Genomic DNA, 121,800 nt, shown 5'->3' with positions numbered 1-121,800 from the left:
GGATTTGCTTTGAAATAGTTACTTAAAGTAAACCCAATCAACGCAGCTCATTAAAATGTGACTTAGCCCATCTCTTTCGCACACTGTTGCACACTTTCTCCCGCTTTCCTTTCACCCCGCAACCTCTATTGCCACAGCATCCCTAGGATAAGCCTGCAACGGCACAAAAACACCCGTGGGTGTCGTTAATTGAAATTATTATACTTGTCTGTGGTATCATAAATGCGACTCGTTAAATTTGTATGTATGACACTCCGACGCACAACCATAGACAGGCGTGCATAATGCGTGAGTGGATGTGCGAGGTGTATGTATATGTATATATATCCGAGATATATGCATCCTCATATCCTGCTCATTTCGCTCGTCCCCGTTGTCAGGGGTCCGTGGAGTGTCTCCTATTTGCATGGCGTCGTCATCGCTTCAGCGACAAAATGGAAATTTGTTGCCGCATTGCTCATGGCGTTGCCACGCCCCCTGAGCTCCCTTAGCGCCCAGCTCGCCCCCACCCAAGGCACCCACTCGAGGGCCCCCCTTTTGGGCCACCCATGTGTGCGGCCGTTGTTGCTGTTTTAATGTGTCAAGTGTTTTATTTGCGCGTGTTACCTACTTTGATTTTATTTGCCCGCTCGCCAGGGAAACTGCACTAAAAAAATAATTGAAAAAAACTCTAAATAAAATAAAAATTGAATAAACATGAATTGTTAATATTTTAAATTTTTCAACAATTATAAGAACATATATTTGGCACTTTCAAATCAAACAAAAAAAATCTTCGGTTCTACCTCCCAGTTAAATCTGTTCTTTAGCAGTTTTCTTCAGTGCACAAAAAGGTGTACCTTCTCCCAAAAAAACACCCAACCGCCCTATATAAGATCCCAGGAGTAGAGAGGTTGGAGGATAGGCGGTGCTAGGGCATTCCACTCGTGTATACCTCACTTGCTTTTATGTTTAATTCATGCGCAAATTGTCGCGGAAATCTGACGTCAAGTGTATTAAACGCCGTGCTCTGCTTTTGATTTATGGACCCAGTTGGTGCCACTGCCATTTTGGGGCAATAGGGGGAACTGGGATGGGAACCGAAGGGTGTTGCGCGGCACTGGCCGTCAATTCCAATAGCGAAATGAAATTGCTGCTAATTTATGATCGAGTAAGCCATGCCCTGTGTTCCAGACCTTGTCGCGGTCCAAAAATTCTTTGGATGCTTAATGAGCTGCGACAGTTGCAACGACTTAAAATCCTGCTTTAAAGTTAAATTGTCAAAGGGATTAAGCGAATGGATAAATTGTAGACCTATGGATGGCTAATTATGAGCTATTGAAAGTTGCGCACTTAGGACTGAAAATTTGCTGCATAAATATTTAACAGTAAAAATCAAACTGAATTGAAGTACAGAAATAATCAGAAAAAAGTCAAGTCCTTTAAAAATGTTGACTGATTTAGCCTTCTTTTATTATCCGTAAAGGTTATTTAACACATCCTTTGAAGTGCAAGTTCAGTTCTATTACAAATGATTAAACCATTATCGAAAGCTGCACTCTTTTCTTGCCCGGAATAATCTGCTACATCTCCTGATTATTTCCCAGCAGAAAATAAATTTGAATATAATATATACCTACAGTACAAGTTTTTTATGGGATCATATTAACTCGAGGAAAGGCAGGAGTTCACTTATTATACTTATTATCGACACCTTGGGCCTGCACGCTTTATTTTGCATATGGTGGAAGAGCCCTATCAACTGGGCGCAATCTAGTTACCATTACGCTGTCCATTCATCACCTCCTTGTGGCCAATTATCTGAGGAAGGATACTTATGCTGCCCATTTAAAATCAATTAACGCGACAATTCGGGCGAACACACCCCGAACACGACAAACGCTAATTAAGCAACTCGCCAAACTAGCCGCTGAAGAATCTGGAGTGCCGCCGATAGAGGAAAGTGTAGCTATTGCCCAGGGCTTTGATGCTAATGGAGCTATAATTATCTGCCAATTATAAATGGATCAATCAAGAAAGGCAATTCTCCCAAGAGTGGCGGCCAAAGAACGGATTCTGAATGGCAGTTTCTTCTACGCCTTCCAACTCTTGAGTAGAAAAGGATCTTTAAATTCTCCAAATAATTAAAATCGAAATCATCAATACGAGTATACTTTCTTAATTTATTTTATTTCAATTAGATTTATATATTATTGCAAACACTATATACCTAAACTCGGTTTTTTTTGCTTCCTGACTCCTAACTGTTTAAACTTTAATGTAACTTTTTCTTGTGAGTAGTCGGCTTAAATTATGGTTAGAATGCAACGTTTTATCCACACTTCGGCTTTCGAAGGTTTTTATCTGTTGGAAATCACTCAACATCTAGAGAATTAATTGACGATCCTGCCACTTTGTCTTCCTTGTCTGCATATCAAGTTGCTGTCGCCGCAACTCGACGCTTTCGAATGCCATGGATGGCTGGCAAGATGCTGCCTCCCCGATAACTGGTTGGAGTGGAGGTCTGAGCCATAGCCAGAGCCAGAGTCATCTGGGCCATCCCATCCCAGCCAGGTGGGCTCGAGATCGATGCCAAGTCAGGAAGCCAAAGCGCAGGCCAGCAGCGGAAATCACTTGGGAGTCGGAGGAAGAGGACTCGTGATGCCGGATTTGCTGTTTTTAGCTATAGCTGACTATTACTTAATACTTGATAGGTTATTTTTATTAAATATAATATCTATATAATAACTATATAATTAAAGTAAGTCTCTATTGGTTGTACCACTCTTTATTTATTAAGAAAAAATAGATATATATCCAATATTTTGTTGTATAATCAATAAGAAAATGTTACTACTTCTTCTAAAAATCTAAAAAAATACTTTTATTTAAATAAAACCGACAACACTACTGAGAAAACTGATCATTATGCAAGACCCGCAGAGGAGAGCTTCTTCTGGTGGTGCTGCTTGTTGTTGTCTTCTCTCACTGATTATATAATCGCAGCTAGAGTCAGCTGAGGTCTGGTGTAGACCGTTTTAATTGCCGTAAATTAAACTATCATTAAAATATGTAGAAAATCTAGTGAATTCCCCCGCCAATCCCACTTTCCTTCCACTTCATCATAGCAATATCAATTTCGCATTACATATTACATCACAGCCCAGTGAGCCAAAACAAAATAAAAAAAAAACTTTATAGAAAAAAAGGAAAAATTGCAAATTGATTAAAAGCCATTAACATGTTCTTTATCACTCAACACATATGGCTGACTAGAGTTGCCCCAGGAAGAGCTTTTCCATTGGAGTGGCTCCAGGTGGGATTGGGTGTAGGCCGAAGTTGTTATGGAGTCGTCTTCCCAGCCCGCGGTTAAATCACAGCTCTAGGCACCAATAGTCAATAGCCTCTTTATCATAGGGAGGAGTCGTCCAGCTGGGTGCTCAAATTTTATGGCCATGCGTTGATAGATGCTTTCAATAGCCAGGATGTTGACATTCAGCAGATGCACATAATTATATATACAAAGAATTTCTGAGGCGAAGATGCGTTCATAAATTTTACGGAAACCATACCTTACAAAATTTTTAAATTAAACTGATTCCATTTTTCACTTTTATTGTACTCCTGTGGATATTTGTTTGATGTGTGAAATATTAAGCAAAGACCTGAGGTAGTTAAATATTTGCATGGCCAATTTTAAACGGTCTCTATCTGGTTAGGACTTTAAATATTTCATAATTGGTTTTCATTTTATTAGATTTTATTATATTTTCTCTTGCTGTTTGCCTAACCCAGTTTCATCTGCCAGCGATAACAATCGCAGTTTTCCTCCTGGTAAAACTTTGCCAAGCCAAAACCGAACTTGGCCACAAATGTTTCCCTCCCCAAAATCCACAACCTTGCCCGTATTATGCGATTCATCAATTTTATTGTTTCCCTAGCTTTGTTTTTATTCGTTTTTTCCCATAAAACTATTGCAATTCCAATTTGGCCATTTCCATTCCGGACCGCAACTAATTTCAACTTTATTATTTGAATTCGATTCGGGCGATGGTCAAGAGGAGTCAGAGGCAATAAATCACTCATACGACAAGTGAGCCAAAGAGAAACTGATTGCAGTTTGGCGATTGGCGGGGCAAAATCGAAGGGAAATGTCGCCAAGTGGTGTAGAAATTTTCATGGTTCGCCAACTGCTCGAGGGTCTCGACTTTCTCTTGTCTCTGGCAGTTTTGCTTTTACTGCTGCTGGCCAATTTCCCGGTTATTTACGCAGTTGACATGTGCAACACGTGCGCTGACAAATCATCGATGGATTTTGGATCTGGGGGGTTGGTTGGCTCCAGCCTTAACCCCTTGCCTGCTGAAGACAATTTAACACCTGAGCGAGAGCCAAGCTGAAATAATTTATTGACACATTTTGCCTGCCACACACTTGGCCACTTTGCTTTGATTTTCACCCCTCTGCCAATTTCACGCCCAGGCGAGCAGAAGCACCCTGTATGTTGGGGTTCAACTCCCCTGCACAGGAAATTAAATAAAACAGTTTTAGATAGGAAATAAAAATAAAATGATAACACAATTATACAAAATATTTGGCAAACCTCGGGTATTCTATTATTAATTTATATTTACATATTTGTATAAACATTTTTCTTAAACGAAAACTCTTTGCGCTTTGTACTGACTTCACTTTTATTTACAGAAACGTGGCTATATTTTTTCTCAATGTATAATAGGCAAACTGAACTATCTCGAAGGCAATGTCCTCTTTTCCGATTTCGTTTTGGTTTTGTTTTATCGCCGTCTTAACACTTCAGTGCGCTTAAGTTGATGTGGCCGCTTTTGTCGCTTGTATTACACTCACTTAGGGCCAATTATGGCTAATGTCTCAATTAAGCGGCAGTTATGAAAATTATTGACTCGCGCACAAAGCTCGCTCGTCTTACGGTCTTAACCTTTTTCCACCTCCGGTTGCAGCTCGTTGCCGTGGCAATTGCGGCTAATGGGTTAAGTGCAAGTCTCCGCCGATGCCTTAGCCCCATCCGATTAGATAATGTTGCCCCCAGGTGCACCAGCGGTCACTGTCCTTCTGATGGACCTCAGAGCATTCCAGGTTTAATGCGCCCAGCCGAGGGAGACTGAGACTTTAAAAAATAAGCTGCGGGTTTGCATGGAACTAAGCGATGGGTGGGGCTGCGTTTGATGGAAATTTAATGACGCTTTTCATACCTGCCATAAGTTCCTTAAAAAGGTGATTCCTGAAATAAGCTTCAAAATAATATCTAGCTTTAAGGCAGAATTCATTTTTATTCCTTCCTCGTTGTCTCTTAACAAGTTAACCTATAATAAAGTCTTGTAACATATTTATTATATTAAATACATATCAAATTATTTTGTTATATTTCGATTTATGATTTTTAAATATATTTCTTCAGTTTCTATGCAACGTTTACGCCTTGATTATGTTTCACCTTTTGTGAAATTGTTATTGGTTTTTTTTGTTATTTCCAATGCCCTTCATCCATTTCCAATTTAAGATGATACGCAACTTTTCAAAAGAAATTTATATTAAGGCCTCCCATCAATTTGCCGCTCTCCGGTTTAGAAATCAATTTTTCAATCTATTCCCACTTTCCTCAATTTATCCCATCTAAAATCTTTGCTGGCGAACAGCTTTATTTAACTGGCACTCAATTCATGTTAACTCATTGTACAGATGTTCTTCTCGGAGAACTCACGGGATATATTTTCAAAAAAGAAATCAAGTTGTACAGATGTACAGGTTTTGCTGCATCATTATGTGCTCCCCTCACCTCTCAACTTCACTCCGGCCGTAATGTTCGCGGTGATCTATTCAAATTTCATAACATGTGTCAAAGTCAAAGCGAGCGGCAGTTAAAGTTGCCTTGGCTACTTGGTAATATAAGTCCCTCACTTCTCTCTGCAGTGGTAATAAGATATGCTCAGTCGGGTCCTCTCCTGTGCACTTCAAAAACAAACAAGCTTAAATCGTATTTAATATTTCTGAAGAGAAGTACAAATCTTTAAAGTATTAAAACAAAAAAATAATCGAAAATTGTTCATGTGCTAAGTTTAAAGAATACTACTTGATATTAAAAAGAAAAGAAAGCTATTTTTAAAATCTTCTTTACAACTCATCTATCATTTTAGGTTTTAAATGAACGCCTTGAATGACATACATTTTAATTTTAAACAGTACAAAAACTTCTCTGAACTTTTTTTCCCAACCAATTGCCTCAGTGTTCTCAATTAGGGAGTTCTAAATATTTGTCCTTTTTTCTGCATGTGTATTTTGGACTGTTCTGCATCGCAAGCTCACTGATTGTGATTGGGATGCCTGCAGTGCGGACTTCGGCTACCGTTGGAGTCGCTAGTCTCTGGTTCTTTTTCTCTGCCAACCTCGGTGAAAAATTTGCCTTAAATTTAATTTTTTTATTCGCTTTTCGGTTACCCGGCTCATTCATGCTGCCAGTCTGTCTCAAAAGCTCCGTTATGGTGTGGAAACCAGTTGTCCCAGTCCCCAAGTCTCCAGACTTCTGGCCCCTGAGACTCCAAGTCGTTCTCCCAGTTGCCAGCTTAAGGTGAGCTGCATAGTCGGGGAGATTACTTAATTATGAGGCAAGTTGGACAGTAATCGGGGGGAAGGGTTGAGGAAATGGGAAAGCGATACGAACAACGAGCAGGAAGTCTCCTTCTGACTGAACTTCCTTGTTATCCTCGAGGTACAACATAAGCATTTGAGCCTGTTTTTAATTCCTTGAATGTGAAGTGTATTGGTAAGGATTAAAGTTAACATGTAAAAAGTTAAAGCTTCTTTTCAAAGATTCCAAAATTATTAAATTTATGAGTACATTAATAATTGATAGCTTTATTTGTATTCCTAGTTAAAATCCCTTAGAAACAGTGTCGTATTTAAATGCTAATGATCTGTCTCGCAGTCATAGCGTATTTGGTATTCACCCTTTCCAACTTCTGTATTCCTTCCATTTTCCATGTTATTTTTTGTCTTCTCCTTTTTGACTCTTTGCATTTGTTTTAAGCTTATCAGCTAGTACAAGTATGAAGCACCAAAAAATTGCTGTAAGCTTCGCAAAAAATATGACATTGACAGACACTTAAAGCTGCTTAGTGGCGTTTTCAGATAGCTGCAACGGAAAGTTGGTCCTTTGCATAATTTTCCCCCCTCTGGACCCCACGAGCGGTTCACAATTTGTAACTTTTCCTTTGTGGATTATTTGCATAGAAAGCTTAAAGCCTGGTCTAAGCCTCAGCTGCTGACAGTGGCAAGGAACTTTACTCTGCTTTAATTAGATAATTTGTGCTGCCCGAGGAGAATTTCCATCTAGTTTTTCTAGGATCCTGGACCATCGTCCACACCTGAGGGCCCGCGAATTTGCATTGCTAAGCACTTGCAAACATTTCATTATGCAGCTTAGCGAAATATCTAAATGCAGCCCAAGGGCAGAAGGCGAAAAGAATATTTCCCCCTACCCATTACATGCTATAAAAATAATGAAAGGAAGGAGAAAGCGAGGAAGAGGGTCCTTAGTCAAAGTGGTTTATGGTAAAGGGTTACGAGTTGCCTTACAAGGTTTCGTATCCAAGTAGGAACTGCAGCTATTCAAAAGAAGTTAGAAGGTAAGCAAGTCAGGGTTAATCGTACTCATGTCAAAAGAAAAAAAGTTCAAGAAACTCTGCTCATTCAAAGAGTAAGCCAAACGATCTTAGAAAACAAAGTTAAGTCGAAAGTCAAAAAGAGTAGTTAGTGCAGGCAATTCTATAATTAATAATGCAGTTATCCTTCTTATGTGTATTTTCTGAGCTTAAACTTAACTTACTCATTATAAATATTGTATAAAGTTATGACAAAAATTTAATATTAAATTATAAAGCTAATAGTTATGCAAATATTATTCATAAATTATTCCGCAAAAACAAACACAGTAAAAAATCGAATAAAGCTTACATACATACATTTGGTTGTATAAAAATATTTGCAATTTTGAAGTCGTTTATAATTAATTAGAGGAGTTTATTTTGGAGCATCAACTCTTTCATATACAAAGCATATTTTTAATTCTAGCAATAATAGTATATTGCTTCATATATTTCCGCTTTCTCTGCGGGAACTTCTTTTGCACTTCTTCACTCTAATACCAAACCCATTTTCAATTCTCTTTCCTCCCGAGATACTCACATTGAAAAATTATAACGCAAAGTATTTTCAATTTAGAAAATAAGCAGAAAACGACATGCTATGCATTTTCCTAGCACTTTCCCGCTTTTCTCCCCAATGACCATTTGATTTCGTCCCCATTTATTCTCTTCTTTGTTTTTTTTTCTGGATTTTTTGCCCCACTTGCTTCAGTCTTTTGCCGTTCTTGGGTTTCAGCATTCTGTGTTTTTATTTAAGTTGGCCTTAAAACAATTTTATGACACCATAAGTACAAAACAAATAAATTCCCTGGTCACTGCAACCGACCGCACGCTCCTTCCTCTAATGCCCACTGCATTCATCATGCGACCCGTTGGCCCAGTCCCGCCCTCGACCCGCCACGCCCCCTCTGAAACAAAAGCAGGAATATGATAAATAAATGCAATGGGTAAAAAAAATGGGGAAACTGTTTCGCTACATTGCGAAGGATCCAAGGCAACATGCACCAGCGAAAGTAGCAACAGCTGCCACTCCTGTTTCCTCAACCCAAATAAAATATAAAATAAAAAATAAGGAAAAAAGAAAGTTAACACAATGGAGACGCGTAAATGCTCTTTATGAAAAGTTTTTCTATTCTATCCGTTTTACATATCCTTCAACTTTGGTTAGGTCTAAAAAATAAAAATAAATATGTTTTTAAATTTTAAGAAGATAAATGTACTCTTTTTGTTCTCGCAAAAAATGTATACATGGTATGCTTTCTGTTCAAAATAGTATTTAAATATCTTATTTTAGAGCACGTTCAAAAAGTGCATGTTTTGGTTAAATAGTGTATATATACAGCTTATGCAATTTGTATGAATTTTTACTTTTCTGACAAACAATTTTCTGTCTGGATTTCAAAGTTTAACAATGCTCTCTTTGTAGGATAACAGCAGCAATTACCTTCTAGCGGGAATCCCATGATCTACATGCACATGCAGGGCTTGAGTGACCCCCCGCAGTTGGCATAACAAACCGATCCGTAATACTCTAAGCCAGAGGACTCCGGCTCCAAAAAAAAAAATATAAAATAAAAAAGAGGAGGACAACTCGGGACTTCATAGTGCCGCAGAGCGCCAAATAAGTGTGTGCGCTTTTGGGTTGATTTATATGGTCTGCCCCGAACACCCCACGAAAACCCAAAAGGATATATGCACATATATCTCTGTGCATCTGTAGCTTGCACTCGCTCTGCGCCAGATTTCGGTCCCTGTCCTGTGGTGGCTTTCCACGATTTCCTCCCCCGCGGAAAACTTTTATTATTACAACGCTCTGCGAAAATGCGTTCAACGATTTCGGGATCTCCCTCTCGGTCTTCTTCTGTTTTTCCTTTTCGCTTTTTTAATAAAACACGCAGCAATAAAATTCCAGCTGTGTTACGTGATTGGAAAACGATTTTCCATAGCGGCGAGCATGAAAAATTGTTCCCGAAAAAAAACCTACAAGAAAATTGTCGAAATTTGTTTTTTAAGTTCTGCACAAAATGGTGTGAAAAATGTAGCTGAAAAAAGATATATAAATGTTTGTTTTCAAATTTTTATTGCGGCGATTAAAAAGATATTTCGGCGGGGGAGGTAAAGGGGGTGGTGTATATATAAACCAGACCCAACCTCCCTAGCCATGCATTCTTAATGACCTTGTAACTTTTATGAGCACGCTGAGAGAGGCAGTCAATAAATTTTCATTACCTTAATTCATGTTTTATGCACGCAGAAGTTGAAGTAACTGTCGAAGTTGCTTGGAGTTGCCCTCAATCTGCAGTTTTTCTATATATTCCCTACATTCACATCTATATATATATATATACTTTTGCTGGCCGGTGGTCAGCTCCCTAGACTGCCGCCTCACATGTTAAATTCCAAAATTTATGATGCTGTGGTCAATTTGGAACATATGGCTGCCACTGTTCCTCTCGCATCGGACCTCCTTTCTTCTAGCTTGTTGGCAGCTTTTAGCAATAAATTGGTGTGCTGGACTCGAAAAAAAAAAAAAATAGAAAAAAAGGGTTACAAGTGGCTCCCTTTCGGGTCCAAGATTTGGGGTTATATTTGAGGGATTTTTATGGATAAACTTGCCGTTGATTGGATTTGCAAAAAAGAACAACAGCTGGAGGCTAAATTATGAAAATCGAATCTAGAAAAAGGAAAATAATATTTTTAAAAGTCAGCATACAAAAAAATAAAACAAAATATTTTTGAATGGTAAATTTTGTTGTTTTGGCTTGCGTAAATAATTTGTTTTCAATTTTATGGTTTATTTAATCTTTACCAAGCTATTTAAAACTAGGGAAACAATTTAATAAATATTAGATTAATGAAATGAGTTGTAACAGAGTACACATTTTTTTGCATTTATCTTTTTGAAGCTATCAAGCGTGACATTTTATGTGTTAGTTTAAGTACCCCAAAAAAAGAGGTAAGTTCTCCCCAAAATACTTGCATATTTTATGTATCATACGTCAGCCACCGAACAAAATTTATGTTACCCAAGGACACAAAGAGGGGGGGAGTTGGGGGGAAAGGGGGAAGGGGATTGGGTTGCTCTACTTGTACGGGTGTCATTTATCATGTTTAATGCTTTTGAGTGATTATGGCAGAAGCTACCTGGCTATGCCCGACTAATATTTTAGCATCAGTCTCAAGCTGTGCCCATAACTCAGGCTAGATGAATTATTCACGCTCAGCCGGGAATTTTCCTGAGCCTGTGGAAAGCCATTGAAAGCAGAGAAATGAATTGCAAATTCTAAGTGCTTACCGGAAAAAGAGCACACATGAACTTTAAAAGAACCAAATGTAAAATAAGTTGTCTAACAAATGTAACTATAGTCTATAGACGTATATTTTATATCTTCTTCTCCTGATTTCAAACGAACTTTTCGGCTTATTGAATTATCCGATTTGAGCCCCAATTGGCAGCCTAATGCCAAAATAGATTGAAATCAACAAAGTTGGAAATGCAGCTCGAAACACAAATGCAAATGCAATCGAATGATTTTACTCACCTGGCGCAGATAAAAGTTTATGGGGCAACTTTGGCCATGCCCCTCAAATCAATCGATAAATGAAATGTAATCCCCTTGCAGATGCAACTGCAAATGCATTCGTGTTTTGTGCGAATTTTAGTGCACCCCTTTCGCTTCGATAAACACCCCCACCGTTGAGCAAATACATCCCCACTGCCGAAAACTTTTAGACATCCACTTAGTGGGTAGAAATTTTGCTACACCCCAAAACTTTTGCTTACATAGATAAAAACCTGAGATACATTGGCCAATTTAAAAATACGGTTCAGCGCAATTTGGATGCCCTTGATGGAAAACTTGTTTGCAAAAGGATTTTATCATAAAAAATATTTTTGAAAAATAAAATTGAACTATTAAACGTTTCTCAATATTAACTTATTTATTCTTTTTCTTTGGCACAAAAATATATTTATTAAATAATTTAATATAAATTATGTATAAATTCAAATTTAATTTAATTTAAATTTGAATTATATCCAAGGTACACAGTATTTAAAATAAATACTGTATATATCAAATCTGTTTTAAGAACTCAAAAACAAAAACCTAAGATAAATTTTGAAAGTAAAACCCGGCTAAGCCCTATTTAAATTGAGGCAGCAAAGTCACGATCCCTTCTTCCTTTTGCCTCTTGCTTTTGAGAAGTGAACAAAATACATAAGAAAATAGCAGCCGGAAAACGGAAAATACAAATCGAGTCGAGTAAAAATGTTTAGGTAGCAAATGCGGCACGTGACAACTGCAACTGTGAAAGTTTTCCCGCCCTGAGCCGCCGGTTGGCCCGCATCGCGTATACGACGTGTGGCACAGTGGGAAATCCCTCGTCGCTCAGCCATGTCTTTCGATCCTTCCCCCTTCCCAAAAGTTACCTTTTGGCCTTCTCCTGGTTGTTGTCTATTGAGCAATATGTTTTATTTTTATCGCAAATTGGTTGAGTTGCAGGCCGAAAGGGAATTTTGGGAGAAAGCCAGGGAGAAAGTCTTGGTTTTTTATGTGCATTTAGTGTGTATTTGAGTGGGGGTTGGTGTAAGTGGGTGTGCGGGCTTGTTGGGTTCGGTGACAAAGTAGTCAGGCCTAAAAAGCGGCAAATGCTCAACTCGAGGCAATGTCTTTTATTTAGCCGGAGGCCATTGGCACGCACGGTGTAAAAAGAATTTGTCACTTGGGGGTTGGCAAGTAGGGGTTGTCTTTCACACTTAAAGTAGATTACCAAGGGAGTGCAGTGTATACTTGGCCGGAATTTGTTGCCTCTCAGATAGTTCCTGCTCGTCGAGTTACTTTGCGTTTCAACAGAGTGTAAGTTGATAACGAAATTTCGGGGGGCGGAGTGATGGAAAACCTTTTGGGGAAAGTTCAAAAGAAGTCCTCAAAGGGTGTAACTAGGGGTTTACAGAAAAAAAAATGTGTATTCCACTGAAATAAAGAAGTAAATTAACTACCTTTTTTATTTATTTTCTACTCTTAATAATACCAATAAAAAACTGCACATTAAACTTATTTTTTTAACAAATTAAACCAAATGTTCAAGCAACGATTTTCCGTATTAAAAATTTGTATGCTCAGCTATAACCCTGGGTTGCAGATCCTGTATATTATTCTTCAAGAATTATCTTTGCCTCTGTTTTATTGTGCTCATCAGCAATTGTGCTGTTGGCATTCAAATCCTAAATGGAGCATTCCTTAACTTCCAATCTAACCTGACTAGCACGCACACACTTTTGTTCGCACATCCATAAGATAAGGCCTCAATATCCTCGATTCAAACTGCCAGGATATTGGCCACCCCATCTCAATATCCCCGTACCCAAGAAGTATGGAACCTTGCAGGGGGACAACGAGATGTCAATGCTAGTTATAGCCAAGAATCGCAGTCGCAATCGAAGTTGTCGTATTCTCAGCCTGTTTATATATATTATGTTATATACATATATGGAGGAATTTTTCCAATTTTGCTGATGGCATTTTAGGCGACACGGAGGGAAGGCTCCTTGGAGCATTGTAAGGAGCAGCCATCTCTTTGGTCTGTCTCCTTTTTTTTTACAGCCTGCCCGAGGTCCTTGATGTGATAGGCAGCAGACAGTGGACGGGAAGAGAGAGTGAGGAGGTGGGGTAAAAATTGATGGCACATTAAATTGGGCCACCAGAACATGACAACGTTGGAGTCTATCAATGCAACATGGCAACAGACACATGGCCATGTCAATGGCTCAATATGGAATGGGCTTTTTATTGTCCCTCAAGCAGCCAAAGGGGGGAAGTGTCAAGTAGTTACTTTTTTACCAAGGGAAAAACTCAATTTTCTGGCTCATAAATATTTGTTTAAACTCAGGCTCTGTGATTCACTTTTTTGCCCTCCATCAAATTTTGTTTACAAATTTTTCCATGCTAGCTACTCCTTTCTGTTTATACGGGAATATTCTGCATGATTTTATGGAGTCAGGCTACGGAGCTTTTTATTCCGCCGTTTATTGATTCATAATGTTTGCAAAATATAAAAATACTTTCCGCATAAAAATACTTTGCATATTTTTTCGCTCACAGATATTTGCACTCGTTTCGTTTCCCTTTGAGCTGAAATTGGATTGGTTTGATTGATGGGCAGCGTATTAACATATGTATTTCGTTATTTTATTTGTCGTGCGCGTGCTTTTTCAGTTTTGTTTATTATTGAATATTGTTTATTCATGTTTTTTGCAATGGATTCCTCCACTGTTATTGTTTTTATTTCGACAAGTCAATTTGGGGCCAATACAGAATATTTATGTGCAATTAAATATAATTCATTTTCAATGACTGATTTATGGTTGGTTAATAGTTAAGCTCACCTACTGATTTTGATGGGAAATTATCAATTGTAAAATGACAATCAATTGGGATTATGAATTGTTTCGGATTGTGGTGCCATGGGAAATCAACTTTGACCCTAAAATTTAACTGTTTTAATATGAAGCTGAAATTGTTACGCGTTTAATAGTTTTTGGCAAAAATTTTTTTGGCTTAAATATAAGCTTAAATGGATTTTGCATCCATGTAATTGACCTAAAGTCATTTTATTTTATATTTTATTATATTGCCAATAAGCCAGGTGAGCTTAAAAATTGTTGTTTAACTGATACACTCGAAAAAAATATACTTTTCAAATGTCTGTTAAAAAGCATTAACTATTTCAGTTGAAAACATAGTTATCTAGTTTGTTTCTCTCTGTTTGTGGCCAATTAATGCTCCCTTGGTAGACAAATTCGACAGTAGTTTTGTAGCAATTTCCTTACGCTTCTCAGCAAAGAACTAATTTGGTTAAGCGAAAATTGCATTGTTTACTTTAAATGTGGTTTTTGTGGTGGGCGGTTGTGGGAGTGGCTGGGGATACATTTCCCCAGCCGGCTTAACATTTCTTTAGAATTTCGTATTTTTCAGCTTCATTTTGGTTTTTGTTTTTTTTTTTGTTTTTTGTTGACTGTTTGCTGTTGGCGAAAACTGAAAATCCCCAAACAAGCCAAAATCATTAGCAACAAAATTGCAGTCCCCTCGCCTGCTCCCTCTTGACTTAACATTTTAATTTAATTTGCGCACAACAAAAAAGTGTACAATTTTTTTCAGCTCTGTCTCTGTTGACATTTATTTGTTGTTTTTGGCTGTTCCTCCAGAGATTGGTGGATGGTTTTCGGGGGGCGGGAATTGTGGGGTATCACTCGTTTGCATATTCCTTTGTTTTTGCTGTTCTTCCTCGCATTTCTCCGGCTTTTTTTTGGATTGCATGTCTCGTCCTGTGGCAAATCCTTTTTGGCCGTTGTCACAATCAGGAAAAGGTACAACAGAAACAATGGGAAGGGAAAAAAGAAAAAGGTATGGAAATTGGCAGGGGGAAAATTCCTTTTCCCGCGTCGCTTTTAATGCGCATTTGACATGCAAATTTATTTAATTTTCTGCTCCGAATGTTATGGCTACCTATCTACCATATATAACGCCCTCCGGGTGACGCCGCAATCTCCCTGTTGCGCTTTTAATTACGCAACAAATTCCTAGATAGCCAAGTCGCGCCCCCTTCCCTTCGCACACGCCTCCTCTTTGAGTTTCCAAGTTAAAGCTCACGCGAGGGAACTTTAAGCAAAAATCAATAATTTTTTAGGCATATAAAGAAGGAGAAGGTATACAATAAAAAATTATTACGTTTTAGGTAAAAAAAATGATATGAAAAGAAACACAGAAAATATAAAAGTAAACTAAATTAAATTGGTTGTCAGCACATTAGTGTTAATATTAACAGCAGCTAGTTTCTTAAGGCTTACTGAAATTCTTACAAGTCTCCCAAAATTTGTATGTATTGGAATTCATTGAAAATGTTACCGGTGTAGGCAGGAAATTCCGGAACATCACTTTCTCCCCAGTCTCATCTACAACCTCCCTTAAGCGTCCCCTCGCACCTTCTTTCAACCCTCGATTATGTTTAGGTATTTTCGCCACACACACATAAGAAAACTTTCCGGCGGATGCGGAAGTGTGTTTATTTCTGTGTGCGTGTGTCTGCGGCTGTTTTGCATCGCCTCCTTAGCTCACCTCAGTTTTTTTTTTCTTTTTTTCACCCCCTACCCTCCTGCATTCCCCCAGTGAAAGTTGCCAGACGCCAAAGCCAGACGGGGAAAGCGAAGCGAACCCAAAACGCGACTCATGTTGCAGGGCTACCCCAGAAATATTAGAGCTTGTTATGATTATGCCCTAACCTGAGCTTCAACCCATCAGAGTCCTTCGGGAATACCTAAGAGCTTGTCTTGCCCACATAAAAAAAAGATAATGTATGTATTTGTATTTTTATTCTTATTAGGGGTGACTTTGGAATGTCCAGCATTTATGTTTGTTATTTTATAATTAATCGTTTCTGCTGGCTGTTTATAAAAGAAGTGTGATTTATAGATATTGCTTTGGCAATCAAACATACTTGCAACAATTAATCGATTGAAACGATGCTTGGGAAAAATATTTGAACACTTTTTACATTTCGTACAATATTTCTAATAAACTTTTCTTCACAATACCAAAAGTTATTAACAAATAAGAGTTTAAGAAAAGCAAGTTTTTAACGTATACTTATATACTTACTTTTAAAATTCTATATTTACTTTTCGTTCATGTTTAAAACCTTACTCAATTAAACGTGTAAAAAACATTTTATGTTGGAAATGTTTTTGAACTTAAAAATATATTTTCATTCATTATTCCTTTTTATAGAAGAGTATTCCCTTGCCTGAGCTCCTGTTTGACCCCAGCTGTGTGAACTGTTTATGAGGCTGGCTGCTTTCGTTTAGGAAGCACCTCCGCCTGGAAATTGCCGGGAGTGCCCTTACCGCATTTCTCGAGTCGCCGTTTGATGTTTTCCTCGGCCACGTGGCGTATGCGCAACGCAACCCTTGGCCTGGCCAAGGCCTGACCCTTTTGTTTGACTCTTTCCACACGTTTCGGCCATCAGGTGGCGTTAATTTCGCAGTCAGCACACGTCCTGACCCTTTGGCAAAAGTTCCTGGCTTCGCCTTTTTGCTCCTGCTTATTTGCCTGTTTTTGTTGCTAGTTTGTGTTTTGGTCTGCCGTTTTTCCAGACGATATGTTGCCGCCGCCATATTTAATTTGTTGCAACTTGCCGGCGGCTCAAGAGGGGGTTTCATTTTTAAGGAAGGGTTGTCGGACTGGCTTCCGGTTTACAATGTTATTTTTTGTTTATTTTTGCTCTTTTTTTGGCCTGGTATCAGCTGTGGTATTGCCCCCTTTTTTGGCAAGGTGGCAAATGCATCACAACAACGAAATCTCTCTCGGCCATAAATTAGTCGTGTGGCAAATTCTCAACCGAGGGTCGTAAAAAAAAAAAACTGGAGGGAGAACTGGGGGCAGTTTCTGTTTACGGGGTAAATGAGTTTAATCTAATTGAAGTGGCTGAGTTCAGGTTTCGGGTCTGGGACTCGTATTTTAGGGTCCAGTTAGAGGCTCAACTTGGGTCAGTTGTGTTAATTGGTCAAGGGAATGCTAATCAAATTTGTTCAGAGTGCAGCCAAAGTAGAGCAAGTATTTTAGTGTCCCAGGGGCGGGCTTACCCTAGTTGGATTCCAGGAAAAAAATAAATGTGAGGTAATCTTGGTTGAAGTCCTTTATTTCTTTAATTTTTTTTGTTGTATTTAAAGTATAGGCAAACAAAAAGGCTTTAATTTAAGCTTTTTTAAGAGAGTCTAATGTTTCTATAATAATATTTATAAAATATATACAAACTATAAAATGCTTTTAAGTATATAATAATATATTATACATTTTTACACGAATTTCTGTTGCCTTTAGTTCACATAAAATTAATTTGCTTGTTTAAACGCTTTAAGTATTTTAGTCTTTGCTTTCCTCGGCACTGTATTAAACTTTGGCCTGCAATTTAAGCTGGAACCTTTAAAGTTAACCATACCAGAAACTTCTGGGAATTTTCATTTTGCTTCATAACCCCCACAACAATGTATTCAATTAAAGGCAGAACCAGAGATGCGGAGTTGTGGAAGGGGGAATATGTAGTACAAGCCCGAAGCTTCTGCAGAACTGAGGCTATTTGAAATCCAGTCAGAGCGAACCTCAGCACCAACCCAACCGAAAACTCTGTAACGCCCAATTAACCAGCTTGTCGACAACTTCGCACAGCTTCCAACTTCGCCAAAACTCCACTCCATTTCGCCTGTCATACAGCCCCTTTGGTGCTCCTGTTTCCCCTGCACTTTGCCGCCCTCGCCAAATCATCGAGGATGCCCAGGCCGTGCATGTAAATCAAATGCAGTTCAAAGTTGAAAATGGGCCGACGAACAACAAGCGAAAAATCTTTGACTCCCACAGCAAAAGTTGATCAAATCTTTGCCGCAACTAGCCCGCTCGCCTCTCCACGCTTTTCCCCATGAATTGCCGGCAAGAGTCGTAAGCCAAATCGCATAAATAACGCCCTAGGCCAGAACCTAGCCCCCCCTGCCCCGCTTTTCCCCACCGCCCCTGGCCATCGATTGCCCGTTGGAGCGGTGCACGCGTAGGTGGCAACCACACAGACATTTCCGCAGCTCTTTCTTCTTACACTGAACAAATCGAATTCTTAGTCAAGTTATTGAAATAAAAAAATTATATAATAAAATTAACTTTTTAAGAACAATAAAATATAAAAAATATCATGTAATCGAAGTTGACAAAGTCAGTAAAATCATAGTTAAAAATGATTTCATTAACAGTTTTTGTTAAGCTTTTTAAAGTTTTTTGGAATATCCTATAAAAAAGATTTCAAAGGGAAAGCCTTCAAAACAGTAAGATAATCAGAGTTCACATAAGCAATATAAAAACTATTTATTTATCCCACTAAGATTTCTCTAACAAAAGAAACTTTAAAATTTAAGTAGCACCTTAAACTTTGAGTGCAACAATTTCCCCGCCTACACGGGGGCACATTTATCACGCATACGCAGCGTATGCTGGTTTGCCAGATTTTCCCTCCGGGGGGAAAAGCGGAAAAGCGGGCGATATTGCATTGCCTGCGCCCAGCGAATTGCAAATTTCCGCAGCCCAAAAGCCAACGCCCGACCCCAAGCCGCCAAAGCAGTCAAGGGGCAGCCTTAACCAAATAGAACCGCAGCGAACTCCGGTATTTCTGACCTTTGGCCTCGGGGGCAAAGGGAAGTGGGCGTCGGTCGGAGGGCGGGGCGTGCAATTAATTATGCGCGCGGTCGGAGAGGTCATAAAGATGGTGGAGCGCGATGAAATCTACTTATCTGGCTTGGAGGTGGGCAGCCATCCATAAGAACTGCGCTATAATTCATGCCGAGCAAATCAAATGTGGCAGGAAGTGTTTATTGATAGTTTGGGGTTACATTTAAAGCGATTTGATCGTAAAACTTAGCAGGAGGATTAAATTTCAGCTTTAAATTTCCTTGAACAGGTGGGAAAAGATTTTCCTCATCCTACGTTTTCATATTTATTTTTTTATTTATGCAAGAATATGTGTAAATGCAATGAATAAAATATTTAAAAAAAAAGTGTTTTTAAACATATTTGTATAATAAATAATTTCTTAATAATTTCTCTACATAAACTACTTGAAATTCCAAATTTCGAAATAACTCATTTTCAATGATTTTCGAATTTGAACTTTATGCGTCCACAAATTCAAACATGTCATGCAACAGTTGGTGGGAGCATTGAACGCAGCCGGCGAACTTAATGAGATTCTGTTTCTCCCTTTTGATTGATTGCAGCAAACGATGCTTGACCAATGTCCAGCTCCAAAGCCAAACCCCCTTTTACCCCGCCAATGCCCTTTTCGAATCCCAGTCTACGTTGGCAATATTTCAAAAAATTTAATTGAGCTTTCGGCCGTTGGCTGTTTTTAAGTAAATGAATGTTTTATTTATGAGAACAGTCTGGATGGGCTCGGAAAAAGAGGGAAAAATGGGGGAGTTGGTGAATTTCGCTGCAGGCCTTTGTGATTGCCCAAATGGCAACAAATGATCTGTAAAAATCCGAGTCAAAAAACCAAACCAAACACTGTAAACTTTTAATCAAGAGATACACTTGAGGGGCTTTTCCAAGAGCTTTTACATCTAATTAGAAGGAAGTGAGCCACCCAAATGAGTTGGAGGAGTAGGCAGCTTGGGTTACTTCAGAGATGAGAAAAATAGACAAGTTTTAGTACCAAGGTACCCGATAACTACAAAAAGCCAGTAAAGATATACAAAAATATAATCTGCGGATACATTTTATTACGCTGCATTCTTTGAAGACTATTATTTCGTTAACCTACATTTTAGATGAATAATTGAAATAAAAATCTCAAAATATATATAAATAATATATGTTTTATCCTTGTGTTTTTTACCACAATAAATTAATAAATAAAGGTACGTTTGCCCACGATGACTGTACCCAGATACTTTTCATCACTAGTTTGGCCACTCGCTGTTAAAAGTTGACATTTTACTTTGGTTTCTGTGTGTGACTCTTGGCCAAAGTTTTTGCCTGCCACGTGACCTTTCTGGGGTTAAGAGTGGGGTTTCCACTAATGTGACTTGAGACTCCCACTCAACTCGTTGGGGGCGTGGGTTCTTAGAGGGTCAAACGAAAAGTAAATACTTGTATTTTTCTATGTAAGTAACCGAAAACCCTTTTTATGGCTTAGGGCCAAGTCCCTTTTGCATTAGCCCACATGTTCAGGGGGTTGTTTATTTTTTGGCTTTCCATGCGAGGCATGCCTGAATTTGTGCGGATTGATTTGTTTATCCCTTGTACTTTGTTGGCTACAAATGAGTTGGGTTCCCTTTTCGATTGAGCAAAAGTCTCTATAATCACGGGCTTGAGGAGTTATGTAAGATGGGGAAACAAGAAGCACTCTAATCAGCCTAATTGGAGGGGGAAATCAGCAAAGAAACCCTATCCGTAATCCCAAATTAACCACAATAAAACATTAAGAATCAAAAATTAGTATAAGGGCGGCTTAAAGCAAATTCTGTACTCTAAAAAATTTAAATAAAATTACATATAAAATTTATGGAACAAAATAACGATTTTTTGAATATAGAATTTTTTTGAAAAAATGTGAAATCCCTTAACTTTTCTTAATGATGTCCGATTTTGGATCCGTATACCTCAAATTTTGAGGCTCAAAATGCTTGTGTCATAGTCCCCTATAAGACTGCATACTTAGTTTGGTTTTGATTGTTACCGTACTTTACTTAATTAAGTTTACTATGCACTTCAAATATTTTAAAGAATTTTATTTTAATGTAAGTACTTAAACTTTAACTTTAGGAGTTTAAAACCAAAGGCATGTTTAATTGTTAAAAATACAACTACAGAAACTAAACTTAATTATCCGTTACGTCAGTATCTAGTTTTATTTAAGGCATGTTGCTGAAACCCGTTATTAACAGCTATTAAAATCAATTATTCCCAAAAACGTAAAGAAGTATAGGTGAGAAAGAGGAAGTAGCTAATTCAATTTACTTTCGCTTATCTAATAATGTTCATCTGCATTCGGCGTGTTATTTTTAGCCCTTATTACATTTTAATTATATTAAATTACATATTCCAAAAACAGACACAGCGGAGGAACAACAAAAACAAAATCACTTTCTAACAAAAGAGTGCGAGCGAGAACGACTGATAGAGAGAGAAAAAGGAAAACGTCAAAGTTCGTTCACTTGTAAACATAAAATGAGCGGCAACTGCAAAACAGCAGTACTACCAACAACAAGCGGCAAACGGAAACCGTCTGAGCAACAACAATGGAGCCAGAAGCCAAGATATAGAAGTACTGAAAAAAAAATACCTACTCAACTTCAAGAACACTCACTAGTAATGAGAAAAACATTTACGGCAATTTGTTTGAAAATGTTTTGCATTTTAAAATTTTAATAAAAAAAAAAAAAAATTAAATAAGTTTGTGGGTTTAAAATTTTATCTAAATAATTTCTCAGAATTTTCTCTAAGTGTTTTGTGAGGGGATGGCAGAGAAGAACAGAGGGACGGAGGAGAATGAGCCTTTTTATGCGGCGCAACTTTGGCGCTTTTTATTAAACAAGCCGACGAAGTGTAGAAGCGAAGAGTGGGGAAAAGAGAGAGAGAGAGAGGGTGGGAGGTGGCCGGTGGGGCCGAGCATAAGGTGAAGGAGCCAAGAAGAGAGCAGAGAAAAAGAGCATAGAATGAACATTGCCGGCTAAACCGGTAACACTTGTTTATTAGAGAGAATGAGAGGAGAAGAGGGTGCGAGAGAGTTGGTAATATGCTGGGATATGTTAAGTGGAGAGCGAGAGTCTGATCGGAGAAAAGGGTTCTACAGGTGACAAACACAAAAGAATGAAGTCTGAAGACTCCTCTAATGTCATCATTATTGTCAATATAACAAGTTTATTGACTGGCAGCAGATGCTTAACCCCCCGAATCCCCCTCTCTCAACCTCCACCAAGGGGTCATTAGAGAAATGCCAAGCATAGGTTCACTTAACTCAAGCTAAAGCGCAGATTAAACGCAAGTTAATGGCTTAATTAACTCCGAGCAAAAAACAAGTAAATAAAACAAACGACAAAAAACTTAGATAAAGATAAATGATAGATGCAAGTGCGAGGAGAAATGGTCGGCGATAAAAATTGTCGCAGAAAATCAAGGAAATTAACGCGTGCAAATATTCCATGCAGAATACAAGGGGAGAATAAGCGTAATCAGAGTCTATTCCAGGGCTAATGTCTTCTAACGGCACTTGTGCCAGTCAAAGAACAAAAGAAATGTAACGGGTATCCACGAACTGATAAAAAGTTAAAGAGGTGCGATGACCCAATCATCAAAAAGATATGAATATTTAAAACATCATCACATTTTCTTTTATTTATTTTATATCAAACAATTGCTTTCCTGCCTATTTATAAAACAAACAAATATTATAATCTTTGAATTTTAATAATTTATGTCATGTATAATATTTATACTATATTATAAATATTAATTTTGTAAAGAAAAGAAATAAAGTCTAAACACTTATTATTACGACAATACAGGCCTCCTGAAGGAAGAGACTTTTTTAACTGCGGTAGCGCATCTTAATTTGGGCATTGCTTCCGGCTTCTGATTTTCTATTAGCCCTATCAATAGCGTAATCATTTTAAATTCTAATTAATTTCATGGTCCCACATTTAGCCGTTTGTTGATGTTTCTTTTCCAGTCGGCTAATCAACAGGAGGCCAAGAAACTGAAAAGAGTCAGTGCGAGAGGGACAGCATCCAAACAAATGGAATAACAACCCTGTCTTTCACTGTGCTCTCTCCAGTTCTCTGGACTCCCATCGAGAGTGTCAAATTCAAGGTCGCCCCCAGTGCTGAACAGCTCCATGAGCGAAAGAGCGCATATTCAGCGCGAGCGAGCGAGAGTGAGACCGTGAGAGCGGCTTCTTTCCATCGGCTCTCAGTTTCTCAGTACCTTAGGGTTGATGGCCAACACTCTATAGCTGTATTTTTGTTATTGTTAACGAACTGACCAGGCCGATGAGACTACTCTGTTCCCCAGACCGTCAGCTCCCCCATGTTCTCAGCTACTCAGTTTGTCAGCGAACGGGATCCCATGCGGATGTGCTCGCGGATGAAATTTGGTTCGACTCCGGCTCCGTTTCGACTTTTGACGTAAACCCCGTGCAAAACAAGTGATTTCCAACTCCGGGCGTACGGTATTATCGTCGCGCGTTTCGAAAAAGAGTTCTAAAAACAGGCAAATACTATATCGTGTTATAAATACGCCAAACAGAAAGAAAAAAGTTTGGCTATCTGAAAAGAAAAGCCTGTGGTTCATTTGCCGTTAAAAAGCCGCATAACATCAAAAAAGCAACCGTAAACAAGGTCTTAAGACCGCCAAAAAAAATAGGTTGACAAGATAATATTTTACCAAAAAACAAATACAAAAGCCAAAACCAAATTGCTAACAAATAAAGGTTGCAAACAAAAAAATAAGTTCAAGCAAAATAAATAGAAATATTTATTATTTGCTTATAAGGCAAACTAAATATTTGCCGGCGCAAATATTAAAAGGTGTTAAGTGTTTCGTGGGAGTGAAGATTTTAAACAGAAAATAATAGATTAAATAAATATTTTATGGTGTAAAAGTGAGTGCAAGAAGTTAAGCAACATGTGCGCGTTTTAAGAGTGTTCATTAAAATCGAAATAGATACCCGGAAAGTTCTTTGACAGAGATAAAGAGCGGCAACGAAAAGAATCCAAAATGTGGCGGCAAATCCTGTTTATTTTACCCACCTTGATACAAGGCGTCCAGCGCTATGACCAAAGTCCCCTGGATGCGAGTCCATATTATCGCAGTGGCGGGGGATTAATGCCCAGTTCTGGGACCGAGTTGGATGGATTACCCCACCACAATCGCTGCGAACCCATCACCATTTCGATCTGCAAGAATATCCCCTACAACATGACCATTATGCCGAATCTTATTGGGCATACGAAGCAGGAGGAAGCTGGCTTGGAGGTTCACCAGTTCGCTCCGCTCGTGAAGATCGGCTGCAGTGATGATCTCCAGCTGTTCCTCTGCTCACTTTACGTTCCGGTTTGCACGATTTTGGAGCGACCCATTCCACCGTGCAGATCTCTTTGCGAGTCGGCGAGAGTCTGCGAGAAGTTGATGAAAACCTACAACTTTAACTGGCCGGAAAACCTCGAGTGCTCCAAATTTCCCGTCCACGGCGGCGAGGATTTGTGTGTGGCCGAGAATACCACCTCCTCGGCCTCCACCGCGGCCACGCCCACAAGGAGTGTGGCCAAGGTCACCACCCGAAAACACCAGACTGGCGTGGAAAGTCCTCACCGCAACATTGGATTCGTCTGCCCGGTGCAACTGAAAACGCCGCTGGGCATGGGCTACGAACTTAAAGTCGGCGGAAAGGTGAGTTTTCCGATTTAAAAAAAATGGTACAACACGTACAACGAACTGCTCTTGTAAAATAATATTTTAAAAAGGGAATAATACAAAGTTAAAAAGGGTTTTAATTAATGCTCGTTAGAAGTAAGCATGGAAATCGATACTTTATGTTGGTTGCACAATGGGGTTTAAAAATGATTCAGAAAAACAGACATTTTATGTTATTTGTAAAAGCCGACGGGATATTATTAAAGCATTACATTTCAGCATTGGTATATCCTTGTAAATATCTTTACTGGTTAAAATAAACGGAGACTCCCAAACCTTTACATAAATATTTCGATTGTTGCTGAAAGTTAATATGGCATATTTTTTCATGACTCCATGTAGGTCAACAATTTTTTATGTCTTCATTTGAACTCCAGACTCAATTTGTAGAGCAACGCTGAAGTAGGAAAAAATGCATATCCTGTTGCGCCGAGAAAACAATTTTCAACCACCAGGGAAAACAGCAGGAGGTCCTTGACAGGCCAGGAAAAGAGGGAAAAGGAGCGGGGGGGAAACGGCGAGCCCGCATTCTACCTGCCTGCCCGTAGCTCACAAAAGATGGTTAACAACGTCAGGTAGAAGTTGATCGTTACTTTGGCTTCGGTTGAGGAAAGGTAAACCAGTTCTTTTTGGAGCTGTGTAATTTGTAATGCCTGCTTAAAAAAATATTCCGAAAAAAACGTAACAAGAACCGAAGAATGTTTAATAACTTGAACTGGGGGTCAGCCTGTTGCATTTTCACGTTCTTTAATTAATTTTCCACCCGTTTCCTTTAACAGCTTTTTTTCGGGGCCTCAAGTCCATCAACTGACTGATTTTCCACGATTTATTTTTATTTTGTGTTTGTTTTGGATGAGTGATGATGGTCTATGTGATTCCAGTGTATTTGTTTCTCAGTACTTTTTTGTTTAGCTATTTATTTTTATCCGACGCTCTGTTGTTTGCTCGCTGCCATGTGTAAAGCGCATTAAATACTTTGAGGCAGGATAATTCACACTTGCCTCAGTGTCTGGGTATCTGGCGGATACATGTGTATCTTTCAGCTACTTTAGCATTGCGATTCCTCTGTTTTTTTTCCTTCGCTTTTTACTTGATTGGTCTCGTTTTTCCCTGGCTGTGTGTGTCATCGGTTCCCCTTGGCCATCCTTCTTACCATCCCCATATCATCATGGCTGTCAGCATCTTTGGTTTTGTCGGAGTCCCTGGTCCCCGTGCTTAAATGCCTTTTGAGATCTGCGTGCGAAATTTAGCAGCTTGTTTGCCTGGATTGCATTTGGCCCACATCACAATTGCCTGCGAGTGTGTCCGCAAGAGTATCTGCAAATGCCATCTGTATCTGAGTGTGTTTCGGCCCTGTTTGCCGTGCTTTATGAGCCAGATACCTAGGCCTCCGTGCCTGCTAATGATAATGGTTCCGTGTGAGAGCGTGAATAAATGCTTATTGGATAGATAACGATTCAACCTTATTCAAGATAAATTTAAAACATAAGGTTCTAACAACTGTTTTACAACGCTCTTAAGATTAAAGTTACGAGGGGTTTATATAACATTTACCAATATAACCAATGAGCTATTTATTTGCTTTTCCATTTGTAATCTCTGAAACAACATTTTCGGTTGACACCTTTGAATGATTTTAATTATCCAAAGGCAACTCCTAAAATTCGCCAGTAAGCCAGCTAAATATATTAAATATTTATTTAATTTATCACAGCATTACTTCACCTTTTCGTCATTTTCCTGTTTCTGTATTGGGTTGTCAATCAGACCATTAGGCTAAATTAACCAGTCAATCTCAGAAGGAACTTGTACAAACAAAACTCTGGCCCACAAAATATGTAATTTCGCAAATCAATTACCCAAACCAAAGACAAAACACGCTGGCATGGATTAGAGTGAGAAATGCTGAATAGATTTAGTTGGAAGTTCTCTCAGTCGCTATTGAAATAATCATAGGCTCAAAACCCGTAGGGCATGACAACCTCAACCCTTTGAGCGCTTTTTGCAGTCCTTTTTCTTGCCCTTTTCTTGGCCCGAATCCATTATGTAAAGGCAGCAGTGCGGGCCGGGAAAATCTGTTTTCCGACTGAAAGGAAACTGAGTGGAAAGCCAGCAGTCATAAGAGGGCACAATCAATTACGGATTCGTCTACAATTAAAATTCCTGGCCGGGAGGACAACATCCCCTCCGGATGAATCAATTTGGGGCCTACAAATAATCCCTAAATCGGAATCCTCCCCCCAAAAACTTCAGCCCTCTAAATGCGTCAAAAGCGTTCTAAATGAGGCTTTTAATGGATTTACGATTTCCTAAACAACCGAACAGAAATCCTTCTCTCCTTTCCACAAACTAAACTGTTGTCCTTTCGCGCTCTTTGATTAATTTATTTTTGGCTGCCATTGGCTGTTGGATGTTGTTCGCAATCGGGACTCGACCGCTTTTGGGTTAAAGGGGCGGGGGCGTGTCTGGTTGCCCAGTTGTCTACACATGTAGCCATCAATCGGGCATTGCCCCTCGGTAATCTGTTTGCTCTGAAAAGGTTTTGACGTCATCTAATGGTATACGTTTCAGGATTTTCCCCGGAAAAAGGGATAATGATTGCCGGAAGTAAATGGGAAGTTGTTTAGTGTATTGAACACACAAATAGAAAACGCCGTTTTCCCTGCTTTGAGTATGCTTTAAGCAAACAAAATTAAAAGAAGTTCTAAAACAAAAACTTTTAAAATAAATTTTAAATTCTTGGAAACGAATTTTTGTTATTAACATGTAAATTGCAGTTTTTAAGTTTGTTTTGTTTTTAAAAACAAGGACGTTGTACAACAATTTCTATAGACCATTTCAACTAATCGACAAGCTCCTCGAGTTTATTTCATTCTCTGTCAGTAATCGACATCATTATCCTCGCAACTCATCAGCAATATTTCACCGTTAAGTCCGTAGATAATCTCTCCCTAGTTTTTCCACCCAACTACTTGTATTTCCCGCGAATGTTTGTACAATTTATCCCTTAAATTGAACCTTGTTATATATAGTATAGCACACTACAGCAAAGGCATTTGTTGGTTTTGCCATATCGGTATTTCTCCATTAAAACTATAATCCACTTTATATTTCACGCTTGAGCTGCTCAATTTATAACCAATAAATGTTAAGCCGATGACGATTATTTATTTATTTTTACATGGATCTCATTTCACCCCGACCATGCGCGGTAAAATTGCAACAAAAGCGTTTTCAACTCAATTAATTTGCCGGGGAAAGGAAAATCTACTTCCGGCTACTTAAGCACAGACAAACAGTGATACAATGGTAGAAAAAAGGGCAGGAGGAAAAGCTAGCGTGTTACAGTAAATCCATAAAAATGACCACAGAATGGGAAAACAATTTTTCCCACACGCTTTTCCAGCCCTCATCTTTTGTTGGCTTGGCCTGGACCAAAGCGATAAGGACAACAGAATCGTTTTGTCTAACGCAAGACAATGTCCTGCAGGACTTTGTAACAATAGCCGATGACAAGACAAAATCTAGTTAGCCGAGTGACATCCAGCAACAAAAGTAAAAGCTCTAAAATAAAATATTTACCAAGAAACTAAAAATATTTGTATTCACTCAATTGTGAGTTGACACCCACACAGAAAACTCTTTTGAGTTCGAGTTACAATTCATAGATTGACAACTATCCCCGAGCTGCGATTTTCACAACACAACAACTTTAAAACGCCCACGGAAGCTGATTTTGTTTTGAAATATATTTTCATGCCTCATGCATCGAATTTGAATAGGAATTGCCAACGATATGCTAATGCTTGGCTTTGACTTTTGGCTGACAGCGGGCCAGTTAAAAATGTTTAAATATTTAATTACTGCCAGCCGTTTAATGACAGTCCATTTGGCGGCCAGCACACTCCATTTAGCATTTTGCTTTAATAACTCTGGCTAACCGCACCCCAAAAATGCAATTCACTATTCAGTTGTCACCTTTTACGGTTTCCCTCCATGTTTTTCATGATTTTATTTTGCATCAAGTAAAACTAAATGCGGTTCGCTCGAATATTTTGGGTTGGTTGGTTCGAAAAAGCGACACTAAATGTATCTAAGCAATTTACACCGAAAGTGTTGAGGTTGACGAATCTATACAAATATTTCGACAACCGAAATTTACTGGTTTATTTTGTTGGTTTTCAGATTTGAGGAATTAAAGCAGTAACATTTTTTCAGTAATTCTATTAAAATCCATATTTTTTTAAAGCTTTTGGGTATTTCAGAGTTTTTAACAAGTAATTTTAAATATTGCAAACATTTTATGAGTGAAACACGAAACATTTTCATGTAGATGTAATTTACAAAAATAGTTTTGGATGTACTATCTTTTCCCAAAATCTGAATCCATTCTATTCTGTTCTGTTTGGCTTTTAATTTTCGCAAAACTTTTCCGTTTCCCTTCGAGCGGTTCACGCTTTTGTTGGCTGAACTAGAGCATGAAACTGAAACACATATTCGCCCATATTGTTTGTCCCTTTTAATCAGGGAACTAACGCCCCACCGTGCTGAACTAATCCCCCGCAAAAGCACACAAACGAAGGGCCCCTCGAACCGAACCCACATCGGTGCCATTCACATCTTTTTGTTGGGCCCTTGCCACAGGATTCTTTCAATGAAGTGGCTTTCATTTGCACCTACGTGCACCGCAGTGCTCCACTTTGCGAAAAGTCCCCCCCACTTCGGGCCATACAAAATTTGACACAATTAAAAACAAAGGCAAGCCGAGCACAAATGTCAAACTCAGACGGAGAGTCCTTTTTTTTTTTTGTTTTTGCTCTCCGTTGTTTGCTGTCTGTTTTGCTGTTTTGCATTGTTCTCTGAATCGCTGCGCCATTTTGCGATGGCAAAAGGCATCTTACAGATACTTCAGATACCCCCAGATCCAAATACATTATGCAGGGCTTCTCCTGCTCCTCCTGCTCCTCGTATGTAAGTCACCGCCGTCTGTCTGATGAATTTATAATGCCCATTGTCTGTTTTGGGCTCCAGACAATGGCAAACAAAAGTAAAACTAAGGAGCCATAACTTCCCTGCAAATAAACTGAAATATTTGGAACCACAAAAATGGCTGACTGACATACTAAGTGGACTACGTAGCCACGGGCCAATAAACTTCAATATTTTCGGATTGGAAATGAACTCCTTGGGGCTACAAATTGGCTTCGTCTGTTGGAAGTCAGTTAACACCTCGCATAGCCGAGCCGACACAAGACTTAATTAAAAAACTGAAAACCGAACTGGAAAGTGCAAAAAAAGGAAGGCACGCCGGCGCACAAAGTCCACAAATGGGAGGCTGAAAACGAGTTTCTTGGGGACAAAAATAAAAGCGGCCAAACCGAAAAGGCAAATCATAAATTTTATGCTCCAACCGAGTGAAGAAAAGAGCAGCAGCCGCATACCCGTCCTGCCTTCGTGTGGGTTGGATCGGTCCTATATATATGGTATATAGTACGAGTATATGGTACATGGCGAGGAGAAATAAACAAAGTTGTTAAAGATTTACGGGGTATCGTATTTGTACGAGTATAGGTTGCCAGCAGCTGGCTTTCGGGTAATCAAAGTGGGATTCATTAAGAAGGATCTGCCACGAGAACCACTATAAAGATAATGTCCTGTCGTAATCCCCAAAAGAATGGCGGCAATACATTTTAAGAAATGCGTCAATAAAAGCTAATTGGTTGGGCCAGGAAATGTTAAATAAGGAGTACAAAATAAAAATCAAGATCGCTGGTTTGTTGGCCTCTTTGATCTTTTAATGGTAGATCTTAATTTAAATGTTTTTTCCGATGCTTAGATGATTAGATATAACACATTCTTCTGTTATAATTTTTAATGATATTAAAGTATATTAGCAGGAAATTACACTCATCGATCAATCGCTATAATTTAACAGCCTTGTCCACGTAAAATTACTCATCAAAACCCCCGCTTTCAACACGCGATTAGCGATAATAATCTGAAATTCCTCACTTTTTTGTACCAACGAAAGATTCCTCTGTGAAAAACTTGCCACGACCAAATAGAGAAAGTTCTGTGCAACATTTCGCTGGCATGCAGGAAGAAAAAAGTAAAACGATTCTGGAATCTCAAGCAAGCAAAAATCATTCAATTAACGTTAGACCCGCCCCCGCCCCCATAATTCAGAAGACAAGCAGCCGGGGAAAAACTACGCAAACAACCATTAGTTAGATATAATTTAGCTCTTTAGATATGGCCATAATGCAGCTACTTAAACGCAACTCAAATCTGTGGGGGATCAGGGGGATCTGGCGGATGCTTTCCTCAAAATCGCTGACAGTGGCTATTAATTAAAGTGCAGACACACCACGGAAATGTGAGTGGAGATCCAGATGAGCAGCTGACGACCGGGGACGACTCCGAATGGATAGCGATCGGGGCTTTCCACGGGGAAAGGGGTTTTCCGCAGCCATAACAAGGCATTTGTAATCATCCTCAATCATAACACAGACATTCAGGCACGCACACTCGAAGCCAAAGTTGTGTATCTGTGTGCCTGCCACTAATGAACCAACTTAAAATTGTCATAACTGTAAATCATCTCGGACTTATGGAGCGTGCATATGTGGAGCAATCAGTTGAGGCCCTGAAGACAAAGTCATTTCATCGTGGGCGGGGTAGCATAAAATCATCACAAAAACAGAAAAATGGGTAAATTGAAATACCCTAAAATTAATTTGGATAATCATAGGAAGCCGTAAGGTTATTAGATTAAAGATGGATAAAAAAGCAGATAAGTGGGTAAACAAAAACTTTACAAAAATTAAAAGAAATTATTAATAGGATTGGATTATAGTTTTAGAGTCTAAAATTTAGACTATTCTATAAAATTTCCTAGAGTTCGGAGTCAGCAAAGAAAAACCTATAATAATTACATTTTAAACTATAAAATATATAAAATAAGTATAAAACTTTATAAATTTCAAACAACTCCAAATAGCCAGTTAACCTTTTAACAAAGTTCAAGACTTGGGATCAGCCAACTGATAAATCCCCAGTCGAGACCCAAACGACCTCGGATAGATCTCATTGACGATGATTACGATGACGCTGCTAATAATTATTATGATGCTGCGTGTTGGCCAACTGCGAGGGCTGAGGGCCAACAGACAGCAGAGTTGGCCCAATGGAGGAGGCCAAATCGTAGGAAGTTATGCTTTCGACCATTGGCCATCGTTTGACTGATGTTCGGATCAATCATGCGACATTTGGCGGGTCGCATTTGATTGTCGCGTTAATTACAACGAGGAAATGGGCCAAGGATGATGGGTATTCATCCAGATTTCCCTCATGACGAATCGCATTGGTGGCCGTGATTTGTGATTCGCCTGGATTTATGTTTACGCCAGAGTCACATTGCGTTTGGGCAGATAATTTCCAGCTTTCCTTATTTCCCTCCTGCTCTCTGGCATTACGTCAAATGAAATTTTCCTTTTTTTGACAAGTGAAAATTGTTTTTGTTTTCTCCTTCGCTTTCATGGGTATGTGCGTTGCTATCGAGATTTGCGTGACGCGTCACAAAACTTCGATTGTTCCGAATGGCATGGGAAGGTCTCTTTTGATTTATGTTGCAGCCATAAAAACTAGTTCCCATTTTGCCGGAGCTCGGTTGGCACTTGGAGTTAGGGGAGCTGTTCACATTACAGTGAGAAATTTGGTGTAATTTGGCGCATGTTTTTAGCTAAACGCTTCTTATCAGGCAAATTGGTTGATTGGCTGGATGGCAGGAGAAAAACAGAGCTTTGCATGTTGATGAATTTTTGGCGTGTGCGTCGCCTAAATCGTGACCAAATTGTGTTGGGCTTACCAGTTTATAGCCCGGCCTACGGATCCACATTTGTGCATGGTTTTGCCGGATAAAATACATTCAGACACGATAGACTCGCTTTTACGGGAGTGGGTGAATAAGTCAAATGTTTTGGCCCCATGAAATGTGAAAAAGGTTATTTATGAGCCAAATGAAAGTTGGGGAAAATGATGATGTGGGTCAGGTTACAAGGAGAAAATTTGGCGTAAAAGTCAGGTCAAATTTAAGTGGATTAGTGGAGGGGTTTATCGAGTTACTTGAATATAAACAACAATCTCAACATTAACAACTTATTACCTTTTTTTTATTTCTTAATTTTAAGGTGAAGTATTTTATGCAAATTCAAACAAATACATTTCGCGTTATTTTTCCTCTAAATCTTTTTTTCTCACTGCAATTTGATCTAGTTCCCTGCTTGGACAAACCAATTGAAGTATTCGCATCCACATAGGCCTCAAAACTCAATCTCTGGCAATCAATTAGAGGCCTCTTCCTTTCGCATAGAACAAGAGAAGAAAAAACCATTTTTCATGCAATTAAAAGCGGAGCACAGTACCAACTTTAATTGAATAACACGAGAACAAGAACCGAATGGCAGCAGCAGACCAAAAAGTAAAAAAAAAAAACTGTCGTAAAATTCTTAGGGCCCAGCCCATCGAGAGATGTCGATAGCACGAGATGCTGGACTGTCCGTCTGACACGTGTCTCAAAGTAAAGTTTAATTTAATTAAAATCTCTGTATTCACTTCGAGCGAGATTGGCAGAGGGACAGTCCCCAGCAGATCATCTGCAGCACGCATGCCGGCCAAGCAAACACAATCAGAGCACCTGCAGAATCAGCCCGAAGTTGCAGCATCAGCCACGGCATCTGGGCGTCTGGATCTGGGGAATCGGGCTGAGTGTTTCATCTCTGGTTTAAAAATACTTAAAGTGGGGTGTGATAAAAAAAAACTAGCCCGCATGGCAGCTTTTAAGGGTCCTTTGACTGGTTATTCAGGTTGCTGAATGGGAAAGGTTGAATTTGTGCTGGAAGCTGGTTAAATTATAAATCAGTCAACTTGGAAATGAATAAAAATATTAATTTCAGTTTAAAAACCTTATTTGACCCAAGAGTTTTTATATTCTATGATTGAGTAGCGATTAAATAATACAATATAAAAAGTACGATACTACAACTTCAATACTTTTCTATTATCATAAAATAGTTATGGTCAAAACGAAATAATATTACAGCCACAAAAATAAATATTTGATTTCTTTCAGAAGTTATAAACTTAAAAAAAATAATAGAATTTTAATATTTATTAGCATTCTTCAGAAAAATAAAAATCGTTTCCTATAAATTTTAAAGCAAGTTACTCTCTACCAAAATTTATGTTAAGGACGCAGAATATCCAATACTTTTCTATTATCATAAAATAGTTATTGTCGAAACGGAATAATATTTCAACCACAAAAATCTACATTCATTTTATTTCAGAAGTTATGAACTTAAAATAAATGTTAGTATATAAATATTTATTGGTAATCCTCAGAAAAATAAAAACCCTTCCCAATAAATTCTGAGCCAAGTTACCTTCTACCAAAATTTATGTTAAGAACGCAAGACCACAATGACAGGCCATTTTAAACCACAAATTCAGCCAGATGTTAGGGTATTTAAAAATGAACATCTGGGAGCAGTAACTCATGTTCCTTCACGGAATCTCTCAATATTCTAGAACCTAAGCTCAGGAACTGCCTAGCACACATTCACTCACTTCCCCTTTTGCTTGCATAGCAGGTGAGCAAACAATCAGGCAAAATGCTGATTTTTTCCAACATCCGTTGCGGACTGGACATATTTTTGTGGTGAGCCTGGGCTATATACGTTCCCCGGTTGCCGCCCCACCTGTTCTCACCTGAGCGCTCCGCCTGGGGAGCTGCAATTGCAGTTCCTCAGACTTATGCATAAACTGCATTGCATGTTGGTCGGCCAGCTGTCAATGCATCGAGTGAAAATTGCTGGCCAAGTCAGGGAGCCGAGGACCTTATATGGCCGACCGGCATAACGCCTATGGCCATCGAACTATTACCAGAGCATTATTATAATGCCGAACCAAAAACCAAACCGAATCGAGCCATTAATAGCCCCACTGCACGAGGTTGGGCCTAAATGGTGTGCCACTTTTTGTGCGAAAAGATTTACAATTAAAGTTGGCGATTAAATCGCTGCGATAGCCTTGCCTCGATTACCAATATGCCTTGCATCGATTATATTATTTATAGAGTGAAAGCCTCCGTCTCGAACCGAATCGATGGCTATCTGTTATCCGATAGATCGAACTGACCACATTTATCTTGGGCATTGGCCTATAAGTGTAATTTTAAGTGCGTAATTTATGGCCATTGCGCTGACTGTGAGTTTATCTTGAAAGGAAATTTGCTCGGCGATAAAACGATAAACGATGAACGATAAATGCCTGCCTCGTCTTAAGTTGGTGCTCACTGTTTTTGGTTTCGGTGTGTGTCACAAGTGGGCGGCGAAGGGGTGGCCACGGCACCAAATCAATTTGCCACGGCTAATATGGGTTAAATGCCATGATTTTTATTTTTGCGATATCGAATTACAACTCTAGCAGTTATTTAGCACATTTATGTCCCGTTATAATGGCTCGGCTCAAAATATTGGTATCCGCGTTGAAGGTGAAATGAATGCAAATTGCCGCTTTAATGGCACCCGATGGTTGAAAATAGCTTTTTGGACCCGACTGGCACTTAATTTTAGGTGTTTAGGCACTTTTATTTCGGTGCCGTATTATTTTATTGTTGAGAAATAATAGCTTAAAGCCTTCGCAGAAGTTCGGTACTATTTAATGATGGCCAATTTGGGAGCCGCTGGTGGTTGGAAAAGGGAACGCATTAAATAATTCATTAATTGAAGAATTAAATAGGATTACTAGACGGAGTGTTTTTTTCGAGTACACTATTATAAATTAGCAACTCATAAATATATTTAGGTTTATTTTGTTAAATACGTTTAAAGAATACCATTTACCATTGTTACCTTAGCAACTTAATTTTAATTTTAATTTTATTAAACAAATTAAAATGTTTTTAAAAAAAGTACTTTTATTTTCGGTGTAGAATCTTTAAGTTGCAGAATTTAGTAGCTTCCACTTCCGCGGTACAGTACAGCCTCATCTTGACACCCAGATTAGGTACACTTAAGTACTCACTTGGGGGCCTGTCTAGCAGTCACTGGTCCACTCCTCCGAGTAGTCACTTCCTATGAGCCGCCGGCCCCACCAACAGCCAACCCCATCATTTATAACTGTCAACAGTTTTTGTGGTCCAAACAGGCCAAGTAAATGCAAAAAAAGGAGAAACACACTGCACATAGTAACTAAAAAAACAGCATCTAATATTTAAGCCATCAGCGGAGTTGGCAATTGCCACTCGGCTTCGGCCAAGATCCACCCCTCTTGGCCTCATCCGCGCAACGCTAGACAAACAAATTATGGCTACTGTCAATAGACGAGCGTTTCTAAGCCCAGACAGTGGAAAAACAACGGCCAAACAAGTCAAACAGGAAAGGGGGCCAAAAGGAGGTGAGAGATGCACCCACAGTTGCAGCACTTGGACATTTGACTGATGTCTGGAGAGAAGGAGGAAAAGAGTGAGTCTTTTTCTTCTTGGCCATTTTCCACCAGCCCCTTGACAAACTGTGAAAATTGCCAACGGGCAGCTTTTCGGGCTGCGGCCAAGAAAGCAACAGGCAACAGCAAATCACTGAGTGTGCAACATGTTGAACTTCTCGCCAAATTGCAAATTCTAAGCCAACTCAATAGTGGCCACACAACAAAGTAGCCTCGCTTTTTTCCTTTTTCAATTTTATCTAAAATGTTTTCTATTTAATCAACAGTTTTTTGTTGTCCAGTTTACTATATAGCCCCAGGACAATTTACAGCCAGATATTGAGGCCAGGCCAACGAGTTTTTCTGGGTTATATTTTTAGTTTTTATATCCTGCAGCAGTTTTTTTTGTGTTTGCTGTATTATTTTTGGCTATATTTTGGTATTTTTCGCTTGTTTGCTGCTAAATATTTGTCAATTCTTTATTGTTTACTTCCAAAGCGTATTGCAACACAACGGCTGCGTTTTAGATGGGGTTAATATTGTTTCTGAAAAATTGTGTTGGGATTGATTTTATTTAAGAATTTAAAACTTCTAAAAATTGTTTTGAAGTCAAGGGAACAAAAAACTAGAGCCACAATGGTAATTTTGTATGGCATGTTACAGGTTAAAAATTTGAACCTCACTGATTTATTTCCTTACCATTCACCTTTTTTCCCATACGTCTTTTTCCTTGTCTGTTCCAATTTACATACAATTTCTGTAGTTTTCCTGTCGACAAAACTGCAATTTGCATTTGACGAATGGCCAGACAATGGCGAAGCAGACCGAAGTTAAGTGGAAATCGCAGTCTGCCACTTGAAGCGTATCCCCGAAAATAAAGGGCGCCAGCCCCCTAAAGACACGCCCCCCTCTCCACCCGTCCTTCCCCCCTTCTCCCCCTCCAAACTCCCGTATTCCATTCGCTGGCATAATTAAAAACGTGCTAAGCGTTTTAACGATGCTTGGACAACTGCGATGATGATGACTATGGCCGATCTACTCTCTCCTTTTCCCACTTCTTCTTCTTCTTCTTTTGTCTCTTTCCTTCCCCGTTCCGCTCACTATTCTCCATCTCCATATTGTCTATAGCCAACGATGATATGCTGGTTTCAAGTGCTCCATACACACGATAAGAGCCAGCGGGGAATAGAATAAATGTTCAATTCAGTGCCGACCTCTCTTTCTTTTTTTTTGTTTTTCCACTTTTTTTTACTCTCTTTCTTTTTACTCTTTTTTTGTTTATTTATTTTGCATTCTTTTCAGCTTTTTTGCTATTCAATGGTTTGAAAACTGAATTTCCAGTTTCAGAATTTTAATTTTTTCACTGAAAATAATTTATAATAATATAAACAAAGTTTTTTTGTAATATTCGTATCATTCCCTACTTTTATTTTTTTTTTAAATAAATATTTTTGCCATAATTTTTATTTTAAATTATAGTATTTTAATTTATTTTTATATATTTTGATTATTACTTTAAATGGGATTCTTAGTTTCTTACGGTGCATAAAATTTTCGATGGTCTCAAGTGTTTATGCCACCGTTGAATGGAATGGGGCGGGCCATGATGAGGCAGCCAGCGGACACTAAGGGAAACGCTCTAATGAGATGGGACTCGGACTTCGGGCCCTGCGAATGCCCCCAAGGCAGCTGGACTGCATGGCTTTTATTTTTTTTAATTACGAAAATTGGATTTTTATGTACACGGGTGGATGGGGAATACAAGGGGTGAGGGGAGGGGAGGGGAGCTGCGGCTAAAAACACTTGACATGCTTGGTGACGATGAGTGGCCACCAGCCAGGTCCACATGCAGCTTTCAATTCTCCGCTTCCATTTCACATTTCACATTCAGCTGCAAATGAGAGTGTTGAGGTCTGTTGCCAGTATAGTGGTCCATTTGATTTTTTATCTCCGTCAGCTTAATTGAGTCGGTGGTGACGGGAGAACCACCACCAGCACCACCACCACCATCCCCTCCGGGCATCCCTCTGATGAAATTAGGTTAAAGCGGTTGTAAATAGGTGAGCATAAGAAAAACAGATGCCGGGGAAACGAACCAACGAACGAACTCACGTTCTTATTGCCATCGCCAGCTGAATAAGTGATTCAGTTCAGAGATACATAAGCATGTGTACAAAATTACAGTCGACCCGGTTGGGTGTCCACTCTGCGCCCCCTGGCACCAGCGGTGGGTTAAGGCTTGAGTGAAAGCTCCGAGAATGCTTCACCACAATTGTCGGTCATCTGGATTGTGGGGCGGTCTGGCCGAATGAGCTGGTTAAAATGCTAATGATAGGATAGGTATCGCGATCAGCAAAGGAAAGTCCGCTGGTTAACAGATCGTAACTCGGAAAACTCTGAAAACGTGCTGAATTCTGTTTGCCTCTGGTTGGCAAAAACATAAAATTGCCATATAAAATTAGAGAAAATTGTTCTGTTCAATTTTAATGTTTTCCAGGTAAAAACCGTAAAAAAGTTTTTATTACAAAAAAAGATTTCAAAAGTAATGAGCCCAAATGGTGTACATTTTTTAAAATGTATCTTAAGTTAAACAAGTATAAAGTGTAACAACCGCTCAAAGTTTTTATAGCCTTTCTAAGAATCAATCATTTTATCCTATTCTCACCTCCTTTAACACCTTTTTAAAGCTCAGATAAATAAAAAGCGTTCCCCCTATTATGTGGAAACTTAAAACGTGTCGTGCTGGGCTGCTTCCTGTTACAAAATCAAAGGGATCTACCGGCCAATTGTTGCTGTTTTAAGCCAGCCCGCAATTCTACACTCTTTACACCAGAAAAAAGACATCAAGAACAATGTGGGCTGGGTGTCTGGTAGTTTATTTACCGCATATCATATCGTGTTTCGCAACCAGCCAGCTCGACCACAATGTGTGCCATGGCGATACGTGGTTCTCCACTTTCCAGATTTTCACCCTGGCAATGACAACCACACGCAGCTCTTGGCAATGCAGCTCATCATCTTAGCCCTGCAACTGAGTGGCTCCCAACGTGGGGCCCTTATCCCATCACCAACGAAAGCCACCACTACTTCTGCTTCTCAGATCCATCTTCATAATGAAACGTGTCAATTTACATGAAAATGATTTTTCCCTCTCCCCGGCAAAGTGGCAACGTGTTCTTAAGCAACCCATTAGGGGCTTTCCTACCTCTTCGCTCCCCGGAGCCTCCGATTCGCCTCCTTTAAGTGTTTTTTACGGCACGCTCAAACTTTTTATGGCTGCCTGCATCCTGCGATGAGTCGCACTGCCTGCGAGGAGAATCCTCCTCTTGTTTATTATTTAAAGCAAATTATCAGAATGCTTTTGCATATCGTAAAAAAAGGATTTTTATGTTGTAACATACATCATTAAGCATAATAATCTTGCCACTGACGTAGAAACTTTTCGAGAGGGAAGACCGAGCTCTTTTTATGGCTACTAATTTTTGAGCTGATTAAAAGCCATCAAAACGAAATCAGGAATCTTTTTGAGTGATTGTATCCCTTGCTCAAGGTGCGCGGAATTTTGATGAGCCAAGAGCTTCGCTTGATTGCGCAATCGTAAAATGTTTAAGGCTTTTCAAGGGAAGATCAATGGCGGAAGATAGTTCCTTTTAAGTATTTCGCCAGACGTGCTGAAAACATTTGATTGCAGGCCTATTCTGTTTATTTTACAATTATTGCATATTTAAAAAAGTATATGGCTTTCAACATTTAATTCATATTTTTACCTCTTTTCTCATTTTAGGTAAGTCGTACTTCAACTTAAAGCCTCAAATTGCAAGCCTCAGCATTCGACGAGTGTGAGTAACGAAATCATTTCGGAATCTATTCGAGACATCCCCATTCAACCCTAATTCAAGACACCAAGCCCTCGGCATCAGAACTGTCAAAAACTTTCGCCCAAAGCCAATTGCCGAAAAAGTTTTCCCCAGAGGGGATGGAACCAAGTGCAGAATTGGGTTGAGGATTGGATCCCAAAAAAGGGTCAACCATAAATACGCAAATAATTCGGCGAGCCGAGTGTCGTTCTCTGTTAGGTTCCTAATAAAAAGTTTTATAGAGTCTTACCTCTAAGTCCTTTAATTTAACCCCTGGCAGGTGATTTTGAGAGTGGACCTCCAGGCAAAAGTTTTGGTCTCCATTATCTGCAATGAGCCAGACGCACAATCGCTATTTTTTCTTAGCAATTACCAAAAACCGAAAATTCACTTCGAGTTGTCAAAAGTTTAACCCCGGTATATATGCATATTGTCAGATAGCTGGGGTTTTTCATCTGTTTGAAATTGTCTTCGGTTGAACAAGTTTGAAACAAACATTTTGCTGATTCTTTGTAAAAACTTCCCCAAACCCATTCTATTTTTTTTTTTTGCTCTGACTGGGCATTGTGGCAGGTGAAGCTCGATTCTAGTTTCGAGAATTTTGGTGGATTTTGCAGAAAAAAAACAAACATTTCCGTCCTGCTAATTTTCGTTTTGTGTTTTTTCGCTGGGATGGCTTAATTTACTTTTCATGAAACGGAATATCCACAAAACAAACAGAAATCGGTGTCTCGTTGTTTTATTTTCCTGTGTTTTGTTATGCGAGCCATTGACTTTTATATCCAGAGATGTGGAGCACCCGGAACCTCATCGAAAAAGAACAGAATTGAAGCTTTTTTTCTCCCTGCCATTTTGGGTGCCGTACTTTTGCCTGCCACTGTTCACGCTCAAGTGAAGCGATGTTGTTTTTAGCTATTGCCTATAAATTTTCCTGTGGTCGTCGGTCTACGGGGAATGAATGGGATTTCGGGTTGAGTTAGTGTTTCCAACGGGGGGGTGGTGGGTGTGTTTTGGGGTTTTCGGTATCGGTATTTTTGGTGCCATTTTTGGAGCAACCAACCGTTCATCCATTCTTCTCCTGCTACTTGCCTCCCCTGCTTTTTCCGTTCACTCTTTCATTTATAGGTGCGTTGGGCAACGCATTTTTGCATGCTCCATCCGCCGCCGCCGCCCCCAAAAACATCCGCCACGCCCCCTTCTCCCACGATCCCATGTGTTGACAAATGGCTTAAAGTTTTCGGTCATGGGTCGCGTCGAGGGTAAGCTGCCTTTAATTTGAGGCAATTTGGGGGACTAGCATAGCAGATAGCATAGAAAAGAAAAACAGCAAAGAAAACTAATGCCTTTGGAAGAAAATGAAAAACAAATTGGTCGAAGGTTGGGCGATGGGATAGGATATATTTTCTGCACTGAAAATATATCCTAACTTTAGACTTTTTATAATTATCTTAAATAAATTATTTTATAATGGGAATTAAAAATATATTTTCATTCCTTTAAATTCAATTTAACTATTTTGTTTGTCAAAATTGGTTCTCTTAAGCTTTAAATTCAATTCTCGTTATAAATTGTCATTTAAAAATCTATATTCCCCCATTTGAAACCCAGCAACAATAGATTCTTTATAAAAACTGATGGGATAATTAATCAAACCCCTAACACGAGTGAATCAGATTTATTTAAACACTCAGCCAACGAAGTTAGGGTCCTTCTCTTATTTTCAGGCCAATTTATTCATCGTCTATCAGTACTCTATCTTATTGAAAAGCAGAACCTTTAAGCCCCGCCAGCGATGACTGATAAATGTGGCCCGCGAGCGGCATTTACAATGGATTCAATGCCAAATGCTGAATCACTTCCCCAGGAACCCCATTCCCCAGTTCAGATCCCCGTGGCCCAGCAGCATTTCCTGGATCAGGAGCAGGGCTGAATAGCGTTTCCTGTCCGCACGGCAGGTCGGGCCTTCATTAGCAGATAGTTTTCCATGGACGCAAAGCATTTTCCAGCAATTGAATATCCAGAGAGCCACACAAAGCATTTGAATGTTGGTCGACCGTCTCGTTGTTTTTTTCTTCTTTATTTTTCCTTTTTATTTGCTGTTGTTGCTGTTCAAGCGGAAATTAATGAGACTGACAGGCTATTGACGCAATTTGATGCCCCGCATTTTTTGCCTTCTTTTTTTTTTTTGTCTTCCCTTTTTATATAAATAAATATTGAAATCATTTATCAGCCGCACAAAAGAATTTTCGGTTGGGAATGGGTCACTGAGGAATGTGCGAAATCAATGTGCGATTGTGTGTCATGTTTTACTCTGTTTATTCCTTTTTGCATCCCAACTCGCAGTGTGTGTTATCGCAGTGTAAAAAACACTCTCACAATAAATGAAAATAAATGCCGCATAAAAAGTCGGCGGCTTTATCTTAGTTTGGAGCTCTCGCCACGGGAGTTGCAGTCATTGTCCAGTTCGGCGGGAAAAAGGAGAACTTTTGTACAAACAACTTTTCCATGGTAGTCGTTCTGCCAATGCGATTATGTGGAGTCCGAAAATTAATCAAAGCATTTCGCATTAACTCTGGATTGCATTCACTAAATTGAATCGGCTTAAACTGTTGAAGGTACTCGAAAAAAAGACTGAAAAGCTCTGTGTGAAATAAAGTTGGCAATTAAATGGAAAATTGCATGTAATGGGTAAATGTGTGAAACTTTGAATTGAAGGTGTCAAAGGTGGAAAAGGTGTAATGAATACACTTTAGATGCATTTTATTTTAATTTAATTATTTCTTTTGACTGGTAAAAAACCGATAAGTCATGCAATATAAAGCGTTCCTTGTATGGAAATGTTATATTTGCAATCCTAACTAAGCTAATTTCAAGCCGAAATAATACAAAGAAAGTCTGAGGCTAATCTAATTCAGTTTGTAGTGTGTCGTACATCACAGCTTTGCCCCAAAGCCCATCAATTACGGCCTTTTCTGCCATGGAGACCCATGTTCCCATGGTAGAAGCGAGTAAACCCGCATAGATAATTAGACTAACCTCACTAGAAATTTGCAAAAGCCAGTGAAGAGACGGGAAAATTGGTAGGGAGTCGGAGCGGAGGACCCTCTTGATCCAGAGAATTCTGCTGGGCTGTCATCGTTGCGAACACGGTTGAAATAAATACGAAATCATTTGTATATTTCCCGGAGTTTCGTAGTTTGTGTTTGCGATGCTGAAACATTTATCGCTGTCGCCGGTTTCGGAGTCTGGGGAAAAAAGGGCCAGGGACCTGGACCTGGACAATGCGGATGCGGACATGGCAAATGGTCCGGCAGGAGAGATGAGTCCGATGATTCCGATGAGCCTGCCGCTGAGCAGCTAAAAACTTCCCCACGGGCCAGTCGGTTTTGTTTAGACTGCAAACTGTGAGATAAATTGTGGTGTATATCTGTATCTGGAACCGAGCGCGGCAACTGCAGTAAGGAGTCTACACTGGGAAAATTTCCTTAGATGGAGAATTTCATATATCTATCCTAAAAGGTTCTTGAAAGTGTTCCACTATGATAAAATGTTTTTAAATTTAATTTCTAATAAACGATTATCATAACCAAATTTATATACAATTATTGAAGTATTTAAAATGGGAATGACTTTAGCTTTAAATTGGTTTTTCTCGTTATTAAACTAAAAAATCTTCTGCAACATTCAAGTATTTTTTACACTGTACAGAGTCAAAGCCCCCACTCCAAAGTTGATTACAAAGCGTTGGCCAGCGTACCGAGAAATGGAAATGCACCGCTGCATCCACGAATCCACTATAGACCATCGGTTTAGCCCATCCCCATCCCCATCTCCAATCCCCAATCCTCGATCCCCGTCCCGTCCAAACGTCATCGTTTAAAGTGTTAAAATAAAAGCAAAAAAAGTGCGCCGGACTCTGTTCATCTGGCTGGGGTTTTGTGTGAAAAATTATGGCAGCTGACTGTGAAAAATTGTGGCAAATAGTTTTCAGTAAATGTTTTTTATTTCGCTCCTTCTCATGTCGATAGTGGCGGCTTTTAGTTAATGCGCACTCGGCTTAGAGCAGCCGACGTCAAGTGGCTTCGCTTTATCGGGCCTGGAATGAGGAGTATAGAGTTTGCTGGAGAGCACAGATTATGCAGCTAGCATCGATGGGATCGATGTCAGTGGATAAGATGTGCACAAGTGCCTCGCATTCGCGTTTCGAGTGCGAAGGTTTTGTATCTGACAGTTTGCAGTGCGAGGAGGGAGCATCCAGTATTTCCAATTTGTACGTGATATGATAACTCAAAGTTATCTATCCCTTAAAACAGTGGCAGCAGGGAGCCGCGGCACGTTGATTGATTGTTTTTGCCAATCACAGAACACGGAGCTTTAGATAAACGTATTGAAATTCAATAAATTCAAAATGAAATTGACTGGGGAGAAACATATTTATGACTGGTTCTGCCAAAAAGAAGAAGGGTAAAAAATGATAAACGGAAAATGTGAAAATTTCAACTAAATAGGTAGAAGGTTTAGCAATCAATATACAAAATTATAAATTGCGAAATTGCAAAAAAAAAACTTTGCACTCAATATAAGATTTATAGATTTTAATTTCGTTTGTACTAACATTGCTTTTTTTTTGTAAACATAAAATTTTTTCAACTCTCATTCAACTGGATAAAGTTATCAGCAATCAATAACAGCAAATTTACAAACAATAAAATCGGGAACCAAAGTACCACTCAAAATCATTTATTACAAGCCTCTGGCACTCCATTCAAACTCCCATCTACCAATAGAAAAATTCTATAAAATTATTGGTAATTAAGGAAGTAATCCGTACACTAAATACACGTCTGTGAAAATACTCCACTTTGTTTCGCTTTGAGCAATGACATCTATTCATTTGTGTTCGCTCCCTTTTCGCTGAAATCGCACACAACGCGATGATTTGAGCGAACATCGCATAGAAAGAGCTCCAATCACAGTTTGATCTTCCATTTCCTAGACGTTTTGTCTCGGCACGAGTATTTCGCTGATGTAATTTGATGCGTTATTATTAAAATGATATATAATTTATAGCATTAAATCCCCGGCTGACAGGCCGAGTCGGGCTTTTGTTCACCTTTTTCGCTAGTACGCTAGTACGCTTTCCATGGATCCCTGGCACCTGCCATAACTTGTTGGTCTTGTAATTATAATGGTGGAGTCCGGTGTCCAGGAGCGAGGGAAACCGGCTCTGCGAACGCCTTCGACTAACTGTACGTGAACAGCCTGCCATCCCATCCCGCGATTCCATCCCATCCCGCGATTCCATCCCATCGCATCGTATCCCCAGTTCATACAGCACCACACCATCCCATCTCCATCTCCGTTCCATCTTTGATGTACGTGCATGTACTTCAGGAGCGTCCAGCGCACACTTTTCGCCGTTAGCCGCGTGGCTTGTGGCGTATCTGTATCTCGGATGTTGCATGCCACAGACGCCATCGCCATCGCCATTCCATATCCCATCGCTGTTGGAATCGCCGACGTCGTTTTGGCCGTCGTCTCGAAATCGTAACAGTAACAGGCTTTATGCAAATTGTTGTAATATTTTGTGTGTTCTATGTTGATTTCTTCTGCACTGCGGAAAATTATGTCTAAGGATATGGTAAAGAAATTGTTTGAAATTCATTTTGATAAAATTTAAAATAGGATGGACAGTATCACTATAAGTATAGAAAAAGGAAGTACAATTTTATGCAGGGAAATAACATATTAATTACCTTTTACTAAAATGATATTTATAATACCAACTTATAACTTTATTAGGTTCCCATTTCCTAAACCTCTTTTGGTGTTGAGAACTATATTAATCAGGTATTTTTTCTCCGTGTACATTTGCTCCCCATGATTTTGTTCCTATTGCGTGTAACCAAAGATAGGAGAAGGGGGAAGTGGTGGGGGGTAGGTGTGGTGTGTGTGGCGGCGGGGACGGGACTTCAAATGGACCGTTGGTTGTTATGGGCTTATAGGCGACACTCCATGAAACCAAATTACCGTTTTGGTAGTTTGAATCTGACAAAGCTCATTGGGCATCTCACTTTATTGCTGCGACTTTCTGCGCTGTGCGGAGGACTATTTACAGTCAACTTTGATATATGGTTAATGATCGCAGTTAAGCTGGGATTTGTCACAGATGGAAATCTATACGCGGGAGGAGTGTTCTTGAAAACATAAAGAAAATTCGACCTGAGGTTCTCTAGCAAGGTGCAGCTTTCGAAAAGCAAAGCAATAAACAAGTTACTAAGCCAACTGGTTTTTATTTTTAATTAAAAATCATTCCGATTATGAATATTTCATCCACGATAATAGTTTTCCTCTCAATCTTTAAGTGCACTTAACCCGTTTGATAAATTCCAAAAGTTATTAGACCAAAGACGAAACGTTTAAATAAATAATCAGAAAACTGTGATAAATGTTTCACAATTTCATGGACAAATTGTTTAGGATATTTCTCAGTAAGTAACATCATGATAGGCCACCCATTTCTCCCCTCAATAAGCAGCGGTCACGCCCACTTTAACACAGGGTCTCCTATATACAGCACCTCTCCCATTCGCCTTGGGATATCGCTGGCATATAAATTTCAAGAGCAGAGTCACCACAAATTTGTGGCCAGCAAACACGTTCCTCTCTATTAAATTTCATAAATTTATTAAATTATGCCCCGGCCGTCGAGGCTCAAAGCCAGAAAAACGAAGACAAAACAGAATACCCGATGAAGTCGCTTTAATATAGAATAATATGTACACTGGAAAAAAATAATCGAATCGTGGCCAATATTGATTATTTTAATGAATATTAAAAGTCCAAATTTGTTGTTCTTTGTTTTTAAAATATTTTTATAAATATGCTTTCTAACATTTATGTATTATTAGTTTAACATTTGATCAAAAATAGTAATCTTATATATTCCTTCAGTATAATATATATTAAATATGCCACCAAGTGCGGCTGTGTAATTGGTAAGAGAACAAAAAGTGAGCTCAACAGGGGAGAAAATTTTCTCAACAGTTTTTCATTTTGTAATGCCACGAAAAGTGGGAGTTGGAAAAAGTCAATGGGTCTGCGTTTCTGCCCGTTCTGCTCATTAGTTGTTGTCATTCAGAGGCTTGACAGCCAACTAAAAATTAATATGTCAAATTATGCAGCCAACGAGAATGGAAAATGCTAGTGGGAAAAAAGGGGGAAGACCGAACTGAAGCGTGTCGAGACAGCATGCAAAGATGGGACTCCTTTCTCCTTCTCTCCGTATTTTACCAGAGTTTTCCCCGCACTTTTCCCCTTGTGCAATTAGAAAGAAGCGGCTGAAACGGCTGCCAAAATGTCAAACCAAAAATTTGCTGCGTTTGCTGCTGTCTGCATGTCAATGTCACGAAAGAGATAGCGAGAGGAGCTGAGAAAGAGAGAGGAATACGTAGTACAGGTACAGGTTTTGGTAGAAAGTGGGAATCGTTTCTTTTTCTTCCCACTTATATTTCTCTTTCTCAGGCTGCACCTGCTAGTCGCACTTAAATTCTTGTAGCAACAGTTTTTCCGAAACAGTTAACCAAAAATTTATTAAATACTAAAGAACTTTTAAGACTTTAAATTTTAGTTAATTTACTTCTCCATTTAACATTTTGAATGATGAAGCTAAGAACAACATCATTTTAAAGAGATGGTAAAAATCTACTTATTTTAAATCAAACAAGTTCTATTCACTCAGTTATTTTTTAGTACTTATTCAGTATTTGGCCAATTTCAAGCTCTTTATAATTTTGTTCTTCTCTGCATCAATCTTCTTGAGAAAATTTCTGCAAACTTTTCCGCTTTTTTAGACATGCTCAAAACATTCCTGACAGCATGTTTGCAACTGTTTTCCCCCACAAATGCTTCAATTTGCATTTGACTTAATGCCCCGTGATGCTGAATGATGTGACTAGAGATCAGCCACGCCCCCTTGCCGCCCCCTGCCACCCACTCTACACTATAGCGGCTAGCATGTTTAACGTGTATTTGAGGCCGTCAGATGGTCAATGAGTGTCAGTGTCACGTTGTCATCCCCTCTCCATTTCCCGCCAGCAATCCGCTTTCCCATACTCTACTCGACTCGGAACTACGTGATGTGCATGGCCGATAAATATTTGTTATATACTCAGATCGGGGGTGTCGGATATCTCTGTATATGCGTAAAAGTTTTGTGTGGGAAAAGCTTTAACTTGGGTTTAAGTTGGTTTTAAGTTGTAAGCATTTAGTTGACATTAACTGGGATTTGTATGCTCGAGGGGGAAGTTGGAACTTGGCTGGAATTGTTTATCGCAGATGATAACGGGGCTAAAATATGTCGTGGCCTCCGGCGAAATAGGATTTAACATGATAGATGGATTGTTTGTCAAAATATTTAGTTATAAATTCCTTTAAATAATTTCATAATGATAAATAAGTAAAATGTTTAAAATATAATACATTTCCGTTTTATCTGAGAAGTATTTTTAAGTAGCTTAAAAAGTAGTAAAGTTTTAATAATATCTAGTTCTAAAAGAAATAAATGTCCAAATTATTATTATTACATTTCAACCATAATTTGCGGCACTTATCTTTTCAGCAACGACCAAATTTAATACATCAGTTAATGGACAATATTTAAAGTAATTTGGGTAATATGAATGGTAGCTATCCTCTCACCTCAATAGCCCTAATTCATATGCAGAACCCTTTTTAAAAGCTAATTGCGAGGGTTCTGAGAGGAGATATGGAAATAAGAATGGAGCTGCCACCTGTGGTCTTTTATAAATATTATATTCATATGAGCGACGCATTATGAAAAATTCCCCCAGCTTAACACCTTGCATGTGATGTCGCTTTAGGTTGCCTCACGTACCTAAACCCAACTCCTCCGGTTCCTAAAAATGACCCGACAACAATTCACATATCCTCGGGCCTTTGGACCTTGTGCCGTGTCACCTTTTCAGGCGGGCAAAATGGAGGAGGGAAGAATTCGTAAAAATTTAAAACAGATGCTCATTATAAATATCCATTAAAATTACATGGTCTGTAATCAAGGGGAGGACGCAGTCAGCCGGAGGGTTAAAGGAGATGCCGGTGCCATTTAACCCACCGCGCTCGTCCTTCAGTTTACTCGTCGTCCACGCCTCCTTTTACTTGGGTTTCTCTTTTGCGCTCTTGCTTTGGGCTTAATTTGCATGTAGTCAAGTGTAGACCTTAACAGCAATTTCTGTTTGTCTCTTTGTGCCCTTATTTTGGCCCTAAAAGGGTTCAACCAGCGACAACAACAACACAAAAAAGGGGCGTTAAGCCAAAATAAGAGGAAATCGCGCCAAAAGTTGTTGGGCCTCCGGTTCCTAAAAGCGCCGGTTCATCCTCCTTCCATAACGCAGCCAACATATGGACGGGTCGACATTTTATAGCCTCCGGATCGGTTTCATTTTTTCGGCAGACCGCAAACCCAACAAAACAACAAAAAGGGAAATGGAAAGGGAAACAAAGAGGAGCTGGAAATCCTCCAATATCGAATCAAAGTCCTTAAAACCCTTTTTTTTTGCTCTTCCTTTGGCTTTTAATAAAGTGTCGACATGTGTAATTTGTGAGCGGGGTACAGGGGGGCTTTCATATGGGGGCATTTGGCTGACCCCCGACCAATAATATTAATAAATTATGAGCAGGCACTTTTTTAGTCGGCTTCTTATGTGTTGCGGTCAGCAAAGGAAAATGTGTGACTCGCATTGTATTTTTGGGGAATTTCGTGTCTGACTCTTTGACTCCTCCTCATATTATAATTCTGGGTATTTCTGGCCATTTGACCTCTTGACCCGAGTGGAAATTTGCTAGGCTTCTCTTCTTGTTGCCGCTTCCTTATTGAATTCAAATTGTTGTTCCTGTCCGTCTGTCTGTATGGGTTTTTCTGCATGTTTGGCTTGCTCGAAGAAAAACAGCAAAGCGGAGGACGATGAGTTGACAGCCGGCCTTCGGGGACCATCGTCCTGCCTATTTCTACTTCTTCCTGTTCGAATCCACCCCCAGGACATTGGAACTCTTGCCGCCTGTTTGCTCTCCTTCCTGCTGTCTGTTGCTCTGTCTATTTTGACTTTAACAACGTCAGCAACACCCCCAAAAAGAGCACACAGGCAAACACATCCCGTCTATATGGCCAGAATCATCATTAACGCTGTCCGAGGGTTGTCTGAAAGGTCCGAGAAGGGTACAGATGGCGGGGGGCAGGGGTGGAGGCGGAGTTGGAGGAAGTCTGGAACCGAACCCTGATCTGAAGTACGCTCGAAAAGTTTTTCAGCTCTAGGCGCACAGTGGAATTTAAAAAGCTTATTCATTATAAATTTGAATACGTATTTATTAATATTTTGTGAAGCTCAAGAAAATTATTATAAAGGGCAATCATAATTATAATTATTTATTTTTTTACATTATTTAATATATTGCAACTACAACCATTTTAATTTCAAAATCTTTCGTTTTCTTTAACCACTGTTTCTGCAACATAACTTCGCCTGTATTTCTGTTGCCTCATCTTTGGAGTCGTAATAATTTGCAGCTTCCACCATCATCATCAACACGCCTCCAACTAAAACACAAATCGAGAGCCAGCTGGATGGATTCCCTTAGCTTTGGCTGTACTCCTTTTCCTCCTCCCCTTACCCTTTGGCCTTTCATAACTCGCGACGGCATAAAATTTATCTATAATAAATTAAAAACTCCTTAAATGTTGGCAAAACTTGGTTTATGGCCCTGGGTCTCCCCACACCGAAACCCTTTCCCATTCTTTGTTCCTTGCCCACCTCTTTTTTGTTGTGTTTTATTTGTGGCCGCCGGCGAAAAAAAAATCCAGCTAAAATGAAATTTTCTATATTGTTTGGATCTTGTAGTTCCCACTTTTGGTTTACACGGAGAATACCGCATATTCACTTGCAAAAGAGAATTTAGTTTATGGAAATGTTAAGACCAATTTGGACTCCACTTTATTTATGAATCCTAATTTATGTGAAGCGAACAAACATTGTTACTGAAAATATACAATTCCTATTATATATTTCATCTTATGCTCTACATCTCTTTAACTCAATATTTTTCTGTGTAAAAGGCGCGATGTGGAATTCAAGGAGGAGGTGGGCGGATAAGGTGGACTAGTTGCAGGGCAGTTTAGCCGCTGTCCGGTATTCGTTGTTGCTGTTTGGCCAGCTTTTAGCCGCGGCTGATGGTCGGATGCTCACGCGGCCGGCATGAAAACTTATGTCGGCGGCCTTTGGGCGCAATTATTTATACATGCCTCATAAAAATCGCAAGACAATGGTTGCCCGGCCTGGGACCCAGACCAAAAACCGTATATAAAGGGACAGCAGCGAGTTCGACTAACAATGCAAGTCTCTCGACTCCTTTTGTTGTGGTCAATGTTGCAACTAGTTGTTATTGTTGTTGTTTGCCGGCTGCTCTGGGGGCATTTTATTCTTAAAGGTAAAAGTGGCGAGGCGGGGGGCTACAATTACCCATGGAAGAAGCAGTCTGTTTGATTTTGGCTCGGTAATAAAGATAGATCGATGGATCGGCGGATAGATCTTTTGACCAGTGGCACAGGAAGCGAATGCTGATTCGAGCTGAGATATAACATTTCAAGTGGAACGAGCCTGATAAATGTTATGATGATATGGGGAAGATTGCATGATAAGGGGAACAATTTAATTATACTTTTCTGGTTCGGATTGGTTAGCCGTAACACAATTTAAGGCAGAAGAACATGCTATTTAGCAGCAACTGAACTTTATTCCTAGAAAATTGTTTTTTTGAAATGATATGATTAAAATAAATATTATAAATAAATTATAAAAATGCATTATTAGTTTATTTCCCATTTTTTGAAAAAATTCTAGGGCGATTTAATTTTGTTTTACGCATACAAAAACAGTTTTTAATGAAGGTCATAAACCTCCATTCTATTTGACCAAAAACACCACCAGCAATCTTTAATCCAACTCCATTTGCTATCCCAGCTTATTTTAACGCCCAAAATAAGCCTCATTCTACTTTTGGGCAATTCGAATCCCTCAAAATTAGTTCATTAAAATTTAAATTTAAATTTTCAGCGCTTTCTTGGCTTAAAGCTGGCTTAAAAGCTTCGAGAATAATTTCAGATAAATGTTGGCTGGACAGAAAAAACTGCAGGCAATTTGGAGGAGATGCTCCATTCCCTGAAGAACCCTCGAAACTGCTGCTTTATGTTATTGTTGCGGATCCGTTTCCTTATGCGCCCCAAATATGCGTAAATATTGCCCCAGTCAACAATTTTGTCCGTGCCATCTCTTTCTGTCTGCACTTGCTTATCGCCACCATCGATTCCCCCAAAATCTCGCCCTTTTCGACGCTCTCCGGAGCAGCAGAAAAACGCAATTTGCGCCGCTAACCTAACGATGATTGCCAAAAACGTTGAAAAGCCAGGGGCTGCTGTGCTCGGGGGGAGGATTTTAAATTTTTAATGGGAATTTGAAATAAAACTCAGACAGAGACAAGGCGACGGGACAGGGACAGTCAACACTTTCGGGGGGAACTCGCTCTTTGACAGAGAAACTGTCGACTGCAACCGAGCTTCGGTCCCTGGATCTCTCTGTTTTTCTATGCTCCAAAGGGTTTTTCCACTGAAAAAAATATATATACGTATTTGTTATTAATTTCCAATATACAAATCATAAAAAATGCGAAACGAACCAATTAAATGGCAAATATCAAATTACATTCCGACGTATTCCAAGATTCAGTCCTATTTATATTTCGTTTTCAAAATGTTTTTCTCATATTTTTTGCGAAATTAAATTTCACATGCTTTTTTCTCAGTGTGATGTGTGTTTTTGCAAAGCGAGAAGGGGGTACAAAAAGTCTTGCTGCAGTGCAGGGCTCTTCTTTATCTCGAAGCTGAGTTTAGAGCTCACTTTGAAAGACTCTTTGTGGCGAAGCCCTGCAACAATATTTTTTCGTACAACTCCACCCCCTTCTTTTATTTTTAACCGCCCTCGGGGTTTTTTTCGAGTGTGTTTCGTGCGTGCGTGTTATGCTATCTAAAATTCAAATCTCTTGTGGTTTACAATGGGCCAGAACTCCGAACTTCATTCCATCTGACCTGTTCACATCCACTGAGTGTAAACCAAACTGTGGAATTGCGGCTGTTGTTGTACAGTCAAACATACTTAAAACGAACACAATTTAAAGCCATTATTATAAAATATGTTAAGTAAATTTCCTGGATCTAATTTTATTATTTATTTATAGATACATTTTTTGGTAAAATAAACAAGTCAACTTAATGGGGTCGTACTGTTTGCATTGTTGCCGCACTTCGTAATGCAATTGGTGCTGCGGGGGTTGATTTTGCCTCTGCTTTTTGGAGTTCAAGGTTGACTTGGCTGGTGGGTGGAGTTTAGATCCCTCTACCAGGAAATCTCATTAAACTGCAGTTATTGTTTGAGTCCGGAGTTTGGACTTTGAATGTGCGAACTTGTCAACCCGATGAAATTTTTGCCAAACGGGGGTTGTGAATGGTAAATTGTTCAGGTTCCTAATGTAATTTGAGAGACTGTGTCACCCTCAAGGCAAGATTTTGAAATTGTACTCTCAATTTATGCTAATTTTGAGTTCTCTGTGAGATATTACCAATTCGTAATGGCATTTTCTAGTTAAGTTATAATATAATTGAAGTCTTTACAATTTCAAGTGTATGTTTGTTATTTTGGCAACATCCGATAAATGTTTGATTCGTTGTGTTTTCTCTTGAATGTACTCATATACATATAATACGCTACTTACATCTTAAAGTATCCCATTTGTCAATATCTCTATGACTAAAGCTTACAATTTATATCATCTGCCATTAATTTGTGTGCTTTTCCTATAAGCCGTCTCTTGTAATCCCCTTTAATTACAATTCTCAATCCAATTTGGCTGAATTAAATGTAAGCCTTATTAATTAATCGCCGCCTGCAAATGAATTTTCTCCTTTGAAAGCCGGCTCTTCACTTTTACCCACTTCACTTCACAGTACACTTATTCGCCTTTGTTATTTTTCCTTTGCAGGATCTCCATGACTGCGGAGCACCGTGTCATGCCATGTTTTTCCCCGAGAGGGAAAGGACCGTTCTCCGATATTGGGTTGGATCCTGGGCAGCGGTCTGCGTGGCCAGCTGCTTATTTACGGTGAGTGTTTGTTTCTGGGTTAATGTCGGTTTAAGCTATTTAATCATCAGATTCGAACAGATTTTACAATTATTTGGCATACAAAGTGTACGATTGCGCAATTATATTAATTAAAATTACATAATTAATAATCAGTAGCAGCATGGGTGCTATCTAGTCATGAATATTAAATCAATTCAACGGACTTGATTAGCATCAGTTTAAACTTGCATATTAAAATGCATGCATGTTATACACGTTGAATTTGATTTAAACAGTTTGTCATAAATAGTATTATTTACAAATTTAATAAAAGTTATTTTGCTATACATATTTTGTGCCAAACTTTTCATGAAAACAAATGCCACAAAGTTTTCAAATCATAATATTTGCTTTGAATTAGGCAATAAATACACTAAAAAGAAAAATGCACCTATCTGTCGTACATTTATGTATACTAAACTATATTTATTTTTATTGGTTCCCAATCGCATTTTCGCTTTTCCCTGACTGCCTAAGTGCTACCATATTTTTTAGAGCTGATAGTAAACATTCTTCACGGTGGCAAAACGAGTGAATCCCGCTCCTTCCTCTACGGGAAAAACGAGCGAATCCTGCTCCTTCAGAAGGTTTATTATTCTGCGAAAAGGGGAAGTTTATATAGGAGGTGGGATGCAAGGACGAAGGCGTTGGCACTTTAGCAAATCCCACGCATTGACATATTACCTGTCAGCGCATATTTTTCAATAAACTTGGCAAAACATATGCTGAAGCCATCCCATCAAGGCTACAACGCCCACTTCCCCCCTTAAAATCCCCCAAGGGGTCCTTGGCAAGCAGGATACCTTTGATGGAGTAAGGATATAGCTGGCATATAGGGACATAACGGGGAAGGAGAGCTGTGGAACTCGCCTTGGCATGTGGCATGTGTGAATGCGGCTGTGGGAGGACAAGTGGCAGAACAAAAGTAAATTTCAAATATTATTAGGATTGCCCTTTGATACTTCGGAATGTACTGGCAAGCCACGTCCTGGGCGTCCTTTGATTCGACTATATTCGAATGCCTTCGGGATGGTTGAGCTCTGAACTAATATTGGAAATAGTTCTCGCATTGTAATCCTTGTGTGCCAGAAATCGAATTGGAAATGTGGGCGCTGAGGAAGTGGACCTGAAAATGAATTTAAAGAGTTGAAGGTCAAAGGCCAAATTGAAAATTCAAGCTCAAAGAAATATGACAAAAATACAGAAGGGCGAATTGCCTACAGATTATTTATTTATAGATGTTTTCAGTTAAAGTAAGAGTAAATAAAATACAATCAAATCTTTAAGGCTGGCAGAGCAAAAGAATGATTGTTGTTAAAATTGCAAAGCTCAATTTCGCCTTTATTTTTTTTAAATATCTTTTTAGTTCTTTTAAGGCAATTGACTTACGTATTTTTATTGCTATTCAATTTATTCCAACACCATTTATACTGTTTCGGTTAACCATTTTCCATAACCATAAATCAATCAATTGACTTGCCTAATTATCTCATCTACTTGGAACGATTCATCATGTGAAAGGACCTGGAAGGACCTGAAGAATGCTCTCCGGCAATATCTCACTCCGTTTGTCCCCATCACTTTCACATATGGAAATCAACTTGTTAGTCAGGCATTTTCCTCCCAACGAAAAATGTGTTTGCCTTTTTGTACGCTTTGTTTATTTTTGCTCATATCCATCAAGCGCAAAAACTGACAAAATTTGAATAAAAAATCAATTTAGGTGCTCTGGACCGAGCACATGACAGGCACTAATCAACAGGAGTAACAAAAAATGAATATGATAACCATGCTTATAATTCCCAAGCAATCAAGAAGGGGAAATTCAAAAGGAGGGACGACCCAAAAAGCACATCTATCAAAACTGGAGAGGTCCTGACTGACTGGCACACACACACACACATACACATCATAAAGTTGCGCTACATCCATCAACCCCAGAGAAATAAAGGCCCTTTTTTGGAGGCTTTGGGGGCTTGGGGGCGGAATTCAGCCCCGGGGAACATTGTCACTCACATGGCGACATGTTTTGCATGCTGTCTACTCTGATTCTTTTCTCTCCGTGTGTGTGATAAATTTTTGTCATTGCATATAATTTGTCGCCCATTGTCAGTGCCAGATATTTCCCCCCCTCCCACTCCCTTTTTTGTGGGCGTGGCATATCAGTGCAACTCGTAACAGCAAAACAACAACGAATTCTATGCAAATTTCGAAATTGTTTTTCCAGAGCCAACGAGGAAGACTTTCATTTGCTAGCTCATTCTACTTACTTTTTACGATTATGATTATGTTCTCTGAGTGTTCTCCATATCATTTTCATTTTCATTCGTTGTATTTTTGCATTTTCCACGCATTCATCAGTTTCAGTTCATGCAAATTTGGCCTCTTTGTTATGTTATTTAGCCGAGTGCAACATTTTCCCGATGATGATGATGATGGAAAATACTCCGATTCCATTACGTGAGTTTATTTTATGGAATATTCAGACTGATTCAAATGCATAAAAACCATCAAACTGGAATTGATTGTATTTTTTACTTATTTTATTGTGAAAATTACAGAAAAATGTATCATCAATTTAAGTTGAATTCTTTTCAAGCTCTGAATAAACAAAAGAGGCCAGGGACTAAGGAATTTAAGTATAAGCTTTAAACAATTCTAAAAATGTGAACTGAAAGTCTTTTAATATTCATTCTAGGAGTTTTAAGCTGATTCCAAGTGTTTTTCCCAGTTATGCTTTTCGGCTTTAAGAAGTTAACCCAAATAAGCCTTCATAAGCCCTGGAAAATGTTTTTCCTTTAGTGCACACACATTAAATATTTGAATGGCTTTTTATTTTGCTTCCTCTTCCGTTTGCCATTTTCCCCTTTTTATGTGTGGATGTGAATAGTGCTCAATGCATCTCAATAAATTCCCCATGAAATGTGGGTTATGTTTGTTTGTTGATTTTAATAAACTTTCTCTTTCACTCCATATGTGTGTGGGATAAAAAATTGCAATGACACAAAAATATGTCGATGGAAATGACTGCAAAAAATGTATGCCATACGAAAGCATTAGAAAATTGCAGTTGATCCTTCGGTGTGGATGGCCAGGGAAAAAAATTTATCTGAAAATATTTGAACACCAACGAATGTTTGCTTTTGTGCTTGAAATGCTTCACATTTATACAGATTTTGTATTCCACATAAAAATTACTCAGCTAATTGATTGAAAAAATAAAAATGTTTTGAAGGAAATGTTGAAAAAACAATGTTAGAAATTGTAACGGAAATACATGAACATATGTAACATCAGGGATTATAAGCGATAAATTCGTTGCCGAAATAACTTTAAATAAGCAATGAAATGGCAAAGAAATTGCGACCATTTCTCATACAAGCGAAGTTATTTTGATAGCTGGCAGGGTAAGAACGTAAACTTCAAGCCAAGTCAAAGTTAGTGAGGGAAAGTAATCCCAACTTTTTCCCCAACCAATTTCCTATGACAGCCCAACTTTTGCTAACCTGGGAAAACCTTTGGGGCTTTTCATTTCAAGTATCAAGCAAAATTATAAACAAGCACATTTTATTTCAATTTTCGCGAACTAAAACAAATATTTTTGCACCCACAAAAACTTTTACTTGTGCGAGACTTGTGCGAGTAGAATTGTCAGAGGGAAGAAAACTTATGAGACTAAAATGGCGAATGGGAAATGGAAAATGGGAAATGCGAAATGGGGGATTCTGTGTGTCGCATCAACTGTCAACAATCAACACCTTTTTCATTAAGCGCATTAGATGAGATGAGACAATGAGTGAGCCTTTCCCCTCCAACCTTCTTTCTTGACATTTGTTTTCCAATGAAAAGCGAAAAGAGGAAATGACAATGTGTGTTTGCTGAAAGAGCAAATAATCGTATAGTCGTTGACTTTGATGACTTTTTCTTAATTACAAGACCGACTGCAGAGAACCCGAAAAGGGAAAATCGAGAGCCAGAAACTGAAAGTTCAGTGAGGCGCATATTCGATAGTCAAGACTGTGGACGATATGAGCAAATATGACAGCTCATGGTGACTGCACCCAAAAGTCATCCGAAATCAACCCTTTCCTACTCATTCCATTTATGCCAAACTTTTTTGGGTCTCTTGTTTTGACAGTTGGCTTTTCACATTGTTTGTTGCCCAGTGATATCCACAACATTATTAATAGTTTTTAAATATGCACCAAATATTTAATCATTGATATGCATAAAAAATACATGCCGTAAACATCAAATGTCAAAAACAGAAAATATAAAATTTCGTCGCAAACGTTTGCCGCAAAATTTATGCCGCAATCTCTGTCCAACCTGACTTAAATGTTTATGTAAATAGTTAGTTATTCTAATAGACGATCCACCCTTTGAAAAAAACCGGACCATTGTTGTTGTTTCCTTATGCAGATTTATACAATTTTTAAGCGATTTTTTTGTTTTGAGTTAAATCTAATTTATGCAAAATTCAAAAACTGGCAACCGCTGGCAAAGCTCTCAAAGCTCTTCTGTGGCTTTTAGTTTTCAGCACTCCAGCGAAGAAGGAGGGGCGGTTTTTGGGGCGGTTAGGTGGGTGTAACCACTTTAGTTTTGGGCTGATTTTAATGACCCGACTCCACAAAATTTATGAGCGCTAAAAATTGAAATTACATTTTTTCATTGACCATGAAAGGCGCGGCGGCGGCTCGGGTTAAATAATTTATTTGCAGTTGGTTGACGGAAATGTTTAGGACAAGTTTAGTCCACCACTGTGGAAATAAGAAAAGTCTCAGAGAAAAGTTGTTGGGTAAAGAAGTCTAGAGATACTGGGTTAGAGGTTAAATAAACTTGAAGAGTTGAAGAGTTAAAGAATATAAATATTTTAAAATAGAATTTGATTGGGGAATATTAGTTTTTGTACAAGAAAGGCTTTAATTATTAGAAAAATATTGAACAACAAAAATTGAACTTGATAAATATTAACACAATTTAAAAAGCTCATTAATTTATATTAATATTCATTTTTTTGATTTATTGCTTTCCTGTTTTTTATTTTTAATATTATCATTTATATAAAATAAATACTTTCTTTTTAATTTGATGGATTCAATTTAATGATGTGACTACGTGGGCTATATTTTCTGGCAAACAAATGTTAATTGTTATTTAGCCTGTTATATTCCTTTATAATTTTTTGAAGATTTCTTAGGTAACACCTATGTATGGAAAACCTCTTTATTTCCATCTTTAAGTGCCACTAAACTAAGCTCTTCTCCAATGCGAATTTCCTCCAAATGTCGTGTGGGTGTGGCCCACAGAAACGCTGCATGTTTTTCGCCAAGTTGGGAAAACTTCCGCCCTCGATGACGCATAATTTGTGGGCGTGTCCAAGGGGCGGATGCGGGAGAGGGGCAAAAGATTTGGAAGTCTGTGCTTGCCAAATGTTTCAACATTTGCAGCTTATTTCGTTTCATTTGTAGCTAGTCACACCTACAGAAATTCTCCCCTTTTCCCACCCATCATGCGTGGCATAACAAATTGCTACGAGGAGCAAAAGGAAATGGGCTGAGGAACCCTGTTTCTGTTTTTGTATTTGTTTTTGGCATAAATAAACAATTCAATTCAATTTCTCAGCTTGTTTCTTCTGCAGTGCAGCGTTGTCAACAAAAGGAGTTACAAACTGACTCACTTCCTCTATTCTCCTCTCCGCCATCACGAATATATTTTGCATTTAAATGAGGATGAAAGGCAAGGGTGCCGCAACGAAGACAATGCGTAGGTGGAAATTAGATGTGAGCTGGCTAAGGGAACTATAATACCAATAGGAGCCGGGCTAGAAAAAAAAGTGGTCGAGCGAGTGGGAAAAAATACTTTAAAAAATAAAAAATATTCTTGCCTAAAATGCACATAAATTAAATAAGCAATTTATTATGGCAAGTTATCTTTCGTTTTTCGTTAGGAAGCGACTGTAAAAATATTCATATAAATATAAATAAAAAAAATATTCAATTTAAAAAAATGAAAACAAAATATAGGAATTTTTTTCCAGTGCAGTAATGGTGTTTCAGGGGAAGACTGATGTTAGCCACGACTCAGAGCCGAGAAGTGCGTTCTGCATCTATGAATAATTCAGAGGTCTCATCGTGGCAACAATAATACTCGGCACATTAATGCAATGCGAACAACTCAAACGCAAACACAACCCACACACACATACACTAACACGGACACACACACACTCGTACAAGGCCACCCACACACTGAACTTCCAGCTAACTGTTTCTCTCTGATAGTTTTGTAATGATCAAATTAAATGACTTTGCTTGGGTTCGGTCTGGTTTTCTGGTTCGGGGTTTCTGGTTTAGACAAAAGACTCCTTGGCCTGGCTTAGTGGGAATGATAATGAATTTATTTAAATGGCGCGTAATCACACAGGCAACAGAGAAATTTGTAGAAGCATCGTGGAGTTTAATGTGTGAGTTTGCGGTCAGAAGACGGAGGGAAAATAGTGTATGTGTGTGTGTGGATTGTAATTGCTTTTAAAGCTTTGAGGAATTGTCAACCATTATGTTGGTCTTATCTGGGGCTTCATCTATGTCTGAATATCTATATCCCACACTTCTCAATTTCCCATTTGGCCCTCTGGCAAACCGGAAGTTGGGTCCGATTAGAAGGAAGACTTGATTGGTCGTTGGTTTGCCACACTGGAAATTGATGATAAAATGAGTTAATATATTCCACATCTCAATTAGAGCATTTATAAAACTGCTGACGATGATTGGGCTTCCAACGATTTCTACATATTTCTTGGCATCTTGAGTGGTTTAAAGACAACACTGCGTATGAGTTATGCTTTTTAAAGAATATATATATAAACTATGATTTTTGCTAGAAAACCAGTTATGTTATCGACTGCTTTAACAAAATATATAACACAATAAGCCATGAAGAGCAATTAAGATTAATCTAAGAAATATCTGAAATTTATCTTGAATACTGACTTGTTTATTGCAACTGGCTTAAATAATTCGCTTACCATAGTTCATTCAATTGATGCAATGATAAACATTTAAGCATTTTTGAAATTTGATTAAATTAATTATTTCTAAACGAAACTTTTAACTTTAATTTATTAGGCATGAGAAAAAAGCTCAGTTTACCTTCAGAAAAATAACTACGTTTGAATGTGATGAAAGTTACTCTGAAATTCTTACTTTTGGCTTGGCCTTCTAACTAAAGCCAAACGCTAAGGACGTTTCGGTCATATTCATTAAGGCCAACTCGCCATGGGAAGAGAAACCTTGCGAATTAAATGGGGCTCAGCTTTTGGAGTAAATGGCACAACAATCACAATCAGCTAATGTGTAGAGCCTAATGACCAAAAGGCGCTGCGAAGAGGACCCCTAATAGGTTCGCCTCGCCTTTAATGTCCCCGCACTCATATAAACACTAATGCATTTTTAAGGGAACATCAAAGCATACATATCCCGGGTTAATTAAGGCGAACCTAATTAAATCTAAATTTATATTTAATACCCGCTCTCCCCCTTGTGACTCGTTGCAGGTGCTCACCTTCCTGATCGACTCGTCGCGTTTTCGCTACCCAGAAAGGGCCATCGTCTTTCTGGCCGTCTGCTACTTGGTAGTTGGCTGTGCCTACGTGGCCGGGCTGGGAGCAGGCGACTCCGTCTCGTGCCGCGAACCATTTCCGCCTCCCGTCAAGCTCGGCCGCCTGCAGATGATGTCCACCATCACCCAGGTAAGATGACCCGGCAGGAGCAACTCTGCGCTCAAAAGGGAAAGCACTGTGGGGGAAAATTTGATTTGATTTTGTAGTCGGACGGAGAGTACAAGAAACGCAGGTGTTAAAATGAAATAAAATTAAATTATATAAGTACTAATTTGAAATCTAAAAATTCATTCAATTTTTGTTTTATGAAAGACTAGCTTTTTTATGAAATAAAATTATTTTGATGATTGGAAATGAAATGCTTGAAGGAAAAAAATACAAAAAGAATTGTTAAAATTTGAAGTTTTTGACTTACTAAAAGAAGTGGATTTTTTAACTTTATAATTTATAGTAAGTCATACAGAAATTTAATTTTAATTTTAACTTGTGGTTTATATCCTTAGTACTTCGAAGAGTATCGAAAGACTCGACCTGCGGGTCTTTGGCCCTACATTAATTGTGATTTTATTGACTGGGTTTTCCTCTTTTTCCGACAGGGCCACCGACAGACCACGTCCTGCACTGTTTTATTCATGGCACTCTACTTCTGCTGCATGGCGGCCTTCGCCTGGTGGTCGTGTCTGGCATTCGCCTGGTTTTTGGCCGCCGGACTCAAATGGGGCCACGAGGCGATTGAGAACAAGTCGCACTTATTCCACCTGGTTGCCTGGGCGGTCCCCGCCCTCCAAACAATCTCCGTGCTGGCTCTCGCAAAAGTTGAAGGTAAGTTGCGCCGAAATCGAGGCAGGATTATTATCGATTATCCACCAGTGCGACCTTGATCCGCTGGCGCATTAATCTCCCAGAGTCCACATCAAATTCCATCGCACACACTCCGCCCAATAACTTAACTCAGCCATCGCTGCGGTTTGGGGCAATTTCAACGCGTAAGACGAAACCGTCATTAGACATCATTTGTGGCATTAACTGTATCTATTTCTCGGGCAGAGGCCTGGTTGCTATCAGTCAGTAGAAAATGTTACAAAAAAAGTTGGGGAACTCAACCACCAATTAAAGTTAAAGCAGGCCGTACAGTGGGCTTAACTATGTGCTTTTAATATTGGTGAAAAAACAGCACAATACCTTCATCATGAAATAAAAAAAACCCTATTGATATTTTACAATCACCTCAAATAAACGATAACATTTTTATTTTTATGTATAATATATATTTTATTTCTGCATTTGATACTCATCGATTTGAAGCTTGAGTCAAATTTAAATATAATTTTCTTCACTCCAAGCCACTGTGCCGCCCATTTCACAGTCATTTTGTGGTTCATTTGAGAATGGGGACTTTGGGTTGGGCTCGATTATTTGGGTCTGGATTCTGAGATACTTTCGGCTGTCCGCGATTTCTAAACAATTTAATGACCTACGTGGTCGCGGGCAGACACGAAATAAATCTTGACGGCCAACAAAAATGTAAAGCTCAGGGAAAAAAGACGACAGCCTGAAAACGGTCACGTTAAAGAGCCGTAAAAATTTGTGGACTTCGGATGAGTTCCCTCTTTTTTTTTGGTTGGGGCTCCCAAGTCAAAGAACAAGTCCAAAACTAATTCGCTTAACGCGCTGACTCTAAGCCGAAGTAGAGGGTTTTCTGTTGTGGCCCATTCTCGGGCTCATTTCACATTTTTGGGCTTAATTAGATTGCGGCTTAATGACTCAATTGTGTTTGCCGGCCAAGCTCCGGTGTCCCCAACTCCCACAGCAAATATCCAGAGCTCTCTTTCCGTAACCCGGACAATTTCCAATATGGCCAGACGGTAGTAATTAAATACAGCAGCACATGATTATGGCTTGTTAGGCAAATCGAATGAAAGTCATAGACAATTTGGAGGGGCTGTCGAGTGGAGGGCAGCATCCCTGCTGATGGGCACTTATAGCCCAGTATTAACTGGGCCTACTTAATGCCCCGTTACGTAATTGGTGGGAGTGAGTGAGGCTAGGTGCCAGCTTAACACTGGATTAGTGCTGCATTGTGGTAAACTGGGCTGCGAATTAGGCGACTTCACCCAATATTCCAGCAAATGTCAGGGTACAAGTGAGTGGATTCGATAAGTCAATCAATGCGACGGGGTTAAGCTGTTGTGGGAATTATTTAATGAAAAGGTTATACCCACCAAACATTATTGAAAGGTCACAATAATATGTTCGTTCATTTTGGTTGTGATTTACAAGACAAAAAATAGAATAGGAAATTAAGTTTTTCCACTTATTAGATTATCCAACCAATAAATCAAAGCAAGACTTCCTTTTATTATATTGTCTTTATCTTTCACCGCATTGAATCGCAATTTTCACATCAGTCTTCTCCTTCCTATAATTGCTCGGCGTTGAAAAAATTTTCAATTGCTTAACAAATATAATCAAAATTTTTCACTCCGGCCTAAACGCACACAAACACTCGAAGACACTCGCTAATGCATGCAAAATGCCAAAAGCCATAAAAAACATATTTCCCCTCATCGCGTCTTATATAAAAACATTAAAGTCCCAGGCAACGGAAAAGCGATTTATGGGAAAAGTCTCCGAAAAAAATTAAAATAAAATGATGACTTAATGCACTACAAGCGACCGGCGAAAAGCGTTTTTCCTGTTGTTGTTGTTGCTGTTTGGGGCACTCCTTGAGATGCTCCGGCAAGAAAGTAACAGTAAATGGAAAGGAACAGGCGCAGCCGGTTCATGCACTGACAAAAATAAGTATTTTATGGGAATTAATTTTTGTTTAAAGCAAATATGGGTTTTAATATAAATTAATATAGTTTGTGAAGTATATTAAAATACTGTTTACTGAGGAAAATATTTTTTCAGTAATGATGTTCTTTTGTTCTGATTTCTGCTTGGTATATAATAACTTTATTGTTTAAATACAGCTTGTCCGTAAAATTTATTATTTCCCGCAGTGCATTCGGCCCATTCAGAAACCATTCAACGGCAATTAATGTTAAATTTAAAAATACATTATTTTAATGTGTCGTCAGTTGGAGTACGGCTGAGTAAGAGGGATAGGGACAGTTGTTGCTTGGGCGTTGATGATGGCAGCAGACAGTTACGACAACCAGCAACCAGCAACAACAACAACAACAACAACACCGAATGCTTTTGGGTAAACAAAGTAAGTGGAACAGAAACGCTCGAGGCTGGAAGCTTGGAAGCTTTGGCCGCCGGCTACGTGCATTGAATCTCTAATTTGCGCACGTTCGTTGCAAACATTGAATAATGCTCACAGATATACCCCCAGAAAATCCCTCCCATTTCGCCTCTCCCCCTTTGGTACTCCCCTTTAAACACTTCTGGCCAAGTAAATAACAGGCAGCGTAGAGAGGAGGCCAAAAGGGGAAGCTAACAATTTGTATTGACTCCACAACGCGTTGGCAGCTCATTTGATGGATTTCCCCTTCTCGCAGACAGGCTTTCGGAGAAGGGAACTATGAATCACCTGCCCAACTGCAGAGGTCCAGTTCCGTAGGGATTCCATTAGGTTTATGCTGCGAATACTAAACGAGCGAAATTGGACTGCATTTTGGTTGTTGGTTTAGACCTACTCGGTTTTCAAATATGGATCAAACATTGAAGCACTGCACTGAGTTTAAAGCAAATGTATTAGTTATTCAACAAAGCAAAAAGTATTTAAAATAATTATGAGTTTTTAAGTGGCACGAAACACACCTCTAAAATACATATTTCGAATTTTTCAACTAACAAAATTCTTAAGTATACCCCCAAAATAGAAAACCAACCCAAAGGCAACAATTTGCTTTACTTGACTAGAATTTATTACCATTTTGTAGACACGCTCAACAATTATTTTTCATTTATAAGAACATAAAAAAAGAAACGAAAGAACCGGGAAATATGCAAATTAACAGAAACAGACGCAAGCAAGGCAGAGCAAAGGAAAATTAACAATTTGTTGCGCTTTTGCGAAATTATATGCCTGGCAGTCGTAAGTCCGTTGAAGAGACTTCTCTGCCCGCCTTTTTTCTTTTCTTCATTTGTCAAGTTATTAAAGAGCAAAGCGAGTGGAGCCGGAGAGGTAGAACTAAATTAACATAATTTATCCAAGGCAGACTTATTTTTTTGCTCGAACGAAGCGAAACTCGAGTACAGTGGATCGAAGTTTAGAATTGGATAATTTATTTTACTGATACGACTTTAAACACACTTTAAATATTAAAGATAAAATGTTGCAACATAAAATGAAAACAAAAACTTCCTAAAATATATTTATTATAGAATCATCTAAAAAGCTTAATGCTAATACCACTGTAACCCATTTAAAGGGAGTCGAGAAAGAAAAGTAAGCAATCGAGAGCCACTTATCGAATGGCATAAAAATACTAGCGTATGAATGATTTATGAAACGGAGTGGTCTTAGAGTAAAAGCGGAAAACGAAGCTTTCAGTTGGGGAAATGCATTTGGAAATGCATTTAGAAGTGCATTCGGTCAGCCAGGAGTAAAGTCAGCGGAAAATGTTATTCAAGTGCAGTCGGAATTCGTTCTGGGATCATACACAAAAGTCTTCTTGCTCTTTGACCTTTCACTCCCACTCGTGCCGCCTCTTTCTTTCTGAAAACATCCGTCTCGTTCACTCTCCTCGAGTGCACCCTGCATAATCAAATAATGCGCTTTGGCATTGCAGTTTCCATAGCAATCGGGCCAAAACATAACCCGCACAGAAATAAAATGAACGTCGGAGAATTAGAATGAGTAGCTAGCAGCAAATGAAATACTAAAGTCGATTCATGGAACGGAGCACTTTTCTCGCATGCGAGTCACATAAACGGACGGAGACAATCGACGGACGCAGAGTCTGAGAAATAGAAAGAGAAAGAGCTTCAGACCGAGACTGAGATGGAAAATATGCAGCATTGGGGACAAAAACTTTGCCTGCCAAGAATCCACAAACAGTGGAAATCAATAAATTAAATACAAGTTTTCTAAGGAACAAATACCCTATGAAGAAATTTTACAGAGCCTTAAATAAAGATAAAAAAATGTATTTTCCTACTCTTTGAAAGATTCTGTATTGTAAAGTATTTAATTTTTTAAAGTAAAAATTTTTTAAAGGAATTCCTTCAGGTTGTTAAATATTATACATATCTTGGAAAACCCCGTTTTAAAGAAAATGAATTTAATCCCTATTGAAAGCAGCTGCTTTTGTGGCTTATTTTTATAGACATTTTCCGCCATAATCCCACGGTCCATAAAATCCCTATTAAATAATGGGAAAATACCTCGAAATGTTCACGCATGTCGGTTGCCTATAACCGATAACTCCCAGGTTTATATACCCCTTAAAATGATTGAAAGTCAATCCATATGAAGAAGCCACAATGCAGTTGACCGCAGCAGCAGCAGCAGCGGTAGCAACAACTGCAGCAGCAACAGCGACAACAGCAACATGCAGCATAGCAACACGAACAATGTGCGTTGAATGGCATGTGGCAAAAGTTATGGAGACTTTGGCGCGTAAAACCGGTAGCTCAAATGGCCGAAACAAACATGGGAAAGAGGCTTGCGGGGGGATTGGCCAGAAACGAGGTTCACAGACGCGATGAAGACAACAGCAAAAAGCGTGAAACGTGTGCGTGAGTAGCAGTAGCAACAACAACAGCAGCAGCAACAACAACAACAGCAGAAAACATCGGCGACAGCGGCAGCAACTGATACGCAGTTTGAGATACCGCGATGTTGTTGCTACATCGGCAACATGACTACATGTTGCTATTACCCTGGCCATATCCAAACGGCATCGGGCCTCAACTTCACTTGCTTCTGCTGCTCGTTGTCATGGCTACCGAAATGGCCTGGCAAAAGCTCTTAGAAAGCGGGGAAAGGCGGAGAAAGGTGGGTCAGGTGGTGAAGAGTGCGCCTTTTCTGTCATCCGTTTGATTACATTTACAATTTGAGCAGGCAGCTTCACCCTGGCGAATATTGCAAAAGACATTTAGGGCTTAAGACGTATTTATTTGGGCAAAGTGTTCTCTGTAAACTTAATACGATAGAAATCTTTGTGATAAAATATGAAGACTGAATTTGAATTGCGAGGAAATTATTTTGTTATAAAGTTATTTTTTATCTACATATGTATTTTTGCAAAGATATACTTTGAAATCAATACCTTTAGCAATTCTTAATGATAAAACGAGTTATTGCCAGCAAAATATTGGTCAGAAATAACCAGAAAAAGCATTCATATAAATGTCATCAGCGTAGCGTAAATTTATTAAACGAATTAAATGAATTATTTCTTGCCAGTTAAAATAAAAGAACTCTTGTTAACCATAAATCCAATACGAATGAATACAGGGTACAGCAAGTGCGACATTTGCCAAATATTTCAACAGGCCAAGGTCTTTTTTTTGCTTTCCGTACGATTTGTGCGGCTTCTTTTTCTTCTACCCTGACTCGCAGATTATTTGTTTGATTTCATTTTTATATTTTGTTTATATGCGAGCTTTTGGCATCATTCATCTTAGCGGGGGTCACTACGTGCTCCATTTGGCTAATGTCATTTTTATGAGTTTTTATTCCGTTTTGCGCCATAATTTGATTGTCATGTCTGGCACTTTTTCATGGATTTTCCTATTAGATAATTTGTCGGCAAGTCTTTTGCAAGAACGTAATTCCTATACTCGTATTCTTTGATATTTAGCCTGCTGGCGAGAACTCGGACTAAATTTACGAATAATTATATAGAACTCGTAACGGGTCGGATCATTATAATGTCATAATGCTTTGTTCGGCTTTGGTGGTCCAGCATGCCCACTAATTTGCGGCAATTAAATTCATTAATTCAAATTAATATGATTCGAAAAACATTAAAGCCAAGTTAGGAGCCTCGTTGCCCAAGGGCAAAAAGCCAAGAGAGAACTGTAAAAGGAGAAGAAGCGGCATAAGGGCCAATGACCAGAAGGGAACAATGGAAACCGTACAAAATGAGGCAGCTAAGTGTGAAGACGGAAAAGTTAATGAATCTTCAAAAACCAAGGAAACTAATGAGTGGAGCGTGGAGGTTGACTGACCAGCTGCTCGCTAAAATTAAAGCTTCTTAATGGGGAAAAATGTTGAAAAAATACTAAAGTGTTAACAGGAATATCAAATGACCTGGCAAGGGAAAACAAATAATATTTTTGTTCTTTTATGTTTGTTCAATTAATTCTGCTAAAGTTCCTGTCAACTTCCTGCTCAAATGCAAAAAAAATACGATATGATTCTTAAATGATTTGATGATAAAATAATGATGATGATGATAAAATAATCAAATGTAATAAAATGTAAAAGGATGCTCAATAATACTTAAATAAAAAGAAAGCACGTTTCATCGGGGAATCTTAAAAATCTTTCAGCATAAAAACCAGCTCGAGCATAAAATTAAAGCTAATGTGTCCCATAGGCACCCCAAAATGTTGATGACTTTTCATCGATCCGCTGCAGTTAAGAAAATGTGAAACTGTTTAACCTCCGGCAAATTGAAACCGGTCATACACCAAATATACACCCAGTAAAATATCCTCCCCAACGGGTGGCATCCTGCTGTTCTGTTTATTTCTAATATCCTGCCGGAGTTTTTTTTTTTGTTGGGTGGGCAAATGGGAAGGAGCGACGACAATAAACACGCCCACACGAAATTTGCGGGCGAAATTGTCTCTTGCGGCTGCCATAAAGCGCAGCCGATGTCATTAAAATCTCTTTTCGGCACGAAGTTTCGCACGCCGTCATATCGATGGGATATTCCTCAGCCGGGGGGCAATTCAAATGTATCCTGTGGCGCTTGCCAACACCTTTGACCTGCTGGGTTAACGCCACGCCCCTCCTGTGCCCGCCTTCCTCAGAAGGATTTTCCCCGAAATTTCTCCCTTTTGTCTAATTTGATAAGCGAAAGAAAGAAAGATTTCGGCGTGTAAATTGCTTTTTGGATTCCAGTTTTTCCTCGGCTTTTTCTTCTTTTTTTTTGGTTTGGGTGGCGTGGGCTAAAGTGCTCAAATCGCTGGCGGGCCAAAGATTTCTGTTTCCAGCCTCTTTGATTTCGCTCGATTTCAATTGTGCCAGTGCAAAAGTTTTCTTAATTACGTTCAGCCATAATTTTTTTCGGGTATTTTCGGGTTGCTTTTCTTTTTGTTTCCTTGTCGAGTGCAGAGAACTTTCGCTTAACCCTACGGTGTCCCGCACAATTTATTGGCACAACTTCGAAAAAGTTTTCCACATTTTTGGTTTTTTATATTCCTCTTGGTTTTTGCTTTTGTTCTAGGCCAACACCTTTAACATGTTTTTGGCAGCCCCGCATAAAACAAAAAAGAGTGCGAAAGTTTCCCACTCCATCGTTGCCCCTCTCGCTCACTCCCCTTCTCCATCTCTTTCCCACCCGGTTTGCATGACGCGTTGAATAGTTTTCGCAGTTTTTTGTTTGTTCATGTGCCAGGTGCAAGGTAATGGGTTAATTAGCCCTGCGCCCCGACCACCAAGGGTTAATTAAGTGGCATGAAATTCGGGAGAAAAAATCCCTGCCAAAATTGATTATAACAACAAAGAAAATTAAAACAGTAAAATCAACCAAATTGAAAATGGGTCACGGAAGATGAAAGTTGGTTTCTGACGGTTGAATTTAGGGATCAAAAGTAACTTTGATTTGGGTTATGCTAAAAGGTTGCTTCACATAGATCATGAAGAGATATCCTATATTTGAGGTTCAAAGTCAAGTCAGATAATTAAATGAGGCAAGATTTGATTTAAATAGAAAGATCATATCATTCATTTCTGTATCACTTTGGTATATTTAGAGTACCATAAAAATAGAAAATAATTTAAAAGAAATAAAATACCGACAACAGAACACAGTTTTCTTATGAAGTTTGTTTCAAGTGGTGCACCCTCTGGGACAATATTTATCTAAGGGTGACTTTCGATCGATCGATTGATACATCAAGTGGATGGCCTCCCCCAAGATTCAATTACTCCACGTACAATAACTCAATTCAAGACACAGAATCCCAGAAGATGACTCAGTCTCACACACTCGAAGAGTTTCTTGGAAAATATCAGAGTAACCCCAAACTTGAAAAATATCATCCCTTAAAGTCTGGAGACCCCATCCTTATATTTACTTTATAAAGCTTACAAATTCGTGCAAAAAATATTTTCGGGGGAGCCACAGAATGCATTAGATATGTTAGAAAAGAAGGAAAAACATAAAACCGAAACACAAAGGAACTAACAAGCGGTTCCACCTACTCCTCCCAACTTGCAAACTCTTTTAAGTGATTTCAACCCGGAAATGCCCATAAATCGATTGGATCTTGAGAGAGTGGGGAGTAGGATAGGTTGTCTGTGGGTTTCCCTACACAGAAAAAATTCATGTTATCAAAAAGTCATCTTTCATAGTTACACACATTTATAAAGCTTAACATAAAATTTACCTATCAATTTTTTGCAACACTTAAATAAAAAAAATGTTTTTTTTTTATAAGTATACTATATATTTCATAGATCTCTGTCAAAGCTTAACTTTTAAGGGACGAGACACATGCAGTTGCTTTTTTCTCAGTGTTTCGGTTTCTTCGTCTGCGGATGCATCAGACTTTATGGGCTAAATGAATGAATTGAAATGGGTGTGGACGAGTGTGTGTGGCTTGTATCGACTTGTGGCACAATTGTCTGGATTTGCTCCCCCAACCCGCCTTGGGTAACCGCCCCCGTACGTGGGGTGCAATGCAAATAAAAGTTCATTACAAGCTCAGGCCAAGGCGCTTAAAAAAACTGTTGTACCCGAGGCTTTTGTTATATTCCCCGGCCTGTCCCACTTTGTGTTGTGTATTCTGCCTCTTTTATGGTCAATGGCCCCGTTCTGGCGCTTCGAATTGTGGGTGGGAAACGGAGAAGTCGCCTGGCCGGAAATGCCACATCCGTGTACAAGTCCATAAAGTCAATAAGGAAAAAAAAAGGAAGAAAAAGCGGTTAAGCCAAAGGAAATTTTGAAAAGCCAAAGGGGAAATAAATTAAGAATAAGCAATGATTTTCCAACTTCTGTTTCCTCACATTTATGATATGGATGTCCGGTTGAGAGTCCTCGGTTAAAGCCCTTCGATCGTTAAATCTTTGAAAATAATATGACTTTTATGGACGACAGCTATTGGCTGAATATATACGACATAAGTTTACGACATGGGATTCGAGAGATTATAAAACCAGCATTAGCCATAAAATCTGTCGGAGTTTTATCTATGACAACTGCTGAAAGAACAACGACGCGTATTAATTGAAAATGTCACCGATCCGAGGCAATTATCGTAAATTATGCACACGCGCCCGAATCCAAATATTATTATTATTTTTATTACGTGCGTAGGCAAAACAAAAACCAAGAAATCCAAGTCACCCTCTAAAATTTGATGTCGTCTTCTTCAGGGTGAGTTGTGCATAATGAAAAGTCAACAAATGTGAATCAGAAAAGGGAAGTTGGCAGAAGTATAAAATAGGGCTACAACGTGTTCCATTGTTTCAGCGGTGGTTGCTCGACTTCCTCCGAATCTTTGAAGTTGACTTGCGGAAATTGAAAACTTAATTGGCAGAGCTGTCATGTTGCCATGTTTCGTTCTAATTAAATAAAAGGCAGAAAACAAAAAAGAGGACTTTCATTTAAAGAAATGAGTTTCCCAACCGATACTCTATATTTAAAAAAATAGAAAGTATTTCCAGGAGCTTTGTGTAGTCATAGTATACAAATAATCTCCTTTTTCACAAAAAAATAATATATCCCAATTTTAATAATCTTCCATTAAACCAACGAGTATTTTCCTGGATCTATTCCTGAAAATATATGTACATATCTCCCACTAAAACCTTCATGGGTGACTCATGAGCAGACATAACAAATAAATCCCCTCAGAAAATCAGAGCCAGCCAAATCCCGTAAATCGCAAATTTTCTATGCATTTTACCCGTTTGCAGAGTCAGATGTGGAGAAAAGGAACCAATTCAACCCCAGACGGGAGAATATATATGAAATGGAACCATAAAAAATGCAACAGACCATAATAATTTCAACGTTTATTTTTTTCGAACATTTTCTGCTTTTGTCGCAATCTTCCACAAGTTTCCACGGCATCTACCCCCCTTTGGCCCATCGAATTCAGGGTCTGACTATGCAAAAATGCAGCAGCCAAAAAGCACATAAAATTATTATGTGACGAGGAACGTGGGGAGTGAAAATCGGGGGCTGTGGGGAGGATGTGGAGGGACAATGCTCAAAGGCATTTCGGACTCGACCAAAAATCAGACTCAGCATGTGCGCATAAAGCTCAAATAAACTCAAGTTGTTGACAAAGGGGTTAAAGGCCATAATTGTGGCTGTCGGCAAAGGGGGGTTTATATGAAAATGGGGTGGCCTAACCCTTCTCCAGGGGGAACCTCCCGAACGTGCCGGTCGGAGAGTGGAATTTTCATTGGATGTGTAAACAAAACCAGCGGGAGAAAATGAACCAGATGAGCTGGTCGGAAAAGCATTCCACAAAGTTATACTAACAAGGCATGTCATTTTCTTGGAATTTTATTTAAAATTTGAAAATTATAAAAACATTTTTAAACAAAAACTTAATCAATTTAAATAAATTCTAAATAATGTTTTCAACATTTCATACTACAAACACAGCATTGAAAAATATTTATGTAAAAATAATTATTAATAATCAATAATCAATAACTGAATACAATAGTTTGAAAATTCTCCAAATTTTTGTTTTTTCACTTTCTTTTATCTTTTTTTTTATTCGCCTCATCCTTTTCCCTATGCTTCGGCTTCCTTTCTCATCTCAACGAAGAGATTTCTTTACAAAGCTAATAAAATGCATTATCAAACTTTTGCAGAAGTTCTTTGAAAAGCAACTCCATAAAATCAAATTTATGTGTTACCTTCATTGTCGTACACCCATTTATATACCTTACCTTCGCCTTAAAGCTTCTTCTTCGCTCATTTCCCATATCGTTTTTACTCCCTCAACTGCAGGGGGACAAAACCTTCGGTCGCACTTTAAATAAGCATTAAATTGATACAGCAGAAAGTTGTTTCCGTCTCTATCCCCTTTCTCTCGCCATCTCTTTCTACGGAGACGCACTCCAGACACATTCTAATCGCTTTATAACTTCTAACGCAGTTTATCAGAATCCCACCGCAGCTCACAACCCCTCATCCCTTAATTCCACCACCCCCAAACACATCCCACCCAAAGCATTAAAAAGGCTCAAAGGCAAAAGTTATTGTCACGCACTAAAGTCGCATTCATGTGGAGTTGTGTGGTGCACCGAGAAAAAAAAATTGGTAAAAGCTTTAGATTTGTGGTACCAATAAGCTTTTCCTTAATATCAATATCTAATCAGCACAATATGAGCTGTAGATTCAAAATATACAATCGCAATCAGTTGCGGCAATCTAGTCGGTGCAAAAATAAAAGTAATCATTTTGTAACATTTTTGGAATAATCCAATTTGCATTACGCAAAATGATTCAATGTTTTGTACTGGTTTTTTTTTTAAAGTAAACAAGTTACCAAAAGCTTATGGCTTTTTTTCAGTGCTATTCTTTTATGGAAATGGCTGAAAAGGGGATATTCAGAACCCAACCCAATGAGCCAATCTCCATGCAAAAGCTCCCTGGGTGAAGCCTTCCTGCTCGCACTTTCTCTAGGGTTTTGTTGGATGTCTCTAGTGGGTTTTTGCTTTTCCTTTGCCTTTTTCTTTCGCACTTTATTTTCTTTTCACTTTTTGGAAACTACGTCTGCAAACAAGGCGGAAATTATTGTCGGTTGCGACTTGCAGTTTTTTTTAGCTTTTCTTTTTCAAAGCAATCCGTTTTTTTGCAATGTCAAATTGTTATTGTGTCTGCGCAATACTTTTATTTTTGCTTTTACTGTGATTGCATTGGTTATGAATGGAAACAAGTAAAGTACCCTAAAATGTCTGAATTAGTCCAATGAGTAATTCTCTGTATATATTGCACAGCAATATTGCTATCTTTATAGCCCTATTTTAGCAATAACAACAGAATCAAAGTGAATCCCAAATGAGTCAGTCCAAAACACACCCCTTCCGATAAGATAAGCTTGTACTGAACAATATTATCTGAAGTGTCAATCCAGTGAATTGGAAATGTGTATAAATTGGTCGTATCTGCGCATTGGAAAGCAGTTCGAATTCAATAAGCAACGAGAGCAGTTCTCCAAAGGAATACTTCAGTTTCAAAAGGATATAAAGGATTAAAAAAGTACCAACAAAATGTCGCCGCCACACCACGAAGATCGTCTCTTTGGAATCCACTTCGGATTGAACCTGGGTGGTCATGGACACCATCACCACCATCACCACCCACCGCCGCCGCCACCGGTGCACCACCACCACCACCATGGACCTCCGCACCACCACGGACCTCCGCCGCACCACCACCATCACTATGGACCTCCTCCGCCGCCCCACTTTGATCATCATCACCACCACGGAGGCCACTTTGATCATCATCATGGTCCGCCGCACGGACACCATCATCATCACTGGTAGTCCAGGAAAAATGATTGGAAAAAGTCAGTCTTCGAAGGACTTCTTTACTAGTGGAACGTGAATTTATATATAAGAATTTAATTTATTACGTCAGCGTGGAACAAAAATAACTCAAAAACCTTAAAAGGCTGATTACAGCACCAAAAACAAAATAAAATAAAAAAACTATCAAACAAAAAAAGTAAAATATATTGTTTTATACAAAAAACTATTTACACATTTTTTACTTGAAGTGGGTAAGGTTAAAGCTCTAGTTCACCTTTAATTGTATTAAGTATGTACATGATCAATTAATAAATTTCAGTACATGAACGAAAACAGCAATTACTTGACAAGAAACTACTTATAAAAGTTGAAAATAGCATTTAATCTTATCTTTATAGACATAACTGACACGTTAAAATTACGTACGACGTGCAAAGCCAATTGAGTCAAGAATATTTCTAAAAAAAAAAAGTATAACTAAAGAAATTCTAAACCAATAAGAAGATTAATTCGAACCACAAACACAAAGCCAGACCACCCACAAAACAATTTGCTAAGCCGATAAACACAAATGAAATTAAATATAATTTCAGTGCGATTTAGTTTCGCTTCGTGTGGGTCAACAAACAAACTGTTTGGCCAATTACAAAACCATTTCAAAGTGTTTTTATTTTATTTTTTCTGCGGTTGTCACAAAACGCTAATTAGACAGCAGCTACCATATAGAGTGGTTCCCTCCACAAACCCCTATACATTTGTCTGTGGGTTACGGCCTGTCATAAAATGTAAAATGCTGCCCCCGGCGTGGGTCGTATGGGTATATGGGTATCGACACCTGGAAAATATTGGTAATTAAAATTTGCCAGTTGTCGGCCAGTAAACCCAAAAAAAACCGCTTCCATTTTGGCCTGTCTAATAATGTTGTAAAACATGTTGCCATTAAGTAAAGCGACAGACGCCAAAACGCCCCAAAGGCAAAAGCTAAAAAAAAACAGGAAAAACAAGGAAAATGATTAAGTGGTAGGGAAATACCCTATATTTCATTTGGCAACATGCCAAAAATATATGTAGCAAAAGGTAAATTTGTGCAGCTTAACTTTCAAAGTTTTTTTTAGTAAGAAATTACTATTAAGCTTTATTGTAAAGCAATATAAAATATTTAATCAAAAATCAAACCTTTTTTTTATAGTATATACCTCTTATCCAATCTTAATATACCTTGAACTATTCTATATATATACCATCGCTATTCCACTGACAAGTTGCGCTAATGGAATTGGTAGCCGCTCGTGACACTCGAGCACTCTCTTCAGGTTTTCGGACCAAGACTGTCAATTAAATATGAAAATTATTCGTAGTCAGCCGCCGATCAACGAATTTTTGACAATTTCATGGGACAGTTCGACAATTGACAGTCGGGGGATTGGAGTGCCCCTCCCCCTTTAAGATTGAGTAGATGACAATTAACGTCTCAATTTATAAATGTCGCTTCTGGAAAATCCATTCCTCAAGCCGAGTTGCTTGCTTTTAATTAAAAAACTTAAATTATGCCTGTGGCCTGTCTTGATCCATGTTTCAACCGCAAATGGAGCCGCTCGGCAACTTCGACTGAGGCTCTGCGTATATCTTAATTGTTATTTGTATTTAATTATATGGCAAGCAGGGACCAAGTTTGCCACGAAGGCTGAAAATGTTGGAAAAACAACAGCAAGCGGGTGAGGAAAATATCAAGTCGAAGTTTCTTCGCCTTTTTTTCCATAATTAAAATGTTTACTTTGCATAGTTGGCCAAGTGTTGACTCTACGGGTAAGAAGGTGAGCGTCGGGAGGTGAAAGATGAGAGAAAACAATGGGCAAAGAGGCTGGGTATCCGTCAGATACTATCTATGATTATGCAAGAGCGCGCGAAATAATGCATGACACGATGAAAGTGAAAAATCCGTGAGACTATTGAGTAACTGCATGAATTTCACTTGAGATTTTTTTCAATCTGTAGTTGACAGTGGTTTTAAATATCTGCAATATTTCTTAACTGAACACCTGCCTTATTTCATGCCAAACACTATAAATAAACTATTAGGACAGAAAACCTGCTGCATTTCTCCATCAACGAAGTTACTAATTTCCCAATTTCCTCTTCTTTCAGGTATGTACTCAAGGCGTTTCCACACCATAAACTAGAGTTATGAGTTGAGTAAGTAAGTTCAGGCACTGATCACCAATTCGACCTGATGGTCCATTAATGAGTTTACCCAACTAACCAACTGAAGTACAAGCCAATAACATAGAACCAGAAAACGAGACTGCCATAGACCGCAATCAAATCGGGAGAATAAACCCATTACCGTACTCACTGAACATCGTGTAGAAATGGGTGGACTAATCATAAGCCCATTCACATAACAATCAATGGCAATTTCTGGAATTCAGTTCGCAGGATTACTTCGAAATAATTTAATAAACCCATGAAAAATCAAAAATACGATAAGTACGCAGGGACAACGGGGTTATCCTCCTCCACCCACGCGGGGCAATAAAAATTCCCCAGCGCAGACTCTCATTAAATAAACATACTCGGGCTGGGAGACAAAGGCCTGGCCAAATCGAGTACGCATTCCGGAAAACTAGTACCAAACTGAGGCCGCGTAATGTCGCTTGTTAGTACTAATGATGGGCTGGACCCCTGTTCCCATGCGATCTCCTCGTAACCTCTTATATTCCGCGCCGGCGGGAAAACGCAAAAATAAATTTGTACATCTGCGATAGAAGCCGCGATATGGAAGCCATGGCCGAGACCTCGGAAGGCCAAGAAAGAGCATTGCCCATTTCGCCTGCTTGTCATAAATTGCCATGGAGCGCCAACAACAAGTTTCCTTTGACTTCGAGCGTTCTAGGCTTTTTTTTCATTCTCAGGGATGGCAACGTGATTTACACACAGTAGTAGTAAATAGCCCTAATAAAAATAATTAAAAATGGTTTTAAGCACTCATAAAACTGTTTTACAAAGGGATAAAGTTATCAAGTACAATGCACTACCTTCTAAAAATTAGAATTAAAATAACAAGAAGTTTTCAGCCATTCTTAAAAGATATGTTAGTTAAAAACCAATTTAAAAATATAAAATAATTTAAATGGGTCATTTTAATATACATTAATTAAATTGAGTTTGTCTGATTCTTTTTCTGTCTGCATTGGATTTTGGATAGTTTTTGTACGATCAAAACAAAGTTTCCCATTTGATTACCGAGCAAGCAAATCTCTCTTTGAATTCTAGTAATGTTTTTCCTAGTTTCCGATTCGTGAGTTTCCTGCAACTCATCTCTAATCCGAAGTCAAGACACCCAGGACCGGCCAAAAAGCGAGTCGGCCACAGTCCATTGGATCCCGACGGTCGCGTCCAGGCTGTAAAAATTAATAGCCAACATAATAAGCGGCATTTTATGACAAGCGTGCACCTCAGCACACACACACACAAACACGCTCTTCGGGACACGGGGCCACGCCCCCTGGCCAAGCGCCCCCCATTTTTTTCTCGTAGTTGAGGCTTTTGGGGAAAAACATTTCTCATAGACTCACACGGCAGAAGTCATTAGGTGAGGGATCAGTTGGCCACGCTTCTCCATCGCAGTCACTTTGAAAATTACGCAAATTGAAAGTTACATCGTTACGGAGCCGGCAAATGGGGAAAAATCGGGAGGAAAACTCCGCAACTCCCCCTCAAACTAGCCGACAAGTTATGGGCTTCATATTGGCGCTACAAGATTTCGTTTTATGATAATTACACGCAGCGTTCAGATTTGTTTTTATACGATTTTGTCTAAGAAAATTGAAAAACTTTTTCCTCCGCTCGGCTTTAGTTGTGAGTCGGGAAAATAGATGGTCGATTATGCAAGAGTTGATATGGGAAGTTTATTTATATAAACAAGCTAATGGATTTTGTGGCTTTTAATTGGAGGAGAGGAATTTGTGGATGATAAAGTGTTCATAACTCTTGACTTCACGCTGGTAAAGCTGAAGTCATAAATGGGAAAAACTGACCGCTTTGGGCCAACTCTTTTTTATGAGAGTTACAAATGGTAATGCAACAAAACCAAGCCAAAATTAACAGCCTCTTAGATATCTGCTCCTTTAATTACTACATGTCATAAACAGAACAGAACCTGCCTTGGGATCCAAATCGTCAACCCAAAGACTGAAAAAAAAGAACAGAAACAACCCATTCTACTTAAAGATCTAACCATAAAACTTTACAGAACTTGGCTGGAAATCGTTAGCAGTCAAAGACTGAGTTTTAATGCCTCACTTCTGACCGAACAAAAGCACACAAAATAAACTTATACAAACACATAAAAAACTAATCACAAAGTTGCCAAGTTAAATTTTAAATCGAGTTTCGAGCTAACTTTTGATTCTTTTTATACGGTTTGAGTCACAATAAAATTGATTGAGTGATAACTTCAAATGGTAATGGCCAAAAGCTAATGCACGATGTTAATTTGTTTTGAATGAAGAGGGAAACTAAAAGGGAAATATATTTAACCTACGCAAGCCATTTGGTTAATAAATCTTTCAACGTTTCCAAACCGAAGACGAATTACCCAAAATGAGATTTGTCAAAGTCGCCCCATAGCCCGAAGAAATATCTTCTGGCATATAAAATGCAAATTAGCTACAAAATGGCTTATCTCTTGGCTCCGCTCCCCTGCCATCTATTATTCAGTTTTCCCCCCTTCCATCACTTCACAGTTTCTTATCTCCCTCGAAATGCATTTTCTTGCACTCGCTCTTTATTTATTTTTTCCATATTTTTTCGGTCTGTGGTCTGCATTTTTATTACTTGTCAAAATACAATAAAATTTATGGCAAGTTGGCAATATTTTTAACGCCAAATGCACGGCATTGGGAGCTGAAGAGGGCAAAGGGTAGGAAAACTGCAGAGGGCGAAAAAAAAAACTGCAAAGAAATCCCCCATAAATCATGCGAGTGGAGTCTGGCCAAAAACAAAGGAAACTCTGCGAAAAAAGGGGGAAAACCGTAAAACGCAAATGCGGCGCAGAAAAGTCATAAAAATAAAATTAGCCGAAATGGAAGGCACTTTGGAGCAGAGGGGGATAAATGCAGCACTTATATTAATATACCCACACATCAATGTTTTTATCGGAAAAGAATATGAGATGATAATTACCATTAACAAATTGTACAGCTCCTGGGGCTGTTGGATTAATTTTTTTATGATTTAAAAAAGTTTACATAGTTAATTTTACTTTGAGCCAAGCTTATAAAATGTACATAAATTTTTTCCGAGAAAGCTCGATGCACTTTCATCAAGAAAATCTTATAAATTATAAGTAACAATTTGGAAAATAATTCATTGGCATATAACAACTCCCAGATCCATTATTGCGCACCCTCTGAATTTCCTTGAGAGCCCTGTGGAAAATAATTAATGCCTAAACACTTTTCTTCGCGCTTACCTGCGGCTCATGATTTTCGCATATTTCTCAAGAGGTTGAAATACTCGCCTCGTTTTCCCTTCGCTCAGACCCGCTAATAATGTGAAAAATAAGAAAATGAAAGGCATTTTTGTCTAATGAATTTCCACGTGCCATCACCTCCCATTTTCAGCCTTTTCCAACTCGAATTCTCCCTGTATTTTGCTCTGTGGTACGTGCCTGTGTGAAAAGCGCATTTAAATGCGGTTGAGGCAAATTAGTTAATAAATCACACGTGGAAAATTGATGAGTTGCCATTTCCCTCTTTCGCTTGTGGGGGTGGGCTGGGCATTTCATTTGATTGTTTGCCATTTGTTTGGAAAATTATTTTCCTCTTTCTGTTCGGTTACGAGGAAGAGGAACTCCCTAGGGATTCCGTCTTTAATTAAGGGGAGCTGAGTTACTCAATTGAATACGAAATTCAGATTATGATTTCGAGCACGAAATCAAAAGGGCAATAAACCAGCAGACAATTGACGAAAATTAGTGATTGAAGGAAGCCAAGAAATCTTGCCAAGCTAACTGAAAAGTTCACGGAATAAAGCCATACCTTTAAGTTTCGAAAAAAAAACCCAAATGAACTCATTGGCATTGTGCGAGCTGTGTTCCCAATATCTCATTGTCATGTAGCTCAAATCGCTCCAACAGTCAACAAACTACAACAACCGACAATCAGCAACTACAACAACCAACAACTACGACCTATTGGAAACAACACAAACAACACTTTGCATGTGTAGCCGTGGTTCCACAAACAAAGAACACTGCCACACAAACAACAAGAGCGACCAACAAACAAACAGCCAAAAAAAAGTCAGGGGGAGTCGAAGAAAACCAAACCAAGCCAAACAAGTAGAACTTGTCTAGGCCTAAGTCCAGAGGCGTATATCTTAGAAAAAGGGATCGAATTCGAAGGGAGAAATAATATAAGAAATTTTAAATTATGTAGTGACAATGTTTCCCTGAACTTGTTTTATGAATAATTTTAATTTAAGCTAGCAATTGAGGAACTTACTTTTTCGTAAGTTAATAAATTATAAGCACACACCTTAAATCACAAAATGTATATTGTTTTGAACCTTGGGTATTACCCAAAATTACTATATAGTTCTTAAAATATTTATTTATCCCCGCCTCTGAATATTTCTTGCACGGCTAACAAATGTTTCCCTCGAGATTTCTTTGTATCGGTTTATAGAAATAAGGAGACTCCAACTTTGGCTTTGCCTCCAGGCCATTTAAATGACTTTTCTTTGGCTCTATTTGCCGGTTCGGTTTCGCTTAGCCTTATTTTATTTTTTTATTTTTTTTTTGTTTTGCACTGTGCTCTTTTCTGGCCCAAGTCTGATGTCTAAAGTCAAGATCACAAACGTGATTTGTTGTTGCCGTGGCTTTAACTTTTTTCTCATTTTGGCAAATGTTCCAAAGACTGTGGAAGATCGTGATCTTTAAACTAAGCAACTCCGTGGCTCTAAGGCTTTGTCTTTGCATTGTTTTCTTGGCCAGTTTTTTTGTTTTCTATTTTTTAGTGCTGTTGCTGACTCGATCAGTCGTCACTTTGGTACAAAAAAAAAAAAAAACAGTGGAGGAGACTTCCTTTGAACACAACTTCGATGTTGCTTGTGGTTTGTTTTGGTGTTGCTCGATTTATGTTTGTTCATTTATTTTGACAAAGCCTTTGGCTCTTTTTCGAGCCAAACAAAATTGTGTGGGTGTCCCTATGACCGTCTCTTTTTACCCAGCCTATAGCCCTCTCTTTTTATCTGTTTGAGCGGCGCCGCCCCGGCCAAAGATTTGTGTGTTTATGTAAAAGGAAAAATCCCCAAGACCCCTCTCCCCCTGGTTTATCCAGCCCCAGTACACTCTGATTGATGTGGGGCACATTAATCAAGCCATTGAAGCGGCCGTCTGTTTGAAGTTGGTCCGATTTTTGATCAAGCGATCTTGTGCCACTCATATCATCCCCCCGCTGCCCCAAAATATATATATACTCGTCGTACATATAGTATGACCGGCTCTCTATTTAGCAATGGTCGGTAATCGAAGCGATCGCCAAGTGATTTTGGTTTCGTTTACTGATCGCACGCTCGTTTCATTTTCGTTTGTTTTTGGCCACGTTAATGGGCAATTTGTTTTCAATTAATTGGCTTGTTGTGTTAACTGCCTACTGATTACTCAAGTGCTGCCTCTGGGGCTTCCGTTAAATCGGAATGTTCAATCTCACCAATCTCGGATCTCTTTCGTTTTCACTTGTACTTTTTCTCAGCTTGCCGATCATAAATTTTCTTTGAATGAGATGAAATCGTTGCTGTCCATTAATAAAGATCAAAGAAACAGCGAAGAACAGTGGGATGAGTTATTACAAATAAATATTCTAAGCAGTCAATGTTTCTGCAAAATAATAAATTTGATTCCAATTCAAAGTTCTTATCCAAATAAGTAACCGACGACTCCTAGTTCCATTTAAATAGTTAATATACATATATTAAAAAATCATTTAAAATAAAGTTTACAGCACATTGACTCCCACTGTATTCTAATGAATGGCAGACAAGTGATGACACAACCTCCGTTCATTCATCCATCTATCCATCCGACTATTTCGCTATCTTAACCAGACCATGCAAAATTCGCTTTATGCCGCATTAACAAATGAGAGCACAAATTTGAAAAGGTGGGGATGGGAGGAGCGGAGTTAGTCCGGCCTGCCCTTTTTGATATGCCGCCATCGTCTCAGCTTTTCTTAGAAATTGTTTAGGGGCAAATGAGGAAATACTTGCTGCGAGCCGAACACAGAACTCATCCGTGGAACTCAGAACATTCGGAATGGAAATGATCGCGGACAGCTCTGGAAACCGAAAGATGAAGATGAATGGCAGATGGTCTGTGATGTGTCTTTGAAGTTGGAGTGCTTTTTGTTCATTAGCTTATTGCCACTAATTTGGTCTCGGGGCACAATTTGCATATAGCTCCAAGAAGTCTTAATTGTTCGTTTGAAGTTGCGTGAAGTAGATTGAAGAAGATCAGTTCTGACTAGACATGAACTATCAAATGAACAAAAGGTTTATATAGTCGACTTCGGCTGTGCTTCCAATTAAGTCTATAATTATTAAAAATAAAGATTCTAAGATTTAGTAAGAACTTTCTAATTAAAAAGCGTTCCACAAAAGGAAATTAATTATACCCCTTTAAAGATATTTCTAGAAAAATGCAGCTCACGTTTAATATTTTATTTAAATACTCATATTAATAACCAACAGTTATTCTTCTTAAGCTTGAACAAATACTTAGCCTTAATTTAATGGGATTGTTTACAGATTTTCATATTTTTTCTGTTTGCATCCCACTCACCTACATTTGCAATCCCAACTTAACCTTATGACCACATTTTGCCTATTCTCCGTACCTTCACAAAGATAATATCATATTTCCAAGTCGCACAACCCTAAAACATACACACACCTTTTTTAAGCGGTTTGGCATCTTAGAAATTTAGTTACACCCGAGTATAACCAACCTAGAAAAGTGTCTAAGTAACTCATACAGTTAACCACTTTAAGGTGTTCGTTTACATCTTTTTTGTTGTTCTTCTTGTTGACTTTTTTTTTTTGTTGGTTTCTTGGTTTTTCGTTCTTTTGGTGCCCCTCGCACTTTTTCCCACCCCCCTCAAATGCCTTGGGGCTGGGAAAGTGTGAAAAGACATAAGAAAGGCCGCGCGCTTAAGCAAAATCTATACGTAAAAGCCAACTTTTTGCACTATAAAAAAACCTCTTTTACATGACATGACACAATTTGCCGGCACTGTCGCCTTGCTATTGTTGTTGCTTAAGTCACTATCGTTGTTGTTGTTGTTGTTGTTGGTCGGCCACTTCGACATGTTTGTCTGAGGTTCACTTCAGGTAAACCAAGAGCAGTGCAACTCCGCTGCTCTCGGAGTTCACTGAGGTTAACGATTATGATATATTGCAATCTTTAAATGAAATTATTTGTTCAGAACTTACCACTCTTGTAATATTTCATTGCATTTTTTAAGGATTGGCAAAATCAAATTTTAAATTAAGGTAGCCGATTTAGTTTTATTTAATTTTTTTAACGATTTTCAAATAATAAATAATAATATTCACGAAAAAGCTTTTGTAATATAGGAACAAGAAAGACTTTTTATATTTTCAAAGTTTAAGATGACTTATTTGATTGAGTGATAAACCTTTTTTTGACAGTGCACTTTGCTTGCGATACTCTGCTTATTTTCTGCTGCTGCTCTCGTGATATTTTGCCGGGTTTACCTTTACCTCAAGTCTGTTTGCTCCGAAAACCCGCTCCCCTTTATCTTCATCGCTTTGTTTATCGCGTGTGAAAATTATTTTGCACTCTTAGTTTTACCGAAAACTTTTCGGCACACATAAAAATGTTTAAGTTTTTGACAAGAGCGAGAGAAGATTTGCCGAGGAAGCTGCATTCGAAATTGTTTATTCGAAGCGTGCTCTTTGCTTCTATGATATTTCCTGCTTTTCCATTAAAGAAGAGAAAATAGTTTATTTTATCTGCCGGTTAAATGTTTTAATTAAAAGTGAGTGGATTTGGCGGCCAAATTTTGGTGTGTTTGGTTGGAAATGATTTCTAATGAAAACAACAGAGGACAAAGCTTTTGTTTTGATTAATTACAAACAACAATTTAAAGAGTTTAATTTTTTATTTTTTATTTTGACTTTAAACTGAATTGTATAATATTTTTTGCAATACACCCTCTTTATAGCTTTTTCTTCTGTCGTTCAAAAATTAATGCCACGTTTGTGGTGTAAAAAACATTTGTATAATGAAAGTCAAATAGAGAAAAATACAAACATAAAGAAAATCAAACACATAAAAAGTTTGAGCAAATATGTTGCAGCTATTAAGGGGTTATATACCTTTTTGAGCGAAAAAAAATGAGGGAACTTTGGATTTTTTTTTCAGGTGTGTAGCAATTTTTTTATGATACTGAGGTTATTATTTATTGATAGTACATGTTTTTATAGACACAACAAACGTTTGTTCTTAAAAAAATATAAATAACTTTCGAAGTTATGGCAATTCTCTCATAACCCTTTTTTTGTTATAGCGGCTTGCGGTGACCACGATGGAAGTCCAGCGGGTCAACTAAAATCAATAAACCAAAAAATTTTTATTAGTTTAGTATTATTTCTAGTTCGTCATTGAATTACTTCAAGAATATTTGTTTTTTTCTGCATACAGTAACAATTTTTTCAAAAAATTGAATTTTTGAACTCTAAAAATTTTATTAAAAATTTCTTATCTGCAAAATCGAAATTGCCGCAGAAAAACTGATTCAATGGCGAACTCGGCACAATCATTACGAATGTTTTAAAAAAAAATTGAAGAAGATCGATCAAATAGTTCTTGTGCAATCGCGGTCACAGCAAAGGCACTTTTGGAAAAAAACGACTTTGAGATAATCGCAATCAAAGTTTTACGTTGCGTTACAAAGAGTGACGAACCGCGCCTCAAAACGCTGTTTTCCTATCGAACTATTATTCGGATCTCTTCAAAAATTTGGGAAAATGTTCTCTAGGGGATATACTTTAGGATTCAGCTAAAAAAAATTTTTCGTTTTTTTAAAAAAAAAAAGGTATATAACCCCTTAAGTAAATAAAGTTCAGAAGTGTATTGTGATTTAATCAAAGTTTATTAATAAATTAAGTACGAAAATTGAGCAATAGCAGCGGAATGCATTCGATTGGCTGTTAATTAACATATCGGCAAAGTTCAATTAATTGGCAATCAATCATTTTTAATGAAACAACAACAGCAACAAGTTGGAGACTTGTTAGCGAGGAGACCACGAAGAATCGGGCGACATTATCGACTCGCGGCGATCTTGAACTCTGTGAGGAAAAGGCTGGAAAAAATAGAGGAGAAATAGAAAAATGGAAAACGTGCCTGGGGAGTAAAGCAGAAGTAAAAAAAAGAAGAAGTAGTAATGCTGCAATTCTATTGAGCATAGAACAGCAACAGCAAAACGTGCCACACGATTGACAAGCGGTTTTGGCCAGGCCCGGCGACTGTAAGCCCCCCATCCCACCGCTGGTTTTAGCCAACTTTTCCAGGCTTCTGGCAGAGTGGCCTGCAGCTGCAACTCCAATGGCAAGAGCTGCCAGCAAACCTGGCCAACGAGCGGCTCAGTTGCGGGTGCCACTGCATTTGGCATTAACACCCCCACGCCCCTGTCCAAAAGCGTCCCATCATGGCCAAGATCCAGCGAGTCAGGGAGCCAGGGAGCCAGGGACGCCTCGCAAAACTGTGACTTCTCCAAAGGCAAAATGTGTTTTCGGGCCCGGGTGGCGGAATTTGTGGGAACAGTTTAAAAAGTCGCCGGAAAAAAGTTGTGGGAAAGGCATAGTTAGTTGCGGAACTGCCAAAGGTAGCAGGTAAAAGGTATTCGGTAATGGGAATAAACTTTAATCAAAGTTGAGCAAAACTAATTATTTCTTGACATATCAAAATGATACTGTCAGCTGGGAAGCATTGAGTTCAAAAAAATCAAGGAGCCTTTTAAATAACAAAAAACTTTTAGAAGAATACATTATACCATTAGGAAACGCAAAAGACTCGTGTGCTAAATATATGACTTTAAAATATTATTCAACAAATCATTAAAAATATTCATAATTAAAATATTAAAGAAATAACCATTAAATTACGAAACAAATCACCACTTATAATAACTTCCTCAAAGTCACAGCTTTTAGCCAATTAAATTGCCACGGCCCTCGATTCCTCGCTAACTGTAATCTCAGAAACTTACTGAACACCGCGAAACAAGCAACAAGCTATTAAACTTCTCATTTGGCTAAGAGAACAACTCGCGGGACCCTCGCTTGGAACTCCTCGAACATATTTCAAACAAATTTATTTGCGCCTGCAATTTACGAGGCTCTTCCATTACGCCAGAAAGAGACGGGACGAGGGCGGCCGAAAGAGTCAGAACTACTTGAGACTCGAGCTGAGTGCAACAGAATTTACAACAACTAACGGCTGGGCATAATTAAAATGTTACAACAGCAGGCAAATGAGGAAGCCGACGAGAAAATCTGGAAGACTTGGGGTCTGAGTGCGATGGGAAATAGAAAGGGAGGGGCATATAATCATCCAAGTAGGCATGTTGCTGCACAACAACACCAAAACACTCAGCATTCAGCTTTTGCAGACAAGTTGCGCATGCGCCCGATGCAAATTAATTTGCATCATTTTTTTCTGCGCCTCAGCTTCTTGCTTACATGCAGCGAAAATTATGCTAATAACAGACTTTAATGAACAGGACTGAGAATATTGTACAGGAAAATATAATGCACCTTGTACTTATAATGTCGGTTATGATTCAGGCGTTAAACTGTCGTTTTTTAAATAATAATAATGTATGGTAAATAATAAAGATATCATCATCACTAACACTGAAATTTAGGATTTTTCAAGCCTTTTATTTCTTTTAATTTAATTCAATTTATAAAACTTATTTTATCCAACAAATTTTTTTTCACTTACCAAATTGATCCTAATTTGAATTTTTCGCTGCTAGGAAATGGGCCCAATTCAACTGGATTTCCTGCCATTTTTTTTCGCTCGCACAGGCTTTTGACGAATTGTAAATTTGTTGGCCACGTTGGTAGCTCTTGTCCACAGAGTTGCCAAGCAATATCCTCCGCCTCTGACTCCCCAATCAACTTGTTAAACTTTTGCTCTCTCCCGAAGTTGCTCATGTGTGAAATGAAATGCACGAGCACGAGAACAGAGGGGGACGGACGACACTCGCATGAAAGAGACAGGCGACACTCAAGTGAACGAGACAGAACGAGAAAAGGAAAAGGCCACGCACGCGCTTTTTCACTTAGTTTCCATGGGATGAGTGTGTGGGAAATTTGTTGATTAAAGTTGTGCAGAACTTTTTAATTGCTTCGATGTAGTCACAGTCTACGTTGAATATTTGACTTGGCCTTAGGTGTACAAAATATGCAAAAGAAAAAGAGTCAGCAAGAACAATGTGGAAAGAGAGGGCGGACTCATGAACAGTGGGTGCGGAAAGTACACTGACAAGCTTACAAGGTTTTTGTGGGTCCTACGCCGTATGAATAAATACGTGCGGCATAACTCCTTCATACTTGGGCGTGCATATTAGAAAAGTTTGCTTTGGGTTGGTTTTACAAATTCTTAAAATAATACAAAGTTTATTATTAAATTTTATATGAAGTTTTTAGTTGGCTCAACATTTATTCTGTTATTAAATCATTACTTAGTATTCTATTTTTGTTAGCATTTTACATATGCATTTTTATATATTTTCAACATTTTTTCGTAATCTTACCAAAAATGTATATTGGATGAAAAAAGACTATTCTTCATTCCCAAAGCTAATTACAACACATGTCAGTGTCAAATTGGGATTAAAAGTCAACCATAAATTGACCACGTTTTTTTGGGTCGCTGTCATATTTGACCTTTCGCCGAAGGACCTTTTCAAATAAAGTTTAATATTTAATAATCCGGTTCAGCGCACAATGGGAATTACCTACCCTCCGCCTCTACAATTCTGAGTTCGCCAAGGTCCAGGCTTCCTATACGGTTTAGTTGCAGCCGGGTAAATGATCTATGGCGCCTTAAGTCAAGATTTATGCCCTCAACCTCGACGATTGGTGTACCATGCGCAGAAAAGAGGCAGCACTTTTGGAGGAGTATAAAAAAATAAAGAAGCAGCAACGACCGAAAAGCCATAAAGCCAAAGAGGCGAAAAGTTTTATGCAGAAGTCAAGCGCCTTTTTTATACAATAAAATAAATAAAACAGACAGCGACCGAGTGGAGGAGGCATAAAATTGTATAAATTTATGAGGGGACCCAGTTTGGTAGTCCTAACTGCCATCGATGTTGGCTTCTTGTTTTTGGCCTTTTCTTTAGAATTTAATTGGACATTATATCGCGTATTCTTATATAGGCAAAATCAATGCCTTACCATATATCAAAAAGGCGAAAAGTATCGGGAAAGTGGGAAGAGGCGAGAGACATCCAACGGTAATGGCCAAAAAAAGCTTTGCCATTGTCTGGGTTAGTTTCAGCTGCTTCGGCTTCGATTGTTGCTCTTGGCATTATTTATGGTTACTTAGTCGACTCCCCCCCGCCAGCCCCTCCCTTTCATCGCCCCACCGATCTGCCCGATGTGTGAACAAAAAGTTATATCTTACGCCATGGGAACGGGACCATCTGGGAATGGGAAATCACACTCAAGCGCGGCCAACTTCCTTCTCTTCCTAATCACGCGGCTTTTCCTCCACCCGATTACTTTTTTTTTATAAAAGAAAAACAGATTTCACCATTATGTCAAAACATTCATTCAAATGTAATAATCGGATAAAATTTTCCCCACATCTGCTGGCACTTTTTCAAGCGAAACACAAGGGAAAATTCAAACAAAAACATATTTAAGAAGTACTTAAATAGAAATACAAGAAATATACATTTATGTAACACTATTTTAAACTTGACATCTTGATTTAATATTACATTATTAGCCCTTTAAAACACCAAATAAATTGTAAAATAAATGGTATTTTTTTTAGTGTATACCCATATCTCAAATTGTCCAGTTGGGCCAAAAAGCTGTCGCATCTAAAGCGCTTTATCTTTTCTCTATTGTGTTCGTGAGCTCTGATGCAAGCCAAGCCACGCCCACTCAGTGTCGTCTATACGCCCACGGTCGACTTAACTGGCGCCAGTTTTAAATCGGCTTAAATTATGAATAGCTTTGCAGAACAGGGCAATAAGTTCGGAGAAGCTGATGTGGAATGAGCAGAATTGTCTCTCCATTTTTATTATTATTAAGATGTTTATTTTTGTAACTAGGGAAAGATTTTGCCTAAATTTAACTAACAATCAAGCAAAGTTTCTATTAAACATGTTTTTTGTTGGGCTTAACTAACTTATCTTTTGAACTTGATTAAAGTGAATAAGTCAAAACTTTTGGAACATATTTTAATCATAAATTGATGGGGCATAGTTAACAGATAATTAGCAAAAAATGTCAAACAAGTCCCTGACCCAAATTATTTGGAATAACAAAACCTTTTTTCATTCTTTCCAAAAAATATTCCAAATGCCAAACATCTTAATTGTTCTGTCCCCAAAGTGACCTGTTTGGACATCATATGTTTATCTGCCCCAGGACAATAATGCTTGGCATTAGATGCGAATAAGGCCGGACCCTAATTAATGTTGACATGGGATATATTTTTTCACTTCTCCGTTATTGTTCCTTGAGCTTTTGTGTCCACTGTCCCCAGCTGAAAATATGCAAAGGCAGAAGAGAAATAAAATAAAAATCTGCTAGATTAGTGCGTTAACAAGGGGTCATCAGTTGGACCTTTCAGGACATGGCCAAAGAAATGTCTACCCTCGTCTTTATTTGCAGATTATCAGTCCATTTAATGGAGAAATTTAAGTCCGTGCCATTTTTCTTATGGCCCGGAAAATTTGCCAAACTTTAACCTCAGAATCAGATATTCCGACTCGCTTTTTTCGGTTATAATTAATTTCGAATGTCAAATTACAGCACGACGCCTCTGACAGGTTGACAAGTGGAACTTTATACACATAATTAAATAATTTTCTTTTCACGTTCTTTTTTTGTCACTTTTCGCCACTCTTGGGTGGAAATAAAAGTTAAGCTGCGAAGTCGGAGGGCTTCACCTGGCTGGCAACTTTACCTGCATAATTTACAATTCTTTTCTGTCGCCGTTGCTCTTTCGGTTCTCATAAATTAAGATGAATCATGAAATAATAAAAAGTGAAAATGCGTCAACTAATTAAAATGGTTGGTCTGCGATGGAAAAACGGGTGAGGTGATAGGGAAAAGCCAGAGTCACAGTGACATCGAATTGAAAGTGTTTAATGTCAGGGAAAATTGCACAGAATCAGCATGACTTAACTTAATTTTAGAGACCGTTTCTATGCTAAATACCCTGTAAAATATCTACTCATTTTAACATTTTTTTTATTTAAGCTGTATGCTTTTGTTTGCTATCAAGAAAGGCTATAAAAAAGCTTAATGATAAACCTTGTTATTTAACCAAAATAATGAAGAAAATAATGTGTTTAACTTCAACGCGTGTTCTTTTGAAAAATGAAATCCGTTTATTTTCACAAGAATCTAGGACGAGATCGAAGCTCATTAATTTTCCATTCCGACCATACTGCAAAATCTCCACAAAAGCCCCCATTAATGATATTTCTTTGTGAGCGCATTTTCCGCGAATTAATTGAAATATTGCCGGGATGTTGGTAGGCCGATTGAAAGGGAAAATTTGTTGCGGCTTCGCGAGAGCATTGTAATCGCCAGAACAAAGGACACATAAATCTGCTGCCCGCCAAGGAATGCGTCGTATTCTTTTCAGTTTTCAGTTTAGGTTCTGGTTTTGGTCATTTAAATTGCCCCCTGACTTTGGGGACCTGGCGACTTTGGGGCTCCTGGCTTTAACTATGCCGCCTTCTTGTTGCGCCTTGTTAACTCGACCAAGAGGAGCCACAAAAAATGCCAACCAAGCAACCGTCCAGGAGAAAAAAGTACAACAATTCAAGCGAACTCTGTTCGGATGAAAAGCAGGGGGAAAGTGGAGCCCAGAACACTTTGCATACAAGTCTCGTACGGCTGCCGCTTACGTTGCTCCTGCACTCCACTTAAAAAATCGTTAAGCATAAAAACAATAAAAATAAATACCTATAAACACTTAAAATGGCACAGCTCCTCACCGGCGAGTCGAGTGAGTACATCAGGCAGTAAATGCCCGATCCGATGCGAGTTGGCCAACCTGGCCAGTTGTAAATGTCAAGCAAATTTGGCTCGCTGCATTTCTCGTTTGTGTTTTTGCTTTTCGGATGCTGTTGTTCTCCCCAACTTTAACCCCCGCTGTCCAACTTACACGGCTTAACCCCCTGTGGTGTGGGGGATTTCGAGGCTATGTAGGAAGTTATTTTTTTGCTTTAAGAGCAAGTTGTGAAATGCTGTAAATGGAATATGTAATTTTAAATAAATATATAAATATATTTAATGGAGAATAATACTCATTGTTTGGCTACGAATGCAATATTTTTTTAAATCAAATAATAAATGTAAATTCATAGACAACACTTTAAAATATTTATTAACATTTTTATTCCAACATTTTAAATCTACCTCTAGTTTTTAAGCGTAATTACACGTGCTTGTATCATAATAGCAATAAAATTAATTACCAGTCACATTTGTGCAACCTCTAATTCGATTTTTATTGAATTCCTTTCATTCCAGGTATGTAAATTCCATTATTCGTCCGTTGATTGACCCCTGAGCCCCAGAACATGTGAGTTGAACGACTCTCCCCCAGAGACCCGCATTGATTTATGGCACTACTCCGGCTAATTTGCCATAATTAGACACGATGAACACACAAACACTGCCGGCAGAGGGCCCTAAATATTTATACATATTTACTGGCCAGATTACCAACATCGATTTGCACTCGAATCGCTCTCAGCCGGCACTCACTTGACATCGCACATCGCATATGGCACTGGGGACCACAAATGGAGGCAATTAGGCCTGCTCTTTGGTCTCGACTCCGGTCAGATTTATGAATTAGTTTAAAGTGCAATTGAGTCCGCAGAAGCTCACTCTGTGCTCCCTCTGCAATTATGCCATAAAGTTAATTTTACTTTGATACAGCTGGACAGCCGCTGGCCCTGCCACTATAACTATATAAATTTAATCATAGATATTTAAGGAGCTCGGGCCAAACTGTTTTGTAAACGAAACCGGTTGAAGGTGAAGTGCACTGTAAAAAAAGATCAAGGGGAAAATGGATTCCGATACATATTCCGGATATTTAAAATCAATATTATTTAAAATTGATCGCTTTGAGATAACAAACGTTATGCACTTAACAGTTGTTTATAATTCCTTTTGCATATTTATTTATATTCAATTGATTGTTTTAAGTGATTCTTATTCAACTGAAGCTAAGTCCTGTGACTTATTGAACTATATTTTATATCAGACATAGATTTATTTAATATCATAATAATTTATCTTATTTTTTTGAGTGCTCGTACCATCCTCGCCTTCTGGGGCAACCTCAATCTCGGCCTCAGTTTGGGTTTCAGTCCATTTGCAGAGTGCCGGCAACTGAAGTACGGCGCTTGCCAATGGGAATCTCTGGCGATGTCCGCACACCCAACCTGATCCCTGGCCATATCCTCCAGCCACATTCCCCCGATTTTCACTACTCCTTCACTGCCCACTTGAGCTGGTATTCTAACGCACTCGAGACTGGTTTCTCAAAAAGCCACTCGAGCTGCCCGTCAAGTGTCTCTGTGTGGCTGGCTGTCAATAGGCATCTTGCCATGACTTGTGTAAAATATATATCCACCGAAAAAAAGCATACCCAACACTATATACACGCGTATATACGAAGTGTATGTTTAGTTGCTTGTGCACACTTGAAGAAATCATAATTATTGCCAGTCAACTTTTTTGAGTGGTCGCAGACTGGTTCGTAAATTTACATAAAAGATAAGCACTGGCACCACAGAAATTATTGTGTACGAAATATAAAAGACCGATCTCGCTATAAGCTGCATTTGGAGATCCGAAGCGATCTGAAATGATCTTGGCGCTCCATTAGTCATATTGGAACGGATTCGGACACACATAAATTGACCGATGGGATCGCTTACCAAATTTGTTTTTTATTTATTCTGCCTTGTCGAGCGGATATTATTTATTTATTTTAATTTATATATTTATGTGGAATGGTATGTGGGATACAAATTGATTGGCTGATGTCAGATAAAGATTGTTAGGATTAAATGCATTTTATTTTTATTTTTTTGCGCAGCTTAATCAGCAACTTATAAAAATGATTTAAAGCTACCACGTAGTAAACTTTAATTAATATCATAATAAACTACTGTTTCAACAAAGATACTATTTTTTGAGTCAAACAAAAACATTATTGAAGGACAAAGCAATGAAGAAACATTAAGATGAAAGCCATTAACAATAGTTGCAGCTGTTGTAAATTATGGAAAATAATTCACACAACTTTATCAATAGGCCATTTATGGCCCGTACAAAGCCGTCTATTAAGACGCCTATTCAAATAAATCATAAATATGTTGTTGGCTTTGTTTTTGTGGTTTTGAAAGTGCGTTTCGCATTACCGGGCTGCCTGAAATCGAAACTCCGTGGCACACATGGCGCAACATGTGGCTAGGTGGTGGCGACCAATTAAGCGACTACCCACCTAGACTCTAGACCCGTGGACTAACCCAACCCAATCCAATCCGACTCCGATTCCGATTCCGACTCCAATCCCAAGTCAACCCAACCCAAACTGCAGCTGTAAATCAACTTTGCAACTCAGAGAGCTCCAAAGACATGCGTGGCAAGAAAGCCAAGTGAAACATACATAAATTAACATCAATAAAGCAGCAGCACAAACTAAACTCGGCTTATGAATACTGGATATGTATGCATACGTATCTTTTTTCGAGCTGCCGCATATAAATCATTTTTAATGGCCAGATGCATGAGGTTTGAGGGCCCTTGATTGCCTTCCTTTCACACTGTACGGTGCATGTTGGACATATGTAGGGTCCGATATGGCAGGATTATTCCGAAGGATCCCCTCAAGGGATCCGGTTTAGTCTGGAGATTCGGGAAGTCATCTGTCGGTCGCTTTGGGCCGCTGCTGATTTGCAAATTTAGATACGATTTCCACTGCAGTTAAGGAAATATGTATGTGCATGACATCGTCTTGCCTTTTTGGCAAAGTGTTTTTCTGCGCCAATATGTTTTGGCAACACTTTCGCAAAAAACTGCAAAAACAACTTGTTGTCGGTGCGTGGCTTCGTCTGAGTGCCTGAGTACCGTTAACTGCAACATTTTAGATACAAATGCCGAGATAACAAATCGTTGTACAACGCCGTGCGTACAAAGTTTTGCCGCTTTCCTTATTTTCCGAGTTTTCCTTTTTGTGTGTGAAAAATTGCCCAATCCCAAGCTTGGCTTGCTCCATTTGTTTTGCTCCGCTGCGATCTGCAAAAGCATCTATTGCAGGATGCACTGAAAATAAGAATAACATTCTTAAATGGAAGCTTAAGATTAAAAACTCCAACAATTATTTAAACATATTTATTCTTGCGATAAATAATTCTTATTGAATATATTTTCCAGTAAAATGTTATACCAGACCTTCCTGTTTCTTAAGATTCCGAATTGTTAGAACACTCTTTTCTTGAGTGATAGGACTTGTATCTTTATCAGCACTGCCGCCATCTTTCCATCTGCATCTGCAGTTGTCTATCACCTGTCCCTCTCACTCCTTCGTCGGGGTGCTGATATTCCGCTCGAGCCAGCTCCCTCCCATTTTTTGAGCGACATTTTGACGCGGCCATTTCAAGTGCAATTCGGCGCTGGCTTTTGAGTTTGGCTTTTGAGTTTGGCTTTTGACGTGGCCAAGATGGCGAAGTGGTCAGGGAGCCGTAACTGTTATACGCTCACTTTGGCCCACCTGTCAGCCTGTCAAAAGGTAAACCGACCCACCTGACAACGGGAAAAGCTCGCTGATTAACTGCACTTTGCGATTGTCACTATGCTCGGGGATGTCGAGGTGTTCGATGTTGTCACTTAAAAAATGTTTCTACTCTTAAAACCTCAAATAACTTAAAATTACCTACATTTGGAAGAATGGTAACCGATTTCTACATAGTTTCTTGCCTTAACAAATTAATTGAAATTGAAAGTTTGTTAAAAACTTTAAAATCGCAGCTTAAGATTCCTGTCGAATCCATATAAAATTCCTGTAACATCTTTGAACAAGTAAAAGTTATACATAATTAAGTCGACCTTTCTTGTCCGCAACATTAGGGTCTAAATTATTTTCAATTATCTCCAATCCCCTCAGAAGGCCTTTGTTGAATTGCCAAAGGACCCTGGACTTGCTCCCTCTAGAAAACTCGGACTTCCCGCAGATGACATTAAACGCCCCTCGCTTATCTTGCTCAACTTGCTGCCAACTTCCGCAGAGCTTCATTAATTTTGCAGGCACATTAACAGTTTCATTATGGCTTCTGTCAGAATTTAGAGTGGAGCTAGCTTCCCTGTCCATTCGCTTCAGGGATTTCCCCCACGGAGCAAGTTCTGGCCTGCACATCAATCTGGCCAAAACTAATCATTTTTAATAACCAATAATTTATTTTTAATCAAATTTTAATGAAACCTTTGCAACAAATTCTGGCGAGCAGAAGAATAAAAGCGCCGATGAGCAAAGATATTGCGGGCCAAAGTGGGCCGAGCATTTCGGCCATTTTTGTGGGCCTTGTCATGCATAAAAATTAGAGTAGAACAGAAGCCGCTAAGGAGCAGGCGGTTGGAGGCCTGAAGACCGAGGCGTGGCCCGAGATTGAGCTGAAGATTTATTAGGCCCGAGATTGAAGGAGCCGGAGATGTGAGACTCGCGATAGCCCCAAACGAAGGTCGTGCAGAAATCAAACAACCCACCCGACGACGCCATCAAGTCGGACTTACACTCGGACTACCAGTTTCAAATGCAGATGAAATAATTGGGGGCACTTGTATGAAATAAAATTACTATAGGTAAAGTTCCCAAAATATTTTGCTTCGATGCAGGCCTTAAAAATTAAAGATTGAAGTCTTCTTAAGTTCTAAAAGGAAAGAAAAAAATTAAAAAGAAAGCATAATATTAAATTCATTTTCAACGTTACACGGAAAATCAGTTCTCGCTTAAATCAATATGAATTAAATTTAAATATTTAAAGGATTAGATTTTGAATTAATTTTTCAATCTTTAAAGCTGTAGATAACTTTTTCGGTGTAAGTGTGGACAAAGTCGAGTGCGACGCCTCAATCGTTTGGCCCCTTGCCTTAATTAATTTTCCTTTTGCCGCCACTCAGCTTCTGGGCCCTTTTCCCCCATCCGTTGGCGCAAAAGGGTTACACAGCTCATTATTTCTGCCCCCTCCAGCTCCCTTCAATCCATCTTGAGCTCCACCAGCATCGCCCGTTGTCATCTCGTCGCTTCAGTTGCTTCATTCGGGCTCCTCGGCCAGCGACACTTGCAATTGGGATCGGAATCGGGATGGGATTGGGATTCGGACGGGATTGGGCTGGGGATCCGCGTAGAGTTGGGGCTGCAATTGCTTTGATTGCCCACAACACACCGCCGAGGACTGGACAACTGCAAAACTGTGGGCGCAGTCCATTGGGGAGCTAAATCAGGGGCGTAGTCACAAAAGGGAATATTGTTCAGGGCACCAGTTCATTTTTGATGAATTTAAATGTATATTAATTAATATATCCTGCATCAATTGTTACAATATAGGTCTGTGAATCTAAAATGGAATAAAAAAAATGGAAAACAAACTAAAATTCTTTAGCAAGGATTGATTACATCACCGGTTATTAAAAACTGTTATGAATATCGCTTTGAAATTAAGTGGTTCCACAACTATTGTCAATCACATTCCACTTAACGCGAACACAAGCCCCCCAATTCCAAAGGCTGAGCCTCTGGCCGGCACTTTTACCCATGTTTGGTCATTCTTTTTGCGCCTCTCCGTTTTTTCTTGGCCAAGTGCAAGTCCAAGCGATTTGCCATTTAGTTGCTTGTTCTTGGGGCCTTTTTCCCTCGTTGCGGCATCTCAAAAATGTCGCTGGTTAACTTGCTTTCAGTTTACTTTGCTTTTCTTTTCTTTTCTGCGGTTCTGTCATGGACTTTGATTGTCGTCTTGCTGTTGCAGTTGCAGTTGGATCTGTAACGTTGGCTGGCTGGGATCTGGAAAAGAGCCGCCCACTTGCCGCTGACCAGAAGACGAAGATGATGATGATGACAATTATTGCCACTGCAGAGGCTTCCTTGCCAGCCAGTCTCCTGCCATTGTTATGGGATATCTCAGCCAGCTCCCCTTCCCCTTTTTCCACCAGAAGTGTCGTCTGGCTGGGGCACTTTTTATGAGTTTCCATTCGAGCCTTGGTCGCTGGGGAAAAACTGCAAGGGGAGGGGGGATGAGGGGGCGGAAGAGCCGCAGACTAACCGCCACTTATTACTATTATTTTAAGCAACGTGCAGCGATGAGGCAACAATTATTTTTCCACCGCCTTTCGCTGACGCAGCCACAACAGAAAAACAAGCTCAGTCGGAAAAAATTGTTTAAAAATTCAATTATTGCCCAGATCGAAATGAAATTTTTTGAATAATTTAAAAAAATAAATTACGATGACATCCACTCATGACATTTCCCATATTTATTAATTGGTAAAAAAAAACATTCTTAAACATCTGGAGAGTGTTTTTCATTTGCCTCTTTGGTGTTTTTATGATACCTCAAAAGAACCTACCATTTGCAAAAAAAAAAGCTTGAAACCACTTAGTGTTTTTTCTCAGTGGTTTTGCGTTCCATTTCACTTCGCGCTCTATTTCTCTTTTGGCTAGACGAACGTGACAAGCAATTAATTAAAAAATTAAAGACTACCGAGGGGAGCTAAGCAATCCAGTGGTTCATTTCCGTTCCATCAGTCGAACAAACCGACATGGATGTCATTCACAGGCCGCAAAAATCCTCCTTTCTCCGCTTTTGTGTGTGTGGTCAAGTTGATAATTTGCCAATGAGGCACATGGGAAATGGCCGAAACATGGCCAGGGCCAGTGTGTGTTTGGGTTTGGGCACTTATTAGGTTGGCTATTAGGCCATAACCATATAGAGCACCAATCAGCTAGAAAGAGAGCCACTGCTGACAGCTGTTTGAAGATGACGGACAACATTTGAAGTGGACAGTGTTGTGATGTTGTGATGTCGTTGTTGTCGTTGTTGCCGTTGTCGTTGTCGTCTGTAACTAATTTTGTGGAAAGATAAAACAAACAAGCCAGCTGCTGTTGCTATTTTTGCTCATATTTGATGTACTTCTCGGCAACACTAGAAAGAGTCGGCACTAGAGTGTGGGAAAGAGAGGAAGCAAGTCGCTGAATTATGGGAAACAGTAGGAGTAGCAACTCATTACAGGCCACTAAGTGAGCCAAGCATATGCTAAATTGTGGTCATGATGAGGAGGTACTACGTGGAAGAATATATATAGTTTTGTGGGTGAGAAAGAGAGAGAGAGAGGGGGTCACAGCAACTTCAAACAAGACCCAACAAAATTTCCAATGAAACGAGACAAAACTGGCAAAAACTGAGCCAACAAAGTGGTCGAGGGGAATGAAGAGGGTTAGTAGCAAACAGCCATAATGGATGCAAGCAGCAGCAGCAAACAACTTCTGCTACAACAAACGAACGAACGTTGACAACATGGCTCAAATGTCAGGCAATGGTCAACGGCTGTTCACTGAGTTATACCCCCTGTATTCCCCCGATCCCCCGATACGGCTCCTTCTATATCCACCCTCCTCCCTCTTCGGCCAACTCTTGTATCTATTGTCTGTGCTTTTTCCCCTTCTGTTTTGGCCATATGTGTCTGCGACTCCGAGTCTGATGTGAATGTTTAGTCAGGGCTGGCCATTTTACATGTGTGCATTCCCATCCTGTTTTGCCCCCTTCTCTGGGAACCCCCTCAAAACCCCCTTTGGCTCCACAAACATTCAGGCGGAAGCCTGCCAAAACGTAACATTTTTCGGTGAGTTTGGGGCATTGATGAGGGGGCGTCTCTCGAATGCAAATGATGCCACCGGCGAACAGACAAACAACTGTGGTCAAATTAGTAGCTCTGCTAAGAAATAATTTTCTAATTTACAAATTCACTAACAAAGTTTGCATAGCTAAGATTAAAAAGAATAAATCTGTACTCATTTTGCTGACTTTTTCCAGATATTTTATTTTATTTTGTTATCATACCATCTTCACAACAAATCCTCAAAGTAAGAATCTTCTAAACAAATAAAACCTAATAAATTAGGTGACTCCACAATCATTTGTTAACATTGTCAAGCCTTTTAGACAATTTCGCGAATATGTTTTGCTAATTTGAGATTTTATCAATTCCGAAAACAGCGTTTTAGTAAACCTTTCACCTAAGCAGCCAAATAAGTAATCTTATTTAAATCTCGTCATTTTCGTGTCAGTGTTCGTATTAATTAGGAAACGCCACAAATAGATTATTGCGATAAATTGATTTAATTCCAAGTAACTCGTGTTGTTCTAATCTGTTAAGAAGTATAAGTTTTTGTATTGCCGTTTCTATCGTTATGACCCGAACTGTTTGGTCATAAATGTGTATTTGCCAGCAGTCAGGTAGGGGTCATAACTTGGCCCATAGAAGGGCATTAGGACTTGATTGGGGAAGAGGGCCCGAGGACGGTGGCAACAGCAGCAGTCCAAGAAATTTGCATGCAAGGACAACGTCATCAGCTTGTAAGATGAGAGGAGCGTACGTAGATGGGGGAATTCAAGTGGCATCTGCACTGGACGCTGATGGCCGATGTATAACAGTGTTTATAACAGCAGGCTGTGGGAAAATTTGTTGCCTGTTGGCAAAGTTTTGGGCGGTCTGCCAATTCAGACAGACATTGTCTACCTGGGGGAAAAAGCTGACTATCACAGTTAAGTGCAACATTATGACACATTGATGTGAATAATAAGTTGGCTTTATAGTCGGCAGCTTTTCACATTTAAAATGTGTTAAACGTTTCGGTAAAGCTATATAGAAAATAAATGGAGAATATTAGTTATTGATAATTTTCTAGAAGTCTAAAATATTCAATTTATAGCCATTTCCTGTTGCAGCTTGTTATGACAGTTTTGCACGTTTGTTAAACATCACATGGCAAACTTTGGCATACACGCCAACACAATTTAACTCCCCGATTTCCCCCCATTAAGTCGCTGCCCCCGACAGACATTAAGTCCTCATATTTATGTGTTTAAAGCGCAGTTCCCGTTTGCCCCTTCGTCTTAACCTGGTTACTTGTTAGTTGGCTTTATGTCTTGGAATTTTTATGCCTAATGCATGCAGAGGGCTGACTTTTCCCCTTCCCTGTTTTATATCCCCTGACTCAGGCCTGTTTATTAGTAGTTGGCCACCCACTCCATTTCCAGATACACCAAGAAAAAATACTTTTATTGTTTATTTAAAAAAAATTAAATATAGAAATCACTAAACTTCAGAATTATTTTCTTTACTTTATAACTTACTTTTTAAGTATTTTTTAATTATTGCATATACGTTTTTTAAGGAAACTAAAATGAAAGTTGCTGTGCAACTACAAATATAAATACGAGGCTTTCAACTGCGGTTTGCTATTTTTCTTGAGCATTTTTATTATTTTTTCGTTCCTTCCTTCGCTTTGCTTTGGTTTGTCATAATTTTTGTTTATTTTCTTTGCCACCCGCCGTCATTCGACGTTTGTTTGTTGAGAAAACAGAGCTAATAGAGGGGGTTTTCGGGACGAAGCTTATGTGGGATATATCTCCAGACTTAGCACAGCTGTTATGCTCTTCCCGATGTCGAATGCCTTTGTGCGACTTGCTCATCTCGCCAAACTAACAATGCCCGACCATTTCTATTGTTTGCTTGGTAAACTTTTCAAAACTGTTTGCTCGGTCAACATTTTATATAAATTTTCTATTTATCCTGCTTTTCAGCCGCCCATGTCTGCCACTTAAGTTAATTTTCAGCCCGCATGGAGATTTCAGCTGGAAAAGTCGAAACACACAAATTGATTAAACTGTCAAGTGACTTTATAACTGACAGACAGACGGAGGGGCAGCGTTGACATTTCGATTATTAATCATTTGGCAATCGGGGGACAAACATAAGGGGAAGAGAGAGCGGGATGGAGAGATCGCGGTTATCTCTCTCATCAATGCGGGTTGAAGTCGTCTTCTGACAGCGAGACAAATTGCATAATCAACTTGGTGACACAGGGAGAAAATTTAATTACTTAAACTATTTAAGGTACCACCAACTTTTAACTGAAAACATAAAATACTATGTTAAATAATAAAAATTGTATTAATTTAAATTTTGAAATAATTTTGGCTCATGAATTACATGAAAGAGCGCAGTGTATTTCCTCTATCAAGCCAACAACCACTCCTCATAATTAAGTGCACAACTTACAAGGGTCTTTCAATTCTGACTTTTCCCCTTCGACCCCCTTATTAACTTTTACGCAAATGAGCCAAAAACTTTTGTGTCAAAACTATCGACGAAATGAAAGAGGAAAAAGCACCTGTTGGTATTAGTTAGATGGGAAAAGTAGGAGAAAAGTTGGAAATCTGAGAGGGAAGGGAAACGAAGCTCTTTAGTTTGTTTAACGGCTTTGAACTTTTGTGGCAATTGTGCTAAGTGCGTTTTGATAGTCCATTGAAGAGGTCGAAGTTAAAGAAAATACCTTTGACCGAGTATTTAAGATCTAAGGACTGTGTTAAAGGAGGAAACTTTTATGTATTGTAAAGGTAATTAAGCCTTGCATTTCGAAAACTAATATTTCTAGCTTGAAGTGGCGAACTGCAAACAAGGAAGCCCCTCAAAAGGCAGTCAAAGGAAACGCGTCTCCTCTGGCTCTCAAAACTCCTTCAAATGGCAACAATTTCCTCTTTGTCCCGCCCACTTTGCCGCCGCCCCTTCGCAATTTAGACAAAGCAGAACAACAAACACTTCAGATGTTAATTACACGTTACAGGAACAACTCACAAAAGCGTGAAGGCGAAAAGGAAATCCTCAAAACACTGGAGGGGTCCGCGTGCGAAAGAGACGGCATGCGGTGAGCGAAAGAGAAGGCTGACTGCGTTTGAGCCCGGCTTCACTTCAACTTAATGAGCTCAGCTGCCCGACTAGAGTGATTTTACCCACATTTTCCCCCTTCTTTTCCCCCGATTTTCCGCTTTTGTGCTGTCCATTTTTGGAGTGCTACCCTATAATGACGCCACAATGTGAAACAAGAAGCGGAAGGCCCAAAAAATACTATGAAATCACATAAAAAACAAGAGGAAAACCTAAACTAACAAGGAGATTTTCGGGTGGCTGTGGGCGGTCAAGGAGGAAAAACTTTGGCCCCGAGGAGCGGTTTATAGTTACGACGAAAGCTGCTTAGAAAGCAGGGGGCTTCCCCACCAACATTGTCTATAAGAACTTTGTTTACCTCCGTCTTACAGTTTGTGTGTGTGTGGCAGTTACTCGTTAGTTGCACATTTTGCATTTTGTTGCCCTTTTTGGTCGGACTTTTGTTTGCTTTTCGCCTGTGTTTTCGCCCCTCTTTTCCTTCCTTAAAACCTCAATCGCCTTGGTATTGTCTAGGCGCCCCCCTGGCGGGCGTTCCACTCATCAATATTGCTTATTTGCAACACGGCTTTTTTCTCGGTTATTGTTGTTTGGTAGTTATTGTACTTTCTGGATACTGCTGCTCTTAACTGTACAGAGGAAAAATCAAAGCCTCTGATTAAATATTAATTAAATAAAAGTCTTACAAGTTTTTGATCAGACAAGACTTAAACAATTTTAATTTTTATCAACTTACAAAGGCTTTTAGTTATGGCATTGTAATTTAAAAAATATAAATTTATGAAAATGTTAGTGTTATGAAAATGTTATATTTCTACTACAAATATTTTTGTAAATAAAAATCTGCAAGCATACGAGTAAGTTTTTTTTCTGAGTGTAATGCATTTCTGGTTCCTCGTCCTTTTGACATCCATTCAAATCCTGGGGAAGTCCCGCAGTACAAATTGCGTTCACTTGTTGTTGTGGTGCTTCTTCTTCCCCATATCCGTACACTGCTTGCAGCACTGCTTTTGCTATGGTACTTCTTCTCCATGTGTCGCTGCTTGTTTCCCCGTCCTTTGTTATTGCTCCTTTTGTGCGTTGATTTATGGGCTATATGGCATGCACTGCATGTGTGTGGGTGTTGGGCGCTTGGGTCATGAGTTGCAGTTGTTGCTGCTTCCACCTACTGACTTCAACATCCCACCTCCCCCCCTCCCCCATTCACTTCGCCCTTGCAGAGCATACAAATTGGTTTTAGTTATTAATGGTGTGTATAATTAAGCGGGCTGCCTTTTGTTGCCAACTTTGTCTGCAGTTTGCTAGAATGTTTCTTAATAATTTGTTCGGCGCATCCCTCAAGACTCAAGAGTGAGAATGCTTTATCAAACTAGAGAGAATGGGACAGAAAGTGGTTGTAGGAACAAGTTGGAAAAGTGCAATGAAATTTTCCGAATAATTAAAAGCGGAAAATAAAACTTTGCAGGGCTAACACATTGCCACATTAAGACTTTACTACATTGTAGTTATAATTCGTTCTTTTGGGTATGATAATATTAATTATCAACAATATAACTATACTATTCATATTATTTTATAGAATTTATTTATTAATATGTTCCTAGTTTCTAAATAAATTATATTTTAAAAATATTTCCTACGCTTAAAATGTATTAATCGATTATAGACTAAAACCCCGAAAAAAGCAAGATTAATGTGGTAAACAATGAGTTGAAAAAAGGCTTAATAGCGACGATCCCGAAATTTGTTTGCTATTAATCAGAGATACGACTTTTCGGTTTAGCAAATTCTGACTCGAGTAATTGATACCCGAACCTTTTTTTCTGTAGCGGAAAAATTTCATTACAAATGCAGGGGCTGTCCAATTTTTTCCGGAAGAAGGAAACAAATTGGTGGTTTGGGCTTTGACCTTTCCACTATATTTGTTTTCATTTGAATTTATTTCTGTTTGTGTTTACGCATCTGACGCCTTCATAAACTTTGATTTCCCCTTCGTTTTTTTGGACACTAAATGGTAAACAAATGTTGCCCAAGCAACTTTTAATTGAATGTTTACAAGAGCTCTTGTTCCTCGGAGCGCTGATAAAATATTAATAAATTTTCTATAGAGATTTTTCGTGGAGGGGCGAAACTTTTGTCTGCTCTTCGGGAAAGGCAAGAGCGAACTGGAACTTTTCTAATTTATTTTCCATATGCGTCTCCCGCCAGTGATAATACATATTATATAATACTTGGTATTTTTCTTTGCGCCTGCCCTGCGTTGCGCTTTACTTTCCGCACTTCGGGAATTTCGTCGCCTTTTGTTCTAAGACCATCTCAGGATGTGGCGGCATATGTAAGCAAAACTCTTGGGGAAAACTCTGCCAGAAGTTTCCCAGCAGTTTCCCAAAGGAAGAGGGGGCGCCGAAAAGCGGAAGGCACCGCTTACCTACATAGATGGTTTGGTGTTGGTTCCTCGTTGGTTGCGACACCGCTGGTGTTGACTGCTGTGGCCAGGAGAAAGCTTTTCTCTGGAGAAATGTTTTCTGCTTGGGGTCCTGTTTGTGTTACCAGTTTTCTCTGAGGCACAGCGGCTTACGCGAAAATCTTATTAAGATAAGAGGAGAATTAAATATATTCATATTTTCCTCTTATTGGTGATGAAAATATTAACACCTTTGTGAATTTAATATTTTGTATTAAAATTTACCTTTCTTAGCTTTCTTAATATTCAAAATATAATACATACTTAGCAAATACTATCTGATCTTGTAATTTGTCTACAATTCCACGTCTCTAATTTGTGTCTTGTATCTCGTTTCTCAACCAACCCGTAATCGTAACAATCTCATCGCTAAGGCAACTCCTAAAATTTCACATTCAACATTTTCAGCACTCAACTTGAATGAGTGGGTTAAGTGTTTGTACCGCCAACTGAGGGAACTCGAGCCCAAAACAATTTCGTTAAATGGAATTTCCCCTAATGAACATTTTTCTGCTGCTTTTGCGCTGCCTGATTTTTTATGCGTGGTCGTGTCGCTGGATAATTGAGCTGAAGCTCAGAGCCAGCACGCGACAGTCGGCACGAAGGGTTAAGGATGTGGAAAAGGGTTTTATGGGTCAGCCGCAGGAACCGCACGCGAACGTGGGCCAGTAATAAGAAAACGAGCGAGGAGATTTATTTTGCGCTGCTTTCTTGTCCGGAAAATGGTAAGCTAAAAATTAAAATGCCAGGCAGGGAAAAGAAAATAAGTCTGTTGGTCGGAGGTGGAGAAGAAGAAATTAAAAGGATACTTAGGTACAATCTGCAAATAAATGATTTTGACATCATTTTAGGCTTCCGGTTTTGGGATTAAATTTTTGTTTGCTTGTCTTAATAAGAATTTCAGTGAAAATGACAAAGATATATAAATCTGGCTAGGTTTTTCTTACCTTCATAATGCGGTGCACTGTTCTAGATAAAAAATTCGCCATATATCACGATTTATGTCAAATGACTCCCACTTCTCTTCGCAGTCATTTGCTTATTTATGGATCACACATCTTGGGCTTAACCCAAAGTTAACCCACAGGCACGTTCCAATTCCATTTCCCTTCTCGACCGACCGCAAATACCAAAAACCGAAGCAATTTCATAAATTTTAATCCTTTTTTATTGCCCAGGTGGATGGGAGTAAAAGAAGAAGGCGCGGAAAATGGAAAGTGAAATACACAAAACTCATTTCCGCAGCACGTGCGGTGGGAAAATAAGGAGATGGGTTTCCAAAAGGGACACTCTAGTGCTGAAAAGAGAATGAAAAGCTGCGCTTAACCCCTCAAAAACATTAGGAAAACACACGGAAAAACTTTTGTACCATTATTACAAATGTTAAGTTGTTTTTGTTCTCATAAACCAAATTTTACAAATGTTTTAATCAAAAATCGGTTATTTGTTTGTTGCCTTGTTTATTTGACTATTTCCTGGTATGATATTGGTATGATGACAAGGCCAAGATTTTCTTACAGTGTATTGCAAGTGTATGACCACGTCAACAATTACTGGAAAACGCGTCGCAGGGGGGATTAAGCCAGAAAGGAGGGAAAGTGGAACTCTTTCGGCTGCTCACTAATTACTTTGCCACCTTCAGCGCATTATGAGTATGCGAGTGTTCGCCAGCAGAGGGCGCCACACTTAATGTCAAGCATATGCCCCAAGCTCACTGCTTGCGGTTACCTCTGTCTGTCTCAGTCTAAGCCTCTATTCCCTCTCCTTCCCTCCTCCTTCACAATTTCATTTAAATATGGCGAAAAAAAAAGAAGAGAGCAATAAAGGAATGCGAAAACACAAAACGAACGAGATGATATGGCGCGTGTGTGAGATTTGGTGTTAGTGTGCTCATGGCGTTGAAAAGCGCTGTCGGTGGGAAAGAGAAGAGAAGATATATGAAGTCCGCACAGTGAACTAAAATCAAGCATACGCCATGTTAACTGAAAAATGTTCTTACATGTTTAGAATACCTATGATTTTATTTATAAAACTTATTCTTTAGTTAATTATTGTCAGACATTTAATGTTAATTTTAAAATACGTTACCCAAGCCAACACTTTCACTAACCAAAACACGTCTAATTGGATTCAGGCTAACAAAAAATAGAAAAAAGCAACCGCTTATACCTATAGCTTTTTAAATTAAAATTCGATTTTAAAATGGCATGTCTCTTTGATTTTGCAGTAAAATTCGCTATAAAACTGTATAGAGTGTAGGGAAATGACGTTAAGCAGCTTAAAGGGAAACCAAAGCTGAAGTAATTATAAGTCCCTACCCCACTTGAAATAGTAAATCCTGCTCTGTTCAAGTTGACAAACAAAACATGTTCATTCAACAATCAGCAACATTCCATATGTTGCATGCAGCACAAACTAGCACAGAACTTAGTCCACTTCAGAACACTTTACACCCACAGTATAACCTCTGCTATGTGAACCACTATTGCCAGTTTGAATTATCCAAACCAATTTCCCAAAACTAAAGTTTGTTAATACCTTTTCGATAAGTTTATTATTTGAGTATGAAATCAAAGTGCGTTATCAATTCATATTTTATAATTAAAGGAAAGGTAACACATAAATTCCTATTACATAGCTTAAGCTCATTGAAATAAGATTGTTTTATTCAAGGTCCGAAAATTCAGTTTAAACTTTTCTGGCGACTTAGCAAAGTTCTACAGTAATCCCCACCCCCACTTGAAGCATACTTGCTTACAACTTTGAACTTTCGACATCCAATTGTGACAGTGTGTGTGAGTTCGTGTTGGGTTCTTCCTCTACATGCAAATTGAAATTGTTTGCCTTGTCTGAGTGTGTGAACCGAATTGAACCTTGGCCAATGTTGTTGCCGCCAGCTGTTGTTGCTCCTAATTGTCGCTGCCGTTGTTGTTGTTGTTGTTGTAGTGGTTGTTGCTAGTGTCGCCGATGTCGACACGTTATATAAATTCTCAACGAATTTTAGGACAAACATTTGCCCCACCCTTTCTAACTCCATCATGTTTAATGTTCAAATATTTGCAGAAACTATAAATGTGAAACACCAAACAGAAACAACGACACTTAATGTCACAGGGGTGAAAATCCCCCTCCACAGGAAAAATAATGTAGTTCCGTGGTAATTCATTTTATTAATGATTTTTAAATATCTACGACATTTAATTAACATGGTTTTTTCTTTTAAAAATTATTATATATAATTTTTAAAAATAGAATAACATAAATTCGTCAACAAATTGGATTGTAATAGCAATGTTTTTTTTTCTGTGCAGCTTTTTTGCAACACTAACTCTGCGGTTGCCTCATGAACTCTTCGTGAATAAAATGTCCTACCCAAATGACATTAAATTGTTGCAACAGAAAATGTTTTTATATTTTTTTCGGGGCAGTGGGTTGCTAATGACACTTGTCGCGTGTGCGGATTTTATGTTGTTGCAGTTTTTACTCTGCATTTTGCATTTTCTGTGTTTCGCGTCTCCATTGCACATTTCCATATTTAATTGCGCATCTTGATAAAAGTGACTCCCCCTTTCCTCGCTGCCTCGTTTTTCCAACAGCAGCAACAACAACAACAACAACGTTTTGCTGTTGACATTTTCAATGCGAAATTATGCGACACGGCAACTCTTTTTCCTCCTTGTTCCACTTGTTCCTCTCCGGTTAGCGTTTTCTTTGTTATTCATTAGCTGCCGTTGCTGTTGACCTCAATTTTTATTGCCTGCCACGTTTTTAATGTCGCGTGTCGCTGGCTATGGTTTATTTTTCCTTTTTTCTGCCTTAGTTGCGATGATATGGTTCTTTTTTATTTTTAAGCTCTTGAGCAACAGGTTGTTGAACTTTAATTTGGCTTTAAAAAACTTAATTGAGACATTTAAATGTGTAATTCTTAATGGGATTTACGTGAAGCAATAACTGAACAAGAAGTTTAATCACTCTAATCTTGGTAATTCGTTTATTCCTATTTAACTCAACATAAAATCCCTATTTAGGTTATCAAGTTAAACGCAAAGAATGAATACAAATTGCACAATAGTCAGCTTTTCTAGTAACCCAACAGTGTAAGCCCTCCCACATCCATTATTACCCATGGCAACTTTATGACTCTGTTGTCAAAATGTTTATCTAACACTTGAGAAGCAGTGTCCATAAAATGATAGAAAAAAAACGCATTAAGAGAGCAAATAAACTTTTATTGAGATAGAATTCTCGTTACTAAAACAGATGTGCCCCAGCTTTATTTCCCTCCATGCACCCCCTGAAATCCCCCAACCCTTATACGAATGGGTCAACGCTCACTTTGAACAAATAGCCAACGACCGATCATAACGAGGGTGAGGGAGGGATTGGTGGGAGGGAAGGGTTTTATTTATAGAGAGGAAAGGAAGAACCAACATAAGCAGCTTGACAATTGTTTTATAATTATTTTATCATGGACGAAGGAAAAATCAGAAAGCGAAACAAAAAGGATAAATGAGTAAATACCCTGCAATACATTTCAGAGAAGTTGACTAATTTTTTACGCCTTAGAATTTATTTGAATAACTATTTAATTTTAAGACCCAGAAAAATTCCTTGTTAATTTAATGTGTCGAAAAACAGGGGAGACCCAATCTAAAGATAGTATTTATTATATAAAAATATATATCAACAAAACAAATTAATCAGGCAGCTTAAGCATTAAGTCAGAACTCAGATCAATGACTTCAAATTTTTAGAGATTTATTATATATTGTAGAACCTTACATGCCGCAATGGGAAATGCCTGAAAGTAAATCTGCCAGAAGTTCGTTTTTCCCACTCGGTTTTTCCAACACTCCCGCAAAGTGGCCACTGAGTAGCGGGTAGCATAAAAGGAAAATTGCTTAATTTATGTGTCATTTATCTAAATGGAGCAGCGAGGCAAGAGCAATGAAAGCAAAGAGCCCAATGACGCCTGCTCCGTCTCCGTCTCCCAGTGTTATTTTTATAAAGCTCCGCGATAAGCAACTGTCAGTCGGTGCAATGAGGGCCAAAGGGGCCGAGGGCTGAACTGGAATGGGCAGCGTTGTGGTGCCAGAGTAATTAAAAATCTTCAACTCTCGTTGTTTTTGCTGTCTTTCACTGGCGACAATAATCGCCGACAGTGAGTGCAAAAGAGACACACAAAGGGGCACAGAAAACAGAAACGAGCAGAGGAACATGCGATTAAAATTTTAAATGACAGTTGACAGTTTCATCATCAGCATGTGTACAAGAGTTTTACATAGATATGAGGCAGATAGTGCTGCGGCGGCACAAGGGGCTTCAGGGGGTTAACGTCGACAGGAACTGGCGAGCAGGTGAAATGTCATATGAGATTGACTTTACGACGGAAACCAAAAGGCTAAAAAAGGGGAAACTAATGAGAGTGAACATGTCACATGCAAAAGATGATCTCTTGATAAAAGTGTTTTTGCTTGTGGAAGCGGTTAAGAAACATAACATTCTAAAATTTTAAATATATATAGAAAATCTTTTGGGTCTTTCTATTTTTACAGTCAGTATTGTTGATTTTGTTAACCAGTTTGTTGATAGTAAGCCTACCTAAATGTGTTAAATTGTCACCCAAACAACAAAATTAACCGACAAAGAGTTGATCTTCGATAAAATTCATTTTCTTAACCCATTATAACTTAAAAGTCAATCATCCTAATATAAGAAATGGTGCTCTACAAACGCAGTTTTATTTAATATATATAATTTTTGTGACAATTTAAGTAAACTGTAAAACTTTTGAGTAAATGCAAAGAAATATAATCTTTGCTTGTAGTTCTTTAATACCTCTTTACTTCATTGTATACTTTCTTCAAGATGTAAAGAACAAGTTCTTAATGGGTTAACCGCCTACTCGAACAAAGCTCGAACTTTGTTTCGTTTGTTTAGCCAACTTGAAGTTGGTGTCTGCATTCCTGTATTTGCCCAGCAGATTAACACCTTCGAGAGTGGACAATGGACCCGAACTCAAATTGTATTACCGACCAGAACAAAGGCAACAAAAGCAGCTTCTTCCTCATAATGAAATGCAATGTGGCATTGGCTAAAAATGGAATTCTGATGCCAGCACTTCATCAAAGGAAGGACAAGGAGGCGAGGGAGAAGCCTTACTGACTGACTGGCTGACAGCTGAAAAAGTCACCTCGCTCCCCCTCCTTTCCCACGAGGAACCCGTTTCTCTCAGTGCAACATGCATTCCTCATGCCATACAAAACAATTGACATGCATTGTTGCTGCTGTTGCTGCTGTTGCTGCTGGGATGTTGCTGCTGTTCCCGATGTTGCTGCTCCATCTCTCAGTTCCTGGCAGCCTTTCAACTGCAGAACCTCAGAAATTGTCACAGCAACTTGTGCCGCTTGCAGTTTTCCAAAATGAAGCTGAAATAAGTGAAAAAGTACAAAACTGGTTTCTACAGATGCACAGGGAAAAAACCTTAAAATTCTTTAATTCAAAATTTGATGAAATGGTATAATACAAATTTAATTTTAAAACAACTTTTACAGGAAAAATGATAGAAATATTATCTATTTTTATATCTTAAAGTATAACAAATATCAACTAATTTTGTTAATATTTTTGTCCGTGTGACTTTCTGCAAAAAGGACACGAATAGAACTGGTTCTGTGTACAAGCCCTGCTCTTCATTTATCAATACTCGATCGGAGACCGAAAGTCCGGTTTCACTGCCTGGTGGTGCATTTCATTTGATTTCGTTTCATTCGGACTGCAAACCATTCTCAGGCTCAGATATAAATTAAGATCCATATCGGAAGGGAAACTGGAACTGCGATTGAGTCGGTGGAAATCGAAAGAAGCCAACGGCAGGTGGCATTTAGTATCGGGCTCTCGTTTAGATTCCGAATCATATCCAGCCCCGGAATTGTGATTTATATTCAATAGTTCTTTACGTGGGCTCAGCTCGTTTCTTATATATTCGCTTAAAATTTTCAGTTGGAAAGAATTCTTCTCTTTGAATTCTTCTACTCGGAGGATGTTGCAGACTGCCCGCTGTTATTTATTGTATTCGTTTATCGGCGTTTTCCCGGTTCTCAACTCGCTTAATTTGCCCAGTCCAGTCTTTACTATTGCTTTCTCTTTCCTTCTGGTTTTCACCTCTCTTTCTTACAAGTACGACTCTTGGTTTGTCAGCATGACATGACTTTTATGGTATAAAGTTATATTTCAGGCTTCCACTCGTAGATAACTTCAAAGGCAGGCGATTTGTAAAGGCGCCATCTGGCGTTGAGAATGCGAATTCAATGGCTATAAATGTCAGGCCATCGATGGGTTAAGGATTTATGTTATAGGCGGGACCATAAAATCGGTCTTATAATGTGTTTAAGTTCGGGACACGGTTCTAAGCAACTAAATCAGTGATTTACAATCCTTAATCATCAAAACTATTTAAATATTAAAACAAAACGATTTATTCCATTTCTTAAATCATAATTGCTAAAAATTGCATTTAACATAAATGCCCCTCAAAACTAAAAGAAACTAAAGGTGAACTGAAGCATTAATTGAACCCAACGAGGCGTGTCAAATTGGCGTGTGGCAACAGCCTGGAAAAGCGCGACAAGTTTCCGCAGAGAAAAACCGAAATTAACATGTCACCTAAAGTGGAAAAGAGCGAAAAGGCAGAAGCTCCAACGAGGGGCTAATCGATAATTTATGAGCGGAAATATGGCACGCCGAACGAATGATGGATTCATTAGGGGAATGGGCGATCGGGGGACAGGGGGCGGGGCAGGTGTGAGCTGGGTATACTGTAACATATTTATAAATAACGCTAATAAGCGGGGGAATCGGAGGGGGAGGTGTGAGGTGGGTCAGCTTAACCGCTCGTAAAATGTTTAAACAAGCGGCGCATTGACTTTGAACTGAAATTATAGGGGGAGAGGGGGAAATCGACGCTGCCGTTTGGGGTTATCGTTGGGTAAATATTTACCCTGAAAGAGGTACATGAAATGGTAAAATTAAACATTGTTTATCTCCGGCTCGGCTTTTTTCCCCGACTGCAATCAACAGTTATTTTCAACACATATCCCCCACAAGCGTTGACATTAAATATTGTTTGCGTTTCAAAGGTCGACGGTTTCACTTGCATGTGTCCTAAAAATAAGATTTTAAAAATATAGCAAACAAAAAGTCACTTAAGCTTAAAACATTTTCAATTATTGTCAATCATGGGGAATACAAATAAATTAATTTTTTATGGGAAACCATGTATTCATCTTAGTATGTTCTTGTTTCTTGATGAAGACTTTTCTGCTCCTAATACAAATTTAAAAATCTAACAAATTTTAACCCTTTTTTATCTTTTCAAATCTTTTAACAATTTTTTCTTATTCTTTTTTCATACAATATTATAATGATCTTTTAAATCTTTTCTTCCAGGCGACATCCTCTCTGGCGTTTGCTTCGTGGGCCAGCTGGACACGCACTCCTTGGGCGCCTTTCTGATCCTGCCCCTCTGCATTTACCTCTCGATCGGAGCGCTCTTCCTGCTGGCCGGATTCATCTCGCTGTTCCGCATCCGGACCGTGATGAAGACGGACGGAAAGCGGACGGACAAGCTGGAGCGGCTGATGCTGCGGATCGGCTTCTTCTCCGGGCTGTTCATCCTGCCCGCCGTGGGACTGCTGGGATGCCTGTTCTACGAGTACTACAACTTCGACGAGTGGATGATCCAGTGGCACCGGGACATCTGCAAGCCCTTCTCGATTCCCTGTCCAGCGGCCAGGGCGCCGGGCTCCCCGGAGGCCCGTCCCATCTTCCAGATTTTCATGGTGAAGTACCTCTGCTCGATGCTGGTGGGGGTCACCTCGAGCGTGTGGCTCTACTCCAGCAAGACGATGGTCAGCTGGCGGAACTTCGTGGAGCGACTGCAGGGCAAGGAGCCGCGGACGCGGGCGCAGGCGTACGTCTAGTATGAGACGGGTCCGGTGGGCGGGGCCAAGTCCACGCCCCTCACTCCCGATCCGGAGGCGGCCAACGAGAGTTACTTAGAGTTTAGCACATAGACAACCCCACTCCCCTCTTTCCCACAGAAAAAACCATAAAACCCCCTCCTGAAAAGCAGTCGTAGTTTATAGTGACTTTGTATAAAGTTCATCATCTACATATAACCCCAGAAACAAAACAAAAAACACAAGAACAAAATCAAAAGTTGACCCTAGGCTATTGTTTGAATTGAAAATATGTTAGTTGATACGAAAGCAAGCTTGTTGAACCAAAACTACGCATATAAGTTGAGAGACTCTAGCTCTAAGTCGAGTTGTATTCTGTAGGATATCATTGCTTTCGTGGTATACGAACTTTTAGCCAGTACGATCCTTCATTTCTTGACGCAAGTTTTAAGTTAGGTTCTGATTTTTTGAAAGCTTTAAATGTGCCCTACAGATAGTGAACGTACATATATATAAATATAGATATTACGAATATGGTATGGATGTTAGGCATTGTAAGGATGTGAGCCTCTGCTGTTCTATAGTAGATATTAGCGACCAAGGCTTCAAATTAAATTCATTAGTCACTGAACAAATACTTTTCGCCTACACACAGTAATTATGCATATAAAGTATACAATCCATACCCACAACAATTGCAGTTTGGCGCTCACATCTATGCTTCGTGTATGTATAAACAAAAGGGAAACCATAAACTATATAAATGTATTATGTAGCAATAAATGTCCTCCATGTGCTAAACTTAATGCAAATACGATTATTATAATTATAACTGTAACTCTAACTGTAACTGTAACACTAACTGTAATTGTATATTTGTTGAACTAATTAATTCTAAACGCGTAATGGAATAATTTTTAATTCAATTTTTAAATGACGTTGTAGTCATAGCACTTAAGTGAACAAACAAACGGAACACGTAAAAATTTTGTTGCCACTTTATGGAAATTTTTCCCCTCACTCTCCCCCCGCGAACTAAATAAGAGTTGAAACTGCCATTTAAATATTTGTAGAGAACCATGAAAAATCACCGAAAGGAAGATTCGCGCACACCGCGATGTTTGCCTACTGTTGAGCATTTGTTTTCAGCGCATTTAATTGAGTCCTCGAATTAAATTGGCACTAGTAATATGTGAAACTAAAGTCCAAGCCAGATTTGTGTAGCATTTAAGCTGATGGAAATGCATATTAATTATAGCAATTATCGATATTATCGGTGTAACATAGCGAGTGCCCAGCGGCAAGCGAACAATTATAAGTGTATAAAACAAACATAAACATACAGAACGTCATGAAAGCATCCATTGGCAAAAACAAACGGAAAATGCGAAAATAAAACTTTATTTTATTGTTAAAGACTGAAACTTTGAGCTGTGTTTTTATTCGATTGGGTAACTTTTCTGTGCAACTGGTGAAAGTCCGCATCTGAATTCCTTTTCAATTTTATTTTCAATGTTAACAAGAAGTATAAAATATATAAATATAAAATATATAAATATTGATATAACATAAATTTACGTTAACTCGTAAAAGATGTGACGATTTTGAGATGGCTGTTGAGTAGTTTCTTTAAACTTTTTTATAAATTAGCAATAAATAGATAAATCCAATTTAACGGCAGAATAAAATGTTGAAAATATAAAATATATCTAAGGAAACATATGGTAAAACGAAATAGCTTCCATTATGGTAAAACTCCTCTGCAAAATATCCTGCGCACATCGGATTGCAGAGCCCTGCGTCTGCAGATTGGACAGCGATGGAATCTTCTGATGGCAGTGTGGATGCAGACTTTCCCGAAGATGTGGCCACATTTTAAGGAAACCGCACGATGACGGCCCTGCAAAGTCCAGGGAGAGAGGCAGATGGAGCAGGTGATGTCCTCGTACATCCTGTTCATCCGCTCGTTAAGTCCGTTCAATCCCTGGCGAAGTTCGACGATCCCTTGCCGCAAGGACATCGCATTGTGATGCTCCACGGCCACGTGGTAAGATACTTTCTGCCGCAACTGATTCAGGATGCGAAGACGCTCAGTGTTGAACCACTTTACCTGACGTTTGAACATCTGCAGTCTGCGGACTTGCTCCTCCAGGTTTTCACTGGGCTGCTCCATCTGCTCCTGATTGAGGAAAAGCACTTCCAGGGATTGCAGAATGCTCAGAGTTCCCACCAGAGAATTCATTTGGCCCAGGGTCTCAGTGTTGCTCGACGACATTTTGTATTGTGATGACAAGTTATAGTAGATAGCTAGATGATAACCTTTTTATTATTATTATACTGCTTAGATTTAAATTTAAAAGGGAATCTATAAAGTTTGTGTTGAAGAATCCCTTATAATTTTAATATTCAGTCAGATTTGAACTCTACATTTTGGAAAATAATTGCTCAGTTAACTGCAGCAACCCCACCATTCAAGGCCCTCTGCAAGTTCTCATTTTTCTCACCTCTCTTTTGTTGGACCAAAACTTTTCCCATTAGAGGCAACTACACATGTAAGCGGACAGACAAACTATGGCCACAAGAGCAGCTCGAAATTCAATCATAACTTGCCAGCACCCAGTGGCCAAGTTCCATGGCCATTTCGCCCTCGCCCTCGCCCTCCGCCAAACACTTGAAACACATGGCCGTAAGCCTTGAAATTTACAGTGGCAACCAGAAATCCACGCCCATATAATTTTGATTACACTTGTTTTCTAAATACTCTCTCCCAGAAACCGCAAAAAACAACACAAAAAGGAAAACACGCAAACAAAAACAAAAGCGTACGAAACATATGTGTGCGGTGAAAAGGCCGAAATAAAATGTAGACTTAGACTCTACTTTTTGGTGTACTGTAACTGAAAATACACAGGAAAAAATTTAAAACAGAAAAAAGCAGATTAAAAACCATTTTTCCGATATAAAGAAAAATCATATTTTCAGACATTTGCATACCAAATAAATTCAAAGGCTTTTTAAAAAGGTTTTTCTGAAATATAAAAAGTAAATAATTTTGAGGTTTTTACATTTCCGCAGAATGATTTTTTTAAGTTCGGTAACATAAAGTTTTTGTTCCGTGTTGATTTCAGTCAGTCGCTAAGCTCCTTGACAACAAATTGCAGTTAAAATTTGGGCAAGTAGTTGGGGAAAATCACTCTAGCCGCCCACGCAGAGGGACATGTATTAAAGGATATGAAGGATATGGCAATGTTGTACAAAACACGTGTGCGATTTAACAACTACAACAGCCACACAGAAAACTTTTTAGCAGCGAAAAAAAAAAAAAACAAGAAAAAGAAACAAAACTGCAAACGAAAATGGAATCCAATGTTCGGCGGTGGGTTTTGTTGCGTTTTTATGCGACCGCCATAAAAAAGTTATTAATGTGTGGGTTTCGCGAATGTGTGTTTGTGTGTGGGTATGTGTGTAAAAGTTGGGGGAGGGAAAAGCTGAAGGGAGGCAAAAGGAAAAGCTGGCTGCACACGGCCTCAAAATGGCACGGGCGTGTGCAGGCGTTAATGTGGCACAAAAATATTTCAGTGCCAGGACGAATATTTTTTTGTTCGACTTGGGATATACTACAATGTGTGAAAATTACATTTAGATCAGCATATAGGGTATTTTTCAAAATAGTATTTAAAAAAAATTTGTCAGAATTTAATTTAGAGATTAGAACTACATATTTAGAAAGAGTATCCCATGTTCAGCTTTGGTTTCTTGTTAAGCTTGATTCTTTTTTATTATTTGCCGTGCAGTTTTGTTGCCGCTGAATGCGGGCGTGAAAATCATAAAGCAAAACATATGAGTAGATGTGAAGTTACTAAAAAAAACCATAAAAACGGAAAAAGAACTCGCGGCATTGGACGTGATGCCAGGGAAGAAATAAACGTCATTTTTGGACGAGGAATGTCGAAATGCGATATATTTGTACGGCTTCACGTTCTGAGCAGACAGGTCAGAGGTTTTAAATTAAGCTAGAGCATTTTTAGAAACCTATCAGAAAGCGAACAAAAAAGAAAGCCAGTTTCGGCAAACCGAAGGGTATATTACCTTGCAGTCATCACAAATATCGGGCAAAATAAATAAAGGCTAAACAACATCATGTTTTAGAATTAAAATACAAACATTTAGAGGTACACCACTTCAAAATCTGATTAAAATTGAAAAGTTTTGGACTTAGAACTAGTAAAATTTTGTCAATTTTCAGCAAACACATTTTTTTGGAAATTTGGAAAGAGATTGTATAATGCCGATTATATTTCTATAATTTAATATACATCTGGAGAACATTTAACTAGCATCAATAAACGCTTTAAAAGCACCCAAAAAAAAGTTACATTAAATTAATTGGCAAATTCGCCACGACACAATCGAGAGCGAAAAAAATTGTCCCGAGCGGAAGCCGCTTTGTGAGCGCCTGAGGGAGTTTTCAATTTAATTGCCATTTTCAATTAGGAAACTGCACAAACGGACCAACGAAGAATATGCTGCAGTTAGCTCTGTAGTTTACTTAATTAATGTTTTGCCGAGGAGGAGTTACAGGGATTCCCCAAGAAAGAACACCAAAATAGCCCAAAAAAGTATGCAACGGAAAAAGTTCGACAACAGAGAAAAGAGCACTCGGATAAAATTAATTAACTAATGCAAGCTAAGCATAAGATCGAGAATCAAATATTAACGGATGAATAGAAAATATTGAAATATAATTTTACTAGACATTGTATAAATATATTTTGAAAAGTGTTCAATAAGTGTAGTTTGTTGGGACCACAGAATTTGTTTAAATTTGTCAAATTTTTAGATTGAATTAAATATTTGAATTGAATTTAATATTTTAATAAATTTATAATATTTAAAACTTAAAACTTCTCAGCTTAGAAAATTCATTGGCTTAAAGGTTTTTGGGTCTACTGCACAATCTATTTTCAAACTGCGCCGCACAAAAATCTCGACAGCTGCGCTCAACTAGCAATGAAATTTCATTGCCGAATGGGGGGCCACCTCCCCCATAAACACGGAGTACCCTCCAGACTGCGCCAATTTCAGCTAGCCGAAATCACACAAAAGGCTGCAAGTCCACCGCAAACAAAAGAAAGTTAATTGCCAGGCCAAATAACAAGTCAGCACGCCGCCACCCTCACAAATCTGGGCCAAAATGGCTGGATTGCGGGGGTGTTGGCTCAATATTTGCCTTAGTTATGTTCTGGAATCGGAAATAAGGAGAGAAGTAGCTGCTAATTTTTCGCCGGGAAAAGTCAATTAAATTTTCCAAGCGGGGGAAAGGCTGAAAAACTTTTCGGCGCCGAGAATGAATAAATGATGGAGCATGAATGTCAATCAAAGTTAAGCGCTGCAAAATGAAGACAAACAATCGAAAGGGATTGATTGGGCGAGAGGAACCGAGTTGGAGGCCGGAATTAAATCCAAATCGAGATGAGTCATTGGGGCGGGAAAACCAGCTGCCATTAGTTCCAGGGGGTGGCATATATTATGCCCCCGGCCACGCCCACAAATTGATAAAGTTTCCCCGTTTCGTACCACCCCGCCCACCACCTCTCATTCGGCTAATCCAACAATGCCTAATGACAGTTGTCGAAAAGTTTTGCCCGAAAATCGATTCTAATGGCATCGCAAATAATCGAATCGAGTTGTTTATCGGAATGAATAGTTTTCCCGATGGCAGGGGTTATGCCGAAAAGTTGTCAAATTTTATAGTTATTCAGGGGGTGGCTGGCTGGCAATTTGAAAACATTTCAGCCCGATAAAGACCCCTTTTGCCCAACTTTTGTGTGGCTTATTGATAAAGTTGCCAAGCAGTCTCTCTCTCTCTCTCTTTTCCTCTCTCTCCCACTCTGTTGGCCATAAATCAGTTTGGGCCAAGAACTCCTGCTGAGTGGTTGCAGAGAGGTGAGTCTCCAATGGGACATAAACTATGCAGCAGGTGGCCCTCTTAAGGCTTTTCCTTTCAGTAATTAAAGCAATTGCGACAAAAGAGCCACAAAGCTGAAGCAGCATGAGGCCAAAAAGAAGAGGTTGGGCAGGCCCTAATCAGATTTATACCGCGGCAGGCAAACGAGTCAGCTTTAATTGACATAATTTCTTTTTAGCGCTTTCGAAATGTGTCAAAATTAGGTGGCACAAGAAAGAAGAGGAAAAGTGCCAAAGGCGAGTCTGTCAAATGGGAAACTTTTAAATAGATAAGGCAGAACCAAAATAAATGTGTCATAATAAATAAAATTAAATATAGAGTCAGTAATTATTATTTTAAAAATAAATGTATCGAATATTAAAATATGTAATAAATATCAAAAAAGATTTAATTAAAAAATATATTTTAAGAAATGTTAATTAATTAATTTACCAACTTATATTAACGTAAGCAGCCGATTTAAAAAAAAAAAACAATTTTGCTTTAAAACTGTAAAAGTTGTAACATTCAATAACGTTAACGGGGCCAATTAGGTAAATCATTACGTTTTATGGCATGACCTGCAACATTCATTACTTTTAAAGGCTCACGAAAATCACC

At 38.8% G+C, this 121,800-nt stretch overlaps 3 protein-coding genes and 1 long non-coding RNA gene across 6 annotated transcripts; 3 read left to right on the top strand and 1 right to left on the bottom strand.

The window, feature by feature from the left end:
• The first annotated feature begins 23,281 nt into the window (after nucleotides 1-23,281).
• LOC108086905 (frizzled) lies at nucleotides 23,282-116,656 on the top strand. 2 transcript variants are annotated; one of them, XM_017183977.2, is made up of 5 exons: nucleotides 23,282-24,637; nucleotides 54,106-54,225; nucleotides 61,802-61,996; nucleotides 62,464-62,689; nucleotides 114,721-116,656. In XM_017183977.2, exons 1-5 carry the CDS (start codon nucleotides 23,966-23,968, stop codon nucleotides 115,251-115,253), a joined length of 1,746 nt encoding a protein of 581 aa, XP_017039466.1. In that variant the 5' UTR covers nucleotides 23,282-23,965; the 3' UTR covers nucleotides 115,254-116,656. The 2 variants fall into 2 exon arrangements, with proteins under 2 accessions (XP_017039466.1, XP_017039467.1); XM_017183978.2 differs by lacking the exon at nucleotides 114,721-116,656 and adding an exon at nucleotides 93,324-93,702.
• On the top strand, nucleotides 75,149-75,729 carry LOC108086907 (histidine-rich glycoprotein). The gene has a single exon (XM_017183980.2). It carries the CDS (start codon nucleotides 75,240-75,242, stop codon nucleotides 75,516-75,518), a length of 279 nt encoding a protein of 92 aa, XP_017039469.1. The 5' UTR covers nucleotides 75,149-75,239; the 3' UTR covers nucleotides 75,519-75,729.
• LOC108086909 lies at nucleotides 77,224-79,399 on the top strand. 2 transcript variants are annotated; one of them, XR_001771149.2, is made up of 2 exons: nucleotides 77,224-77,317; nucleotides 77,649-79,399. It is a non-coding gene; the product is annotated as an uncharacterized LOC108086909 (long non-coding RNA). The 2 variants fall into 2 exon arrangements; XR_001771150.2 differs by having other exon boundaries at nucleotides 77,225-77,309.
• Nucleotides 116,657-116,842: 186 nt separating the features above from the next.
• On the bottom strand, nucleotides 116,843-117,709 carry LOC108086906. Its single transcript, XM_017183979.1, has one exon. It carries the CDS (start codon nucleotides 117,505-117,507, stop codon nucleotides 116,977-116,979), a length of 531 nt encoding a protein of 176 aa, XP_017039468.1. The 5' UTR covers nucleotides 117,508-117,709; the 3' UTR covers nucleotides 116,843-116,976.
• Nucleotides 117,710-121,800: the final 4,091 nt, after the last annotated feature.

This window comes from Drosophila ficusphila, unplaced genomic scaffold (genome assembly GCF_018152265.1).
Source record: "Drosophila ficusphila isolate 14025-0441.05 unplaced genomic scaffold, ASM1815226v1 contig_286, whole genome shotgun sequence".
NCBI lineage: Eukaryota > Metazoa > Arthropoda > Insecta > Diptera > Drosophilidae > Drosophila > Drosophila ficusphila.
The sequence above is the reverse complement of the archived record's forward strand: the minus strand, read 5'-3'. Positions and strand labels throughout refer to the sequence as shown.

Coding starts and splice junctions, on each gene's coding strand:
- LOC108086905 (XM_017183977.2), top strand. CDS start 23,966: ATGTGGCGGCAAATCCTGTTTATTTTACCCACCTTGATACAAGGCGTC. Junction 24,638..54,105: donor AACTTAAAGTCGGCGGAAAG/GTGAGTTTTCCG, acceptor TTTCCTTTGCAG/GATCTCCATGACTGCGGAGC. Junction 62,690..114,720: donor GGCTCTCGCAAAAGTTGAAG/GTAAGTTGCGCC, acceptor CTTTTCTTCCAG/GCGACATCCTCTCTGGCGTT.
- LOC108086907 (XM_017183980.2), top strand. CDS start 75,240: ATGTCGCCGCCACACCACGAAGATCGTCTCTTTGGAATCCACTTCGGA.
- LOC108086906 (XM_017183979.1), bottom strand. CDS start 117,507: ATGTCGTCGAGCAACACTGAGACCCTGGGCCAAATGAATTCTCTGGTG.